Genomic DNA, 102369 nt, shown 5'->3' on the forward strand with positions numbered 1-102369 from the left:
CATATGTACATATGTATATATAATATTGTATATATATATGACTAGTCAGTCCTCCAAATTTAAAATACAGCTACTTGTACCTCAAAATCCAAAGCCTTGACCAACTTAATTCTTCAAGAAACCAACACTAAAATGTATTTGTATGAGTTTTACTCGTTAAACTAATTGTAAAAGCATATGCATTTAAGAGCACATCATTTAGGACTAATTTTAAAATTTTCGGAATAATTCGGAGTATTTTCGGAATAATTCGGAGTACTTAAAATTTGATGTTCGATATTTAGCTTGATTTCTGAGCATGAAAATGCAACAAATTTTATTATAGCTCTTTCGGAGTACTCCCAGAGTGCTTATAAAACTTGCTTTTCAGGTAAAAAAAAAATTAATAGTCATCCAAACGATTCTGCAGCTGCGGATTAGATGGATGGGCCACATTATAAGAATGCCCAACGAAAGAATCCAAAAAAGGGTGTTTACTTTGCGTCCAATTGGCGGAAGAAAGAGAGACTGACCAAGAAAGAGATGGCTTGATGACGTAGAAGCAGACTTAAAAGCGATGAATGCCCGTAATTGGAGAAATGAGGCAAGACAGAGACTGAATTGGAGGAGAATTGTTGATGAAGCTGTGGACCATAGCTTGTGAAGCTAATAGAGAGAGAGCGCGGTTCTGCATATGTCAAGTGATCCAATTATTTCGCGCGTAGTTGTTGTTGTTGCAGCAGTTTACTAGGCCCTGCCAGTGCGGTGTAATCACCGATTGTCATCGTCTAACTCATCTAACGGTAGGCGCAGGGAGCCTGCTATTTCGACAAGTTAAGTTCAAAAAAAGAGCGGTGTTAGGGTTTAGGGTGGGATGGAGATGCAAGATACTGAACTTTAATCTCCCAAAATTAAACGGCGTTAGTCTTATGCTAACCCAGCAGGAAAAATATTTACTTAGGTGTCACCTTAGATCCCAAACTCAGCTGGAAGTCCAACGTAGAGTACAGGGTAAAGAAAGCGAATATAGCACTTTACACGTGTCAGAGAATGTTGGGTAAAAAATGGGGTATCCAACCAAAACTATCCAATTGGTCCTACACAGTCATTGTAAGGCCAGTACTAACATATGCGGCACTAGTTTGGTGGCCAGCAACAGAAAAGAAGTACAACGAAACCAAGCTGAACAAGATACAAAGAACAGAATGTATCTTAACCACAGGAGCGCTTAGCACCAGTCCTACTGAAGAGCTCAATGTACTAACTCTTCTATTATCATTAGACTTACATATAAAAACAATAGCTACTTGCAGCGTAGTGAGACTCAGAGAAATAGGAAGCTGGACAACAAGGCCGTATGGTCACAGTAAGATCCTCCTACAGGGACCCTCGCTGCTCAAAAGCAGATCAGACTACACAGTCCCCGACTTAAACTTCAAGAAAGACTTCACGGTACGTTTTCCACCGAGAGCCGAATGGAGCAAAGGGAAGGTGATTGGAAGATACAATATCGAAATCTATACCGATGGTTCTAAGATGAACTGTGGTGTGGGAGCTGGCTTCCATTCGGAGCCAATCAACCCATCTCAGTCAATTCGTCTCCCTGACTATGCCATCGTGTTCTAGGCAGAACTTTTAGCGATCAGAGAAGCGTGCAAATTACTAAAACTCTATAAGGAAGTTGGTGCAAGAGTAGCTATCTTCTCAGACAGTCAAGCAACTGCCTTAGACTCCAACTCCATTTCATCCAAACTGGTCTTATAGTGGTGAGAGGAGCTGGAATTGCTTAGTCATTGGCTTGAAATCACTCTGATATGGGTTCCCGGTCAAAGGAACACACGGGGTAATGAGATAGCGGATGAGCTAGCAAGAAAAGGTTCGACACTAGACTTAGCAGAGGCGGTGGCAGTCTCCACCCCACTCAACACATTAAAAGCATCCATTGCTTTATACCAGCTTGCTTTAGCCGAAAGAAGATGGAAGCAACTAACTACATGTATTACAACAAAAATCACATGGATGTCGTACAAAATCCAAAGGACGAATCACCTGTTAGGATGTTCTCGGCCAAACATCTCACGCATCACTGCAACTCTTACAGGTCATTGGAAAGTAGGGGAGCATGCAGCCAGACTCAACCTCCCCTTCAATCCCATCTACAGAAGCTGTCAAGCGGAAGGGACGAAGAAAAGTCTTTTCCACTTTTTATGAATGTCCGGGGCTAGCTAGGGCACGACTCCGCTCCTTCTGTAAGCCTTTCCTACAGCAAATGAAGGAGATCTCGGACATCGAGATAAAGGATTTGCTGTTATACTGGGACCTCACTAAATGGATCTGACTTGGAAACAAACAAAAAAAAAAGACATCATCACACAAGACAGTGGTAGTATAGTAAAACGGTGCTGGTCACTAATTGGGAGTATTTCAGTGGAAATATTCAACCACTTCAACAACAACATACCCCCTTACGTACATTTCGATCTTGAAGCTCGGTAACATAACACGCTGCCGCACTTGCACATACACATCTTTGCTATATTCGAATGCTGTGCGTATTTGAAAAACAGAAAAAAATTAAGTTAAAATATTTAAATAAACTGAAGAATCCAAAAAAGCTTTGGAATTCGCAGCCACTTGCCATTTGCAGTAATTTCATATACATACATATTTATTATTAACTACAAATTGTATACTTATGTTGTAGTTGTAACTTTAATCTGCATATTTGAAGCTATTTTCTTTGATTACGAATATTATTACTTGAGGTGAATAAATTTTACACTTTCCTTTTAATATTTGCAGGAGACTTAGTTATTGGTAATATTCTATTCGTAGTAGAGGAAGTGTGAAAGAGTTTAAAAATGCGAAACTAGTTTTGTTTTTGGTTTAGTTTAGATTTGAGATAGAATTTCAATTGAGTTGCTTAATTTTAACACCGTTGAGTTGAAGATTTTGGCGTGCATGCGGTTGTTGGTGTGTTGGTGTGGCACATGCGAATATGGCGACTGCGAGTACTGTGTGCGATGTATGTATGTGTGACTGCATGTAGGTGTGACTGCATGTATGTGTGTCTGCATTTGTGTGTTTCTGCTTGTGTATGTGTATGTATGTAGAGCGCAAAAGGCTATACAAGAAATGCCAACGAGATGGGAACATTTTTTTTTCAAATGTTTGTTTTTTGCATTTTGTTTTTTGTGTATAAATATTTGCATTATAATAACTACGCATAAACGAGTATGCATATATGGATGTATGTATGTATGTATTTATGTATATTTATAGCTGCTGTCACTTGAGTTTAAATTGAATTCATAAATTTACATAACCGCTCGAATTACGAATAGTAAAGATATATATATTTTTTTTTTGTTCTTTTTTTTTTTGTTTTTAATATTATATTTCATTCATATGTATAAGTATATTATATATGTATGTTAGTATGTATACAATATATATATTTGTGTATTAAAAATTAAGGTTTAACTTTAAGACTTGCACAGTGAAAATGTTTTTTTTTGTGATTTCTTATTTCTGCATTTTTGTGTCCGTTTAACAAACATTTTTGCGTGGCGTCTGCTTCACACACACATATATATGTTCTATATAATAGTAATGCTTGTTGATTTTTATTTAGCTCTCGTTTTGGTTTTTTGTTTTTGTTTTTTTTTTTTTTGTTTTGTTGTTTTCTTTGCTTTTAAAGTTTAGACATTTGTATATGTATATGTATGTTGAATATTTTATTTCCAATTTGGTTTTCGTTTTACAGTTGCTGCTGCATTTTTGCTTTGCTTTAATTTTTTTATATATAGATTTTTTATGGTTTATTTATTTTAATTAAAAGTTCGCTTACACTTAATTGCAATAAAATGCATTCCAACATTGTGTTGCATCCACAAAAATAGTACAATAATAATAAATAGTAGTCGTAGTATATAATAGTAATTAGTAGTAGAAATAATGTTAACTTGTGTTTTGGGACATTCTTTTGTTTTGTTTTTTTTGCTTTTATTTGAAAAGGGGAAATAATATTTTGTTATATTTTCAATCTTTTTGGCAATTTTGCTTGTTTTGAGAATTTTAAGTTTAAAGGAAGTTTATGGCGCTACTGGTGCACGAAGTAAGTGAAAAGTGTCTTCACACGGCGCTGCGTACTCAGTTACACCGCCTGTGTGTTTTTTCACAAGAATTGCATATTTAAAACCAAACAACTTTCATGGTAGTGGTCGGATGTTTGTCCAATTTTTAATTTTTCTACTGTGTAGGCAGAATTTATTTCAAGTGTTTATTATTTATATCACATTTTTCAGTGGTAGAGCAAAAGAAGAAAAAGCCAAAAAAAGAAAGCGCTGAAGGCCCTAGTAGCCAGTGTGCTAATTAAGTTAATTTTATATTGCATGCATCCTCTATAAATAATAAAAAAAAAACGAAAAAATGTAGTGCGAAAAATTGTCACGAATCAGCTGTGTGCAACATTTTTTACCAGACTAACGAAAATAAGCTAAAAGAGACGTTCAAGGGATGAAAATAAGCTTAAAGGGACGTTCAACCAACCAATATGTAGTTTACCAAATCTGAAAATGAAATGAGCGTGAAGATCGCTCAGATTAAATCTGCAGAAAAAATGTATGAAATAAAAAAATGTATATTTTTTAAACTAGAAATAAATAAATTATTAAAAAAAATTGTAAAACCGATACAAATTTGAAAAACTAAAAATCGATAAAATAAAAATTGTAAAAAAATACAAAAATTTATAAAAATTAAGTAATTAAAAATTCAAAATCAAAAAAAAAAAATTGTAAAAAATTTCAAAAATTTATAAGAAAAAGATTTTAAAACATTGTAAAAAATTTACAAAAAATTAAAAAATTTAACATAAATAATATTAAAATAAGAAACAAACAAAATTACAAGAAAAACAAAATGAAAAGGATAGACAGTTATAAAAATTAAGGAACTGAAGAAAAAATTTAAAAGAATAATATATAAAAATTAAGTAACTAAAAACTATTCTTATTTAAATTGTAGGTAAAAATAGTACTTCTTGTTATTGTTATGACAGATTGTATGGAATAAATGGAGTTCGAAAAAAAAACTAAGAGGAAAAATTTACGAGAACTGTAAAAAATGTATAAAAAAGCAACTAGAAATATAAATAAAAAAAAAAAAATAAAAAAATTTTGAGAGATTAAAATTTACAAAAATTGGACATCAATAAAAAATTTTGAAAAATTACAAAAATTTATAAAAAAGATAATAAAAATAAATAAAATAAAAAGAATTGAAAATCATAAAAATGAAGAAACTGAAAAAAAAATTCAAAAGCAAAATATATTAAAATTAAGTACAATAATTAAAAAGAAAAAGTTATAAAAATTACAAAAATTTATAAAAAAAACCAGGAATAAATAAAATTTCAAAAAAAGTAATACAAATTTACAAAAATTGAACATCGATAAAAAATTTTGAAAAATTATTAAAATTTATCAAAATTAAGAAACTAAACATAAATAAAATTAAAAAAAGATACTAAAAATAAACAAAATATTAAAAAGTTATAAAAATTAAGAAACTAAAAATAAGTAAAATGTGAAACAAACAGTAAAAAATTATAAAAACTTCAAAATAAACAAAATGTTTAAAAAAATGTATGTATAAAAATTTACAAAAATTAAGAGAAATACAATTTAAATAAATTGCAAAAAATTTCAAAAATTTATAAGAAATAAATAGCCAAAAAGAAAAAGATTTTAAAACATTGTAAAAAATTTACAAACAATTATAAAAAGTAAAAAACCAAACATAAATAATATCAAAACAAAGATAAAAATTTATAGAGAAGATAATTAAAATAAATAAAATTAAAAAAAATGAAAATCATAAAAAGTTATAAAAATTAAGAAACTGAAAACAAATAAAATTCAAAAGCAAAATATATTAAAATATGAAACAAACAGTAAAAAAATTATAAAAACAAAATGTTAAAAATATTTTAAGTGATAAAAATTTACAAAAATTAAAAGAAAAAATCTTTGAAATAAAAAAAAAATATTTTTTGCTAATTAAATCAGTTAATTAGACACTACCATCATAAATAAATTTTCAAATTTTCTTTGATAAAGGCGAAAATGCAAGCCAGGCCGCTGAAATTGTGAATTGGTGTTGCCGTTACTTAACAGTTAATTGCGTGCAATTCTGGTTTCATCGACTCCGTTCATAAATTTTTTATGAGATCGCGGAAATAGTCGAAGTTAACCGGCATGTTAGAAGTCGTAGCATCGCCCTGTAGCTAAAGATCGACCATAAAACAATTCGAAGCCATTTGCGCAACATAAAGAGTAAAAGTAATGAATTACTTTTTCCCCAAACTAATACATCCTATTTGTTGCAAAAACTCTAAAGTCCTATTTCACCCACCATAAATAACTTCAGTTTGACTCAGTGATTCACTTAATTGCCCAATCATTTGTTGTGCCTTTTCACATACCTAAAAAGAATTTTCGCCAAAATTAGCTTCCTCGATGATCCAGAAGGTAATAAATATTTGCAATTCAAATCACCAGGAAATCTTTATGGAAAATAGAATTTCAAAATATTCGACCAACTAATAGTGCCACTTAAAAATTTCTTCGAAAATGATTCGGTTTTTTTTCAAATTATTACAAAGGTTTTCTTTGGGAGACTGACTACAACGATGTCGACAATGTAATATACTTCTATAGAGACTACGACAAAGAGATATTGAGATATACGCAATGATGATAGAATACTAGGTTTGGCCTACCGAATTCGCTGTGACGTAAGAGCTCATAAATAGACACAAACAAAAGGAAAGGGAATTACTTGTTTGTGTAGAGGAAGCGTAGGCGAAAGCTAAAGAAACTGCAAATACAAGGCGTTCCCACAACTGTCGATTCTACATAACTGGAGCAACTCGGATTTATATCCGGCCAAGGACCGTCACTTCAGCAGCATTCTCCGTATATGTATGGGGAATGTTTACGCTGCTACAACAGCAACCAAATTTAAGAAGTTTTACAAAAAAAATCAAGAAAACTGTATTTCGAGGCTTTATATTCATTTGTGCTTTCACAATTAAAATACGCGACACTTCGTTTTCATTAGTTTGTTTAGTTTAAATTTCACAAATCACAATATTACCATTCACGAACATGTAATTTCTCCGCCTTTTGTTTGTTTGTTTTGTATTGGAAAGGTGTCTGACGTCAGACTTGTCAAAATCCAGAAAAATAAAATAACTGCTTTGGGAAGCCGCCACCTCCAGTATTCAATTACGCAAATGCTCATGTGATTATTGCAGACGCAGAATTAACAGCTAAGTTCCTTGAGTTCTTGAAAAAATATGCATGGCGTGCGCGACTCATTTCATTATTGGAGTGAAAAGAGTTTTTCGGTACTTCGAAAGTATAGTATCTTAAGAATTTACTGTGAAATTTTCATGCGGCAATTCCCAATATTCTAGCTTCTACAGCCCACTAACCAGGTAGAGAGCGGTTCGCGCGCTCCTGCAGCTTAAACTTTAAAGTAATTTATCTCGAAACGATTTTAATCGTGTTGTCAAAAAAAAAATTCAACCGAATCACTTGAAATTTGAATATTTTATTCAGAACATGTATGGCTATCGCCCGTACTATAATAATATTATTATTTCAATTATTTCCTATTTTTTACTTTAAAAAACTAGTGAAAAAAGACCCGATTTTACGAACTACTTTTTCAAAAGCGCGCCATTTTGTCAATTTTTAATTTTTTTTCGATGTGTTCTAGTTCCGAACATAACTGCACTTTTTCTGATAAAGAATCTTCTTGAATTTTGTATATCAGATGAGTAGAAGTCTTGAAATCACTTACGCTCTCCGGGTCCGATTTTTCGAGAGGGTCATTTTCAGCGGCATTTTTATAATTTTGTTTTGTTTGTCGGGACAGGCTAGCAAGAGCAGCACTCAGACATAATTAAGTCCATTGTACTGCACTCACATTCCCTTTTTAATTTTCTTTAAATCTATTCGACCTCCGAAGAAATCTGAATAGCTCTTGTGGTGCCAAGGACCCAAAGTGGTCGCTTTGCCCATAGAAAGTGGCCTGACATTAGTCCAACCAGCTACTACAGTCCCCTCTGCTTAGTCATTTTTATAATAATAAATGTTGTTTTAAAAATACATTTTTTTGTTGTATGCTCAATAGATGTAGTAATAAACACGAAAAGTAGAGATATCGTTTTTTTTAATTTTTAAAGGCAAAAAAAAATCGTTAAAAGAGGTGAAATTTTCGTGCTCTAGACCATCAGACGTACCTGGGCACAACAATGTTACAAAATCGTTTAACCCTTTCGGACACATACGTCCCAGCAAAAGTTTTCTTATCAGTATCTAAGTCTTATTCGATTATTTTTATTTATGGGATCTATGTGTCCCGTTAGGTTTATTTATTGGTATAAATATGTCCCGTTTAGAGCTTGTCGACATTCTCTAACCTTTCGAAATTTTTACCATATTTAATCCTAAATCTGTTTTGATTTAGAAAAACCTTGAAATATGTCGAGAAAATTAAATGAAGAGGATATATTGGCCCAGCTAATGGAGTATGACGAATCTGGTGACCTTGGTGACGTCGATTTTTCAGACGGCAGTGACGATAATTTCGAGACCTCTGAAGAGGAAAGCTTCTTATCAGAAAAATCTAGCGAAGATAACGTTGGTGAAAAAGTGGTGAAAATAATTATGTGTCGACATTTGAAATGTTACAGTTTGGTCAATACGTGATAAAAATTTCCAATCACTAAATACGGTTCAAGCTTAACGAACCCCCATCATTTCTTCACATTTCGGACGATCTGACTCAGTAATACAAGCAGCTTTGGACTAATGCACCCGAAATGGCTGTATACACAAGAAGTTATCCTCCTAAGCAACTGCCACGATGATGAAATGACAACCATAGGAAAAAAGCAGAAGGGCGGCCAAATAATACCTACACCATGTCCTAAGATGATACAGTTTTATCGCGAAATGATGGGAGGAGTCGATAGAGCAGAGCAAATTGCCGGCTTATATGATTTGAACCGAAAATCCAATAAGTGGTGGAAGAAAATTTTTTATCGACTTTTGATGATGTACGTTGTGAATTCATGGATTTTATATTCAGAGCTACGTCGTCAAAAGATGTCATTGATTGATTTTAAAGTAATTTGGTAAAAGAGGTCAGAAAACGGCCGCCAATATTCGCAGTGGAAGGTCTGGTTACATTTCCAAAAAGAAAAAGACTTATGGAAAGCCCGCTACTCATCTACCAATCGAAGGAAGCACAAGACGACGATGCGCCTCAAAAATGTTGAAAGGCGTACTAAAGCAATATGTGAAGAATGTGAAATTCCACTACGCAAGAATTGTTTCACTTCTTATCATAAGCGTTGATTGCTATAATATCTGAATTAAATATAATTTCACTTAATTTTTTTTTCAAAATAAATAAAATACATTATTTTAGCTGATACGAAACATCCAACTTATTATTTGGTATTTATTTATTAGTATGATATAGAGACCTAATGGGACTTAAAGGTCCCGCTCAAAACCCCTAATGGGACACATATTTCCCACCCCCTTAGAGCCCCTGGAGGGGGTGGTGGACTTCCCTTTCAGATTTTCTAATTTCAGGGCCTATACTGAAGCGAGATATATCACTAAACTCGAAATGCTCCCGCTGGTTGTTTTCCGGTTCGAAATGTTTCACTAAAATAATTTACCACTAAATGCTTCAAAGAAGTCGGCTTTCGCTTGAAACATATAATTACAGAGTAAAGTGAATACATAAAAGAAGAAAGGGAACTACATATAATATAAATATCCAAAAAAAAGGAGAAGAAAAGGGAAACAATATTAAAAATAAATATAAAACGCGAAGTGCATGATTTATTAGTCCCACTGGCTGAGGGTTTCCTTCTTGGGTAGCTGAACTATCCCCACAGGTTGAACGCGAACTACCGGGCGTGACAATAAATATTGAGGCTGCAACCTAAAATCAGCATTAGATTCAGTCTTCTTATAAAATACAGGCCAGACACACAAAAATATTGCAGGCTTGTTTAGAAGAATTTGATAATTTCATAAGAGAGAGCGATTGGAATTGCACAAAAAGGAAGCACTAAATGCAGTATATTCGCCCTCCGCTTTACTGGGGTGTTTGGCGCATAATTCCGAATTAAGCAGAATATCATTTTAAAAATAATTTGTTATTTTATGTAAGAAGCTCTGAGTGCATAGTGTAAGTAGACATACATACATAGGTAGGTAGAAGAAAAACGGTACAATTCGCTTAAGCTATTCAGTTATTATTGAGTTGAAATCTTTGCGTTTACATTCGACCATCTCAAATTGTATGCACACACACATCTACAATTGCAATAAGACTCTCGTGGAATATTAATTACAATAAAAATTTTATATTTGAAGACGCTGTTGATTCGTGCATACAGCGCAGAGTTGTATTAGCGAGAAATTAAACGAAATGGGGGTTTTTAGTGTAGCAAAGATTATTTAAATTTTTTGGTAAATATTTTTAAGAGTTATGCAAATCGTAAGTTCAATTGCATGAAGTCGCTAGGCTGACATAAGCATAACTTGAATTTTTTTGGTATTTAAATTATAACGCATTCTTAAAGGTTCTACTAGTTTTTGTGAGTATAAAAAATTTGCACAGTTAAAATTTACTTCAAAAATATTACAATTTACTGCACTTGGAAACAGGTAATTGCTTTCGGAAAGATTTTGATTTATATATTATTTTTGTATATAATTTAAATATATTTATATGTATACTATGTCTTTATGTAACATTCTTATGTAAGCTTAAAAGTAATGAAATTTCTGAACTTAATTTACTAAAGAGTTATTCCATATATCTCATATAAATATAAATATATTAACACAATCACCTCTACAGCGCGGGGTTTTTTAGAATTCATCCATGTAAATATTTTGCGATACTCGTAGATTGCAAGACATAACAAAACGTGTATGTCACGTTTAACGAAACATTTAAGCTGAATTTATTTATTTTTTATTTTTAAAAGCTTACATGATAATAAAATTATAAGAAACTCAAGCAAACGCAGCGCTAGCAGCAGAGGCTTTCGGCTGAATTACTTTTCAGTTGACTTGAAAATGGCAGAAGTCATAATGTTCAACAAGCCAGGCAAACATAATATGACATAACCTAACACAGGTCGCCTGAAAAGTTCCAGGTCTAACACACAGATGGCACTAGTTTTATTACATTTGCCTCATTCTCAGTTAGTACTAACCTTGAAAAAACAGCTGTTCAAATTTCATGACATTCTATTCATTAGCTCGTGAGTTATTGTGCTAAGTGTGACGCCTTTTTTGTTATTTTCCAAAGAATGAATCACAAAGAATTTCGTGTTTTAATTTTACACCGCTTCTTGATGAGGAAAAATACCGTTCAAGCGAAGCAATAGCTTGAAAAGTTTAAAGTGTTGTGGGAACTCCGCTCCATCAGAAACAACAATAAAACGATGATTTGCTGACTTCAAACGCGGTCGTAGAGACACCGATGATGCACAACGCAGTGGACGTCCAAATGAGGCAGTAACATCAGAAACCATCAGCAACATCAAAAAAAAAAATCCACAAAAGCTTTTGGAATGATCGAGAAGTGAAGTTGCGTGAGTTAGCTGACATCGTAAAGATATCAAAAAAAAAAAACGAGTGGCTTTACATTGCATGAGCATTTGACTATGAGAAAACTCTGTTCAAAGTGGGTGCCTCGTTTGCTCACTGTTGACCAAAAACAAGTGTATCACAAGTCAATCACACCAATTGCTCCCACATCCACCGCATTCGCCAGATTTGGCTCCACGCGACTACTGCCTGTTCGCAGATCTAAAAAAAATGCTCGCCGGTATGAAATTTCGCTCGAATGAAGGGGTTGTCGCTAAAACTGAGGCAAATTTGCATATTTTGAGGCAAAAGATAAATCATTCTACAAAAGTAAAAAAAAAATGTGTTTTTTTGTTAGACCCGGGACTTTTTAGTCCACGTGTTATCTCACTACTGCCCACTTTATCAAGAATTTTGGCAAAATTATTAATCAAACGAAATAATACAATAGAATAATCGAAAATGAAAATATAGTTCCCGAGAACTAATTTGGATTGGATTTTTGGAAAAGCAGAAAAAAATTTACAAAAAAAATTAAAAAATTATAAAAGACAATGGAAAAAGTTATAAAAAAAAAATTTGAAAACGTAATAAAAGTAATTAAAACAAAAAATTAAAAAAGTAAATAATATCAAAAAATTAAAAAAAAAATGGAAAAAGTTATAAAAAAATTAAGAAACGTAATAAAAGTAATTAAAGCTAACAAAAGTTCAAAAAATAAAAAAAAAAAATTATAAAAAATGGAAAAAGTTTAAAAAAAAGTTAGAATACATAATAAAAGTAGTTCAAACAAAACAAAAAATTAAAAAAGAAGTAAAAAAAATCAAAAAAGTAAAAAAAAATATGGAAAAAGTTATAAAAAATTATATTAGGAAACGTAATAAAAGTAATTAAAACAAAACAAAAAGTTCAAAAAAGTAATAAAAAAATCCAAAAATTCAAAAAAAATGAAAAAGTTATAAAAAAAGTTAGAAAACGTAATAAAAGTAATTCAAACAAAAAAAGTAATAAAATAATCGAAAAAAAGTTATAAAAAAATTATAAAATGTAATATAAGTAATTAAAACAAAAAAATGAAAAAAAGTAAAAATAATTAAACAAAAAAGTGTTTAATAAAAAAATGAAAAAAAAACAAAAAAAAAAATGGAAAAAGTTATACAAAATTAGAAAACGTAATAAAAGTAATTAAAACAAAAAAAGTAAAAACAAATCAAAAAATTAAAAAAAAATGGAAAAAGTTATAAAAACAATTAGGAAACGTAATAAAAGAAATTAAAAGAAAAATAATTGAAAAAAGTTAAAAACAAATCAAAAAAGTAAAAAAAAAATAGATAAAGTTATAAAAAAAATTAGAAAACGTAATAAAAGTAATTAAAATAAAAAACTTCAGAAAAGTAAAAAAAGAAAACAAAAGATAAAAAAAGAGGAAAAAGTTATAAAGTTTTCTAATTTTTTATAAAAAAAGAGGAAAAAGTTATATAAAAATTAGAAAACATAATAAAAGTATATACAAAAAAAAAAAAAAAAAAATAATTGGCGCGTACACTTCTGTTAGGTGTTTGCCCGAGCTCCTCCTCCTATTTGTGGTGTGCGTCTTGATGTTGTTCCACGAATGGAGGGACCTACAGTTTCAAGCCGACTCCGAATGGCAGATATTTTTATGAGGAGCTTTTTCATGGCAGAAATACACTCGGAGGTTTGCCATTGCCTGCCGAGGGGCGACCGCTATTAGAAAAATGTTTTTATTAATTTTGCTTTCACCGAGATTCGAACCAACGACCTCTCTGTGAATTCCGAATGGTAATCACGCACCAACCCATTCGGCTACGGCGGCCGTTAAAAAAAGAAAAAAAAAAATGGAAAAGTTGTAAAATTAGAAAACGTAATAAAAGTAATTAAAACAAAAAAAAGGTATAAAAAGTAAAAAAAAAAATCAAAAAAGTAAAAAAAAAAAAATTCAAAAAAGTAAAAAAAGAATGGTAAAAGTTATAAAAGCTGCTTGATTTTCATTTTTTATTTACTGTCTGCTTGTTATAAAAAAAAATTAGAAAACGTAATAAAAGAATAAAAAAAAAAAGTTTAAGCAAATTTAAAAAATCTTTTAACTACATATATATGTATATAAGTTTATATATATTATGCGCTTACACGCTTTTTGGGTGTTTGCCAGCGCGCCTCCTCCTATTCATGGCATGCGGCTTGATGTTGCTCCACAAATGCGGGGACCTACAGTTTTAAGTCGACCGAAATGCACTCGGGGGCTTGCCATGGTCTGGGGCGGAGGGGCGGCCGCTATTACAAAAAAAAAAATGTTTCTAATTTTTTTGGTATTTCACGCACGGAAATTCGAACCCTCTTCGCACCCATTTGTCCGCCGTCTACTGCTTTAACTGCTTAACTTTGCATGCAGCGAATGGTGCAAATACAAGTTGCTGATCGATCTTTTGCAGGCCGACTTTCTTTAAAAAGCTGTCATATTTGCGCATTCTAATAGTCTATATGCAGCGATTTTAGTATTGTGCGTTTTGCTTATTTTAAAAAATAAAATTGTATTTTTTTCTCTGTTTGTTGCAGGCGTTTCTTGTATGTCTTGCAATAATCGCATGTTCAAGATCACTTACATACATATACATATATATCATTAAGATTTGCTATCAATAAATTTTGAAATTTTCATATGTTAACGGTAGCTTAAAATTAACTGAGTTTTTTGCAGCACTTCTTGATTTGAGTAAAAACAAACAAAGAAAAAAAAACACATTGCATTGAGTTAAAGTTATAATAAAAGGGAGTAAAATTTAAGCTCCACGCATAGTTGAGCTTTCAAATTGGGAGTTTTCGTATTTTTTTGCAGATTGCAGCTCCTCTTCGCCTTAATTACGCTTAACGCTGAGTTATAGACCTTAGTGTTCTTGCTTTTTTTTTCAATTAATTACATTTTCTTATTTTTGTTGCCTCTGTGGCAAGCATGCTTTTGAATACAAAAATACGCTATCAATATTATTACATAGTTATTATGTTTTTGTTTTTGTTTTGCTTTGTGTCTTTATAAGCAACTGTTAATTGTAATTGTAATAGTTAATTAATTACTACCTATAGTTTAGATATTTACTTATGCTCTTCTGCTCTCTGTTCTCTATTCGGCTTTTTCCGATTTAATTTTTTATTTAATATTTAATAGTTTATGTTGTCTTATCTTTGATTACGAAGTATCTTTCTTTGTTGCTTTAACGCCCACTCACCGCCGCCACCTTCTCCAGCCTTCTCCTGCTAGTTTGTGCCATTAAAACTTTCCTTCTCTTTATGTTGCGCAACGAATATCACCAGATGCAAAGCAAAGAGTAACTATCAGAAATTCTGTGAGACGACGTACAGCGCTTTGTTTGCTGGCACTGCTGCATCCACGAGTGCAGCCAGCATTCATGCGCTGCCCACTAACAACTATGCCATTGGCATTCAATCAAGCAAAATGCCATCAACCGAAGCCATTAAAACCAATGAATCCATCAAATTATACTTCATGTGCCAGCACCAACCAATACTATAAATGAAGGTTAAAAATATTACCAACGAACAACTACAAAAACAATGCTAGGTATGCATGAATATGGGCAATGTTATTCGCCCTAGCGCATACTTGGAAAGTATTTATGCGAGAATGTCAGCAAAGCATTTGCGTTTGTGAGTGGTAGACAGGCAGGCAGCTCAGCTCAGCTGGTGTGAATATCGAGAGCATCATTCGAATCAGAATGAATCGTAAAGCCAAATCGTTGCTTGCAATCTGAGCGAGGTGAGGTGAGGTGAGGCGAACGGTGATGCAGTAATAAAAGTTTTACAGCTATGCTTGGCTCAGGCTTAGGGTGATTTTGTGTTATATGCAAATTAAGTGACATTTGCATCAGCGCACAGATGTGCCCGACAGCCTGGGTGGCTCGTGGCTCGTCCCTTGAACGCTATGCGATGACCAAATACCAAATGCAAGCGAGCGATTTGAGTGTGGCGTTGAAGGTAATTGTTGCTGACGACGTTAATGTCGTTACGATGATGTTCAGCTGCTGAGCCCTTTTAAAACTAGCCGCCATGCTGCTTTTATTAATGCTGTGCTGCTTACTTTTCCCTTAGTTTGTTCTTGCTGTTGTTGTTCTTATTGCTATTGTTGCTATGTGCCACGCCAACTCGGTCCTGCTAGCGCAATCTTAGTTCATACTCCCGCATTCTCCCACACACTCAAACTTCCATTATCTAAATGTACGTAAACGTTTACAGCTGGTGCTGTTGCAACACTTTCGTTTATCACTTCGCCGGTCCACATGTGGCGTTGTGGCGCCATTCGCTGTCTGCTCGTTACACTTGACCGGCACTTCAATTGATAGTTGCTCAGCACTGTTGGTATTATTTGTTATTCTGTTGCGCCACCACATTCGGCGCCTTGTAGAAGGTTTGCACAAATTCTGAGAGGCTGTAAACGGTACCGGGGCCTTTGCTCGCATTCATGCAGATAAAATCGCCCAAGCTATGCGCATTGCCTGCAGGAGGAGAGCACAGAGAAATGTGGAAAATTACTATGTTAAAGGAAATTGGCAAAATTAAATAAAGAAACATTAAAATTCAATAATAGCACAAATAAGGTGCAAATGCCAAAGGCATAAATGCCTGAATGAATGCCTTACTGCTTGATTGTATGGGCGGGTATGAGGGTGGTGGCTTTATCCAACTGCCATCTGGCCTTCGCATGTGTCGGCGGTCCGACGAGAATTCACTTAGATATGTTTCTGCGGGTATAACTCTGAAGTATCTGTAAGAAGGACGAGAAATTATGAAGGCAATAGTAATAAAAATAGAGAAAAATTATATAAATTGGAAAAAGCATAGAGGCAGATTCAGCAAGTTAATGGCCACGTATGTCCAAAGAGCTGATAATGCGACCGTCGACTTGTATTTATATTAGAAAACACGATGAAAACCAAAAAAATTTAAAACATACGAAAAATCAAAATACTCACGAAACTAGGGACCGCCTTCAGGATAAAAGAATGGAAGCAGGTGTTTGGAATGCTAGGACGTTTGGTCATAGTGTTATCTTAAACAGCCAAGGGCTTTTAGATTAGAGTAGATTAGATTTGTGGGGGGTTGCCCAAGTCCAAGCACTCAGTCAGGAGGCCATTGTACTACACCCGAACAGATTTGAGTAGAAAGATAAAAAAGCTGTAATCAAGAAGAATCTAGAGAAACAGTTTTTCACTTCTATGACATAGAACGCTGGGGGAATTCTCGATGGCCAACTTGAAAGAAATTGCAGAAAAGAAAATAGACGACATACTCTATGATCAAAAAGTACCGGGCTGACCGGGAAGACTGTTTCCTTCGATTGCCAAGGTGTAGTGCACCATGGAGGGTACCATCGGGCCAGACAGTCAATAAAGAATATTATTTATCCATTTTGAAGCGTTTGAGAGATGCTGTACGTCACAAACGGCCGAAAATGTGGGCAAACAATTCTTGGAAGTTGCATGATGATAACGCGCCATCGCACGGAGCCCAAATTGTGCTGGATTATTTGACCAAACACCAAGTAAATATCATCGTACAAGCACCGTTTTCACCTGATATGGCCCCGTGCGGCTGCTTTTTGTTTCCCAAGTTGAAGTTACCACTTCGTTGAACGAGGTTTCAGTCGATAGAGGAGATCAAAGAGAATGCGACGAAGGAACTGAAGGTCATCTCTTCGTCGGGCTACTAGGGATGCATGGAGGACTGGGTTAAACTTTGGCACATTTGTGTTGCTTCAGGAGGGTCATATTTTGAAGGAGATAAAATAAATTTGCCTGAAATTTAGTTTTATTTAAACATTCCCGGCACTTTCTGTTCATAAGGTAGGCAGTTTCATAGTCAATTCAAGATGGTTCGACTAATAAAAAATAGTGGCGTATCAAAATGGCATCTTTTGTGCTAATTGTGTCTCAGACAACACCTACACCAACCAACCAGGGACCATCTATAATAAAACTGCGTTTTAAGTTATTCTCTCTAACAACAGGATTTTTGGGAAATACTTTGAATTTTCAAGGATATGAGTAATTAATAAAACTATTTCAAGAATCAGTGCAATGTAGAATACAAATATGGGTATCATGAAAAATAATATAGAATAATAGAACCTCCTTTGGAAATGAAAAAAAACTAGGGTCTGTCAGACTCACGCACGGTAGAAGTGAAACTTCTAAGTTGGTTGTTCCATGCATGGGAGCCCCGGTTTAGATCTCTCCCCCCTCTCTCGTGTTAAATTCAGGTTTTCATATTTTTTTTTCTATATCACTCCACATAAATTTGTACTATTTATTTTTGTTCTTATTAGCTTCAAATTTGACACTTGGGTGCAGTGTTGCACTTGACGCTGACATTTCTTTGCACTTCCAATGGTATTTTTTGCCTACTTTTGGCGCAATCAATTTGCTTTGATCACCGAAACGGTTGAAATGTCATTTTACAACCTTCTACTTCAACTATCGTCACTCGTTTGGCAAATGCACTCATTGTATCGCTTCGTCTCCTCCATACCTACCATCTATTTACTTCACAGCAGTTTCTTATTGCTTTCCCGCTTACACACATTTAATCGGCGCTTTATCTGATACTCACACACAGCACTCATTTGCACGGGCTATGGCTATCTATAATACCCGTTGTCGGTTGTCGATTGTCGGTTGCCTGCATGTCGCCAGTCTACTTCAATGCTTGCGATGCGAGAGAGCGACAGAGAGAGCGAATAGGCGAGAGTGGGAAGGACTTCGGTAACGCTCCGAACTTACCGTTTCACTCGCCTATTTTCAATCTGCCTTGGGACCCCGACGCGCCTAAAGAAGTTTCACTTCAAAAAAAAATTTTTTTTTGGTGCACAATAAAATTAAAAATATTGGAATTGTTTCCATCCTTGAATATATGAAGATTTTGAAAATAATCCTGAGTTATTCAACAGGTTTTGCATTTCGATAAGAGAGGACTTTGCTACTAGCCTAGCTTTTCTTTTTTTTGCCGTGGTACTCTTTTGATGTGAACGTACGTGAAGTTTCATTTCGTTCTGTCAATTCATTCTTTGCTTACAGGCCATTTAGTATCGACGACATTCGACAGGATTTTCACTTTACAGTGGAAAAAAAACAAGTATCGAGCAGTGACTGAATTTTTATTTTTGGAATAAATCTTCCAAAGCAAAGGAGAAAGGAAATTTGTGAGCGAATGTTGAAAGTGTGCAAGGACTTTTCGCAATCAATTAGTGCAGTAGAAAGAAGGATTACTGAATTTAAGTGTAGCCTTACAAGCCTTGAAGACTATCCAGGATATCGTATTGGAAAACAGTTGAGTGACTGATAGCGATTTGCTAAAGGCCACAGACATCTCATTGGGCAGTGTAAGGCATCTCTTGGCTGAAGTATTGGATTAGAGAAACCTGTGCGAACAATGGGAGCCGCATTTGCAACAATGGAACAAAAGCACATTCGAATGCGATTTTCTCAGCGACATTTAAAGCGTTTTCGAAAGAATAAAGTGGATTTTGTGCGTCTATTCATCACTACGGATGAGACTTGGGTCAACCACTGTGATTCTAAATCAAAACAAGAGGCTAAAGAGTCGTTTGAAACTGGTCCATCGGCTCCGAAACGAGTTCGTGCTCAGAAATAAGCCAAGAAGGTGTTAGCATCAGTTATTTGTGATCCGAAAGGAATTTTGTTTGTGGATCACTTGCAAAATGGTAAAACAATAAATTCTGAAGATTATGATAACCTTTTAGACCAGTTGAAAGAAAAAAATTGTGAAAAAAGACCCAGTTTGCAAAAGAAAAAAATATTTTTCATCTGGACAACGCACCGTGTCACAAGAGCATTTTGACAATGGCTACAATCCGTAAATTAAAGTTCGAATTGTTATATTCACCAGATTTGGCCACTAGTGACTTTTATCTGTTTCAAGATCTAAAAAAATCATGCGTGGAAGGCGTTTTTCATCAAATGATTAGGTCGTAACAGCTGTGGAAGCGTATTTTGCAGCGCTTCCAGATTCTCACTTCAGGGATGGAATTCATAAATTGAAATCTCGTTGGAACAAGCGTTTTGATGTTCAGGGAGACTCTACTGCATAACAAAGTGCCATTCAAAGCATAAAGTTGTGTTTTCTTATCAAACCGCAAGATTTATTGAGCAACCTAGTGTATACTGAGGGCTAATATGTACACCACCACACCATTTTTACTTTATTAATTTAGGATAAAAAACGCTATAAGTCTGAATACATCGCTGCCTTAAAAAAATATAGGACAGGAGCTCACTGACAAGTTTTTATAATTTATTTGCTTTACCTTTGATTCTTCTTCCAATAAGTTCTTTTGGAAAATATAAATAGTTCATTCTTCTACAAAGTCCAAGTTTCAAATTGTTTTCATCAAAATTTAATATTTTTAATCGAAGTTTCTGGAAAATGCAGTTTTATGCCTATGAAAGTTCGCTATAATAAAAGTGCAGGTTTGGAGTGACTCAAACCTCGCGTTGATTTTTATTGGGTATGGAAATAAGTTTTCGTCTTTTCTTAGCAAAAGTTACGAACTATTTAAACAATTAAAATTTTGATATTATGTGAAGTATGTGCCATTGGAAGCTATAACTTTAATCCATCTTTCAGGCCGCATACGGATTCCTCTGACGAAAAATTAGAGTTCTTTTGACTTGAGCCACTCATTGAGCCAGTTTGCGATGCTCTCGTAAGAAGTGAATCGCTCTCAAATAAGGGCTGACTGACTGCATTGATCGGAACAGATGTTAATCCGAAGGTGCAATGTCTGGGGAATACGGCGGGTGTAGTTTAAATCTTTTTGGATAAACCAGCTTCGATTGAGGTATTGGAAGCCAACATTAGCAAAGTTATTCACGATATAACAACCGAAGTCCTGCGACGAGTCATTTAAAATTGGTGTTTACGGATGGCCGAATTACGTCGCAGTTGCGGCCAACATTTGAAAGGGATTATCTTACAAAAATAAATGTCATGAATGCTTCTATATAATAATAATAAAGATTGCCCAATAAGTTTGAACTTTTGTTGTTTTATTTCAATTGATCACCCTTTATGTACTTTATGTACTCCTCCTCCTATTCGTAGATTCGTGGTGTGCATCTTGATGTTGTTCCACAAATGGAGGGACCTACAGTTTCAAGCCGACTCTGAACGTCTGACGGTTTTCTATGAGGACCTTTTCCATGGCAGAAATGCACTCGAAGGTTTGCCATTGCCTATCGAGGAGCGGCCGCTATTAGAGAAAACTTTTTCTATCATTTGGTGTTTCATTCACGGTGTTTCGAACCTGCGCACTTCCGAGTGGGAGGCACGCAACAATGCATTCTACTACGCCGATCGCCAAGTGGATGTGGAAATATGCCGCCATCTCGTTAAGCGATGCCTGGCATTTGCGAGCAATGATGGAATCAGAGACAACCGCACCGATAGATTTTATCGTCGCTAGGCTATTGGAATAAATATAGATTTAGTCACAAAACCAGACAGTTACCTCATTAATGGTGGGAATTTCAGCCTGAAAAACGCTGCAGTGATTAGACAGAAGAGCCGAGACGTTTACTTTGGGCTTCTTACAGTATTTATAGATGCCAAAGCCAACTTTATCGTCAAGCTTTGAGGCATTAGTAAAGAACCGTAAGCAGTTCCGCCGACCAGGTATATCGCCAACCCACTCACGTGTAGCTGGGATTCTAGCACTATTATTATTATTGATTGGCTGTTTGTGCACAGTGACCTGAATAGATCTATTGTGCAGCCATGTACTCTACTCGAACAGTTTCAGGCTATTAATAAATCCTAAAACTGCAGTAGGCTTAATTTCTACCAGGAGGTTTGGATTTATAGACCCATGTCGCTTTTTGCAGAGTCTACAAGAATCGTTTGCTATCACACCTATCTTTTTCATGTGATAAATAAGTTTACAGTGCCCTGTTAGTAGTTCAGTGTAAAGTTTTATGTCGCCGCATGCCCGATTGGGCTCTCCAATAATCGATTATGCCTCGTTGTTCCTAGCACTAAATAACCCATTGAAATATGGCTCATATCAACAATAGTCACTGTGATTTGTTGGTCCCTGACCGAGTGTGTGGTCGAGTTTCTATCGATTAGTTGCGGCAAGCTGAGCTGTAGTGTAACCTGCATTCTGTTTACCTACCAAGTTAAGGGGAGGTAAGAAGAAAATAGTTTTCAGAGTATTTAAAACATCAGAGGGTATGATTCTAAAAGCGGCGCGATATAAATAAGCGCCACTCGTTGAACTCGATGGTGGAGCGGATAATTCTGTTCAGCAGAAAATATGGGGCTTAACGTAAGTAATCAAAAAAAGTACTATATATTTAATTGGCGCGTACACCCTTTTTGATTGTTTTACCGAGCTCCTCCTACTATTTGTGGTGTGCGTCTCGATGTTGTTCCGCAAATGGAAGGGCCTACAGTTTCAAGCCGACTCCGAATGGCAGATATTTTTTTGAGGAGTTTTTTCATGGCTGAAATACACTCGGAGGTTAGCCATTGCCTGCCAAGGAGCGACCCTTATTAGAAAAATGTAATGCATAAATAAAAAATAGGAAATAAGAAAATAATTTGTGCAACAGCTTCCTAATACAGGCTCCGCTCTTACGCCTTGCACTTCAGAAGGTCGTTCAAAGAACTGCTGAGTTTCCAAAGTGCGATCTCGCACTCCACTTCTGCACTCGTTGAAAATATCGTCAGAAACCTCGTCATGTTTTGGTTTAGCTGTAAAAAGGAATACTTGCCTATGGTGTTCTGGCCTCAGCGCCAGATCCGAGCGAAATGTTTCCGTAACATACTTGTGAAAGTACGTGGGAAAAGGTAGCGTCGTATCCAAGTCAAACACCAAGCAGCGATTAGGCGATGGATTGTGCATGAAGAAGACGTGGTAATCCTGAAAGCAAGAAAATTAAGAGAAATATAAAATATTTGCAAACAACAAAAGCATCATTCAAGTAGAAAGTTTCGTTTCGTATTTTAATGAAACGATATAATGTCGTAAACTTTAAGTAGCAGGCGCATAACTGTACTTGTGCACGTATGTGTGCTTGTGTTTGTGTATGTACATACATACATATCTGCATATATATAAAAGTAAATGTGGATTCAAAAAAAAAAAAATACGATGTAATAAAGAAAGAATCTAACAAAGTGGAAAATATCAACCGAAAAAAACGCTGCACTACTCGCTTGTTTGCATTTTATGTGCTGCAGGGTCTGACAAGGCTAAAACTAAGACTGGTAATATAGGCGGTCGGTCGCAAGCACAAAGCCTAGAGGGACCGACGAACGCTGCCATGATGAAACAGAAACACGCATAGCAGCAGCCTCGCACACATACATACATGCGCGCATATATTTACCATATAAATTTTTGTGTAAAATGTAAATGTTGTATGTAATTATTTGGAAGCCATGCCGTTGTAGTTGTGAACATTAACGCCACCGGGCATAATGTGCCACATGCAACATACCACACACCGACAACATATATCCACACAAGCTAAACAACAAAGCGAATTTTTTCTTTTGTGCCATTGGGCCAAACGCTGTTAAGTACGCTCCCCTTACCGATCTTCCGTTAAATTGGCGCTCCTCCATGGCTGACGTTGGCTTGGGCTGACCTCGGCATGTCCGCCACCAAGCACATAATTTCTTTATTTTATTAGTAGAAAAATTCACAAATTTCCCGAATCACGCCCAAATGCACACCACCCATACTGAACGCCCGAAAGGTGGTGCCAACTTAAATGGTCTTTTCCATTTAGGCTATTCACGTGCAATTCCTATATTTCTTCTGTTTTTTGGGCCGTAAGATATGCTAAGGAAAAACTCGAGCGTGGCTACTCAGAGTAGTTGGCCAATATGACTTTATTAATGCATGCAAGGAAAAGGTTAAGTGTATTCGTGAGATTTGCATCATTGCGCATACAACTACACTAACTTACACACATACATACATACATACACGCATACATACATACATACAGAAATGCTACATAATAAACAAAATTGCAAACGAACCAAAGCACCCATACAGTTGTATGCGGCCAAGGATAACCAAATACATATATATGGGGTAGGTCCAAAAGTTTGCTAACAATAAAATAAAACTTTTTTTCGTGTTTTTAGCAATCGGCGAGCCATTTGTAATTTTTGGAGTACCGCCATTATTGCGTATCAGTATACCACTTTTGTTTGTGGAATAGGTTTTGTATGACGTCACACTGGTGCAAGTAATATAGTTAGGTGAAATAGTTGAAGTAGCACTCTGACTCTGCCCAAGTAGCGCCAACGCACCGTTTTGATACCATTATGGGACCTCTAACAGGCAGATATCGACAGCCAGCCAGAGCTCTCGATGTAATGGAGAAAGTCAAAGGGATACTTGTTGTCGCACTGCCTCAGGCTGTCGAAAAAAGGAGCACCCACAGTGGCCTTAATCGCCTGGCTGCCAATCCCGAACGTTTACAGAGAAAGTGCTCAACTAAAAAAATTTAGATAAAAAAATTCTATATAAAAATTTTGAAATAAAACACAAAATTTAAATAAAAAAATTTCAAATAAAAAAAAAGTGAAACAAAACACAAAGTTTAAATAAAATAATCAAATAAAAACATTTCAAAGAAACAAAAATGAAATGCAAAAAAAAAGTTTTAATAGAAAAATTGAAAAAAAAAACAAATTTTAAATAAAAAAATCAAATAAATAAACTTTCAAACCAAAAAAAAAATGAAATAAAACATAAAAATTTACATAAAAAAAAATCTAATAAAAAATTTTTGAATAAAAAAATTGAAATAAAACACAGATTTTAAAATAAAAAAAATTCAAATAAAAAAATTTCAAAGAAACAAATCATCAAATGTAAAAAAAAAATTTTTGAATAAAAAAAATTCAAATAAAACACAAAGTTTAAATAAAAAAAATCAAATAAAAAAACTTTCAAACAAAAAAAAAAAAATGAAATAAAACACAAATTTTAAATATAAAAAAATCAAATAAAAAAATTTCAAAGAAACAAAAAATGGAATGCAAAACATAATTTTAAACAAAAAAATTGAAATAAAACACAAATTTTAAATATAAAAAAATCAAATAAAAAACTTTCAAACAAAAAAAAATGAAATAAAACACAAATTTTGAATAAAAAAAATCAAATAAAAAACTCTCAAATAAAAAAAAAAATGAAATAAAACACAAATTTTAAATTGAAAAAATTCAAATAAAAAGAAATCAAATAAAAAAATTTTAAATAACAAAATTTTAAATAAAACACAAATTTTAAATCAAAAAATTCAAATAAAAAAAATTTCGAAGAAACAAAAAATTAAATGCAAACTTTAAGTAAAAAAAATTAATAAAAAACTTTCAAACAAAAAAATAATGAAATAAAACACAAAATTTAAATAAAAAAAAATCAAATAAAAAAATTTTTAATAAAAAATTAAAATAAAACACAAATTTTAAATTAAATAAATTCAAATAAAAACAATTCAAAGAAGCAAAAAATGAAATGCAAAAAAAAAAAATTAATAAAAACATTGAAATAAAACACAAATTTTAAATAAAAAAATCAAATAAAAAACTTTCAAGCAAAAAAAAAATTAAATAAAACACAAAATTTAAATTGAAAAAATTCAAATAAAAAAAAATCAAATAAAAAAATTTTAAATAAAAAATTGAAATAAATCACAAATTTTAAATTGAAAAAATTCAAATAAAAAAATTTTAAAGAAACAAAAAATTAAATGCAAAAAAAGATTTTGAATAAAAAAAACTGAATAAAATATAAATTTTAAATACAAAAAATCAAATAAAAAACTTTCAAACAAAAGAAAAATGAAATATAACACCAAATTTTAATTAAAAAAAATCAAATAAAACCACTTTAAGTAAAAATACAAAGCACGGATATAAGTTATATAAAAAATCGCAGTAATCTTCATCTACCAGTCTGCAGTGCATTGTTTCCTTTTTCTAGTAAAAAAGCGAGATTCGTGGAAAATGTTCGACATTTTCAAACCTCTTCAAATTCAAATCACTTTCCACTGCCACTTTGGTAAAGCTTTTTTTCAATGTTAACCTACAAAATTTCACTTTTCAAACGCGCAATAGCTGCATATCGGGTATTGGAAATTTGTTACCGAACTTTTTAGATTACCCAATACCAAGCGGAGGACCAAGCAATCAGCAAACAGGGCAACCAAGGCAAGCAGGAGGGCAAACGACGTACGGCAAGTTTTATGTTTTCCTTTTCAGCCTTCAGTCAACAAAGTGGCGTCTACCAAATTTTCATTCCAACTACAGCAACAACACTGCTTGGCTCAGCAGAAGATGAATGCTTGCGTAGTCGTAACTACTTTTCGCTAATAAAATTGAAATGCGCCTTTCCATCCATTCAGCCAACTCGTTTGTAAAGTAAATTCATGTATAATTGATGACGCCGATCGATTGTGGCTGACCTAGTCGCAGCTTCAGTCTGAACTTCCACTGTATGATGGTGCGATGCAGTCACCGATGTAGCCTCGGTCCAGCCCAATTGGCCCACCCAGCAGCTTTGCCTTTTCTAAACAACCCTTTCTGCCAACATCGGTACACTTTCTTTGTGCTTTGCGTTACAAATTTAATGTTTGACAGTGACCGGATGTAATTGACTAATGATTTACAACGTTGCTTTTCGCTGGCAGTGGCTCAAAAAAGGTAGTGAATAAAATATTTTCAAACAAATATACTCGTGCAATGTGGGTCAGTTTGGTTTTTGCAGAGAAAGAGGCTTGCTGGAAAGGCAACATTTGCTCTTCTAAGTTTGAGAATTTAAAAATCTGTTTCTGTTCGTACACTGATTGCCATTGAATGGTCAAATGGAATTTAAGATGTGGAAAATGTACTATTAAAGTTAAAACGAAAAAAAAATTACTAATTGTATACCAGTAGCGACTGATGACTCTTAAAAGGAGAGGCAATTTGGGAAGGAATTTAGCCAGTGTAGCGGCGGAAAAAAATATGAATATTTTGGGAAACAAATCGAATTTCTGGAAAATGCCCTTTAGTGTGCGTGCCAGTGGCTGTGTAAATTAATATTATTTATTATTATTTGTAATATATTTATTTAGTAAAAGGTTTATAAAAACTAAGAGCTTTCAGAATTTTAAAGAGATGCAGCTCCAATGAGCTTCATAACTATTCGGTTGGGGAATAAGTTCGCAGCATTTTTACCAAAGACTTTTATTTAAACAAAAACAATAATTATATCAATAAGTTATTCAATTTTATATTCGCCGTTGCTGTTTACAACTTCTGTCCACCTCTCGATAAATTTGTTGATGCCGTTCTGCCAAAAATTGCCTGGTGTGGTGTCAAAGAAGTTGTTGAGCCAGTTTCTAAACGTGCGGACCTCTTTGTTGTGGAAGGTAACGCCCTTCATATGGCTTAGCAGGGAGCAAAAAATATGGAATCGGTCAATGCAAGGTACGTAGAATACAGCGGGTGCTGAAGGATCTCCCATTCGAGCTCTTGGAGTGCGGCTTTGACGCCTTGTGCAACATGGGGCCTGGCGTTGTCGTGAAGGAGTACAAGTTTATGGAGACGCTGCTTTAAGTGAAACAACGTGCCGAGATTGGTTCCGTCGCTTCAAAGACGGTGATTTTAATGTTGACGACCCTCCGCGTGAAGGAAGGCCAAAAATCTTCGAAGACACTGAATTGGAAGCATTGCTCAATGAGAATCCGAGTCAAACGCAAGAAGAGGATGCTTTAGGAGGTAGGTATTAGGAGTTACCCGCCAATACATTTCCAAGCGATTGCATGCTTTGCGAACAATTCAGAAACAGGGGACTTGGGTTCCTTATGAGTTAAAACAAAGGGATGTTGGACGTCGTTTTTTCGCCTGTGAACAACTGCTCCAGCGGCAAAAAAGGAAGGATTTTCTTCATCGCATCGTGACGGGTGACGAAAAATGGATTCATTCCAGCAATCCAAAGAAAAGAAAGTCATGTGGACTGCCCCGTCATGCTTCTACGTCGTCGTCTTGGCCGAATACTCACGCTGCGAAGGTTATGCTATGTATTTGGTGGGACCAAGTAGGTATTATTTATTATGGACTATTAAAACCAAGCGACATCATCACTGGGGATCGGTATCGACTTCAATTGATGCGATTGAGCCAAGCACTGCGCGAGAAGCGGCCGCAATACGCGGAGAGGCATGAAAAAGTGATTCTACAGCATGACAACGCTCGGCCTCACGTTGCCAAATTCGCTAAAACCTACCTGGAAACACTGAATTGGGAAATCCTACCCCACCCGCCATATTCTCCAGATACTCCAGATACCCGCCATACTCTCCCTGTTCCGATCGATGGCACACGGTCTAGCTGACCAGCAGTTCCATTCATATGAAGACATCAAGAAATGGCTTGATCCGTGGATAGCCTCAAAAGATGAACAGTTTTACCGCGACGATATACGAGATCTACCAGAAAGAAGGGGAAAAGTAGTAGCCAGCGATGAGCAATACTTTCAACGATTCACTTGTAACCATTTTTTCAGAATAAAGTTGTATTTTCATCAAAAAAACAGCGAGAACTTAGTTGCGCACCTAATACTTTGAGGAGATATAATCAAGAAAGACTACTGCTTTCTTAAATTCACTTTTGACAGGCATGGTATGGATTAGGTATGGATTCAAGCTAGAAAATAAAGTAGGCTATGGAGTTTTTTGTTTTTTTAAGAATAAAGATTAGAATTAACTGTTCCACTTCCGGACTACTGTAGTATCTACCAGGCAGCAGTCTTAGCCATAAATGAGGTAACTGTGTACCCTAACACACACGCCGTAACAAAAGTTACGATAAATATCTTCTTGGATAGTCAGGCGGCCATCAAATCAATGGAGACAGCTATACTAATATCAAAGATTGCTGAGGAATGTCTGGCAGTTCTAAATTATATTAGCACCGTCTTCAAGGTCAGCCTTATATGGGTTCCGGGACATAGAGATATTGTAGGAAATTGCAAGGCCGATGAGCTAGCCACAAAGGGTACTAATCTTCCATTGCTTGAAAACAGAGACGATATTGGAATTCCTATGGCAACTTGCGAATTAAGGATAAAAATAAAATTCTCCTATAGGTTATGGAGAGAATAAAATACTTGGCTAATTTGGCTGCAAATAGATCAGAAAAGATCAGGAGAATTGCTCAACCTCTCAAGCGAGAACATCTGGTAGGTCGTGGCTCGTGTGCACTGCGTTGATAGGTAGACACTCTTCTAGGCTAGGAGTACTTCCCGGGTTGGGTACGTAATGCTGTATGATACAATATTCTGTTTACAAAATGCTGTATACAAAATTCTGTATTTCAGAATTCTGTATTATAGAATTCTGTATACGAAATTATGTATTTGAAAATTCTGTAAAAAACATTCTGTATTGCCGAAATTTTGTATTGACAAAATTCTGTATTGACGAAATGCTGTAAGTAAATGATAAGAAATTCAACAAATTTTATAAAAAAAGTGCGCACTTTTTTTCTTCAGTTTCGATAGAATCCACCGTATTTTTGCGTAGAACTCCTTTTCGCGTGGGCGGCCTTCGGTCGCGCTTCAAAAAAATAACCCTCATCAGTCCAACTCCGGCTACGCAATCCACCGTATTTTTGCGTAGAACTCCTTTTTTCGTTGACTTTTATCAACACAAAATTTTTTCAATGCAGAATTTTGTTAATACAGAATTTCGTCGGTACAGAATTTCGTCAATACACAATTTTGTCAATACAGAATTTTTTTAAGACAGTACAGAATTTTGTTTTTACAGAATTTTGTAAATACAGAATTCTGTAAATACAGAATTTGGTCACTGCAGAATTTTGTTACGTTAATTTACAGTATTTCGTACGAAAAGAATTTTGATATACAGCAGAAGCCGTAAAGATGAGGAAGAGGAAGAAGCTGTAGAACACTTCCTCTGTAATTGTCCAGCCTTAGCTAGGAGTAGAGCAAGGTTGTTAGGAAAATACTATTTTGACTCTCGTATGAAACTATTCGGTGTTGAGCTAAAACCGGATCGGTTCATAAGAGAGTCAAAATTGTTCTATGATGAATAAATACTGGGGTTCCCGTATTATGCAGTGGTACCACAACGGACCGACATGGCCTAAGTGGGTGAGTTGGCTATTCTAAGCCCACTGCCACAACAATCTAACCTATCCTATGCCCAGAAAAATAACACAATTTTGCTCTAAGATGATTATGTTACACTTCGTAGTAAATAATAATACTAATTCTGTAAAAAATTCTTCAGTAAAAAATTATAATTATTCTGCCAAAAAGGTAGAAAAGATTGGGAACTCCCGGAGTTACGTATGAGCTTCCCTATCTATGAAGCGCCATGCTTATTGATTAACTTAAAATCATTGCAGAAGAGGAGAATAATCTAAGCTTTCATTTTTGATTTGATCCGTGGAGCTCGTTCATCCTGCGGTGCGTCTTGAGAGGATTTTCTTTAATATTCGCGCCAGAGGTCTTCGTAGTTCGGAGTTTTTCTATGTTGGTGTCTCTGTTTATGCTCGAAATGCTACTACTAACTAATGTTACTACTACAGCCTCGATTGAGTTTAATAATAATTAATCTCTAAATTTTATTAATAACTAATCATAAAATTTCTTGAGAAAGATTTTTCATTTTCAATAGGCAATCCATTGGATTTTTTGAATATTTATTATAAATAGTTTAATTGTATTTTTTTTAATGCCTATTAACGCTTTAAATATACCTATTTGTCCCATAAGAATCTTTTATATTCATGGGCTTAATAAAGAAATAAATAAATAAAAATATATTTCCGTTGGCGGTGAAGGCTGGTAAAGTAAAGACGGGCAGACAAACCCAAACAGGCCAACGTATACCAGAAAATGTTGATGCGGTGAATTCGAGTGGGTTAAAGGATTGGGCAAACGTGCTTTAAAAGGCCTGTCTTTCTATTATACATCTATTTCAAAAAGATCCAGGAACAACCGCCAGATGACCGTCTAAATAAACAGACTTGAGTGGCCTTTTTTTTGTTAGGTTTCCAACTACCAAAATTTTATCGACATTGCTTGATATTTGTAAAAACTGATGAAAACTTCTATGAAGTGAAAGAAAAGTTGATGAATGGCGGCAATTTAATTTAATAAGAACTTTAATTAGGGCGGCGCAGTCGCAAAGTTTCATCGTTATCCATGAATTTTAGACCAAGAACGAAACGAATACCATCCAGCAGCCATTGAATTCATGTGATATGGCTGTCTCCGATTTTTTTCTGTTTGGTCAAGTCAAAAAACTCCTACGCGGCATGTATTTTAGCAGGCGAATGGAAATAATAGAAAAATTGAAGACGGCTCTGATGTCTATACCGAAAATAGAGTTCTAAAAATGTTTCGATAGTTGAATCAAACGCAGGGATAAGTGCGTTGCAGTTGATGGAGAGTACTATAAAGTACTTTTGAGGAATAAACTTGCATTTTGAATTTTCTGAAAATATTCCGGTAACATTTTGATCAAGATGTATGACTTATATAGTCATCATACCACACTAAAGGCCGTCAAATCAATCAATAAAATAAATTTAATAAATTACAAAATTTTATACAATTAAAGAGTTATTCAAAAAACACACAGCCGAAAAATAAAATACACCCTGTATGCTCGTTCGCGCGAGTGTGCGTGTTTACATACATATACACATACTCGTATGTGCGCCCTGGTACAAAGCATGTTACTCATACGCCCCGTAAGCCTGCTTGTCATCTTCTAATGTTGGCATAATCGAACGGACTGAAATTGGGGTGCAAAGCATAAGACACGAAAAGAGTATTAGATAGAAAAGTGTAAGACATTCGACTCTAGCTTTGTAACAGTTTAAATGTGGCATCTGCATGGAAACGATGTAGAAGCAACAGCAGTTGAGCAACAAGAGCAGCGACAGCGACAAGCGCTTACAAGTGCCACTTGCGCGCTATTGAATGTGTTGCGCTTTATTCGAGTGCTCAAGTTGTTTTTGTTTGTTTTCCTTTTTTCTAGTACGAGTATTTTGTTCGCCCCTTCGAACTTTACACATATTGTTGTTTGATTTGTGTTACTTACCCATATCACGACCTGATCATCGCCACGTCCTGCTTTTTGGCGCCACAACGGCACAGTACGTCCCTCATTCGACACGAACACCGCGTAACACTTTGAAAGTTCATCGATGCGTGTTTTCTTCACTTGCTCGGATAATTTCCACACATTCTCCTCGCTGTAAAATATTGAATATGTTGAGGAAGAGAATAAGAGGATAAGTACAGAGAATTTAAGTATGTAGATGAATAAGTGGTGTGAATAAGCGGCATGCATAAGAATGAGTTATCGGGAATGTTGAAATTCAAACAACAACAGGTAAACCAACAGCAAAATGGTTTATAACAAAGCCTTGCTAAGACACTGTGGAGTGATATTAGGATTTGTCAGAGTTATTTTACAACCAAATGCTTTTGGTTGTTTATTTTTTTGTGGACGCTATTAAGGGGTGTGAGAATTAAGTTGACTCTACTTGATACTGTTACTGTTACATTAACGGCGGAAACGGAGCTAGCGAATTGGGTCAATACCCATGCTTACCTACCATATAACATTAATTTTCAAAAGAATGATGATGATGTCTCAAAATTATTAAAATTTGGTACCAAAAAAGACACCCAACACAAATAAAACTTTGATAAATGCGCAGTACCACGCCCACTTGTGGAGAAAACGCGTGTAACTCGATAACGAATTTGTCAGTTAGATTAGGCTATAACGGTTGCCCAGAGAGTGAGCCCGAAGAAATCCGGTTCATCCTTAGTGATGCCATTGCAAGGGAAAAGAGGTGAGAGAAACCGATAGGACGAAAAGAGATTACGATCGACGACTGATTAATGCGGTTATGTTAGCTACTTTATGCTGCGGATGAAGTTCATCAGATTTTTAATATCAAGGCCTGCTCTATCAGCAGGCATAGGAAAGAAGTGAGAACCGAGATGCTTAAATCTTAGTCCTGCGAGAGCATCTACAGAGAAGATGCTGAGACGGTGCCACCTCATCCTCCATACAGCTGACGCAAAAAAAAGACTCGAAGTAATTCTAAATCTCACGATATGCATACCTCGCTGCTAGAGACTGTAAGGACACCAACGTGGATTGAGAGCTGAAATTTTGTCATCCTCAGAAAATTTCTCGAACGTCTCCGATCCATTTCGCGACGTTATAAGTTTGTGTACTTGCCCAGCGCTCGCTGAGTTGACGCGAAGCCCATCTACTACCTTTCTGGTAGATCTCGTATATGTATATATGGAACTGCTGGTCAGTTGGACCATGTGTCATCGAAGTAGTAGAGGGTAGGTTGTCAAGAGGATTCCAATCTTCTCCCTTCGCGGGGAAACTACCTCACAAGTCTCCTGTCTGGCCAGCTCGTTCGCTTCGCAGTTTAGCGCAATCTCGCTAAAACCAGGTACCCATATTAGCCTTATGCAATCGAAAGTGAAGCTAGGTATTCCTTGACCAGTTTCGAGTGCACCCTTATCGAGCACAGGACCCTAATTGCTACTTGACTATCTGAAGAAATATGACCTTACTTAACTAATATTACGCAGGTGGGTAGGCAATCAGCTGCTTCTTTGATTGCGGCTATCTCTGCTTGGAACACACTGTAGTTATCCGGTAATCTGAATTTGAGTCTGATGGGAGCTCTTCACAGAATAATAGTCTGCCAACCTTTCCGTCCAACTTCGAGCTATCCATGTCAGAGTCACACTCTCTGCACTCTCATCTTCCCTATGGCATTCCGGGTGGAGATACGCAAGAAAGCCACCATATCCGCTGATAATCTCTGTGAGATTGAAATCTCTTTCGCCGAGTTTTCTGTTTATCCACGCCGCCCCACAACTTTCATTCGACACTAATAATCCAGTATTTGCTTAAATTTAATCTAAAAAATCTTAGTTTTACCTATTTCCCACTATTTGTAGCACACTCTAGCTTCATAATCCGCATAAGCTGTTCAACTATGACCCAAATGCAAAGTTCGAAAACGGTTTGAGATAGAAAATTAATAAAAATAATTTTGCTTCATATTTTTCTGATTCTCATTTTATTCAACGAGGCATAGCAATGGATGCGGGCCACTGCAATATTATGGTTATTAATAAAAAATTATTTTCTATGAAATTCTTCTTCTTCTTTCATAGCGTTACAACGCGGGGTGCGTCAAAGCTTACTTCAAAATGTTCCTCCAAAGCGGTCTATCTTGAGTTGTTGTTTCATAGTTACGTATTCCCAGCTTCTTAAGATCGTGTTCCACTCGCATCAACGGTTCCTCGGTCTGCCTTTGGCCTTCACGCCCATTAGTTTTCCTGTCAAGGCTTTCTTCACGGTACAGACAACAGGCATACGGATCACATGACCTAGCCATCTTATGCGCTGCGCTTTAACAAAACGCACAGCTGTCTCGTTCTGAATAAGATCGTTCAGTTCCGAGTTCAATCGAATTCTATAGGTACCATAATCCATTTTTATTGGGCCAAAGATTTTTCTTTCCATGCGAGCAATCTGAGCACAATCATCAACCTTAAGAGTTCATTCCTCACAACCATATGTTAGGATTGGTCGAATAAGAGTCTTGTACATAGTGAACTTTGTAGCTTTAGACACAAGTCGGGACTTGATCAAGTTAAGGAGGGCGTAATACGCTTTGTTGGCGGCGTTGGTGCGATTCCTGATGGCGGAAGTTGAATCACCGCTACATGCGAACATAACTCCTAGGTACTTAAAATCCTGCACTGCTTCAAAAGTATAGGCTCCCACATGGAAATTTGGCATCTGTGCAGGCCGCTTCGATTTCAACAGATATTTGGTTTTGTTCTCGTTTACAAAAAGGCCAATATCGTTCGCAATTTTGTTAATTTTTAAGAACATTTCTTTTAAGTCATTTCTATTTCTTGAGAGAATAGCAATGTTATCTGCATAAGCACATATTTGGGTTGTTTTAGTCATCAAGGTACCACCTTTGTTGGCTTCCCTTACGACAAAGTGCAGCATCAAACTGAATATGACAGTTGATAAGGCATCACCTTGTTTTACACCTGTTTCAATAGGGAACGACTCTGTGAGCTTTCCTTGAATGATCACTTTTGCTTGTGTATTTGTGAGCGTTACGCTAACGCGCCTTATTACAATAGTTTGACACGTATTCCAAGAATAAGCAATATGTGCTGGATCCTGTTAGGCAGTGAACATCTAGCCCGTATTCATAGTGTTTTTCAAACATTTGGCTAAGAACAAAACACTGGTCGATTGTAGACTTGTCTCTACGAAATCCGCATTGGTAGTCTTCAATTATTCTTCCAGCATATTCGTTGATTCGTTTATAGAGAACATTTGTAAAGAGCTTGTAGGCCGTGATAAGCAGTGAGATGCCACGATAGTTATCGCATACTCTCTTATTACCAATTTTTTTGTGTACTGGGAAGATTATGCATCATAGCCAATCAGATGGTATGGATTCTTTTTCCCATACGTCTATTATTAAAAGGTGAAGGCACTTATGTATATTAACTCCTCACCACCTTCTTTCAGGAGTTCAGCCGCTATAGAGTCTTCGCCGCTTGCCTTTCCATTTCGAAGCTCTTTAAGAGCCACCATAATTTCGTCAAATTCTGGTGGAGGGATGATGTTTTCAGCTGTAGCTATAGGCCCCCAAGCTGAATGCTCTTCTTGATGCTCATTATTCAGAAGATTGTCAAAATGTTGTCGCCATCTTTCTAAGATTTCTTGTTCAGTTTGTAATATATCACCATTTTCAGATAATCAGCATTAGATAATCAGCAACTGAGCCGCGTTACACTTTGCATTTAATTCTGTTTCCTTAATTTTTTTTCTATGAAGTTATTGTTTGTAATTCTTTTATATACATACCCTAAATCCCTCAAAACTACTCCTACGCGAGCGGGGCCGCAAGTTAAAGCTAGTTTGAGATAAACTCTAAAAAATCATTTAACGTGGGAATATTGACGCCCTAAACAGTTGCTTTCAATTGGCTTTACTCAACAGCGAGCCAATAAGTTCCACTTTGTTGCAAATGGCACTAAAGTGGCATACAAATGAAGCTTAAGCGTACGGAAGTTTCATTGTTATTCGGTTAAAAATATATTTGGCATTTGTATTTCATATAAATAAATGTAGAAAATATGTATCTGCATAATCAAATAGTAGAAATAGCTCACGTAGCACCAGAACAAGTCACCAGTGTGTTTGAAAATGAGGTCAGCACTTTGAAACGCCATCCCACCGAGCCGTCGATGTTTACACACATACGAAATGGACAACAGTTGTGAATTAGTGGCGTAAAGCTCCAGAGGAGATGAGCACGCGGTGTCAGTGGAATGAGATGTTGCGCGCTGAACATAAAATGATACAAGCATAGAAATAAATAATTTGGGAATTGGCCGGTCCATAAGTAGCTGAAAATTTGAACAAAGCTAAAGTATCACTCCAACACGACTCACAAGCGCCTTTTTCAGTTTTAGCTCAACACACTCCATCAACGTTTGTCAAAGAATGTCGGTTAGATAAAAATTTGTTTCGCCTTATTTTCTACTTATCCATTCATCTTCTTTGGGAATCAACTTATATGTCCAGCGCCTTTTGGATGAGTGATCCCATTCGTTAAGTGTCCTTGTATGACGAGCTGCCTTATACCCTAACTTTTGTAGGAAAAGGAACTCCATTTGAGTTCTTTGAAGTCGAGTAAAAAAAAAACTTTGCGGCCTACAGCAGCTACCACAAAGAGTTTGTCAAATTTTTCGATGCCCCCAAAATAATAAAATTTCAAAATTTAACACTTGCAAAAACATTTGATGCCGTTAGAAGTGCAATCAAAAAAGTGCGTGTAGCGTAGTACACATAACAGAAGTGAAACTTTCAAGGCAGGCAAAGAGGGAGAGACCAGAGAGAGAATGAGAGGGGAAGAGAGAGAGAGAGACAGAGAGAGAGAGAGACAGAGAGAGAGAGAGACAGAGAGAGAGAATATATATCTAAATAAATTCACAACATTTGCAGAGAATACAAATAGACAAAATTCACAACAAACGGAGAAGGGTCGACGGGTGTAAGTAAACGCCGTACACAAACCGTGGCAAAAACGCGCACTACTCCGAGCGTTTATCAGCCGCGCAATCGCAGCGATTCCAGGACTGCAGCAATTGCACAAATTACCGCAAGGCAATATCAATAAATCCGACGCCGCAATAGATAGCACTTTATAGTACGCACAAGCACTAGCCAGGAAACGGAAATAAGTGCCAAAAAGTAGGCACCAAAAAAAAAAAAAACGCCAAAAAACTGGGACCAAAAAACGTCCCAAACAGTAGGCACAAAGGAAATATAACTCCAAAAAGTAGACACCAAAAATATATTTCGTACAAGTTTGCACCAACAAACAAGCGCCAAAAAGTAGGTGGTGTTATTTCTCACTAGAAGTTAGCAACCACAAGGAAAAACTCGGCAAAAATCTCTCTTTTCCTTTACGTTATATCTCTTTTCTCTCTCGCGGAACGAAAATGCCCAAAACATTGCATGGCCTTGAAATTTTACTCTCCATTCGCGCTCGTCCATCGACGCCTAAGAAGTTTCACTTCGAAAATTTCTTCGGATGAGAGAAGTTATACTTTCATGAAAGCATTTTATGCTTAACTAAATCAGCGGCGGCCGCCGTAGCCAAATGGTTAGTGGGTGATTCGGAACGTAGGTTCGAGTGTTGGTGAAACACCAAAATGAAGAAAACATTTTTTCTAATAGCGGTCGCCCATCGGCAGACAATGGAAAACCCCCGAATGCATTTTGGCCATGGAAAGGCCCCTCATAAGAAATATCTGCCGTTCTGAGTCGGCTTAAAACTGTAGGTCCCTCCATTTGTGGAACAACATCAAAACGCATGCCACAAATAGGAGGAATAGCTCGGCTAAACACCCAAAATGGGTGTACGCACCAATTAGAGATATATATAAGTATATATACCTATTAGTCGGGTTAATTTTTGGAAACAAGTCAGCATGACTGGGGGAATCGTGAATAACAATTTTCATCGCACTTCTAAACTTTTTGTTTTATGGAGTTAATCTATTTGCGCACTGAACTAAATACAAGCCGTTTCGAATCGTGTTAATAATAGAAGCATTTTTGAATACAACTTTTTTTTTTTTATTTTACATACGAGTAAAAGCACTTGAAAGAATACTCAACCTACCACCGACTAACATTGCGGCAGAAGGTCTAGCAGCTAGATCTGCGCCAAGACTTAACGCAACGGGTGAATTTACCTGTAAAATATTCGGACATAGCTCAATAGGTACGAGTTATCGAACCAATACGGACTATATGACTCCGAAATACAACTGGGTGAATAGATTTCGAACACAAATAGGAGAAGAGGGGTGGAAAAGAGGTATGAAATCGAAAATGATGGACGGAGTAGGTGCAGGGATTTATTGGGCAGCGCTGGACATCAGGCGGCCAATAAAGCTCCCTGAACATTGCAGTTTCTTTCAAGCAGAAGCCTTTGCGGGAGGAAAGGCTGCAGAAACTCCAACATAAATGTATACGTTGACAGTCAACGGCAATAAAGACAATAAACTCATATGAATTTTAATTTTAAAACGGTCTTAGGACCAGGGAAGCCATAGAGAGACTAGCCGCAGACAGACGGTTACACAACTATTGAGTACCCGAACATAAGGGCTCGCAGGAAACGAAATTGTAGATGAGATTGCCAAAAGCGCTGTTTACATACAATACAATTCGAACAAGAAAACAACACTCTGAAACCTTTAAATACGGTGACATCGCTGCGGACATAAAAACACGGATAGACAGGAGGTGGAATAATCTAACCACTTGTAAAACCGCGAAAATTATGTGTACACAGAATGCAGATAAATACGCTAGCTTTGTGCTAGCTCTGTCTAGAAAGGAAAACAGAATTATTGCAGGTATACCGACAGGCCACAATTTGTTAGCGGCACACGCATTCAAGATGGTAATTGCAAACAAGGATAGCTGCAGATTTTGCAATTAACTCGAAGAGAGGGAAACTCTTGAGCATCTTCTGTTTTTGCCCTGCATTAGCTAGAACCCGAATGAAATGTTTAGGAGCTCTACAATATGAGAGGTTAGAATGTCTCTCGGGGTGAGAGCTTCAGAGCTTACTTAGATTCGCAAAATACGCAGGCTGATTATAAGAAGCCTACTATGAGGAAACATAAGACTCAAGCTCCATCTGGTACCACTAAGGACCAATAGGTCTATGTGATGGCTTTCAGTCAGCCAGGTTAACCTCTCCTAACTTAACATACGAGTAGTTTTGATATTTTTTATTTGAAGGCAGTCAAGCCAACGTCAAGCGTGACAACATAGGATCGAAAAATTTGCCTTACGTGAAGTTGTTTGAAATAAAAAAATAAGATAAAATACTTATGAGACGCATATAATATTTAGGCCAAGATTGTACTTCGATTTTTGCCCTTCTCATGAATAGCTGGTTTTACGTAGGGTTAAAACCCAGAATATTTGCGGTAAGGCTAAATGTTAATAATTTCTTACCCGCTGAGTTTTGTTATATTCATCAAGGAAAGAAAAAATATAGTTTTTGTGCCCCTCTCTCTTTCCCTCTCTACTCAAACGCATATTAACACTTGCAGCAATTATTCCATTTTCGCCTCAATTTTAGTTTTTGAACTAAATTCACAAAAAAAAAAAATAGTTTTTCAAATTATACCCACAGGAAATAGAAAAGTAGGAAGCGGTGAGCCGCACACGGATGTGCCAACACCTCGCCATAAGCTAACTTTGGCAACTGAAATATGCAACTAAAGTGGAATTTTTTACACATCTACGTATGTGTACGCGTTTACAGTGTCTACAGAATTGGCGAAAATTTAAGCACTCCTGCACACGTGGGCAAAATGACCAAAGTTAGAGGATAGAAGACCAAATTTTGAACTTAGAAAACACGCCAAGTTTTTGCTGCCTGCTGATTACCATGAATAGAGTAAGTTGAACGATATTTTTCGACGTTTTTGAATATGCAGAGATATTAGAAAATATAAATTCATAAGGTCATGCAATGGTTCAGACCCATGTATTTTTAGACCCATAAATAAGAAGAAGTAGACGCAAGGCTTACATTTTTGGTATGTAGCCTTTATATATACCTATGAAATGAGAATTTTTTTTCAATTTCAAACGTTTATTAACAAAAAATTTTTACAAATTTAGTTTTCAAAATAATAGCGACACATTTTTTTCATCTCTCAGGCAATTTGTGGATGCAGCGCCAAAACAATTGGCCGTCTTTGGCCGCAAACCAATAATCGAGCCACTTTTTGCGTCTTCGTGAAAATTGAAGCGCTGCTCGGAAAGTGCATGGCCCATCGATGCAAACAAATGATAATCGGAAGGCGCCAAGTCTGGTGAGTAAGCCACATGCACCAGCGGTTCCCAATCGTACGTCTCCACCAATTCCCGGGTCGTTCTTGTTCGATGTGGCGGTGCATTGTCACATTGTCAGTTCACCGGCATCGGCACCCATTTTCCGACCTTTAAAATCATGCCCATGGCTTTCAAACGCTTGAAAATGGGTTTTTGGGTCACCCCCAACTGCTCTGCCATCATTTATTGCGTTTGACTATCACCTTCATCCAACAATGCTTGCAATTCGGCGTAATCAAACTTTTTCGGTGGCCGGCCACGGTCCTCGTTCTCCACGCTAAAATCACCACTTCGGAGTTTTTCAAACCACCTGAAGCACTGTGCTCTACTTTGAGCATGTCCACTATAAGCTTCTATAAGCATTTGATGAGCTTGAGAAACGTTTTTCTTCAATTGATAACAGAAAATCAACGATGTCCGCAAATCGTAGTTTGAAGGCACGAAATTCGACGACAATTTTAAGAGTGACAAAAATTCATTGTTGTATGAAACGTAACAAACAATGAACTGAATATTGTTGACAGATGACATATGAAAAAAACAAGACATTTGGGAAGGTTTAAAAATACTCCTAGCGACATCTATGGACTAATAGCTGAAAGTCTCATTTCACAGGTATATACCGTAAATCAAGAAAAAATACGATAATGGTTGGACTCGGTTTAGTTTTACGCACACCTCCTTCACAAGCCTAACCTCGAAAAGCTTTAAAAAAGGTAAGGAAAAGTCCTCGCATTATACGGAGCAGAAACGCGCGCAAGCTGAGTTATACGAAAATAGAGAACAGCAGCTCTATAAATATAAAATTACTTGCAAATCGAATGTCAGCTAACACTGAATAAGAAATATTGAAATTTGTAACAATTGCCAAATTTGGTGTTACTTCCTGAAACAGATAATCAAATACGAGTTGTTTCAGAGTTCTGTCACTTAAAACAAATATCTATTTTTTTTATTTTGGTATTTAGTCCCGTGATTTCGTTGGATTTGAAATTATATTTGCTGGCAAATCTTCTAAAATCGGTGCACCCAAGATGTGGAGTATAAGAAATAAATATAGAATCACGAGAAAATCTGAATATCACAAATATAATTTTACCGCTCATTACTCACTACGTGTCGTGAAAGTATATTCCAAAGGGCTGCAAAAGTTTTGCGCAATACTGTACATAAACCCCACACATCCGCTCGGTTTGAGAAGGCAGTCACAGCAAACTGTATGCAGAATAGTAACGTTGGTAGCAAGCAGCTACAACAACAAAAATAACAACAACAACAGCAAAACTAACCAAACCTCGAACCAAAAAGAGGCATAGCCAAAGTTGAAAATGGTAATAAAGGTCCTTTCAAAAGTGACGCTTCGAAGTCAGTAGTGAATAGTTCCTAGACGGTACATGGCTTTTTATGTCATCTTTGACAATTGTTCACAATACAGATGTACAATTTCGCAAGCGTAAAAATTATTGAAATTTTTTATGAAAACGAACAACGAATTTTGAAAACGAGGATAATTATTGTTACTTGGGATGTGTGATCGCCGCACATGGAGCAAGTGAGACTGATATTGAAAGCAGAAGTACCAAAGCCAAAGCGCCGTTCGGCACTCTCGCACTTTCTCCTTGACTGACGCGATAGCCGCTTACGCGATTTTGGTTGTGTTTAACAAAGCGCACCAATCGTTTCTTTCTCGTGCTAACCGGTGCCAGTTAGACACACTAAGTGAAGCCAAGTCCTTTTTCACCTGATCTTTCCAACGCAAGGGAGGCCTTCCTTTTCCTCTGCTACCGCATCGCAGCTGGTACCGCATATAGTACTTTCAGAGCCGGAGCGTTTGTATCGATTCGGACGACATGACCCAGCTAACGCAGCCGCTCTATGTCGTCGTAAAGCTCATACATCAAGCTCTACGATACTCGCCGTCAGCAACGTGCAGAGGTCCAAAAATCTTACACACAATCTCTCTCTCAAACACTGCAAGGGACGTTTTCATCTGCACCGTACGTTAGGACGGGCATAATGAGAGGCTTGTAGAGTGTCAGTTTTGTTCGTCGAGAGAGGACTTTACTACTCAGTTGCCTACTTAGCCCAAAATAGCACTGGTTGACTAGAGAGATTCTTCGTTGGAGGATAGTTCCGTGTGTAGAAGTCCACACAAGAGGGGAAAATACCTGATTGCCATTCACTTGGGAGTGGCCAGGACAATTCTTCTACATTAGGTTCTAACAGCTCACAACTTCCGGGATTAGTCCAAGTATCCTCTGGGCCGATTCTTCTGCTTGGGCAATATAATAACATAAAAGAACTACGCACACCATACTGCGAATTTTCAACGCATGAGTCAGGTCTGCCCTGCTATATGGATTTACAAGAAAGCTGGAAGGTTACCTCTTTGATCTGAAGTTGTCTCCAAACGTTCATTAATCGCTGCTTGCGCCGCGTAATGCGAATTTTCTGTTTTCAAACTATATCTAACACTAAATTACTAAGGAAGGCTAATCAAACCGATGTGGCGACTGAAATCCACAGCCGGAAGTGGCAATGGACCTGCAACACTCTGAGGAAGAGGGACGGCAACATCGCTAAGCAGAAGCTGCGAGAAACAACTTCCAACAGCCACGACGAAATATAGGCAGACCACGAATCACTGTGCGCTGTTCAACGTAGGCGGATATGAGGTCGTTGAATAAGACTTAAAGAATGGACACGAAAAAAACTAGTCGATTGTGTTTACTCATCACTTGCGTAAAACTAACTGTAAATAAAATATCAGTACACGTATTCATAATGTTTTTATTGTTATTAATTGGCATATTCACTTTTCTTAAGTTCTACGTACTTTCCAAAATGTATTCGGCTAAGTGTGAGCTTGCGGAGAAAATTGGGCGGAAGAAGTAATTTGTCGCACAATGCCATAGCAAAAATTTTAAATAGTCCGAAAAGTACGGTAACTTATGTGTTAAAAAGTTAAATGAAAACTTGTCCGTTGAACGAACATAAAAAGGAGACCAGAAGCCAAAGAAGTGGTGCCGTTACTCGTATTTCGAAAAAATCTGGCCTTTCACTTCAAGATGTTGCAAAATAGGTCTGTAGGTCGAAAGGTTATGTCCAAAAAGCTCGCAAAAGTGAAGGTTTACGATCATATAAAAAGATTGTAGCACCCCATCAAAATGACAAACTAAATAAAAGTGCTAAAGCACGTGCGTGCAAAATTATACAGTCAAAACACCCATAAACATGGCAGGGTGGTTAAGGACGAATATGGACGATATGGCAAAGCCGACCTTAAGCAGATGCAGGGCGCTGAGTTGTATACTGAAACGAAGAGAGGTGGTTAAATTTCAAGGGCCGATGTTGAATGTGAACCACACCTAAACGTCAACGACACCGTTGGACTTCTTTCTTTGGCGTTAGAAAGAAAAGGTGTACGTCGATAAGCCAGCAAAAATTCAAGAGCTAAAGGATGAGATAATTCGGCACATTAACGGCATAGAACCTCACTTATGCCTTAGCGTCATCGAAAATTTGGACCATTGGATGGAGATGTGCCGCCAAGGCCGCGGCGGCCATTTGACCGATATTTTCTTCCATACGTAATTGAGCCATACCAATATTATCATAATAAAGAGAAATGACAATAAATTCCTAAAAAAATTTTATTTTATTCAAAATCAACACCGGCCCTTAAAACTTAACCACCCTTCACTTTTAAGCTAAAAATGTTGGACAAGTTCCTAAGAAATATTTGGTTTGGCAAGGCATCTCTGCCAGTGTGGTATGAGAAGCAAAACGTTCATTATCACGGGCAGGAGAAATCAAGAAATTTATATGAAGCAGAGTTTGCAAAAACGTTTGCTGCTATTCATAAAACAATATACAGACTCAGTTCTGTTCTGGACCGATTTGGCATCATACCATTACAGCCGTCTTGGCATGAACTGGTATGAAAAGCACAGGGCAAATATTGTTCAAAGGGACCACAATCCACAAAACTGTTCGGTATTGGGAACCATGTTAAAATATTGGGCAATTATTAAAGAAAATTGCTAAAAATAAAAAGAGAAATTAAAAATGAGCAGCAGTGCAAAATGAATTGGCAGAGAGCGGCATATACCGTACCAAAAACTAATTTCAATCGCCTAATGAGAGAAGCCAAGTCTAAATTGAACCAACAAAGAGAACTGATATGAATTTTTGGTTTAACTTAGTAGGATTAATCCTTTGTGAACGAGTGTCGGCATATAGCTGCCCAAGTCGTTTTACCGTTCCGGACGTGTGTAGGCATATAGCCGCCCAAATTAATTCGTACCTGCAAGGCTCGCGACGTCTGTCATTCTGAGCGAGAATATACGCATAGGTGTAGTAAAAGAGTCACGTTTTCATGCAAAGACATTAGGGGACATTAGCGATGACGTCTTATCTTCCTTATAATGTATACTTACGGTAGAGTCAGAACGAATTTCAGTTCTTCGATTCAGTCTCTCAGTGTCACTGCCAGAGGAACCAGCAGGCTTTTTATAAATTTTTAAGTACGAAGGCTAAGCGATCTAGGGATTATACGTTAGATAGTTGAATATTACTTTGAATCTGATAAGACGGAAGATGACGGCATTACTTCGTCAAGTGGAAGTGAAATCTGTGCAATAAGGAATCCACTCAGGCATTTCAACATTAGCCCTTTATTTATAATTATTTTTTGATTTTATGAACAATTTTTCTTGTGTTAAATAAAGCCTTAGTTTTTATAAAGTTCAACGTACTTATTTTCTTTACTGCGCTCTCCAATAGCTCTCGTCCTCAGCGTAGCTCGCCCATCGAGGAGCCCCGTCCCCAAATGGTTAATAAAGCAGAAAATAAAATAAAAATTGTTTTGATAGTTTCTAAAAATCGATGATGAAAATTATAATGGTTTTCGCCCGACAAATATTTTTCGTGTCCATTCTTTAGAATGAACTTAGAGCTCTTGCACAAAACCATATTCGATGGCGCAGTGGAGTTGTTGATGTCCTATGATCCAACCAGGAGTTAGATGATTCTGTATATGAGGAACAAAATGCATGATTTTTTTGGCAAATAATCGTCCGAATGTGTCGACAATTCAAAGGTTGGTGAAAAAAATGTCAAGAAACGGGTTTTGTCAGAGCATAGAAAAAGGAACGGTAGCCCAAAAACTGGACAGTGTGTTGAGAATATTGCTGCTGTAGCGCGCAAAGTGTTGTCGAACGTCTTCAGCAACGACTTCTCGACGATATCTCAGCAATCAGGAGTTCATGAATCGATTGTTTGGCGGATTTTACCTGTAGCCGTGGTCGTAGTAGGCATTTGAATGATGTAATTTTTGACATCACAACTTTCGTGTGAATAAAAAAAATTAAACCTGAAAGAAACGAAATTTGTTTATGTTTTATTTTCAAACAACATCCGGGCGCGTCTTTTGCAAGACCCTCTTCATTTGTGTGTGCTAAAGCTCAAGTGACGAAGTAGTCAACGCTTACAACGAACTACACGCCACGGCACAGAGCAGCAACAACAAACACCAGTTTGTGCCAGCAACAGTTATGTTCACTATCCACACTAACCAACCGCTTAAATTTACTTTGTTCGTTTTTTTTCGAGGGTTTCAACGTTTTTGCCACCTGCCCAACTGCTAATCAGTCCATCCAGTTGTCGCTACACTATCTAAGCGCGACACAGCGGCGGTGAGTTCACTAGCAGGTAGTTTACTAGTTCGTTTGTTGATTAGTTGGTTGTCTGCGTGCAACAGCACAATTTGGGTGGTGTCACTCATACGCCATGTCATACGCCCTTTTCGAGTAATTTCACCGCCAACACCTGTCTGTGCGCCACACCGCATCACACACCGCAACACAGCCAAGCTCTGCTCCACTCACATTTTTCATATGTCTACGTACTTTCTCACATATGTCTGTATGTATTTACAAATCTACTTTTTGGGGCAGGTAAACGTGCAAAAATATACTTTATATGATTTGTCGCAAGCGGTGTTGCTTTTTTTTATTGCATCTTTGCATGCTCGCATAAGGCACAGTGTGGATGTTTTTAAACTTTCTTAAGTGCATTTAAATGTTTTAATTACAACTTTAATAGTTCGTTGTAATTATCACTTAGGTTGGGTTGGGTTTTAAGGTTGGCAAAGCAAGGGCCCACTTGGGTGAAAAAAAGGAAATTTGTTGTTTGTTATTTCGGTAATTTAAAATTTTTTTGATCAGATCTCGGCCGCAAGTTGCTTCTTCATGTGTTTATGACAATCCGCAGTCCAAAATGAAGCCTAGAGTCCTTCTCTCGCTGGCTTTGCGGTCTCAGAGAATACTCTTCTTTTATTTTTGGCAACGAAAGTTGATGCCACATAAAGCATTTTAAGCACTGCAGTATTTATGCCAATTCTTTGGGACCTACAGTTATGTTCAAAGTAATAGGAGTGACTTCAACATAAAACAAAAAGTACTATTTATTAAAAAAATGCGTGCAGCGTAGTACAAATAACAGAAGTGAAACTTTCAAGCCAGGCAAAGAAAGAGGGAGAGACCAGAGAGAGAGAGAGAAAGAATATATATCTAAATAAATTCACAACATTTGCAGAGAATACAAATAGACAAAATTTACAAAACATGGAGAAGCGTCGACCGGTGTAGGTAAACGCCGTACACAAACCGTGGTAACAACTCGCACTACTCCGAGCGTTTATCACCCGCACAAATGCAGCGATTCCAAGACCGCAGCAATGGCACAAAGTACCGCAAGGCAATACCAACAAATCCGACGCCGGAATGGATATCACTTTATAGTACCCACAAGCACTAGCCATGAAACGGAAATAAGCGCCAAAAAGTAGGCACAAAAAAAAAAAGCCAAAAAATTGGGACCAAAAAACGTCCCAAACAGTAGGCACCAAGGAAATATAGCGCGAAAAAGTAGGCACCAAAAATATATTTCGTACAAGTTTGCACCAGCAACCAAGCGCGAAAAAGTAGGTAGTGTTATTTCTCACTAGAAATTAGTAACCACAAGGAAAAACTAAGGGAAAATAGCCGAAAGTGTATCTAAGATATAAAGAAGGTATAGCTCTCTCTCTCCTTTTCCTTTACGTTATATCTTTTTTCTCTCTCGTGGAACGAAAATGCCCAAAACGTTGCATGACCTTGATATGTTACTCTCCATTCTTGCTCGTCCATCGACGCCTAAGAAGTTCCACTTCAAAAATAGATTGTGTTCACAACACTTTCATTTCATGCTATTTCTCCATACATTAAACATTTTTATTAATTTTAAGAAAAAAGAAAACAAATATTTTAATACAAAAGCTCTATAATCGATTCAAAATTCAAAATAATAGAAGTGTAACACAAGACTCAATAAATCAAATATTACAATAGTATTTGATCTTCTTCTTAATTGGTGCGATACCCGCTTACGCGATTTTGGCCGAGTTTAGCATAGTGCCAGTCGTTTCTTTCTCGCGCTAACCGGCGCCAGTTGGACACACGTCCTTCCAAGTCCTTCTCCCCCTGATCTTTCCAACACAGAGGAGGTCTTCCTCTGCTACAACCAGCTGGTACCGCATCAAATACTTTCAGAGCTGGAGCGTTTCGATCCATTGGGACGACATGGTCCAGCCAACGACTCGACTACTGAAGTATTTTTTAGGCTGAACTGATGGGAATAATTAAGGCTGTGATACTGATAAAGTGAGTCCGATACCTGGAGGTGATATCTAATTTTAGATTTTCATTGATAGCCCAGGTGGCAATAAATCCCCTTACGAAACAGTCAAGAACCTCTAAGGCAGCCATGAAAGCTAACAAAACCGCTCTACGCCGTCGTAAAGCTCATATGACATCCATCGCCTGCGATATTCGCCATTGCCAACGTGCAAAAGTCCAAAAATCTTTCGTAGAATCTTTCTTTCAAGCACTCCAAGTGTCGCTTCATCGGATGTTGTCATCGTCCAAGCTTCTGCGCCATACGTTAGGACGGGAATGATGAGAGTCTTGCAGAGTGTTAGTTTTGTTCGTCGAGAGAGGACTTTAATACTCATTTGCCTACTTAGTCCAAGTTGGATTTCATGGCTGACATTGTTATCGGTGTTTATTGAGGAATCAGCATTAATTCCTCAATAAACGAAGTCTCTTACAACCTCGAAATTATAACTGTCAACAGTGACGTGGGTGCCGACACGCGAGTGCGCCGACTGTTTGTTTGAAAACAGGAGGTACTTCGTTTTGTCCTCGTTCACCACCAGACCCATTCGCTTTGCCTCTTTATCCAGCTTGGAGAAGGCAGAACTAACAGCGCGGTTGTTAAGGCCGATGATGTCAATATCATCGGCATACGCCAGCAATTGTACGCTCTTATAAAAAATTGTGCCTGAGCGATTAAGTTCTGCGGCTCGTACGATCCTTTCCAACATCAGGTTAAAGAAGTCCAACCACAGCGATTCACCCTGTCTGAAACCTCGTTTGGTATCAAACGGCTCGAAGGGGATCTTCCCGATTCTGACAGCACTGCAGTTATTGAGCAACGTCATCTTGCATAGCCGTATTAGTTTTGCGCAGACATCGCGTCAAGTCCTTTTCGTACAGCCAAATACAGTTTTGAAGTCAACAAAAAGATGGTGTGTGTCGATTTTCCTTTCATGGGTCTTTTCCAAGACAATATTTAACTAATGATATATTATTAGTTACTCGCGTTTTCCTAATATTTAGTTGAAACCGTGGCTATTCAACTATTCTTATTATTGCTGCGCACCTGTGTGGCATGGAATGGATGAGATCACAACACCTTTTCAGTGGGATTTGCTTACATGCCTCCTGCACTGTGTTCCATAAATTTGGGAAGTTTGATAGTCTACGATCCCTCAGCACTCTTTTTTATATTCGTTCATAGATTTTCTCCACTGTTGTGGTCAGGCGACTGAGCTGGCCATGACATGACCTCAACTCCCTGCTGATCTATTGCTTCTTTTATCAAGTGAATTGGTCCAATGCCGCTTTACGAAAAATTTCCCATACCATCACTTTCGCACCGCCATGTTTTCCTGTCTCGGTCGTGTATTGGGGATTATATTTACCATTTTGTGGAGGACGCACATGACTCAGTGTCTCCAAAGAGAATCAACTTAGTTTCATTCGTCGACAAAATATTTATCCTTTTTTCATTGGCCAATTTACGTGTTCTGTGGTAACTTTTAAGTGTGCCGCAACGGGCTTTTTTGCCAACAAAGGAAGTTTTCGCGCATATAATTTGTGTTCCCACAAGCGTCTACGAGCTGTTACGACACTTACATTAAGATCTAACGCCCGTAAGTTTTACCTTTTTCGAAGATTTTTACTTATTAGACTCTCTTCTCCAAGAGCCACCTGTCGCAACTGAAGAACGAGTATTACTTGTCATTGCTCGGTGCCTCGCAGTATATGCATCTGGGGCCACTTACCTTACCCATTCGGTAAAGGTATTTCTGGAAGTATCCGTGGCCTAAAGGGAACTGAGTCATGAAATAGCCCACTTCCCTGAAGTTCCTTCGAACCCATTTGCCTAATGTAGAAATCAGCTTCACCGTCCATCTGCCACACGATTCAGTGTCCCATCGACTTTGCCACCGCCGCATACTCAAAATATTTCACCATCCAAATCAGCCCCAATAAAAGTAACATTTCGATATACCGACTGAAACTAGCCTTTAATTAGAGGTAATGAGCTAACGAAAAGCATGCAAGCAAAGTTCATAGTAAAATTTGGTCGGATGAAAGCATGCCCAGCGACTGGCATCTCAGCGTTCTCTGGTCAATCCACAAGAAAAGTGACCCCGCGAAATGCGCAAACTGCCGCGGTAAAAGCTTTCTCATCATCGCATACAAAATCCTCTCAAGCGTACTTTGCGAAAGGCTGAAACCCCTCGTCAACAAACTATATGAGCCTTATCAGTATTGTTTCAGACCTGGTAAATCTACCATCGACCAGATTTTCACATTACGCTAAATCGTGGAGGAGACGCAAGAGAAGCCTCGACACTCATCATCTGTTCATCGATTACAAAGCTGCATTAGACAGTAGGATAAGGCATCACCTGTGTGCCGCTATGTCTGAATCTGGCATTTCCACAAAGCTCATCCGGCTTTGCAAGATGACTTTGATAAACACCACCAGCGCAGTGAGAATTTGCAAAGATCTTTCTGAGCCATTTAAAACGAAGCTGGGTTTCAGACAAGGCGATCCCTTACCCTGCGATTTTTTTAAATTTGATGAGGGGGAAAAATTATTTGCGCCGCCAACATCATTATCTCCGGTACTATTTTCTGTAAAAGTGTTATGCTGCTCGCTTACGCGGATAATATCGACTTGTTGGCTTTAGTCGGCGGTCAGTCAGCGTAACTTTTCCCAGTCTTGAAAAAGAATTCCGTCGAGTGGGTCTTGCGGTAAACGAGGGCAAGACAAAGTACCGTGTGTCAACAACCAAAACGGCTACGCATATTGGACAGCAGGTTGCGTTTGACAATTACGAGTTCGGCGTAGTCAAGAACTTTGTCTACCTTGGATCCAGCATAAATACCAACAACAACGTCAGCCAAGAGATCTGGAGAAGAATAACTGTTGCTTACAGGTGCTACTTTGGGCTGGGTAGGCATTTGAAAAGCAGATCTCTCTCTCGATGCACGAAAAAAGCACTCATTCTCCCGGTCTTACTGTTTGGCGCTGAGTTCTGGACATTGACAAACACCGCTGGACGGTTATTAGGAGCTTTCGAGAGAAAAGTTCTTCGCAAGATCTATGGTTCAATTTGCGTGAATGATGCATATCGAATAAGATGGAACCAAGAGCTGTACGAGCTGCACGCCGACATCGACGTAGTGAAGCGCATTAAAATTCAGCGGCTGCGTTGGCTGGGTTACGTTGAGCGAGTGGACAATAACGCTCCAGCAATGAAGGTGCTTTTTTGCTGGAACTAGCAAAAAGGACGTCCTCATCTACGTTGGAGAGACCAAGTCGACGACGACCTGACCGCCTTTCGCGTTCCTCACTGCGTCAACGCGCGCAATGCAGAGGCGAATGGCGCAACATTTTGGCAGCGGCCCAGACCGACCACCGGTTGTAGTTGCCAGCTACGTAAGTAAGTAAGACCATAATTTCATTGACTCTAACTAACTTACTTATTTTGTCATTAACTTGTCATTTTTGAGCCGATAATGAGCAGACAATTTAATTTCAAGCGATTAGTTGCGCTTGAGGCACAATTACGTGCCACAACCAAATTATAAACTTATTAAAAATTATATTCGTGGTTTTTAAAGAGTGCTCTATGCTACGTTTCCGAGGTGAGCTTTCAAAAAAAGGACATACTTACCACATTTTTCGAGCTACTCTGATGTGCATGGGTATTAAAAGTTTATTTGTTTTGCGCAGTCAGCTGAAAAGTAGTTAGCAATTCGCGTTCACTTGTGAAACACCCTGAAACACATTTAATTTATTTGTTCTTTTCGCTTTGCTGTTTGCTTGCAACACTTGAAATTGTGTCACAAATTATAACAAAGACGGTGGCGAGTCGCGAAACGCCACTGCGCCACGAACCGACATGTTGCCTGGCGCCACGCCGCGTGTGTTAAGTTTTACAATACACTGCATATGTAACTGTAGGCCACACATCTGTATGTACATAAGTACACACACGCACTTGCACACCGGGCGCACTGATGAACAGCGAATCGTGCCAAATGGACATAATATTCATAAAGGTGCGTGTGGCGCTGTTGCGCCTTGGATGTTTGGTTGGCCTGCTTGGCGGCATGCGATGTGCTCGCGATAGCAACAGTTTATGGCGACGTAGCGCCCGCCTACTTACTTACACACACACACACCCACACACACAACATAAACAAGCGCCCGCCATATTTTAATAAAACACACACGCACATGCATAGGCGCACATATATTTAAAGTAGTCGTGCACCGTCATGCCAATCTCTAAAGTGGCATTTCCAGCCGTGCCGCGATAGCTCACGCGCCCCCATGCCCACCGTCCGTAGCAGCGATAACGTGTGGCACACCACTCAACTGAGCACAAGTAGCAATTATACACTGCCGCCGCCGTCGAGGCTACTCATTCAATCTGTGTGCGACCAATTCGATATCCTGATTGCAAGTTAGGATAAGACATGGCGGACTGAAATTAATTTCGATTTCAGTGTTGGTGAAAACTCGTTAGTTAAGTCTGAAATATTGCAACTGATTTGTGTGTTCGTTGGTCGTGGCAGCGGTGGTGGTGGCATAACGCAATAGGAGGCCGTGATTGTGAAAGGATAAGTTACGGACTGAAATGGTTTCAGCACAATTTGCATACAATTAAATAGTTCGAAGCCGCCTGCAGGTGGAAAAGTGAAACGGAGGGAAGTTCTTTCGTAAACTTTACTTCTTATTGGCAATAATCGCATAAAGCGAAATTTTATTAAACAGAGCTAAAGAGTCCTGTGCAGTCAGCTAACGGATAGAATAAAATGTGGCGCAGATATGGACATACAAGGATACATACAATGAGCACAAACCTAATACATATAAACTTATAGGCACAGCGACTTAAAGACAAATTTTGATAATTTAATTGTTTCTTGTTTAATTTTTTTTACGAAAATGTCTGTATGTACATATCTGATCGAAATAGAAAAGGTGTAGCAAAAATGCATGAGATATTATATTTTATTCTAAAACATTTTCCCCTATTAACTTTCTCTCGAAATGTTCCTTTTTGAATTCTTTTTTTGAGAGTACTGAAAAAAATTACATTCGAGAGGTTGCCAGGTGGTTGAAATGTAGGGGCGTATTTCCCGGAAGGTCACACTCTGGAGGTCACTTCAAACAATATCGGTATACAAAGATCGCAAAAGGCTGTAGAAATTAAAGTAAAAACGAGGTTCCTAAAACTATGCCACATTTATTGGGTAGTCGAAAAAGTCTTTTCGTATTTCTAATCAAAATTCAACTCATTTTTTTATATTCATAATGAACTTTATTGAACCAAATATGTACCATTTTGGTCGACCACCTTTTGCAATTTTCCTTCTACAGACATTATTCCATCAGTGTAAAACTTTTGTGGTTTCTCGACGAAAAACTGCGACAAGTAATTTTCACAGGCTTTTCTTTTAGCCAACTTTACTCCAGGGAGTTCTGCATTGACCGAAACAAATAGTAGTCCGATGGTGCAAGGTCAGGTCTATATGGTGGATCCATCAAAACTTCCCAGCCAAGCTCTCCAAGTTTTTGCCGAGTCATCAAAGATGTGTGTGGCCTAGCGTTGTCCTGATGGAAGACGACGCCCTTTCTGCTGATCAGTTCCGGCCATTTTTTTCGATTGCTTGCTTCAATCTCATCAGTTGTTGACCGTAAAGTGTAGAATCAATCGTTCGAGCAGGCTGGAGCAGCTCATAGTGGATGATTCCTTTCCAATCCCACCAAACACATAGCATAACATTTCGAGGCGTCAGTCCTGGCTTTGCGACCATTTGTTGAGCTTCACCACCCTTGCACCATGATCTGTTTCGCACATTATTGTCGTATTTGATCCACTTTTCGTCTCCTGTTACCATTCGCTTCAAAAATGGTTCGATTTCATTTCGTTTCAGCAAAGAATCGCAGATGTTAATTCGGTCCATTAAATTTTTCACAGACAATTCATGTGGTACCCAAACATCGAGCTTCAAAAATTTCAAAATATAGCGTATTTCTTCATTATTTTCACTCATTTTTGAATAGTTATATCTTTTTTTCAACTTCTCCGAATTTAATTTTTTTGTGGTTAAATGAAGCTTAAAATGTCACCTTTCTAACACCATATGATATGACAGAATGTGATTGATAGCACTGGAGATAGATGACTCCAACGACATCTAGTGACAAAATACGAAAAGACTTTTTCGACTACCCAATATTTGGTTGGCAAATCACAACCAGCAATTGTTCGTGAGCTCGAGCACTTTAAAGTAAAAAATGTTTTGGTCTATCCCACCATTACTCGTTACAATGATACTGGTAGCATCGCGAAACGTCCAGGAGGTGGTCATCAAAAGAAGTCACGTGAAATGCGAAATGCAACAAGTGAAGAAGCGACTTGAGCGAAATCCCCGACGAAGTGCCAAACAAATGGCGAAAGAACTGAAAATATCTGAGCGTAGCATCCACCGCATAGTGAAAAATAATCTCAAAGTCAAGCCTTACAAGATCCAAAAGGCGCATGATCTCACACTAAAGCAGCAACAAGTCAGACTTGAGAGAACGAAGGAGTTGCTTCGCTTGGCCGAAAGTAGTCAATTTCCGAATATTGTGTTTTCTGACGAGAAAAATATTTCAAAGTGAGCAATTCGTAAACTCGCAAAACGATAGGGCTTATTGACCGACCGTTCATACGAGAATTTCAGTCATCGATTGGCCACCAGCAACAGGAGGCAACACCCGCCACAGGTAATGATTTTGACCGCTGTAACCGCAGATGGGCGCTCTCCAATCGTTTTCATCGAGCCTGGCGTCAAGGCAAATGCGAAATGTTATCGGGAAAGCATTCTGGAGGTTGCTTTGAAGCCGTGGGCAGATATCGGCGACAGACCATGGACGTTTCAACAGGACTCGGCATCGTCTCACATAGCTCGAGTGAACCAAGAATGGCTGAAAAACAACGCTCCGAACTTCATAACGCCCACACAATGGCTCTCACATTCACCAAACGCGAATCCGATGGATTATTCTTTTTGGGCCATTTTGGAGAGCAAGGTCCGAATTAAGTCTTGAGGAGCTGAAAATAGCCATTGTCGTTGAGAGGCTCAGTATATCTGTAAATCATATTCGGGCAACTTGCGATTCGTTTCTGGACCCTCTCAAGGCCATAGTCAAGGCAAAAGGTGGTCATATCGAGCAAACGTAATTGCTAAATCATCAAAATTTATTTTATCGCCTTCAAAATAGGCTCCATTGGAAGCAAGACATAATTGCCAACGGTTAGTTTGACGATAAAAATATCCGACGATACGTCGCTTGGAGTGTTTAACAGCAAGATTCTGCGGAATATTTTTGGACTTCTGCACATTGGTGACGCCGAGTAACGTAGACGATGGAACAATGACCTGGATGAGCTTTACGGGGATTATGATGGGAACAGTAGATGTAGATCATGAACGATGATTGTGTCCCATTTGCGTTAACCGCTTTATGCTGCTGATGAAGTTCATCAGATTTTTAGTATTAAGGTCCCCTTTATCAGTAGGCGTAGGAAAGAAGTAAGAGACGAGATTTCAAAATCTTAGCCCCGTGAAAGCAGGGTAGCTAAGGAGAAGGATTCGAGGTTATTCCAGGTCTCACATCATATACATCTCGCGGATAGTGTCTTGTGAGAACACCCAGCGTATAGTGTCTTGAAAGGACCTTTGGCCAGTCATCAAGGCACCTTTTAAACGCGTTCGAAGAGATCTTCTTTAGCTCTTTCAGCGAATTCTTCTCCAAAAGAGGCCATTATCGACTCAAGGAGGCGTCCGCGGAGTGGCAATTTAAGTTTTGGTAAAAGGAAAAACCCACAGGGCGCTAAATCCGGTGGTTGTTCGATGATATTTTTCGAGGTTTTTGGTCTAAAAATTGTTCACAATACCAGCCTTGTGAGACGGTGCGTTGTCATGGTGCAAGATCCATGAGTTTTCTTTCCACAAAACGGGCCGTTTCCTACGCACATTCTCTCTCAAACATCGCATTACTGTCAAATAAAATTCTTTATTTACCGTAGAACCATTTGGAATGAATTCCGAGTTCACAACACCATGATAAGCAAAGAAAACGAGCAGCATGACTTTCACTTTTGACCGACTTTGACGTGGTTTTTTGGGTTTCGGCTCATGTGGATAGCGCCAATCAGCCGCCTGTTGACTGGTTTGCTTGTCACACTCATATACCCACGTCTCATCACCTGTTATGATGCGCTCATCCGCTGGATAAACGTTGGGTCCGAATTCACTTTCTCAAACATGTCTTCAGCCATCTTCTTCCGATGCATTTTTTCAAAGAAATTCAACTCCCTTGGAACTAGTCGAGCAGCCACGCGTCTTGGAGTCTCATCCCCAATTAGTGGTGTAAAATGTTGCGAATTGATTCGTGAGACACGCTAAATCACGAGCTACCTCCCTCAAACTTAAATGATGGTTTTCCAGCATCATTTCCTTGACTTTGTCGACGTTTTCATCCGTTGAAGATGTTGATGGGCCATATAGCGTTTGCTTTTTGAACCACCTATTTTTTTGAGAATGGTAACGCGAATGACATGTCAAATGTGTTCATAATTTACTTAAAGGTTTGACATTTACGAAATGGGACGCTATACGCTTGAACAAAATTGGGAAATATTGAAAACCTATTTCCAAAGTGGTGAGTCTTCTTCTTCTTCCGCGGTTACAGTAAATGGCGAACATTACCGTGACATGCTTAACGAGTTTTTGTTTCCAAAAATTGAAGAGGATGACATGGACGACATTTAGTTTCAACAGGACGCACAGTGCGGCCGATTCCCAAAAAGCTGGCCAAAAGTCGAAAAAAAAGTTTCTAGATAGAGTTTTTTTGTCTTTGGGTTGGCTACAGTAATGCCTTGAGTAGTGAAAACCGTTCATAGCAACGTCCTGTACCCTAAGTATCCTCTGTATTTTCAGTCGCAACGTGGCCTTCGTTTGAGCATCGTATTACTGTCGATGAATAGTGAAAGTTGTACACATTTGAAAGATTTTGTAATGGAGTTAATTGAACAAAACCAAATGGAATCATCTTCGGAAGGTTAGTAAAATACGAGAAATCTTTAGTACATATCAATACCTCGACACAAAATTTTTAGATACATTTTTTGCAATTTTTTTTATAAAATTTGAGTTTTCAAACTGTATAGTAATACAACGTCGTCATACGCTGCTTTGAAACCTATTAAAGGTTACTCAAAAAAGTAATGGTTACTGAATAAAACAAGATTCAGCTGCTACCACTTGCTACCTTGCGACCCCGAAAACATATAAATTTACATGCATCTTGAATATGTTCTTGAATATACGCTATTTCACGTGAGGGGGTGGCCAATAGGGGTGGAAGGGGGTGGATTTTCAAAATTTTAAGATCAAATTCGTAATCAGCGACCCCGACAACCCGCGAGTAAGAAATTTTGAATCAATTACTTAATTTTTTGAGTTTTGGCCAGCTTTTCGGGAATCGGCCGCGCTGTGGGACGGTGCAACTTGTCACACTGCTAAAGTTACACTCGAACTTTTTGCTACCGTTTTTGAATTCCGATATCAATTGGCCGCCTCGGAGCTGTGACTTAAGCCCGTTGGACTATTTTTTGTGGGAAGCCGTTAAGGACAAATGCTATGCGAACCATCCAGAGACGAAATCGGAGTTTCCATTCATGAAATTGGAGCCCAAACAATCGAAAATGTGTTTTCAGCAAATTTTACATGGCCCACCCTATACCACTCGTAGACCCGTGGTTTTGATAAAGGGCATTCTCCGCAGGCTTTCTGTAACATTTTCAACAACTCGGCATACGAAATCCCTTTGAAAACGCAAAGTTTAAGACAAATTCTTTGAACGATAAGTGAAAATCATAGAGTACACCTGCGGGTGACTGATGTAATTAAATGCCAAAAACAAGCTAATTGATAGATCACGCTCAATTCCTGCCACACTATAGAAGACAGTTGTACCGACATTCCAGCAACAAAAATTGAGACATACTTGTATGTGTAAAGCGCGCTTTTTACAGAATGCATTTTATTCCTATGTACAAGAAAAATCCTACTTTGATTGGCCTCATATTAGCCGCACTACACTGCTCACATTATTCTCTTTGACATTTCCCATATCACAGCACTCACAGCGCACTTTCATAATGCACTCTGGGAGTGAATCGACTCTGACCACTCAAGAAACCAATGGTGCTTATGTACTTTCAATATTCGACCATTATCGCGCTCAAAAACCTTATACACAGCTACGTATGCGCGTACGTTCGAATGTGTGCGAAGCACTGCCCACTTGTTGTTTGAATGCCAAAGCGATTGGGTTGCATAAATTATGAAAATCCTCAGCTATTATACTGCAAAGGCATTCCATTCTCGATGCTCAGTTCACAATACCACCAACACAAACACATGTCTATTGAGCCAGATATCAAATGTGCATAAGTATTTGCTTCAGTTTGCACACAGCCGCGCTCACTGCTGGCACTTTGCGTTACATCCTTGCGAGCAGTCAATGTTTACGTTTTAATAGGCGATACCTCATACATACCTACATATCTATATAAATACCTTTATTCTTACGTGCACATACCCAGATATTGGTATAATTTGTACGCCGTTTATAAACATAATCGTATTTGTACGTGGGTGAGTGAGCTATTTACATTTGTATAGAATGGCATGAAAGGCACATCCTAAGCGTGTGTTGATATGTGCGGCATCGCAAGGCTGCAGCTCCATTTCATTGTTCAATTTAAGTATTGAATTTTACACGTGAATGGGTTCGGCGTTGTAAAACCAAAAACCATTCATAAGTCGTCTGCAGTAACATGCGAAAGCGCACACACACAAACACACGTATGAGTGTATTTGCTATGTGGCTTCCCAGTAGAAGCTGAAAAGAAATCTCTCATAGCGAGGCGAGAAAAATATGAGCGCTGATTTTAATAATAAATTTTAACAATTTGAACGCTCGTTCGCAGCATACGGGAAGAGTATCGAGCAGGTTATGGAATTAACAGAAAAAAAAAGAAAATGCTCGCAAAGTGTTGAAGAAGACACCGAAATGTCGATTCGTTGTCATTCTCAACTTGTGGGGCTTTGTCCGTCGACTACCTGGAAAGTTGCACACAAGAATCTTGGCTTAAAAAAGAAAAAAAGGACATGAATAGCCCATACACTACTGTTAGGTGTTCGGCCGAGCTTCTCCTCCTATTTGTGGTGTGTGTTTTGATGTTGCTCCACAATTGAAGGGACCTACAGTTTCAAGTCGACTCCGAACGGCAAAAGGGTTTTTATGAGGAGCTTTTTCATGGCAGAAATACACTCAGACGTTTGCCATTGCCTGCCAATAGGCGACCGCTATTAGAAAAAACTTCTTCTATTTGATTTTCATGCACGGAGATTCGAACCTACGCACTCCCGAATTGTAGACCAAGCCATCTGGATACGGCGGCTTACCTGCCGAAAAAAAGCAGTCGTGTTAGGATTGAAGCTAAATGACCATTTTTGCTTATTGGGCACAGTTAGATTTATTTTGTTGTTTTTGGAAAAAATTGTTAAAAATTGGACTGATCGAATGCACCGTGGATGGATTACTCATAGCCGCGGCGGGCGTCTGCCGGATATTATTGGGAGGTTGAATTAGTTTTAAAGGTGACACACAGATGGCGCTATTTATCACTTTATCGCGTTGGCAATACTGAATATATATTCATGACAAAGCCTCATCCCTAGGCTTTGTTTATCAGTATCTGTCATTTCGCTGAAGTATAAACAACGCAGTGTTTTCGTGCTCCGAGTATGTCAACTTTCGTGCCGTCGAAACGCAATTTGCGGGAAGCTTTGCTTTTCTGCTTCAATTTGAAAAAAAATACAGCCCAAGCCCGTGAATTGCTGCAGGAGGCCTACCCAGACCATACTCCGTCGTTTTCAACATGTGAGTACTGGTTTCGACGATTCAAAAGTGGTGATTTTCACACCGAAGACAAGGAGCGTCTTGGCCAGCCCAAAAAGTTCGAGGACGCGGAATTGGGGGAATTGGTAAACGAGGACTCGTGCCAAACCCAAGAAGAGCTTGCTGAATCATTGGGCGTTGATAAATCAACCTTCGAGCGACAAAATCGGAAGGGTTTTTTGCATCGGGTGGTGACTGGCGACGAAAAATGGATCCACTACGATAACCCAAAACGCAAAAAATCATGGGGTTTGCCCGGCCACGCATCAACGTCGACGGCCAAGCAGAATATTCACGGCAAGAAAATCATGCTCTGCATTTGGTGGGATCAGGTCGGCGTCGTATATTTTGAGCTGCTCCAACCGGGCGAAACAATCACGGGGGATCGTTACCGACTGCAATTGATGCGTTTAGCCGGGCATTGAAAGAAAAACGGCCGGAAACGGTAAAAAGGCACGACAAGGTTATTTTGCAACATGACAACGCTCGGCCGCATGTTGCTCAACCTGTCAAAAAATACCTTGGAACGCTTGGCTGGAAAGTGTTACCCCACCCGCCGTATAGTCCAGACATAGCTCCCTCCGATTATCATTTGTTCCGGCATATGAGTCTCGATTTGGCGGACCAGCGGTTCTCCTCGTACGAGGCTACCAAAATATGGGTTGAGTCATGGATAGCCAAGCAGCGGCCAGAATTTTGGAGAAACGGCATCCGGAAATTGCCCGAAAGATGGGCGAAAGTTGTAGCTAGCGATGGCCAATACTTCAAATAAAATATTTTGTACCGTTTTTTCACAATAAAGCCCCAAATCTTCGAAAAAAACCTTTAAAACTAATTCAACCTCCCAATATATTAAAAAAAAAATGCCATGAAATTCCTATCAAATTATAATCAAAAAAATTAATTCCATCAATATTTCTGTTTTGTATTATATTATCATTTTAAGCTCCCAAGCTCTTAAAAACACCCCCGATATATTCTGTTCCAATCGTCAGCTGTTTGAACAACAACAAACTGGCAGGTGTCGGCGACAAGGCCAAAGTGCGCACAATTGTCAGTGGCCCCTTCAAGAAAAAACAAAGCTAACGTACAGATCCACAAACTCTACAGCAACTTTGCTGAAATGTGCAGTGAAACTTGCTTGAGTAGGTAGATAAATGTGGGAATATGATACCTTTACCGATGTAGATACTTGTATTTGCACCCAGTAGTGCGTGAAATCAGCGCTCGAGTACTAAATACCATTTTACATGAGGTGCCCTTTGAGGCCAAGTAATAGAATCGGAAGAATAGTAAGAAATTTTAAACTCTTCCTACAGTGTAGTGCCTGCTACAGCTGCGCCGTAGACTGACAGCATCCAAATAAAAACCCAGAACAGACTAAGCTCTGCACCACCATCGTTGTTAGATATCATTTCGGCCATAAAAAGCTTAAAAATCACCCAACCGCCGGGCTTTGATAGAACCCAGGCTGCAGTTTTAAAAGTGTGCCCAGAGTACACGTCGAAACTCCTGCTTCCAATATTCAGCTCTATTTGGAGGTAAGAGAAAATCCCCGTGGTAGCTGTAACTTTGCCCTGTCAGTGTAGTGTAGTCATCGGTCGTCTTCGTGTAGCTCAGCTAACGGTAGGCCCAGGAAACTTGCTGTTTCGCAAGATAGGTCCAGAGGGAGACGAGTGTTAGAAGGGTGGGTTTGATGGGGCATGTGAAAAGGTGGTTGGTGTCGTGCGGGTTCCTTCACATGCCAGACATATGTTGTAGTATGTCGGGGTCGATTCTGGATAAGTAGGAGTTTAACCTGTTAGAGTATCCAGAACGTAGTGTGCCAAGGTTTACGCGAGACTCTCGGGGAAGTTAGAGCTCTTCGTCTGCAATAGGTGGTGGTTGGACTCCGATGACGGCATTCGAGGGTCGGGAGCTTAAGAAGGTGGTAAGAATGTCTCGATGAATGTCGATAATTGTCTGTCTGTACACTGTCCGATCCAGTAATTGTCGGTCTATTTTGTCCTAGATCTCGCCCGCGTAGTTGAGGAGGTGACTTCTGACATACCTGGGAGACGGCTCTAGCTCAAGCAGTTGTCTGCATATGTGGGACCTGCGGTTACACCCTACAGGAACTGCTTGCTGAGCAGTATATTATGTTCCTTTACAGGGAGCATATGGGCCTCCTCATGTAGATGTTGAAATGGGAATATCAAATGCTATCCTGTCGCTGTGCTAATGACAGTGTTTTGACAAGTATGTAGCTTCTTCCACTGCGAATCACTGGTTTAGAACCGTCCGGCCTATTCCCTTAAATGTCGATAGCAACATTTCTTTGTCTTTGCTCCAAGTTCTGCCGGCAAGTGATTTGAGGACCTTGGTGCGGACTTACGTGGCAATATCGGTTGTGTGCGCTAAGAAGGAGAGCAAACTGTAGAAGGTAACTCCCAAGATTTTGGGGTTGTTAACAGTCGGAATTGGTGTGTCACCGACTTTTACCTTAAGCTGCAGTTTGACCTCCTTTGTCCAATGTTCGTGGACTTCGTGGAGGAAAGTTCCACGTTCCGCGCAGTGAAGCGAGAAAGGCTAGTCCTTTACCTTGGCGTGCAGGCCATCGCCATAGTTATTGACATCTATAGTTGTCATGCAGCTAAAAAACACACCCGATATTATGCTATTGTAGTGGCAGATGGGACTTACGCACCCTCACTGGATACTATACGGGAGCTCACAGAGAAAAAAGTGTTTGTCGTTTTTGCGATATGGGCGATGAAACGCCAAATCACATCCTCTGCGAATATGCAGCTCTCGCAAAGTGAAGGCTCACTTTATCTAAATCTCGTGACTCGAAGCTCATTGGTGATATGGATTAACAAAGCCCGAAGCAGTGCTCAAATTCATTAGAAGCCTCTAATTATAGGCTCGCAGTCAAGCTCTACAGACCACATCAGAGGCCACAGTGAACTATGGCACAATAAAAACTAACTAACTACGATTACTACGATTAATCAAAGATTAAGATAAATGCAGTATCCGCTTTGGGCGGCATTCTACGAAAAAGGATGACGGCCGCCGTAGACGAATGAGTATGTACGTGAGTGGGCACTAAACACCAAAATTATAGAAAAGATGTCTTCTAATAGCAATCGGAGGCGGCAGAAAGGAGTAGGTCCCTACATTTTGGGAACAATATCTAGACCCACAACACAAATTGGAAGAGAAATTGCCAAACAATCAAGAAAGGCTGCAAGCGCTAGTATAAAGTAGTATATATTCGACGAACTAAGGCCTTGAGAGAAGTTCTTTTCTGTGTACAAAACTCACGTCGCATTACTTAGTTTAGAGCGCGAAAGTTTTGTTGAAAGTAACATCGTCCGAGAAGGTTATGCGAGGTTATGTGTGTTTGAGAAGGTTGAGCGAACGATTTTTGAGTCTTTACGCGTTCGCCTGGACGAGTATCGCAGCTGATAGAATTTAATATATATTGACTCGTAAGGCTAAGTTTAATCATCCGTAGAAATAAAACCAGTTTTTGATGCTGTGTATAAATTAATAAATAATTGACGCGTGCATTTCTGTTAGGTGTTTGGCTGAGCTCCTCCTCCAGCCGAGGGGCGACCACTATTAAAAAAACTTTTTCCATAATTCTGCTGTTTCATGCACGGAGACTCGATCCTATCCACTCTCGAATGATAGACACGCACCAATAAGATTGCGCCCATCAGAGAGTGCCGTTGCATGAGAGAGATGTGAAAATGCGAACAAGAAAGCAAGAAGAAGAAGAAGAAACCACACAAACAGCACAACACAAGTGCGACGTTGCGCACACTGCGATTCTGTTAAATTTGCTGAGAGCAAAGTAGCGGTACCACGATCGGTATAAACTTCTTATTCTCTAAATCGTGGGTAGTAACAACTCGGGAAGAGAGGAGAACTTAACTACCTAAACAAATAAAATGAGAGTGGTTTAACTAAGTGCCTTACTTGGCACTTCCAATCGACATTTATACAATTTTTTTTTTTCTTCCAAACAGTGTAATCAAAACGTCTCGTTCGGCTTCTATCTAACCCCAATACACTTACTATTGTTAAAATAGAATTCGTATCGTCCAAGAATAAATATGTATCGCTAGCAACAACAAATACGCTTCTGAAAGAGAATCCAATTTTATCAGAATTTAAAATTCCCAGGTTTCCAAGCAGCATTAATATGCCAGCATAAGTTTGTTGATAGACGAAGCGTATAAAAATGCAATAGGAAAATGTTACGCACAAAGAAATTCCAAAAGTTCATTTCAGCAAGCAGCTTTAGTGCCACAATAGTATTCCCATATTCCCAGCTGTGAGTGCACGTCGTTGACCGTCACAGTCAGCGGCAATTTTTCTGTAAGTTGCTGGTGTTGTTGGCATGCGAATATAGAGCGCCACTAACCACTTCATCTCTCACTCTCAACTCGCGAACCAACAACAGAGACGTTATCTCTAAATTGATTCGCACTTAAGCTCATTCTCTAGTTTCTCAACAAAACGAGTGGAATACACTCGTGCTGTTGCTTCTGTTTTCAACTTCAGCAATGCTGTTGGTGAGTTTGTTGCTTTCGCCATTCTCTCTGATTAGTGACTGAGTAAAACATTCTGCTATCGCCCACTCGGTCGTACACAATTCCGTTACGTTACATCCACAGCCCACAACCGTTCGTTCGGTTGCACACTGAGAAATTCTGTCTTTGCTCGCCACGTTGTGAATTAATCAATGAAAATGTCCTGTGGGAATTCAGGTTGCGAAAGCTTTTTCTTAAGAATTTTTCGAAAACTCTTACGCAGCAGCCAGGTGGCCTGCTACAAAAACAACACCAACAAAAAGGACTAGAAAAATACACAAACACAGCCAGGGGGGCGAGAGGTGGGAAAAAACTTTGTACTTTTAAGGAAAGCAGATTTTGTTTGTACATTCCGCTGCTTAGGTATGCAACATAAAAACAATAAGCGCATTCATAATACCCGAGCGAGTATCTATCATCCGTTGTGGACGCATTCGGTGGAAAATGTGGGAGAAAAATGCGGAAGGCGATGCAGCGCCACAAAATCGACAGACAAAAGAAAATCTCAGACGACGGCAGGAAAAATAACGCCATCAGCACCACCTCCATCACCATCCCTATGAAGCCGCCACCGCCACCGCCACCGCTGTCTCCGTTTGTAATCGCTATCAACTTTATCAAGTCTGGCATCAATTTCTTTATTATCTGTGCGCATGCAGAGTTGCATGGGAAAATGTGCTTGTATGGTGGGGATATTCGCTGCAACTGAATGCAAACTGCTAAAAACAGGGTAATTTTTCACAAACTATTTTGCGATGATTCTAAAAAAATTGTCAGCTCCCACCTGCTTATAGAAGGAAATTTAAGTAAAAACGCAGAGATATTCCTTTTACAACAAAAAGAAAACAAAAAATGGCGGCACAATAAAAGAGAAGTTATAAGGCAGCTTTCCTTGTTCATTTCCTTGTACGCGGATACCTTCTATTTGATGTTGTTTCAAGTGTTGCTTCTTAGAAGACATGGTGAGATGGTGCAGTCTTCTAATTTATTAATTATTTTCAAGATATTATTTTCCTGCAAGAATTGAGGGGCACGTTGCGCCAACGTTTCACAGTGGCTAAATGTGGTGCACTCTTGTCTCGATAATCCGCGTCGAAAATCGTAATAAATTATCGTACACGAATTAATTCCAACTTTTGAATTTGAATGAGAGAATGAATTTTTCAACTCACTAGTAGGTAGGCAAAATGGCAAGAGTACCCCAGGAACACTACAAGTAGCACTTAAGTGCCGTTTTGATACCATAATGTGGACCACTACCTGTGAATAGATTTAGGGAAGAGAAAAACCCGTCTACAGCCAACCAGTGCTGTTGATGTAGTGGATGAGGGAACAGGTATCTAGGCTGGAGAATTTCTTTAAGCCATTCCCAAAGAACACGCTAAGGAATCTCAAGCGCCTAGCCGCCAGAGCCAGACATTAGTAGAGAAAGTGCTCAACAGTCTCTTTCTCTGCAGGATCCCCACAGCTCCTGCAATAGGGGTTGTACGGAATTCCAAGTTTCTCCGCATGTGTACCGATAACCCAGTGACCAGTGAACACCGCAATGAGTTTGGAAATTGAAAGGCGGGGGATTCCCGTTGTCTTGCGCTTTTTTAGAAAGAAATTGTGTAGTTTCCCTCTAACGACGGCCAAGGGGGCATCGATGTCTGAGAAGGGGATAGCTGGAACTGGCTCTGTCCTTCCTGGTAAGTTCACCGGCAATTTCATTTCCCTCTATATTCCTGTGCCCAGGAACTCAGATAAAGGAAATGTTTCCTGCACTTTCGAGACGTTTGAGTTCCTCCTTACAGGAGTTCACCAGAAGAGAGCTGCAATACGGCGACGACAGGGCCTTGATCGCAGCTTGACTATCGGAAAAAATATTAATGTCTCCCTCCCAATAGCGATCCCGAAGCCCTTTTGCATGCCTGCAGGATCGCGAAGACCTCTGCTTGAAAAACGCTGCTTGTTTCTGGCAGTTTAAAGGCTGGCTGATTTAGAGTAAACCCCCGCTCCCACTCCAGACTCCATTTTGGATCCGTCAGTGAAAACAGAGGCATCTATATCCGTACCGACTCTCCCCTCTTTCCAAAATTGCCTGCTCAGAAAGATAGCCCTAGCACAACCCTCAAAGCATAGTTTGCGGGAGATCTGCTTCAAGATGCTATTATGTCCTATGTATGGAAGTTGTCTCCAGAGGCCAAGCTCCTTCAACCTGATAGCGCTCTGAGCAGCAATAGATTTAACCTGGAGATCCACAAGAAGAAAGTGCAGAATAACGTTGAGCGCAGCAGTGGGACATGTTCTATGATACAAGCACCAGTGATGCCCACACATGCAGTTCTCTGCACTCTCTCTAGTCAAGTGGTGTTGTAGCCCTTCTAAAGAGCTACCCACCAAACTAGGCAACCGTATGTCAAAATTGGCAGAACCACTAAGTTGTACATCTAAAGTACGACACGTGGCTTGGGACCCCATTTTTTGCCGAACACTGGCGTAGAAGGCTATACTGGCCTTCTTAACTCGATTTTCTATGTGCGGCTTCCAGTGGAGCTTGGGGTCAAGTTTACACCAAGATACTTGACTTCCGATGAAAGAGTAAGACACTGGTTGTTAAGTCTAGGAAGCTTAAAAGGTGGAGGCTTGTATTTTCTGGTGAATAGCATCAACTCCGCTTTGTCAGAGTTGACTCTGAGACCGCAACTGGTAGCCCATCTACTGAGTATAGACAGAGCACCTTCCAAAATTTCAGCCATTACTGATGGGAAGGGACCTGAGACCATTAGGACCAAGCCATCGGCATATGCTACCACTTTTACCGCCCCTGTTTAAGCGAGTTAAAGCTTTACCACAGCTACTAGCCATAGGAGAGGCGAGAGGGCGCCGCCCTGCGGTGTACCCCTATGTACGAATCTAGTGATTCTAGCCCCTCCTGCCACAGCATTAATTTCCCTACCACCAAGTAGGGACGAGATCCAGAGGTAGATAGGTCTTTCCACCCTAGCCTACTTAGAGCAGTGACAATTGACTTGGCCGTAATATTATTAAAGGCGCCCTCTATGTCTATAAAGACCGCCAAAGTGAATTGTTTTCCCTCCAGAGATTTTTCTAGGTTCCTACTACCTCATGTAAGGCTGACTCGGTAGATTTCTCTTTCAGGTAAGCGTGTTGGGCTGGAGAAAGTCTGGTTTCAAAGTGCTCACGGATGTGATAATCGATCTCTCTTTCAAACACCTTGAGAATAAAGGAGGTAAGACTTATAGGTCTGAAGTCCTTGGCCAGGACGTGGTCCCTCCTTCCTGCCTTAGGAATGAAGACCACCTTGGTTTTCTTTCAGCTTTTTTCGTTTCTTTCCAGGAACGTGGTTTAGCGAGATACACGCCAAAATCTTTTGAAGAACGGGAACCACCAATATCGAATTGCAGCGAAACGCAAAATACAAAAGGCAACCCTCGTATAATTTAATTTAATTTTAAAGGACACAAAGATGTGCAATTTATTTAGTTTGTTTTGTGCTTTCAAAAAATACAAAAATTCCTTGGAAAATTTACACTGGGGAGCATAACTGAGGTGATTTTTTTTGTGTTTTAATATTTACAATGTTTTTCGAGTTGAATTTTTTTTCCAATTTGTCATAAAGGTATTTTTCACACATTACCAAAAAACCATATAAATCAAGCAAAATTTAAACAAATTTTAAAATTTTCCATCTAAACTGTGAAGCAATTAATTCAGTAGGTTTGCCCCTAGTCCACAAAATTTACTAGAACGTGGACACATTTTTCCACTATTACAGTGTAATTGATGTGATGGCAGCAGCAAGCAATTCAATTGAAGTGCCTAGAATTTATCAATTGAAAGGGCGACGTATTCCACCACGTCACCGTCAAACCATATAATCGTAAATCTTCCTTCGTGTGGCAAAAACTAAGTGAGCTTGACTATGACATTTTGATTTGACTTTGCACTCTCAGACCAACAATTGCTTCGGTCTCTGAAAACATCGCTTAAATAGGAAATGAAGTTTAATTCAATAGAGACCTGCAAAATGTACTGGCAACAGCTTTCCGTTTAAAAAACACAGAAGTTCTGTACTGAAGGAGTACTCATGTTACTCTAGAAATGGCAGTCATGAACCCAAAAATAGCACACACTACGTTTGGTGTTCTCAGTGCTACCCTTAAAGTCGTTTTGGGTTTTTTTCCCACCGACTTCCAAACGCTGCTCAAAGTGCAATCAGGTTAAAGGAAGTTGGTCTCTGGAAGCAATCTCTGAGAGAAACATGGTAGCATTTTTGGGCAGTTAACCCCGCATTTCTCTCTATCCGCACAATGGAGTTTGAGGGTCGTGCCAGAACAGTCTTTCCAAGTAGGCAGGATTAGGAGGGGAAAATCTCTACCGAGGCTGTTACCTCTGCCTTCACTGATGCCTCCAAGATGGAATCGGAAGTCGGAGGATTTATCTATTTCCTTCAAACTGCCGAATACTGCTAGTGGCCTTCACTGATGCCTCCAAGATGGAATCGGAAGTCGGAACATTTATCTATTTCCTTCAAACTGCCGAATACTGCTAGTGGTTTTCAGACAGAAGTCTATGCGATCCAGCAGGCGCACAAAATGTTAAGGAAACGCGAGAGCGAGGGAGATATTAACATTTTTGAGATGGGTAAGCAGGTAACATTTCTCTGATCTGGGTTTCAGGACATAGGAATATAGACGGAAACGAAATTGTTTATGAGCTTGCCAGGAAGCGAGCGATTGAACTGGTTTTAGAGGCTCACCACCCATTCATCGGCGTTCTCCTGACTGTTGTTAAAGGGGAGTTGCACAAATTATTTCTCAGGAAAGTACAAGTCAGATGCAGGTCCATTTCTTCGTGTGGTATTTTGAAAACCCTTTGGCCTCAGTCCAAGTCCTTTGGACTCTTCGCCATTCAATTCACAAACTCGTAGCTGTGTTTACCGGTCACTGAAAGATCAGCACACACGCGGAAAAGCTAGGATTACCATTTAACCCTCATTGCAGAAGATGTGGGGACCTTTCAGAGAAGGAGTTTGTTGAGCACTTGCTCTGTAAATATCCGGGTTTTTCTTCTTTCTTCGACAGCCTGGGGCAGTGCCCCAACCTAAATCCCATCACTCTTCTCTGGTCGTAGATATTTTCCTTTTGGAGGCCTCATAATGGTATCAAAACGGCGTTTTAGTACTACTTGGCGAGTGCAGGACAGGCATTTCAATCATTTAACCTACCTAAGTGGTTCACATCAGATTGCTAGATTGCTAGTTTTTATTTATTTATTTATTTCTTTACTTATTTAATTTCCGACAGGGTTCATATAAATATCTATATTATGTATATGCGTGACTGTGTATAAGTGCGGCCTCGCAAAGTTTTGATGATGATGACAAAGTTTTCTCGTCGATATACATACATACACACATACCCACACATACACAACGGCCAGCAGCCTACACACCAAGCGCTGCTTGATAAAACGGCATTGCATTGAGTTCCATAATGTGGCCTTAGAAGATTCCTGCCAGTAAATATGCATTACGGTAGGATTGGAATTTTGAATTTGGAATTTGCCGCATTAAGTGAATATTTTATTAACTTCAATTATCAGCTGTGCTATGAGTGCCATAAGTAGGTCTTTTTGTGCATCAGTTTGTGTATAGATGTATATGTATATGTGTATGTACATATGCATAGATGCGTTTATCCGAGGAGGTTTAGTTAGATCCATTAAGGAGCATAACAATAAAGTGTTTCTCAACAGCCAATGTTTGGAAGACACGAAATCAGTTTAACGACGCTCAGAGTGGAGGCTTTACCATTGTTGGAAAAAATATCTATACACTTTCAGGGTAGTACAAAAGTTGGTTTAATGTTTTCTTTTTTTTTTAATATAATTATGTTGTTTTTTATTTGTTTTTTTTTTAATAGTAAGTTGTTGCAACATTAGCAGTTCTTGATTACAATTTTAACATATATTCACTTTACCTCGATATGACCATTGTTTGCCTTCACTATAGCCTTCAAACGGTCAAAAAATGAGTTGCATGTTGCACGAACGTGATCTTCAGGCATTTTGGGCCATTCTCGTATAATCGCTTTTTTCAGCGCATCCATACTGGCATATTTTTTAGTCCTCGCCTTGCTCTCCAAAATGGACCAGATGGAATAATCCGTCGGATTTGCTTCTGGCCAATTCGAAAGCCATTTTGTGAACAAAATGAAGTGTGGAACATGATTTTTTAACCATTCTTGGTTCACACGAGCTTTATGAGACGATGTCGAGTCCTGTTGGAACGTCCATCGTCTACGACCGAAATATCTGCGTGTCGACGGCTCTAAAGCATTTTCCCGATAATAAGTCGCATCCACTTTGACACCAGGCTCGATAAAAACGATTGGAGAGCGTCCATCAGCGGTCACTGCGGCCTAAACCATTACTTGCGATGGGAAATTGCTTCGAGTGGCCATACGTAGGCTCAAATTCTTGTATGAGCGTTCGGTCAAGTAAACACGATCGTTTTGAGTGTTTATGAACTGCTCAATTGGGAAATTTTTTCATCAGAAAACACAATGTTAGGAAATTCGCCACGTTCGTGCAAGCGCAACAACTCCTTTGCTCTTTCGCACCGAACTTTTTTTGCTGGGGTGAAAGACCGTGTGCTTCATTTCATTTTTCAATATGCGTCGAATGCTGTCTTGCGATATTTTCAGTTCTTTAGCCATTTTTCTTCCACTTCGACGTGGATTTCGTTCAAGTTGAGCCTTCACTTTCCGAACCATTACTGGCGTTGTTGCGGTTTTTTTTGGTCCACCTCCATACCGTTTTGCAATGCTACCAGTATCATTGTAACTTTTTATAGTGCGATACACAAACATTATATTCACTTTGAGGTGACTGAGCTCACGAACAATGGGTTGTTGTGATTTTCCAGCCAAATATAACGCAATCACACTATTACATTTGAATTCCATCACAGAAAAAAAAAATTCAACAAAACTGAGACGCAAACGCTTTTGATGGCTTATAAACAATATATTGAACTGTCATTAGAAAAATTTTGACGCTGATATCATGAGCTGTTTTACAGATACAAGCAGTGTGTCATATCGTTCACCCTGTAATATTTGCCAGCCATTTCTTAAATCATTACGGCAAACTTGAAGACCCGAGTGCAAAGCTACCTTCAAATAGACGATTAATTTAGTTTTATAATTAAATTGCAAATGATTTTCCCCAATATTGAGCTAATGCTAAGAATTTTTCTACCATTGGCTGTTACCAATGAGCCAAACATTCTTTTTTTTTTTAATTGAAATACGCAAAAACACAATAAAAACTCAATGACTGATGAAAAACGGAATAAATTTGGACTAATGTGCCTAGAAAATGATGCTTTGGATTCTTTAGCTATGCATGAAATAATATTTAGAAGTATTCGTATTGCTAAAGACTCAAAGAAATTAAAGTAGTTAAAGGCATTGCAAGTAGATTAAGGGGTCCCGGTGGTCTAGAATTAAAACAACAAAAATCATTTTTTTTTTATATTCCGAAAGAATAGGCTTTTAAGACTATAATGTCAAATTTTTAGAAGGATATTCCCAGTATTTTCGATTCTACAGCCGTTTTAGTTGGTAGAGGCAGATTTGTCACGCGCCCAGTCTCAAAACTTTAAACTCAACTATCTCAAAACTTCTTTTTTTGGCCTGGTGTTGTCAAAAAAAAAAACAACTATTCAACCAAATCGTCTGATATTTTAATATGTGGTTCGCAACATCAATGGCTATCGCCCGTACTAAAATCATATTATTATTTGAATTATTTCGTATTTTTTTGGTTAAAAACTGAAAGAAACCCCGATTTTTAGAGAGTCAAATTCAAAACCGCGCCATTTTGTCAATTTTTTTTCTAGTACAAGACATATATATAGCCATACCGACTAATATTTTTCAGATATATAGAAGAGCTAAAATGGATAACACCGTTCAGGTCCAATTTCTCGGGAGGGTCAACATCCGCGCTATCTTTAAAATTATTAAAACTGAAAAAAAAAACAAATTCTCATTTTTGTATGCAAAAAAAGTTAAATAAAAAGCGTAAAAAATTTAATTAATAATTAATTAATTAATTTAATAATTATTTATTTTTTTTATTGTAAAAAAAAACTTGAAAATACCCAAAATTTTCGAGCTTTACACCACCGAGACCCTTAAGTAAGGCTAGAGTCAACTTCAGCGCCATTTTTTAAATTATTAAAGTAAAATTTTTGTTTTAATTTTTGTATGTAAAATAAGATAAATAAAAAAACAAAAAAATTCTAATATGGTTTTTAGTTTTTTTATTGTAAAAAAACCCTAAATTTTCGAGCTTTAGTAGACCAGCGGTACCCCTTAAGTAAGGCTAGAGTTTAAGTTTGTATGAAGGCAAGCAACATTTTTCCGAAGCACTAATAAGGAGTTGAATGGCGAATTATGCGAATGCGTTGGTGCTTGACTACCATCCGGAAGTACACCGGTTCGAATCGCCATGCATGAAACACCAAATGATGGAAATATTTTTTCTAATAGCGGTTGCCCCTCGCAGGCAATGGCAAAACCTCTGAGTGTATTTCTGCCATTAAAAAGCGTGTACTATTAAAGAGTTACATGGGTTTCGTGGGTTCAAAAAATCATTTTTTTTTGACTTATTAATTTATACAACATCTCAAGAATATTACCCTAATTTTTTAACACGATCCGAATAATAGTTTCAGGCAGCTTTTGGAAGGTGTGCGCTCCAAGCCACTTTTATTGTTACTCAAAGCTTTAAACGCGTTTTTCTCGGAACCCTGTTTTCAAAGTCGGCTGTCAAATGTTCTCGAAAACTACTCAACCGACTTGATGAAATTTTACACAGGTGTTCGAGATACAATTTACTCGTGCTTGTACGAAGGATTTTTTTTTTTCAATTACAACTTCAAAAAAAAAAAAAAAAAAAAAAAATTAAGCAAATTTGAGCGAAATTTCCATTTTTTTGGAAAAATGTCTGCCAATATTGCAACTTTTATATTGAAAATAGGCCTTTTTTTACGCGACGAAACCCATGTAACCCCTTAAGTGAATTACTGCGACCAAATTCCACTATAATAAATCATAAAGTTGACGAACACACCTCACTAGTGTACGGGAAGACCGAAAAGTTATATGCGACTCTCGCAAGGATTGTAAAAAATACTCTTCTGCTCTTGCAGCTGCCCTGTGGGAGGAAATTGAAACATACGTGTTCGAACAGCAGGAAGAAGTACAACTGGAAGCAGATTAGAAAGGGCGCAAAGCCCGAAAGAAGCCGTGACTTTCAGAAAAAAATCGATAAACGTTTTTAGAATGAGCTCTCCGATACATAAACAGTTTACGTAGGAAGATTGGTCGAATGTTCTGAGGTCTGATAAATCGAACTTCGAGGGTCGCTTAGTTTATATCATTTTTAAATATCAACAATCATAGCTTCTAAGGTTAGATTAGGTTATACTGGTTGCCCAGAAAGTGGACCCCTCGGACTAAGAATTCAAGTTCATCCTTTTTGATGTCATTGCGAGGGCAAAGAGGTGAAGGAAACCGATAGAGTATTTGTGGATTACAAACGATGACTGATTTGTAGTCGCTTTATCCTACAGATGAATTTCATCAGATTTTTAATATCAAGACCTGCTACATCAGCAGGCGTAGGAAAGAAGTGGCAGCGCAGCTAAAGAGAAGGTGCTAAGATGGTGCCACCTCATCCTCCATACAGCTGACGCAAAAAAAGACTCAAAGTAATTCGAAGTCTCACGGCATACATACTTCGCGGGTAGTGACCCGTGAGAAAACCCTTCGTTTCCTTTTTCTCTTTCCATTTCTGTGGTGCCCTCAGCGTGGTGCTACTGCCTCTTTTTTCTCACTAATTAGCCCGACACTGAATCATGGCGAGTGATAGTTTTGAGCGAATTTTGGAGTGGTGACACCTATTGTTTTTTTTCCTATCGTTTTTTAAAACGATATTGGAAACCACATTTCAGTTAACGGTAGATTCTTTATGAGGTTTCCACTTCGACTTCATGGAATTTTGCGCCGTCAGTCAACGGTAAGCGTTATACAAGAATCATAGAAATTAGATTGCGCCCATCAGAGAGTTCGTTACGTCACACTAGCCTAGTTGTAGAGTGTTGTCAATAAATTTAGTGCTTTTGATACTCAAAATACGAAAATTTTAGTGTTTGATGTTAGTTTGGTTTTTAATTGGAAGCTACCAAGAATTTTAATTTAAGAAAAAAAATTTATTTTTAAAAGGCTTTTTAAGGCTAAAACGGCCACTCTAAGAAGATTTTAGTGCCAATTAAAATTTGTTGATTGTTATAAAATTTGATGTTTTTTAAGTGGGATTTGCACTTATTTGCTCCTTTTGACGTTATACTCGTACAAGAATATTGTATTTACTTCTCTCAACTCTTCTTAACATTTAAGACATTTTTATTAATTTTAAAAAGCCTTTGAAGTTACTAGATACGAATTAAAGCTTCGAGGTGTAATTATAGTAAAAAACACAAAAAAATTCCAGATGATACTGAAGAAACCATAACCACGTTTTTGACAAAGGAGTACCTTAGCTTGTTATATAACATCAAATATAGCAAAAAAGTGTTTTTTCGGCCACTTTTAAAGTGATTTTCTTAACATAAGTCTTAAATACAAGGATGGTTTTTCAAAACCCTGCTTCCCATACAGTCTATTTTACACAACCATAACAAATTTATATTAAAAAACGCTCACAGTAAAGACAATATGTCACGCATACAAAGTTCTTTAAGCAATTCAATAAAAATTAGGTATTTTCTTTTCTTTAAATGGGCACTTTAGTGTTTTTCATAGCCAAAACTAGCCAACACTGCAGCTGTGAGAGAGAGAGATTTGATTGCTGAAAGGAGAAGAACACCAACAATAACCGCAATCGGGGGCAATGCGACCAGATGTTAAAAAAAGTAAAGCTAAATAAAACTGAGTGAATTATTAAACTAAGTTTTAAAAAAATTATATTTTACAATATAAATAGGATTAAACCTCCTTCAGATCTCATGTCGCCTAATCAGCACGCCTTTGTTAAGGAGAGATCTACTGTTACGAATTTAGGGTTATTCCCAAATTTTTTCTTAAACCAATTTGAAAAAGGCCAACAATGCGATGGCATATTCCCCGATTTTTCGAAAGCGTTCGATAGAGTCAGCCATAGTATCCTACTTAAAAAGCTGGGTTCAATTGGCCTCCATCCTAGCTTACTTAAGTGGCTTGCATCTTATATAACAGATAGAACTCAATTCATTCGTATAAATAACATAAAGTCGGATGCCATCAAAGTTACCTCAGGCATACCTCAAGATAGCCATCTTGAGCCACTATTGTTCTTAATATTTGTTAATGACATTCCAGACGTTTTTCAGACATCACGTTGTCTAATGTACGCAGATGACCTGAAAATTTGCAGTCGGATAGGGGTCGTAACTGACTGCATAAGACTTCAAGAAGACTTAACAAGATTGGAAGCTTGGTGTAATGATAACTCTTTCCCTCTTAATGCTGGTAAATGCTAGCACATGTCCTTCAGTAGACACAAAGTTACGATTGATTTCGATTACAAGTTGGGCCCTACCACCCTCAAAAAAATTTATGAAAAGAAAGACTTGGGGATCATATTTACACCGAAAATATCGTTTTCTAAACATATATACTTCTCTTATTGCCAAGTCTGGATCTATGCTTGGCTTTGTAATAAGGAATTCTAGGATATTTCTACGCTGAAGAATTTGTATTTTTCTCTTGTGAGAATGAATTGAATAAATATTCACTTCGTTGGCCTTGTAGTTTGCCTGCCTATAAAAGTAGTTGTCTTTTGTTAGCATTGCCAACTTTAGAAATGCGGAGAAAAATTTCATTGGTAATGTTTATAAGGGACGCAGTTACGCACCATATCAAATGCCACTTCTTTCTGGAGCTAATACTTTATAATTGTCCCACTCGAAACCTTAGACTCAGTTCTATGTTCCATTTACCTTCTCACATGACCAATTTTAGTCGAAATGAACCGCTTGCACGTTGTATAAGGCAGTCTAACCATGTAAGAGCTCTTTACGAACAATCAAGCTTTTAGTTAACATCAGTCACCTCGACGATATTAACTGGTTGACAGCTCAATGCTATGCACTCCAGCATTCACGGCATTTGTGGATTAAAACTGATTTAATTTCTTAATTTTTTTTTTTCTTTTTTAAAAAGAAATTTGCAGTTGCACCACCCTTTATTTATCTAACTATTGCGCATCATGCAACACAGCTTCTAACCAGTATACGTGCACATAATTATGTATGTATTCGTATGCACTCGTATCCATGTGTGTGCGTAGAAACTCGCTCTGCACAGGAATCAGATGTAAATTTATGTTTTGTTCAGGCCAAAGCTTCACATCTTTTGTGTCAGCATAATTCTCCCCAGCACTCATTTGCTGTATAAAAAATAAAAAAAAAAATTTAAAACAAAATGCTCCAGATATTAATTCAAGTGCCCACAATAGTTGCTTGTGTTTTATACGCAAACGCCTCGCAATGCATGAAGAGTTCAATACGTATTTCATTGACACATACTTATGCATCTACATGTATGTATATGTGCACACGTGTATGTGTATTTTCTTGTGGGCGGACAGGCACGAAAAACAAAACACCTCAACGCATTCGATAAACAATTGGAAGGAAACTTAATTTATTCAAAAAAGTGCCGCTAACATGCAGGTGATTACTTGGATGCCATACACTTTTCTTTTTATTTCCTTGTTCACTCCACTCGGGAGCTCGACAAGACTCTTGCATCGTACACGGTTTTGGGATGTTGTTTTTGTGCCATGCCACGTGATTCGGCAGCTGCCAGCTCGCGCAACATCGACCTTCTCCAAGTATTCTTTGTCCGCGCGCCACCTCTGCTTCCCTGCGGGTTCTAGTCCAGTGTCATTCTCGTGGTGCTATCTGGTAGTTTTCTAAGCATGTGACCTATCCATCCTCATTCGTTAATCTCTACAGCGCGTCGTTGCTGATTGTGTTCGGTCAGAATATTCTACAGATGATGCGGACACATTTGTTGACGAAAGATTGTAGCCGCTGTGTGATGGTGTTAGAGACCAGCCATTCATCACTTCCGTACAGCAATACTGACTTCATGCATGAGCTGAATATTCACAGTTTAGAGCGCCTGGAAAATTTGCTAACTCGCCCATACTGTATGTATTCGCCCGAACGCCGCCCTTGCCTTGTTTAGCCTGCAGTTGACATCTTCCACTGCTCCGCCGTTTGCCGTGATAGTGCAGCCGAGGTAGCAGAAGCTCTCGACAAATTCCCCTGGGCATCCGTCAACCATTGCATATGTTGCTTTACTGTGGTTGGCTCGCATAGTTTTGGTATTAGCGATGTTGACCACCAGTCCGACAGCCCGTGCCAGCGTGACCAGTCTGTCCGCCTTCGCTTGTATGCCAGTGAGTTTGTGAGGTAGAAGGCAGATGTCATCGGCGATGTCTAGATCCTCGACATGTCTAGTGCAACTCTATACGATGCCTCTTTTGTGCAGGGTCAATTCGTTCTATGACGACAGCGAAGAGAAGGAGCGACAGGGGAGGCCAATCTTGCTTCACGCCTGCGTTGGTGGTGAATGGGTCGCTGATATTGCAATTGTGCAGAACTGTCAGTTCAGAGTTCTCATAAAGGGTTCTGATGAGATGGATTATCTTAGCGGGAGCTCCATTCGTACTCAACAGGATATAAAGCGGGGGGGCGCCACTCAACTGATTGTTCAACTATGATGTAAACAGTGTTGACTTGAGCGTTCGATACATTGGATACATTTCATATATTTCGTTGAGACAAAAAAGTCGCTTGATCACACACTTATAAATTTAAGTTCAAATGATCGACTAATCAGGGGAGCTCTAATATGTTTTGTTAGTATCTCGTTGTGTGCCCACAGCCGGCCCAGTCCAAATAAAAAACTATCAATGTGAGTAGTCCTCGGCGTTGTGTGGCATTCTCTAGTGAAGGCAGCATTCGTCTTTGGTGTCGCTATCCTAATTCGTACGTACAGTCGCCTTTATGATCCCGTGGATTTTTGCAATGCAGGGAGGTCGACGCGAGTGTTGACACATGGCCTTATGAGTGCATATGTTCACATCCGGGTCGGTGTTAAAAGGAAGCAAGCGCGATATAATCTTTACTACTAATATAAGTTGACAGCGACCTACTGAGAACGTACCTCCAGACCTGCCACGGTTTTATCGGGACGTGGCAATACTTGCACCGCAGTTTCTGTGGGGTTTCAATCCACATACTAATGGTACAGTAACTACATTTACCAGCTCACATAATCAATTCAAGACGGTTTCCAGTGATATGATACCAGAATCCCCCTGAACTCAGAATCCAGTATCCATTGCTGTAGCATGAGATTGTCATGTGACCGTTTCGACTGCTTGTAGTCAACCTTCCAGGGTGTGGTTGCGCTCATTCTCAGTCAGACGCTGACCCAACAGCCCCTTACTGTAAAACAAACACTGATGGAATTTCGCAGCTAAGTGCTTACACTTTGCGTTTTTCTTGGTTGAAATACATCTCCAAGCAGGTGTGTGCCTGTTCTGGTCCGCCAGGGATATTTTATTTCTAACCTACCCTGCATATCCCTGTGGAGAATTCCCTATACGCCACCTGGGGAGACAGCGTCCGATGGAAGACAGGCAACTCCGTGTACTACGTAAGCAGGACGAAGAAAGGCGAACAATAGAGCAGTTTGAGTAGCGCAGCCAGAGCTAAATAATATCAACGTCCTGAGTCACGTCTGATCACACCGAACTTCTCGACAAATGCTGAATTGAACATGGAAGAGTGTTCCAGAGGAGGTCGACACAGATGTACAGACGACAATTACAGACACTTGAGTTAAAGACGCACAATCATATCATACGCAGGCAAGATAGTAATGCACATGGCATTACCGCACACTTGCGAAGTTCCATCTGCTTCATAACGAAAGTAATGGAGATTATCAACGACTTATAAACTCCACACGTCATAGGTAGAGAGTCTTTCTTTTGTGGTTAATAGCCCCAATCACGGCTTCACTCTCGATGTAGTGCAAATGCGGTTCCGCGGTTAAAGTCAGCCGAAGAGGGGAGGTCTGTTTTAGTGGGAGTCCACATACCATTGGCTCGACGGCACTAATCAAAATGTTTCTGACATGTTTAGCTCCCCTTCCCAAAAAAAACAGATGCTATCTCCATATCTTCTATACTATAAAGGTGAATGTCTGTACGTTGTCCGCGCATCACTACGAAACGACAACACCAAATGACGTAAAAGTTTTTATACATTCATTTTTTAACCCAATGAAGGTTATAGGCATGTTTTATGATGGAACTCCCTTCCCACAGCCCCAGGCCGCGCCACCTCTCTCATTCGTGACTAATAATCGAATATTTGCTTAAATTTAATCTAAAAAATCTTAGTTTTTCCTATTTCTCACTATTTGTAGCACACTCTAGACTTCATAATCCGCATAAGCTGTTCAACTATGACCCAAATCCAAAGTTCAAAATCGGTTTGAGATAGAAAATTAATAAAAATAATTTTGCTTGATATTTTTCTGATTGGTTGTTTTGATTTTATTCAACGAGGCATAGCAATGGATGCCGGGTATTGTAATATTATGGTTATTAATACAAAATTATTTTCTATGAAATTATTGTTTGTAATTCTTTTAGATACATATCCTAAATCCCTCAAAACTACTCCTACGCGAGCGGGGCCGCGGGTTAAAGCTAGTATATGTCTAAAGACGAGATATATCTATCCTAATTATATAAGTTGAAGTGCCATGTTTTGTTCGTAAGCTACAGGACGAATGGATAGAATGATTTCAATGAAATTTTCAGCAAAAATAGTTGTCATGCAAAAAAAAAAAAAACTGTCTCCGTACGCTATAGGTAATGCTCCAGTCTGATTTACTTGAAAATAAAGTAAAATATATGGTATGGGAATAAGTTTCAGTCTTTTCTTAGCCAAAGTTACGAGTTATTCAAACAATTAAAGCTTTGATATTATGTGAAGTATGTGCCATTGGAAGCTACAACTCTACTCCATCTTTCAGGTAGTATACGGATTCGAGTTCTTTTGACTTGATCCATTCATTGAGCCAGTTTGCGATGCTCTCGTATGAAGTGAACCGCTCTCCAATAAGGGCTGACTGCATTGATCAGAACAGATAGTAATCCGAAGGTGCAATGTCTGGGGAATATGGCGGGTGGGGCAAGATTTCCAAATTCAGTCTTTCTAAATATTTCTGGACCCATTTAGCATCTCGTGGCCTGGCGTTGTTGTGCAGAAAAATAAGTTTGTCATGTCTACCGTCCCATTCCGGCCGCTTTCCTCTGAGAGCTCGATTCAAACGCATTAGCTGCAGTCGGAAATGATTGCCAGTGATGGTTTCAGATGGTTTAAGATCCCACCAGATGCACAACAAAACCTTTGAAGCATGAATATTTTTTTCTATTCCGTTCAAGAAGCATCTTACACCAAAGGTCTCTCGATATCCCTCTCCTTTAATTAATGTGGCACCCAGTTACTTGCTTTCTAGACCATTTCCATCGATAGATCAGACACCAAAAATAGTATCAGCAGCGATACCTCTTTTTCGAGTGCGGAAACTTATTCCCATCCCATATAAAACTGGATTTGAATAGCCAGGGAAAGTTTTTCCTAGATACCAATAACACGCACTTCTTTAGGTTTCAGTAAATTCCCTTTTTATCAAAAGTCTCTGACTATAGAAAGAACAAAATTTAGTTATCTGTACCAAATGAAAGACTTTATTCCAATTTTGCCAAAAATCAAAGCGACTTTTATGAGACTTTGAATCTTTATTGTATTAAAACTGAATGGACTGCAAAACTCACGATTGTATTGTAAATAAAAGATGGAAAATTTCGATGTATTTTTTCTGAAATTTGTTAAATTTTTGCGAATTTCGTACAAAGTTTGGAGCTTTGAGTTACCCAGTTTTATATAGTTTTTATAGAATCTACTTCACTTAAAAAAAATAAGAACAGTTTTCTCCGTTTTTTAGACAATGAGTTACAGGACTTTTAAAATCCTAAAATTTAACACACACATACTGATTTAAATGAATTGATCAAATGCCATACAAAAATCCAAGGTGGCGCAAAATTAATAAAACCTATGGGCAGATTTCTATTTTTTGTTTTGACAAACAAACACAAATTATGGAGCGCGCGGGGCGGAGAATTTCATGACTCAAAATCTTTTTTCGTTTTCCGTTTAGTAAAAAAGTTATTCAAACACAAAGCTGGATGATTAATTTTGCGCCACTGAGTAGTTTTAAAGCACTTTCTTTGTTGTCACGTCTGATTTTATTCTGCATTCATACACATTCGCACACACACAAAAGCATTGCTTAGATATAAATTTACTCCTCACTCCTACTAAGAGCGCCTGGCTCTCATTCCTGTGATGGCATTTTTTTTTTTACACAAACACAGCGAACTTCAGCATGCGTGCGTGCCTACCAAAAATTCCACATTAAGACGCCAACAAAATAACAAATAAAAACTTTAATGCTCTCTTTGATGTTGTTTTTTTTTGGAGGATGCAAAAAATATTTTTGTCATGATTTTGCTGCGGAAGGCTAAATGCGGTCCGGACTGACCTTCTTTACGAGTATTACCCGCGCACATTTCAGTGAAATTTAATTAGAGTTGGCTGTTGATTTTCGTATTCAAACAAACAAACTTGTAACTTCGTTAGAAGCAGCACGTTTTTCAATCAAATTTTCGTTTTTGCCGGGCATGTGTTAGAATGGGTCCAAGTCAAAAGTTTCCTTAAAAAATGTTGCCTCTGCAAAAAGGTCCCTGCCATGGAAAAAAATATCAAAAATCAACGGGAATTTTGAGTCACTTCAAACTTCCACTGGAGTTTAATGAGTTACAAAACTGCGCACAAAATATATATTTTTTTTACTTTTGATGCAAGTTTTAAATTTTCATGAAAATTCGTCGAATTCCTATAATCTTGTACACAGTTTTAAATTTTGATTTATATTTCATGTGTCGTAGAATGAACTATATTTTTATACAAAATTAATGAGAACTAAGTCAAAGAAAAGTAGACAAAACTGACAAAAAGATGGTGTATTTATAATTTTGAGTCGATTTAGTTATGCACAGCTGTGTTCGAAATAATGGGAGCGCCCATGCCTACTATTGCGTTGGGGAATAAGTTCGTAGCGTTTTTACCGAAGACTTTTATTTAAATAAAAAACAGAAATCATATCAATAAGTTAATCAATTAGATATTCGCCGTTGCTGTTTACAACCTCTTCCCAGCTCTCGACCAATTTGTGCATGCAGTCCTGCCAAAGATCGTCTGGTCTGGTGTCAAAGAAGTTGTTAAGCCAGTTTTTAAGCGTGCGAACCTCTTTGTTGTCGAGGGTAACGCCCTTCATATGGTTTGACAGAGAGCGGAAAAGATGATAATCGGTCGGTGCAAGGTACGGAGAATGCTGAACGGCGGATGCGGAAGGAACTCACATTCGAGCTCTTGGAGTGCGGCTTTGACGCTCTTTGGGGGCATTTTTAGTCGACGCGTTGCAGCTGGGCAATCTAGAGCTCCTTGTTGACCGTGCCATTCTTTTCGAGCATTTCCCAGTGCACCATGCCCTCTCAGTCCCATCAAACACATATCATGTTCTTCTTAGGATGAAAATCCTACGATTCGGTACAAAAATCGCTGTTTATGACCGCGTGTTGCTCGATGGCTGGCGAGATAGGCGACTGTCTTTGATGTTTTCGTGGAACTCGTGAAGTACGTAGGCTCCCAGGCTCCTAAATTTTCGATAAATCCCATTGAATGAAGTTGATTGAGAGTCGCTTTATGACCGCTGTTCATTTGTTCCGCCAATTCACGACTGGTTTGGCGTCCGTTCCTCCGCTCCTTCAAAAGTGATGTGATGCCTTCTTCATCGAATTCAGAAGACGGTCCGCTTCGAGATGTGTCATCGACGCCATAGACTCGCCTAAAACACCTTCCCCATACACGTCGCAAATGTCCCGGGCAGCTTCGACAGCTTTTTGATCTCGATGAAAAGCAGAGAACCGCAGGTGTCTAAAATGTTGATTTTTGCCTTCTGGATATTCCATTTCTAAGTCTTAAACCTAATAAAAAATTAAATAACTCAAAAATATAATTAACATAGTTTTGTAGAGCAGAAAGAGTTCCACCGAATAAATACTTACCCTTTGCCAAACAACAAAAAAATCGTTATAAAATACAAGCAAATATAAAAACGCTATGAACTTATTTCCCAACCCAATATATGCGCAAAGTCCACGCAAAGTTCCTTTGCTGACAAAAAAGCACGCGTTGCAGCGCGCTTAAAAGTTGCCACAGAAGACATAAATTGGCCAAAGGAAAAAGGAGAAATATTTTGTGGACGGATGTAATGGTGATTCTATATGGAGGCACTGGGTCTAGACAGTATGTGCGTCGTCCATGAAATGCTGAATATAATCCCCAATACACGGCCGAGACAGTCGAACATAGCGGTGCGAAAGTGATGGTATGGGAAATTTTTCTTGTAGCATTTTTTCACTTGAGAAAAGAAGCAATAAATCAGCAGGCGTCACTGCAGCACTCACTGATCTTGGGGTAGAACCGGGCTTGGTAGGCTTCATTGACAAAATGCTAAATAGCAGAATCATTGAAGCGAATCTAGGAGAATCGGTGCTCAGGAGATTGGCGAGTAGAGGTACACCGCAAGGTGGAGTTCTCTCACCGTTTTTATGGAACGCAGTTGTAAATAAACTTCTGTTAACACCGGAATCGGTGGGCTGTAAGGTGATAGCTTACGCCGATGATGTTGTCATTGCTGTCTCTGGTAAATTATCTACATTAAGAGACCTAATACAAAATGCTCTAGATATACTTTCTAGGTGGGCAGAAAAGTGTAGTCTAGGAGTCAACCCAGGCAAAGCACAACTCATATTGTTCACTAGGAAACACAAAATCCCCCAGCTAAGTCCAATTATGCTCAAGTGGGAAGCTTTCGTGGTTTCGGAAGAAACCCAGTACTTGGGTCTAAACATAGATAGGAAATTGACTTGGAAGTCAAAGTCAAAATCGTAGAAAGAGTTAGAAAGCGAGCCTAGCTTTCTATGCCTGTAAGAGAGCTTTAGGTAAGACCTGGGGAAATAAACCTAAGGTTGCTCATTGGCTTTACACTGCTGTCGTCAGACCCATTCTTCTATATCGAAATGTTGTCTGGTGGTGTGCTATGCAGAAAAAAACCTATTCTAATTTATTGAATAAGGTGCAGAGGTCAGCGGAATTAGCAATATGTGGCGTCATGAAAACCACGCCATCCATGGCTTTGGACATCATGCTACATCTGACACTCCTAGATCTCTTCTGCAAATACTCAGCGGCCTGCTCCGCTTTAAGGCTCAAAGCGAGCTCAAAATGGAGGACTGTCACACATGGACATTCAACCATCTTAAACTCCTATAAGGATATACCCAGTGAGTGTGATTATCACCCTCCCATTCTCTGCTTCGAAAGGAATTTCCTAATGAAAATCCCTTCTAGACTGGAATGGTTTGAAGAAGATCCAACAGAATATCATCAACAGATATCTGCATTCTATCAGGCAGCCAAGCTGCCCTACGAGCCCTGGATGCATTCCAAACAACATCAAGGAGTGACTCACATTGTCGCCAATCTCTTAATGAGATGGCCAAACAATATCGTATTATCTTACGCTGGGTTCCAGGCCACAGTGATATACCAGGGAACTGTAGGGCAGACTAACTTGCAAGAGAAGGTACCTGTATGCCAAACATAAGTAATTTTAGGGGGGTACCTATCGCAATTTGTGAACTTTTTATTAAGGACGCACTAATCAGTTCTGTAAATCAAAGATAGATTAGTGACAATACCTGTGAAATTGCTAACATGGCAAAAATGACCAAGGCTAAATCTACGTCTGTTCAAGAATATTATAAAATTGAGTAGACTTGAAATTAGAACGTTAGTAGGGGCCCTCACAGGACATTGTCTCACAGGAAATCATGCAAGGAGATTAGGCGTTTACACGCATGATTTCTGTCGTAGCTGCAGAAATGAGGAGGAGTTGGAAACAATTCAACACCATTTTTGCACATGCCCTGCTCTAGCCAGAAGCAGGAGCCGATATTTAAGATCCTACTTCTTAATGAATATAGATAATCTATACACTTTAGGTATCAACAACCTTTTACGCTTTGTCAAAAGCTCAGGATGGTTCAATATGGTAAGGGAAATGTAGTCCCGCCCTCGCGGCTCACAACGGACCCATTTCGTCTAAGTGGCTTCGTTGTCTCTATGCGGCGTTGTCTCTTGTTGAAAATGGGCAATATCGGTATATATCCACGCCTACCTAACATATTGGGTAGTCGAAAAAGTCTTTTCGTATTTTGTCAATAGATGTCGTTGGAGTCATCTATCTCCAGTGCTACCAGTGAAAGATGCACCTCGCTCCGGTCGACCTATCGTTGAAAAAGTCGATGAAATTATGGAAAAGATTGACCAGGACCGTCACATAAGCTGCCATGACATCGCCAAGGCACTAAACATTCATCATCAAACGGTTTTGAACCATTTAAAAAAGGCTGGTTACAAAAAGAAGCTCGATGTCTGTGAAAAATTTAATGGACCGAACTAACATCTGCGATTCTTTGCTGAAACGAAATGAAACCGAACCATTTCTGAAGCGAATGGTAACAGGAGACGAAAAGTGGGTCAAATACGACAATAATGTGAGAAAAAGATCATGGTGGAAAGGTGGTGAAGCTCAACAAATGGTCGCAAAGCCAGGATTGACGCCTCGAAAGGTTATGCTGTGTGTTTGGTGGGATTGGAAAGGAATCATCCACTATGAGCTGCTCCAGCCTGCTCGAAGGATTGATTCTACACTTTACTGTCACCAACTGATGAGATTGAAGCAAGCAATCAAAAAAAAAACGGCCAGAACTGATCAGCAGAAAGGGCGTCGTCTTACATCAGGACAACGCTAGTCCACACGCATCTTTGATGACTCGGCAAAAAACTGGGAAGTTTTGACGCATCCACCGTATAGCCCTGTCCTTGCACCATCGAACTACCATTTGTTTCGGTCAATCCAGAACTCCCTTAATGGAGTAAAGTTGGCTTCATGAGAAGCCTGTGAAAATTACTTATCGCAGTTTTTCGCCGAGAAACCACAAAAGTTTTACAATGATGGAATAATGTCTCTAGAAGAAAAATGGCAAAAGGTGGTAGACCAAAATGGTACATATTTGATTTAATAAAGCTCATTATAAATATAAAAAAATGAGTTGAAGTTTGATTAGAAATACGAAAAGACTTTTTCGGCTACCCAGTATAAAGATTTTTTTCAAAAAAGCAGAAAGCTTAAACCATTATTTTACTTAATTAACCCCAATCTAGCATACTTTTTCCCATTAGAGAAAATTATTTTTTGGGCGAAAATGGGCGTTCAGTGAATACAAAAAAAAAATATTTTGCGCTTCCCACCATTTTTGCCCATTTTATGGGCGCTCTAATCTGCATATCCTCTTTCCTCAACAGTTTTTAATTTCTTCTCACTTCCACTTCAACCAATTCAAATAATCTGCCGTCAAATTTCAGTTAAGTCACAATTTATTATTATGCATACAAATTTAAGGATACATACATACATACATACATACATATACACACACATACACACATACATACATGCATACATACATACATACACATCTTTACTATACAATTCTGCGCATAAATTCGATTCACTTCAAGCTAAAAGCTATTATCTGTCATGTATGAAATATTTATGTGCACATTTATGTATGTATGTGTGCGTATGTGTGCTATGTGCGTTTGTATGCATGTCACACATAACCGCATGCCGAAACTAAAATCAACGCAGCTGTGTTTCGCCTTGACATTTAAGCACATTTCGCTCGTATTTTCCGGCATACGAAATTTCACAAATTCACTGATGCCAGTTGGTGTCGCAAGGATTTCTTATTTACGCAAACGAATTATGTACTTGCCCTAGAAGTTCTCCTATTTTTTCCACAACAAGTTGTAGATGTATCTAATTGACACTTCGCTTTTACTTGCCTTCTTTCCCATCATCTTCATCCTGGTATTTACGAGCATTCGAGCATTCGCCATCTTTGGAGGCAACAATGTTTCACAAATGCAATATAAATTCATCTTGTTGACACTCGAATATATTTAGTTATTTTTCCCGAACATTAATCGCTGTCGTTTTAAGTTTCAATTACTTAAATTTCATTGCAACCATCTCTTGCCCGCCATGGATGCCCGCATGGCTATGAATTGCGGCGCTGCCCATAGCAGAGCGCGCTGCGCCCCCCTATGGCACTGGAGTGTTGGAGCAAATATTTCACCAATTTTTGGATAGTTTGTTGTACAATTTGTCGAAAGGAAGGACAAAGTGTCACCAGAAAATTGTAACGTAAAAAGAAGCAAAAAGAACAAAAATAAAACTGATGTAAATACTGGTTTTGGGGCATTCCACGGGGAGTGCCATACACAGTTTTGTTGAATCATTTAGAAATCATTGAATACGAAGAAAATTTGATAACAAACCTGAACTGCAGTTTACACGTGAAGTGAGCGAAACATTTCATTTAAATACCCAAATTCTCATCAAATTGGGTTTTATACAGAGAGCGTCAAAGAGCATCAAATAATATCAGACTTAGGTTAGGTTATTATTATTATTAGAAGGCCATTACGCACTGCGAGCAGAGCTGATCTAATGTCAAAGGCCTATTTTTGTAACCCTACAGTTTAGGCTTTTTAAAAATTTTAGCACCATTTTGGGTTTGTTGTTCCAAAGATTGCATGGAGATACTACGATACCACCAAGGTGATGAAGTCTCTGTCTGCCCAACGCAGGACATTCACAAAGCACATGTTCTGAGTTTTCTATGTCCATTTCGCAAACGCGGCAGACATTGGTCTCAGATAGACCAATATTATTTAGATGATACCTCAGGCTGCAGTGACCTGTAAGATATCCTGTTAAAATACGCAGTTCGACTCTGCTTAGTGAGAGAAGCTTGTCAGATATTACTTTGTTGGGACTTAGGAATAATTTGGCTTGACTCTGACTAATGTGGCCTTTTTGTGAGTCCACAGAAAGGCTCAGGACCAGTAAGTTGCATATTTGCTCCTTGTTTTGCAAGGTGCTCAGCCATTTCATTTCCCTCATGTCCTTCATGTTCCGGAATCCAGCCTAGTGTTACTATGTTGAGGTTCCCTAACGTGTTGAGAAGGTTTAGGCAATCATTTACCAATTTAGAGGTGATAGTTGTTGATAGAAGGGCTTTTAGAGCCGCTCGGCTATCTGAAAGTATGAAGGTGTGAGTACCTCTCATTTTCCTGCTAAGGCATTCTCTCACACATATTTCGATGGCATGTATTTCTGCCTGGAATATTGTTGGGTAGATTCCCATCGGAATCGATTTTTTGAATTTAGGCCCATAGATTCCTGCCCCTGTTCTACCATTTTCCAATTTGGACCCATCAGTAAACCATAGCTGAGAGCCAGGTTTGAAAGTGATAGAATTAGTTCTCCAGTCTGTGCGTTCATTAAATATAACTTGGAAGTTCCTGAATAGTATTGGTTTAGGTGATAGTCTTTCCTGTCCTTTCATATCCCACTTTTAAGTTCAGGCATACCTTTTAATCTTAAGGCACTCGAGCGAGCTTCCCTTTCAATCAAGATTGGAAGCGGTGGTATGTTCAGGAGCACACCCAATGCATCCGTGGGACATGTTCTCATAGCCCCTGTAATACCAACACATATCAGGCGATGCAGTTTGTTTAATTCGATTACTGCTATTCTTTGCTTGACTTTGGGTCACCATGCTAAGGATGCATAAATGACTATGGGTTTCACAACTGTGGTGAATGTCCAGAAGGTCATTCTAGGGTTTAGTCCCCATGTCTTATCAAAAAGCCTTGTGCAGGCAAAGAATGGCCTTTGAAGTAACTCTCTCAATATGGGAATTAGGTTAGGTTGAAGCGGTTGTCATGTGGGACACACTCAGGCTCATAGCCCATTGTGATGCCGCTTGGGGATCTTGTCGCTATCTTTCCTAAAACCAGTGTGTGCTTTTCAAAAAATTTTAGAATATCTGTGATTTCTGTAGAACAGAGATCTTCGAACTCATTGTTTACCCAGAATAGTAAACCTGCGTCTGGATAGAGCAGGACAGTGGCACAGTAGGTGCGAGATTATCTCTTCCTCGTCCTCATCTAGACAACTTCTACAGAAGTCATGTGTTTGCACACCCATCCTTTAGGCGTGTCTACCTATTATGCAGTGCTCCGTTATGACTCTGAGATCAATGTGCTAAGACTGTGTTTATTTTGGCATAGCAAAGATTCTGTGCGTTTAGCATTTAGAGTCGGCCACAGTTGACGGGCGATTTTGCAGGTGGCTTCATTACGCCATTTTTCGTTTGCTTTCTTTAAAAATTTCCTCAAGGATGAGTAACTTACAAGTTTGTAAGGGTATCCCTATGTCATTATCTATGTACTCAACTGTCAATTTAGTGACGAGTCTCGCTAGTTCATCGGCTCTACAGTTACCCTCAATATCGTGATGGTCAGGAACTTACTCAGACTTAACTCAACCGCATTTCTCCGCACTTCTGACAGATCTAAGTTCGAGGGGCGTGCCACGGTAATCTCTCCAAGTAGGCGCGGTTGGAACGAGCGGAAAAGCTGCACCGATCTGATACCTCTGTCTTCACTGATGGCTCCAATCGGTAGTCGGAGCAGGGGGTTTTCTCTAAATTTAATCAGCCAAGTTTTCTATTTCCTTAATAGTGGCGAATACTGCTAGTGCTTTTCAGTAAGAAGCCGTTGCGATCCTGTAGGCATGCAAAATGCTTAGGGAACGTGGGATCAAGGGAGATATTAACATTTTTTCTGATAGTCAAACCGCGATCAAGGCATTGACGACGCCATGGTGCAGATTTCAGCTTTCGCGGCTGTGATTAAGAAAAATGTAGCGTGAGAAACCCCGTCGTTTGACGTTGACTTCATGAAACGCAAGAGTGCTTAATATTCGACAATTTTCGACGCTTCTGCTCGATAGAGCGGTTAGATTGATAGGATAAGCTCATAGTGGTTTCTCTTTCTTGTTAATTAGCGCGATAACCGCTTACACGATTTTGGACGACTTTCTTTGGTTTCTTTCTCGACCTAACCGGCGACAGTTGGACACACCAAGTGAAGCCAAGTCCTGTCCACCTGATGAGGAAGCTAAACGCCAACTCCACAGCCGTACATCTAGACAGTGATGTCATCAGCAAAATGGTGGACATACTGTTCCCCACGCACCCTATGTTGTGCGGGGACCGAGACCCCCAAGGCGAAGCGGCAAGAAGCCTCAAAAGGAACAAAGCTCCAGGCCCAGATGGTATCCCAGCTGAAGCTCTCAAACTTGTGGCTGAAAGCCGACCAGATGTCATGCTCGATGTTTACAATGCATGCATAGCTCCAAGCATATTCCCTAAGCTGTGCAGATACAGAAACTGATGCTGATCAGTAAGGGTAAGGGTGAGCCAGCGCAACCATCAGCTTCTTGTCCGCTTTGCATGCTGAATAGAGCCGGGAAATTGCTTGAACGCAGACTTGCAGCCTATTGCGAGTGCAGGAGGATTATCAGCAGGGTAGTACGGTTTCCGACGCGGGAAATCAACTCTTGGCGCAATAGAGGAGGTGGTAAGCAGCGCTCAACGCAGACGCCACTACCCGAACCGCATCACCGTCCTGGTAACGTTTGATGTACGAAACGCCTTTAACAGTCACGATTGATAGACATTATAAAGGCACTACGAGAAAGGTTTCGAATACCTGCATGCCTGCTAAGGATTCTCCAGAGCTACCTGAGTGAGTGTGAACTGCTGTACGACACACCAGATGGTCAGAAAACAAAAGCGATAACTTCTGGCGCAGCGCAAGAATCTATTCTCGGCCCCGATCTCTGAAATTTGAGCTACGATGAGATATTGAGCATAAAAACACCAGAAGATACATATCTAGTGGGATACGCGGATGATATAGCGGCGGTCATACCAGCTCGGAACACTAAAGACGCTAGAAGGAAGCTGAACTAGGTCATGATAAGGACGCAAATATGGCTTGATCATCACGGCCTGGAACTCGCCAAACATAAAACCGAAGTCATCCTTATTACACGAAGTCACATGCCACTCGAGGTCAGCATGCAAATAGGCGACACGTCATTAGTGACCCAAAAAGTAGTGAAATACTTAGGTATTCAACTTGACTGCAGGCTTACTTTCTGAGCCCAGATACGGCATGCGGCTACCAAAGCAGCAAAGGTCACGGGTATGCTAAGTAGATTAATGTCAAACATCGGTGGGCCAACATAGAACAAAAGAAAGCTAATTACGGCGGCCACAAGTTCAATTCTCCTGTACGACAGCGAAGTATGGGGAATTGTGCTAAACTGCAAAGCCAAGCGCAAAGCACTGGAGGCTGTGCAACGAACAACGGCACTCAGAGTTCCCTCAGCCTACCGCACTGTCGCAGCAATATTCGTGCTCAGCAAACATAATGAGCAAAATGCTCGAACTCGAGGACATCTGGAACGCGGTAAAGAAATACATCGAGAACGTACTACGGAAAAAGAAGATTGACCTCGACACAGTGCAACAAAGCGAATCCGCACAAATAGAGACACAAGAAGACGAGCCTATAGCATGAACGCCGGCTACAAATATGGTGGACCCAGACGTGGGTGCATAGAGTTGGTCCTTTTATGGATGCAGTTTCGGGCACTCCCGAAGTAAAATAAAAAGTAGTCTCGGGAACGGTGTCTCGGGAAGGGTGCCTCCTCAGAAGGAGAGGAGGGATCGTTTTAGTGGCCCCACCACACACAGTAGTCGACGGTCGCTTTAAGTGCGAAGTCATTTTGAACCCTATGGGCTGGGTCCAGAGGGAGAGGGGTGTCAGATGAGTGGGTTTAATGGGCATGTGAAAAGGCGGTTAGTGTCGTGCGGGGAACCTTCACAGTAAACTTGCCCTGTCTAGTGTACCGTATCCCACCTTTTTTGGCGCTCGTTTGATGCAGCGCTATGAGATTTGACAAAGTTCATTTTTGGCTGTTGTTCTCAAATGACATGCACTTTTTCTCGCCAGTTGCCTTTCGGTGCAATAAAGCGACGACTTCACTATGTTTCCTTGTATTTACGCTCTTCTAAGAAGATGATAGCGAAGATTTAGTTTTAACAAAGTTGGGAAATTCGCGTCTGCGTTAAACAATTTTTTTATATTTTATGCCAGAATTTTGAGGGTGATCTCGGAATGAAGTTAGAAAGCGTTAAAAGTAGGGATTTCGAATTGATTTTAAGCTAAAACTCATTTACATAATTGTTGAAATTAGGAGCTGAAGCGGGAGTTGAAATTAGGAGTTGAATCGGAAGTTGAAATTAGGAGTTGAATGAAATATATCCGTCACATTTTAAGCAGTGCCAAGTCCTAAGTGTTTTCCACTGGCCGTTGTGCCACTGAAATGCCCCAATGTGGTGCACGTATAAAAAATATAAGCATAAAAGAATATGTGAAGCATTTCATAGGCGAAAAAAATGCAAAATCACAATTTCTTCCCCCAAAGCACGAGCATGACCGTTTGACCTAATTCCATACGCGTTGAGTAATGAGCGAAGCGAATTTGAATACGCACCGAAAGAAAAGCAGTAGCACAGCCACTGCAACGCTACCACCTAACTAGCAGCCACTATACACATACACAACTACATGCACACACACTCAGATGGCAGCAGTTTGTGTGAAGGTAGTTATGTACGGATAGAAGCACATAATAAACTATTTGAGACGCGCAGAATCGCCTTGAGTGCGGCAACAGCAGCTGAGCTGAGCCAGCAAGAAATTAAAAAGACAAAATAAATGTAAATAAATAGCTTAAATAAAATGTGTGATTTTAGTGGTGAAAGGGGACTTGTCAGCACATACACACACACACGTGCGCACCCAACTAAGCGAGCAATGCAATTTTGCAGAGTTTCATAGTTTCGACAAACAGACACCCCACGGTTAAATTTATTCATTCCGTTGTGGTTTGTTTATATTAATTTGGTTTTATGTTTCTGTATTCTATGCAAGTATTTGTGCTATGCCAATATGTGGCTACATGCGAATGTATGTATGCTTGAATATGCGAGTACTCACCAGTAACACGAGACGTATGAGCAATCCGAAATTTTCGGAAACAACAAATCTGTGGTCATCTTGAGACGACGTTAAGGACGATGAGTACGATGCGGCGGATGATGTCAGTCGCTGCTGTACGAATCGTTGGATGCGGTCGATTGCGGCTGTTGCTTTGTTGTTTTTGTTTTTGTTGTTATGGTTTATTTTTTTTGTAATTGCAGTTTGTGTGCTTATGCAGTGGTTGTTTGGGTGCACGCGCACGTAGGTCAGCCACCGAACGCCGCGTTATTTCGAGTGTGTAGAGTAGATGGTGGGCGTATTTGAAGAAGGGCGGTGTAAAGCGTGTGTATATGTGGTTTAGCTCGACGTATATATGTAGATATTATATGCTACGTTTGTTTGTTTTTTTTTTTGGTCTGAAGTCGATTTTTATTTTCACAATGCTTGGCGTGCAACAATCAACTCTGCGTATTCGTGTTGTTGCTAAGTTCAAATATTTGTATGCGTCGTATTTTGGAATATTATCTTCGAGTCGCCATGAAATGCAATATCAGCTAAGCTAAATTATTTCAGCGGAAGCTTCACTGTGTCACCGCTTTTACGTATGCGCTTGCACCGGTAGGCGACTAATTGGCAACTGGCGTTGAACGACGCTCAACGGCACCTCGTGAGCTCTGCCCACGGATCGAAGTTCAAAGTGGCGTCAACGATTTTGGCACTGGCACGGTTGGTTTCTTTGTTTACCGCGCGCGCACACACACAAACCCAAAACACAGATTTTTGTTGTGTTATGCCACATATGCCACTAAAGACACGTCAAAATTTGATCTGTATTTCACGTGTGTGTGTGGGGGTATTTGTGAAATTCTGCTGCAATGCAGTCAATGGTTTAACGCAACACCGTCTACTACAGACTTCTCTAAAGCCACTACCACACATACACATGCACATGCACGGGAATCCTTCAGTTTATACAAATTTTATATTGCTGCGCATCTGTGTATGTGTGTATGTGTGTGCGTCTGTATTGGTATCACGTAGGCAGAGCAGCCGCAAGGTTTGCTGTCTCGCCAAGTTAATGCCTACTTTGCGCGGCTGATTCAGCTGCTTGTGGATGCTTTAAAATGAGCCAATAAGCAGCCGCCTCCAACCCAGTTGATGCGCCAAACGTCAACGGAAACGTATTTCAACGAGTATTCTGGAATTTCTGCTACTTCTTTGTTGCTTTTCACAGCGCTTGCTCTTGCCTGCCTGTCACTGCGCCTAAAAGCCCATTCACTTTGGTTCCTTTAAATGCACATGTACGTGCGTGCGTGCATGCGTGTGTGTGTGTGCGCGTGTATTAAGTGCAAATGTATGTTTTAGGGAGTGTAAGCGACTAAGATTACCAGCCTTAATTAAGGAGCAACTCTACTGCGGCTGTTGCTGTTCAGTTGTTGCTGCTGCTGCCGCCACTTCCTTTATAGCTGTTTTGCTTAATTTGTGTTGCCTCTCCTTACTCGCTGGCGTCTCTTCACTCCACTCGTTGTATTCAGTACACGCTCTATATCTCTATATACGTATATGCATGTGTGTGTGCGTGTGTGTGCAGTTTTGTTTAAACCGCAAAGGCACCTGACTTATTCCGCCGAAATTCTGCGTGTACAAAATTTTTTATTGCACTCCTTTCGCAACTCCGACTCTTTTCTCTCCCCTCACTATTATCTACATACAGACTTTTATGTGAGTCCCTAACGCACTTTATGCCTTCTGCCTTTCTGCTTTCTGGAGTATACAAAATAATTATACACTTCACCTAAATTAAATGTATTTCACAGTTTTTCGCCGACTTGACCTCTTTCGCAGGCGTTCGTTATTTGCTATTTGGTAATTTACGTAGTTTAAGGTCCCTTTTTTATACTTTTCTTGCGTGCTTTTACACTTTTTCACTTTTCAAAATTTATGCCCTCTTCGTGCGACACTTTTTATGTTTTCATATATATTTTATATGCGTTATTTGCTAGCATCCCTTTGCGTTTCTCATTCAACTATCGTAAAATGAGTTTTCTTCTCGCACACACACTTTATGTACCCTCGTACACAAACACTTATGCATCGCACATAGCAATTTTTTTATTTATTTTTTTATTACGTTTATTATTGTGATTATAGTTATTATTTATTTATTCTTCTATTGCTCTATGTATTCAAGCTGCAACGCTTGTCAAGTCGTTGCGAGTAAACATCCGTACGCGTACCCGGTTCTATATCAACTCAGTTGTTGTCTGAGTATCAAGAGTCATACCAAGTCGTATCCATCCAGTATCGCAGTGTAGAAACTCTCCAACATATCTCGACATGAGCACAACTCAAATTCGCACAGTACTCACACTCTCAGTCGCACTCATTATTTACCTTCGTTTTCGCATCGCTATGGCAGTGTGCGAATAAGCTTGCGTTTGTGGCTGCGTATCAGTGTAACGGTATGTGTATCACTCCACTGACCTCGTTCTCGTCAAAGCTCGGCTCCACTCGCTCCAGGATAAAACTGAGCGTGTAAAGAATTTGTGAACACTACTAAATCCCGTGACGTGCCTCTCATCCAGAAATGCTTTTTGTTTTTTTCTTTTTTATTTGAGATGAATTTTTATGCTGGTGGGAGATTCTTGTGCTGAGTATTGCTATTTTTTTTAGTTGTGATTTGAGAGTTGTTAATAAAAATGGTGCTAAAAACAGTGTGAAACGCAAAATTACTTTTGTTTAAAGTATCCAGAACACAACAAAACAAGGCAATACAATCTCCTGTGAAAAATTGCGCAGAAATTTGCTGAAAGAATTTAGCCAGAGCAACGTGGGAAAAGACATCGGATTCCGGAGAGCCTGAAAAAACAGTTGGTACGGCAAGGAATGTGTTGTTGCCGCAGACAGAAAGGATGCTGCTTATAGAGCCACGCTGCGATCGGGTGCAATGCGAGCCATGTGGGCTACCGAGAGCTCAGAAAGGAAGAGAGACGTATTTTCTAAAAGAAGAAACGAGAGGCCGAAATACATGAGTGCGAGGAACTTGAGATGTGCGAGTTAAATATCTGGGAGGTAAATATCTAGGAGCAATCTGGGAGAAGTAACTGACTTGGAATACACATATTTCGCTGAAGATGGATCGCGCATTAACGATTTTTCAACAATGCCGTAGAGCCTTTGGTAAAACCGAGGGGTCTGAAACCTGATGCACATAAGTGTATGTTTATGCATTACGGGTGCCATGAGTACGACCTCCCTCGATGCCCAAAATGCTACGCTTGATTTGCTCCCCTTGGGTCTTAAGGTACAACAGCAATAGACTCCATAAATATGGTTTCTGGCACGAAGACGGAACTTTCTGACACAGAGCAATGTTAAAGAAGCTATCTGAGCAGTATCCACTATTTGATCAGGATATCGAAATTCGCATTTCATGCTGAGTTTCTTAGAGAAGATACGACTCCAAGCTTTCCATTAAAAATCAAACGGTAAGTGAGCAGATTAACGGCACTTTGGGTCCGTATGTTGTTTATGATCCAATTTTCGCTAAAGGGAATGTGGAGAAAGAAGGATTCAATTAGTCCCAATATGGGTTTGGTTAGGTCAATCACAGCTGGAATGAAAACGAAGTTTTTGCGAGATTTAGAATGCCCTTAGCTAAAGTCATAGATTACGTCTCTTACGCCGAAAGAGTAACAACTTCATCTATAATCAGTATATCGCAACCCAATATGCTAATTGTGATTCTGGAAAACGCCGGACAGCTACAGAGAAAATGGCGTGCAGTGTCGTTATCCACAAGACAGTATAGGCATATCGGGCTGTCGACGACCCCGATGGTAGCCATATGCTGACCACAGGCGTTGTGCCCTGTGACTACACCCGCCAGTACTCTCAGGTCCTCTGTGCTGAGTTTTAGTAGAAAATTCGCTATTTTCCTGTTTGGCTCTTTCACAAAGCACTTGACTACTCTGAACGAGTTCAACCCAGACCAACGTCCTCTATGGGTACACCTCATGAAGTCGTCAATCTATAGTTGAATCGATGCGGAATTGACACCTAGAAAGGGTTCAGGGCCTAGTGGCATACTTTCAGAGCCTTCATTAACCAGTCCAGGCACCCAAATAAGACTAACTTTGTTGTGTTTTGCAACACTGTTCGGTTTTGTCTTACATTCACCGACTAACTGCGAGGAGCAGCGTCGGTTAGGAAGGGCTTTCAGTGCAGCTTGACTCTCACTACAAATTCCAAAACTGCTAACCTGCCACTTTTTCTCAATTAGCCAGTTCGAGATGGCATGAACTTCGGTAAGGAATACTCTCATTACCCAAACTACCAAGGCGTATTTCATGTACTCAAAATTAGATTGAGTTTCCCAAGGAAGTCATGGCGTTTTTGAAGCATCTTCTCGATGAGTCCTTCGCGTGTTTTCTAATCCCAACAACAACAAGAGTTTTATGTGTATTTTGTTTTTCCAATTTGTTGTTGTGGATGTCAAAATTTCCTTGAGAATGTAAATAAACAAACAAAGTAAAAGACGAGAAGTAGGCCACTTTAACCTTCCAAGCACCAAATTGCATAATCTGCCGAATGGGGAACCATCACTTTGAAATAATTCGCTGTTTTTCTAGCTTACAGAATTCAAAGTCTAAGGCGATTTTACCCTCCCGGTGCTATTGGAGAGACATCGGCCTGAAGCGCTAATGCGGAAAGCTTTGCATTCAAGTACGACTTATACTTGGTAATAAATATAATCGAACCACCCTAATGTACGTATGCACATGTGTTTATTGACCAAGTTCTAGAATGAGTGAATTTCTTTGGCAACAACAAAAACTGTTGACATTGGAGCGCACACTTTCAAATACTGTGCGCTCGCACAAGCATCCTTTGAGCTCGAAACTGCCTCAAAACGAGCACATGACCCAAAGTCAGGCCGAGAAGTGATGAATGATTGAGCAAAGTAGTTGATGGGAATATGTGAAAAAAGGCTTTTTGTAAATGGATTTACTACTCAAATTATTTGTATACACTTTTGCGATGGATAATTGACGCCCGCAAAACTTTTGTTTATATCCTGAAATCCTAATAAGCAAATGAGTACGAGTAAGTAGTGAACAAGAAAGGCAGTGAACATTGCCATTTCTGACAATAAACAAATGGATATGAGCGAAAGCTTTTCTCCGCGAATTCTACTCTTCTCATTTGACGTTGCCTTCAGAGCGCCCGACTTCTCTACTCTGCCAACAACTCAAAAACGTGGTATGAATTTTGTTTATGGCTGTGGGGAATGCGCAACTGGTCACACAACTTGAAGCCCTTACTTCTCGTTAAATTATCTACGACAACAACAAAAACACCCGAATAAATGATTTGTACTCGCGCACATTCGTACGTAATGAGAATGCAAAGGAAGCGAACGAAACTCGCAAGGATTTGCCAGAAAGCGCACTTAAAACTCAATTCATTACACGTATTTCTGCACAATTTCTCAACACAATATTTATGCACTTAAATGAATTAATAAAATATTATAATACACAATCAATGAGTGCAATGTTTTCACTGACAATTTTCACAAATATTTCCAATTTAAAAATTCACTTCACTCGTCCGCAGCTGCTGTTCAACACAAACTATGCCAATCAGCTGATGCTCAGTGCTGCTTGTCAACGAATGTGAACACAAAACGGGGTGGATGATAGTTTTAAAAGCTGTGGAAGAACTTTGAGCACAAAGCAGAATGGATAGAGTGAAAGGGCTTGCCTGCTTTTAGGCGGCTTGGAATTTATTTGACTGTTATTTTAAATACGAAAATGCAAGAGCTGGCGTGATAATTACAAGTAACTATGGGCAAAGTGGGGTTATATACAATTAGAATTAAAAAAAATCGATTTTATTTTTATTTTCTTAATGTATAGATATTTAAGAATGCACACAGAATATTCAATATCGTTCCGGTGAATATTTTCGAAATTGCACGCAAATTTGAAAAGGCGTTTCAGAGTGTGTGTGAAGTGCTTTCCAAACTTTAAACGCCTTTTTCTCAAAATGGTGTTATCAAAGTCGGTGACCAACATTACTAGAAAACGGCTAAACCGATAAGTCTCAAATTTTAATATAATTTATATTTTTTAGTAATTAATCGAAGATTTTTTCTCACCGATAAATATTTTTTATAAACAATTTAAGGCCGAAATTTTGGTCAAAAATCGATTTTTTTGTTTGTTCGAGAAACCGCTATTTTGTCAAAAAAAATATATAATAGGACTATGAATAAGTTCGTGCGGTTTTTTTCGAAATTTGAAACTTTATTGACGTAAAATGGTTACAAATTTAATATTCAAAATATTGTCCATCGCTTACTACTACTTTTTCCCATCTTTCTGACAATTCACGGATTCCCTTTGTGAAAAATTCGGTCGGTTTTGCCGCAATCCACGAATCGATCCATTTTTTGACTTCATCGTAATTACGGAAGTGCTGGTCAGCCAGGCCATGTTGCATCGATCGGAAGAGATAGTAATCGGATGGCGCAAGGTCTGGACTATACGGCGGGTGGGGTAGGACATCCCATTTGAGCGTTTCTAAGTATGTTTTGACCACTTGTGCAACATGTGGCCGAGCATTGTCATGTTGCAAAATAACTTTGTCGTGTCTATCGGCGTATTGCGGCCGTTTTTCTCGCAGTGCTCGGCTCAAACGCATCAATTGTCGTCGGTAGGCATCCCCCGTAATCGTTTCATTCGGTTTCAGTAGCTCATAATACACAACACCCAGCTGGTCCCACCAGATACACAGCATAACCTTCAGGCCATGAATATTCTGCGCCGACGTCGATGTTGAAGCATGGCCAGGGTATCCATACGTTGCCCGACGTTTTGGATTGTCGTAATGGACCCACTTTTCATCGCCAGTCACAATTCGATGCAAAAAACCCTTTCTTTTGTGCCGTTGAAGCAGTTGTTCGCATGCCATAAAACGGCGTTCAACGTCTCTTGGCTTCAATTCATACGGCACCCAATGGCCTTCCTTTCGGATCATTCCCATGGCTTTTAAACGTTTGGAAATGGTTGATTGATCAACTCCCAAAGTTTTTGCAACCTCTTCTTGCGTTTGAGCCGGATCTTGATCGAGCAATTCCTCCAATTCGGTATCCATGAACTTTGGCGGCGCACCCTCGCGTTCTTCGTCTTCCAAGCCAAAATCACCACTTTTAAAGCGTGCAAACCACTTCTGGCACGTTCGCTCAGATAGAGCATGCTCACCATAAACTTCCACCAAGATACGATGACTTTCGGCTGCTTTTTTCTTCATATTAAAATAATGAAGAAGAATTCCCCGCAAAAACACATTATTTGGCACGAAATTCGACATTTTCAAGTGTGGTAAAAATATTGTTGTTTACGCTTCAAATAAAAAACTTATACTGACGTTTGTGCCTTACGACAGTAGCTCTCCAATGAATGTTTGGAAATGTGGATCGATGGAATAATAATCAAGTTACGCCATCTGTTGTAAAACCGCACGAATTTTGGCTGGAATTTAGAACAATGCCTATTTTGGAATTTCTGGCAAACTATAATGTTTTTTTTAATGAAACTTGGTGGAGATGTTAGTGAGGTGTTAAGGAACACTCTTTATAACTTTAAATTAATCGGGAAATAATAATTTTTTAATTATTTACATTCAAAATGCCCTTGGGAACATCACTATAATTTGCCACATTACACTCTATATTTTTTAACATTTCACTATAAATCACCAAATATACACTCACACGCGTGTTTTTACCGATTTTTATGCTAATATTCTAATTATATCTATTTAAATTAAATGCAAATACATTTGCCTATGCAATCACATTCCAATTTTAAGCGCGAATAAGAAGAAGATTGGAATGCCAACAGTATGGTGTTGCCGGATGCCTGCAAATGAAAACAAAAATTAAGTACTTGAGTTTAGTGTTAATGATGGGAATGGGGGTTATTGTGCCTGCTTACTACATACACGCATATGACGTTTTAATTTTGGGTTCAATGGTTTTAATACGGAAAGGAGTTTTACGCAAAAATACTGTGCATTGCGTAGCCGGAGTTGGACTAATGAGGGTTATTTTTTTGAAGCGCGGCCGAAGGCCGCCCACGCGAAAAGGAGTTCTACGCAAAAATACTGTGGATTGCGTAGCCGGAGTTGGACTGATGAGGGTTATTTTTTTTAAGCGCGGCCGAAGGCCGCCCACGCGAAAAGGAGTTCTACGCAAAAATACTGTGGATTGCGTAGCCGGAGTTGGACTGATGAGGGTTATTTTTTTGAAGCGCGGCCGAAGGCCGCCCACGCGAAAAGGAGTTCTACGCAAAAATACTGTGGATTGCGTAGCCGGAGTTGGACTAATGAGGGTTATTTTT

The 102369-nt window shown here is 39.0% G+C and overlaps 1 protein-coding gene across 3 annotated transcripts; it reads right to left on the minus strand.

The window, feature by feature from the left end:
* Window positions 1-14466: 14466 nt before the first annotated feature.
* On the minus strand, window positions 14467-99608 carry LOC128867315 (protein N-terminal glutamine amidohydrolase). Of its 3 annotated transcripts, none has more exons than XM_054108429.1 (6): window positions 99532-99608; window positions 93980-96666; window positions 31877-32030; window positions 22499-22647; window positions 16349-16473; window positions 14467-16204 (listed from the first exon to the last, which is right to left on the minus strand). In XM_054108429.1, exons 2-6 carry the CDS (start codon window positions 94036-94038, stop codon window positions 16071-16073), a joined length of 621 nt encoding a protein of 206 aa, XP_053964404.1. In that variant the 5' UTR covers window positions 94039-96666; window positions 99532-99608; the 3' UTR covers window positions 14467-16070. The 3 variants fall into 3 exon arrangements, with proteins under 3 accessions (XP_053964404.1, XP_053964407.1, XP_053964406.1); XM_054108432.1 differs by having other exon boundaries at window positions 93980-96621; window positions 99532-99602; XM_054108431.1 differs by lacking the exon at window positions 99532-99608 and adding an exon at window positions 99433-99501.
* Between the last annotated feature and the right edge of the window lie 2761 nt (window positions 99609-102369).

The sequence above is a fragment of the Anastrepha ludens genome, chromosome 6, assembly GCF_028408465.1.
Source record: "Anastrepha ludens isolate Willacy chromosome 6, idAnaLude1.1, whole genome shotgun sequence".
Lineage (NCBI taxonomy): Eukaryota > Metazoa > Arthropoda > Insecta > Diptera > Tephritidae > Anastrepha > Anastrepha ludens.

Coding starts and splice junctions, on each gene's coding strand:
- LOC128867315 (XM_054108429.1), bottom strand. CDS start 94,038: ATGACCACAGATTTGTTGTTTCCGAAAATTTCGGATTGCTCATACGTC. Junction 16,474..22,498: donor CTGAGGCCAGAACACCATAG/GCAAGTATTCCT, acceptor TCCTTCTTACAG/ATACTTCAGAGTTATACCCG. Junction 16,205..16,348: donor CCCGCCCATACAATCAAGCA/GTAAGGCATTCA, acceptor CTCCTCCTGCAG/GCAATGCGCATAGCTTGGGC.